Here is a 144,179-nt window from a genome sequence, read left to right as displayed (position 1 = left end):
AATTAGAGGACGTAAATGATTTTGGGTAGTAGAACCCCAAGCACAAATACCATAGTTGAGATAAGGATAGATGAAGGAGTAATAGAGCGTCACCAGGGCAGGGCGAGGTACATAATATCTGATCTTAGACAGAATGCCAACAGTTTTTGAAACTTTTTGATATATTTAGAATGTGTCCCTGGAAATTCAGTTTGTGGTCAATGAGAACGCCAAGGAATTTGCCATCTATTTTGTTACAAATTTGGGTATTATTTATCCTGAGATTTATTTGATTTGAGGATTTTTTGCCAAATAAAATATAGAAAATTTTGTCAATGTTGAAGGTGAGTTGTTGGCAGTTTGCCAAAGATGGACTTTATTTAGCTCAGTATTCACTGTGACATTTAGAGCAAGGGGGGTCAGGACTGGAGTAAATAAAGGTTGTCTTCAGCAAATATAATTGGTTTGAGGTGTTGGGAGGCATTTGGAAGGTCATTAATGTATATGAGAAAAAGGAGAGGGCAAGTATGCTGCCCTGAGGAACACCAGTGTTGATGGGTAGGGTGGGAGAAATTGAATTATTCACAGAAACATATTGAGCCTGTCAGTAAGGTAAGATTTGAGGTATTGCATGGAGTGATCTCTGACTCCATAATGATGTAATTTACATAATGATGTAAAAGCATTACGCAGGTCCACAAATAACACAACAGGGAACTCATTTTTATCAAGAGCTGCGTGTATCAATTAAATCATACTAATAAGTGCATCGTTAGTGCTTTTTTGGGGTTTGTGAAGCTATATTGACAAGAATTAAGTATATTGTGTTTGGCTAGATAAGAGTAAAGCTGCTTGTAGATTAGTTTTTCAAATATTTTTGACAAGTTTGGCAGGATTGATATAGGTCTGTAGTTGTTAACATCAGTGAGATCACCACATTTGTGGACAGGGGTTACTCTCGCTTTTTTAGAATATCTGGAAAGGTTTGGAGTTAAAGTGACTTGTTGAAGAGCAATGCAATAACAGGGGCTAAAGATCTGGAGTTTTTTTTGTAAATTAAAGTTGGTATCTCCTCAAGGGCACTTGGCTTGGTTTTAAGAGAAAGGATTATCTCATTAACATCAGTGGAATTTGCAGGCATTAGGTACAGAGACTGTGGATAGTTACCTGTAAGATAGTCCTGAACATCAGTGCTGGAAGATGGAATATCATTTGCAAGGGATGACCCAATGGAAGAGAAGAACCTATTGAACTCAATAGCAGTATCAGAGGCTGTAAGCTGATCATCGTTATTGGACAAGAGTATTGGTTTGTTATTTAAAATCTAATTTGATCCCAATATTTGTGAAGTTGTGCTCCATGTTTTCCTAATGTTGCCCATTGTTTTGGTAAATTTATCTTCGTAGTATTTAGTTTCGGCTCTTCTAATTAGTTTAGATAGCAATGACGAGTAATTCTTTGAAAATTCTTTGGAGACGATTCCTAACCTATACTTCTTCTCAAGGTCATGATTTTTTATTAATGGATTTAAGTATCCCCTTTGTAAGCCAAGGATTGTTTAGCCTTTTAGTTGTGACTTGTTTTGTTAGCATAGGACTGTGGGTGTTATAAAGGCTGAGAGTTTTTTGAAGAAAAGATTGCACTGCTAGTTTGATGTCCCTTATGTTACCTAATTCGGACTTCCAGTTGACATTAGCAGCAGCAGCTATAAAATTGCCTATAGCAGTTTCATTGTGCAGCCTAAAGCTTATCTCTCTTGTCTCTATAGGTGGTTTGTTAATGTTAATTAGGAGAAATGTGGGGTAATGGTCAGTAGTGCTATCGATGATTATCACTGAAGTAAGCGCAGAGGTTATGTTGGTCCAGATGTGATCAAGAGCCGTGGCAGTACTATCAGTGATTCTAGTAGGTCTAGTGATTAGGGGTATGAGGAAGCAGGAATTCATACAGTTGAGGAAGCTCAAGTTAGTCCCTGTTCCTGCATTTCCTGCAGCGTTTGAACGTCTGTTGGTCGACGGGGTAAGACCGTTGCCACGGACGAGAAAGGGAAACACCTACCTGATGACCATCATGTGTGCGGCGACAAGGTTCCCAGAAGCAGTCCCAATGCGATGCTTGACGTCAAAAGGTGTAGCCGGGCAGTTGCAGCGTTTTTTCTCTTGGGTGGGAATGCCCAGAGAAATCCAGACAGACTGTGGGAGCGTATTCCAGTCAGAGTGGTTTAGACAGACCGTGTCGAATTGGAGAGTAACTCAGATTCGGTTGTCGCCCTACCAACCGCAGTCGCAAGGGGCGATCGAAAGGTTTCACTCCACACTGAACACTATTCTGAGTGTTCTGTGTGAAACAAGGAGCCGAGTGGGATGAGGCAGTGTACTGTGCATTGTTTGCTATACGGAACGCTGTAGTGGAGTCACAGGCTTTCTCACCGTTCCAACTGGTATATGGACATGAGGTACGGAGTCCTCTATCCATGCTGAGAGAGCAATGGGCGCCAGGAGTGACTGTGGGAACGGTCAGCGAATATGTGCAGAAATTTAAGGAGCGTCTCGCATTGGCGAAAGAGCTAGCAGGAAAGCATTTGAAGGAGGTGCAGCAAAAGATGTCAGAGTTGTACTACAAGAAAGCTATGCCAAGAGAGTTCCAGATTGGGTCCCAAGTTATGGTGTCACTGCCAGGGAAGAGCCGTGTGACCGAGTCACGATTTGAGGAGCCGTGTAAGGTGCTAAGGCGATTGGGTCCAGTAAGCTATGAAGTCAGCAAGCCGGACAGACCCCGCAAGACACAGGTGTGTCATATTGACCGTCTGAAGCCTTTCTTCCTTGAAGAAGGAGGAGCCGCCGTGCAAGACGGAACAATGCCATGAGAACTACAGCAGAAAGTGGTCTTATGCGTGCAGGTGAATCAAGAGATTCCAGCAGAGGAAGGAAAATGGTCGAGGGCGGACGGCACCCATCTCTCGTGAATTTGTTGACTTACTGCGGGGAACATGGGCCTCAGGGATAAGAGCCTCGTTGGACGTAGAATCACTGTTTACCAACGTACCTGAGGATGAAACAATCGGGATGATAGCGGACAGAGTGTATCGTGATACGGCCTGTACTCCTCTTGACATACCAGAAAACATTCTAAGGAAACTACTCCAAGCTTGTACTAAAGAGGCACCCTTCTTGAGCCCAGATGGGCACATGTATAAGCAAGTAGATGGGGTCGCCATGGGTTCTCCCCTAGGTGTCCTGTTTGCGAACTTCTACATGGGTACCATAGAGCAAAAAGTCTTAGTCGGCATGAACTTGAAACCGGCCATATACTGCAGGTATGTTGATGACATTTTTACACAGGTACCTGATGTCAGACATCTGCAGGAGCTGAAGGAGGCATTTGAGCAGAATACTGTGTTGCGTTTCACTTACGAGATGGAGAAGGATGGGAAGCTGCCCTTTCTAGATGTAACAGTCATGGAAAGGAGCGGTGGTTTCCACACTGCAGTCCACACTAAGGAAACAAATTGTTAATTGCCGGCTGGAAAGATATTGCAAATCAAATGCAATATCTTTCATAGACAACTGGGAACACTTCTATGGAAGAAATGAAATGTATGCTCGTGATGGGGTGCATCTATCGAGAGCTGGGGTTGTTGCTGTTGCGAACTCGTTGGAAGAAGTGGTTACAGGTGTTTGAATTTAAACTGTTAGTAGATAGAGGTATGGGAATTGATTTGGAGGAAGGAGATAATAAAAGTATGTGTTTGTGGGAGAAAGGAATTGGCAAAATGATCAGGGAAAGAGAAGGGCCTCAAAAAAACAATTCACTTAGGGTATATTACACTAACAGTAGAAGTCTAAGAAATAAAATTAACGAATTAAATGCTCTTGTCTGCACAGAAAAAATAGATATTATTGCACTTACCGAAACGTGGATGAATGTAGAAAATAGAGAACTATTAGCTGAATATCAAATAAATGGATTTAAACTATTTCACACAGATAGATATATTAGACGAGGAGGGGGAGTAGCCATATATGTTAGGGACAATTTGAAATGTAGTCTCAAAGAGGGAATCAAAACTGAGCCACACTCAGAAACTATTTGGATAGAATTATACGAAAAATCAAATAATATTATAATAGGAGTTATATATAGGCCACCAAATTTAGACAGAATGGAAGCAAAGCATCTATGGGATGAAATATCTAGGGCATCTAGATCTAACAGTATTTACGTCATGGGTGACTTTAATTTTAGTGGAATAAACTGGTTGAACAAAACAGGGAATAGTGAAGCAGAAGATTTTCTAGAATTAATTGACGATTGCTTTCTTACGCAACACATTAAGGAACCAACACGGGAAAATATATTTTAGATTTAGTGTTAACTAACAGGGAAACACAAATTAATGACATCGAAATAGGGAGTGAGCTAGGGAACAGTGATCACAAAGAAATCAGATTTAGCATAGAATGGAATAGACCTGTAGGAGAAATTTCTGTTAAAGTGCCAGATTTTCGAAAAGCTGATTTTAATAGCCTAAGAAATTCTTTGGGTCAAATTGATTGGAAAGTCTTGGGTATGGGGTGGGGGCTGGTCTTGGAGCGAGACATGAACCCAGCGATAGGTGACGTAAATGGGGATTTCGATGTGGATTCAATATATAACTTATTTAAGAACATTCTAAACAAAGCACAGGAACGTAGTATACCATACAAATTGAATAGATTGAATACTAATGACCCAAAGTGGATAACAAAGAATTTGAAGAACCTTATAGGTAAAAAGAGAGCTTGGTACAAAAGGATTAAAAATGGGGAGGTCACTTTAGAACAGGAATTCGTACAACTGATTAGAAATGTTAAAAAAGAGATAAGGAAAGCAAAAAGAAACTATGAAGTTCGTATAGCAAGGCAAGCAAAGACAAATCCTAAAGGGTTTTTTCAGTTATATCGTACTAAGACTAGGGAAAGGATAGGTTCATTAAAAACTGAGACAGGTCAAATAACAGATAGTGATGAAGAGATGAGTAGTATTTTTAATAAATATTTTGTATCTGTATTTACTAAAGAGGAACTTAACAATATGCCTTCAGCCGAACACGTCTATGTGGGTGGGGACGAGGACAGGTTGACGAGTTAAGCAGTTACCAGGGAGGATGTTCTTAAACAAATAGTAAAACTCAAACCAAACAAATCCCCAAGGCCGGATGAAGTGTTTGCCAGGGTGCTTAAAGAATGCAAAGAGGAGCTTTGTGACCCACTGTCAACCATATTTAATAAATCAATAGAGTCAGGCAGAGTGCCAGAGTTTTGGAAAGTTGCTAATGTGATACCAGTTTTTAAGAAAAGAGATAGATCACTTGCGTCTAACTATCGACCAATTAGCCTAACGTCTATTGTGGGAAAGTTACTCGAATCTATAATAGCAAATAAAATTCGTCTTCATCTTGAAAAACATAAATTAATAATTGAGTCGCAACATGGTTTTATAAATGGCCGTTCATGTTTAACAAATTTGTTATCTTTTTATTCTAGCATAGTTGAGGCAGTTGATAGTGGTAAGGATTGTGATGTTGTGTACCTTGACTTTAGCAAAGCTTTTGATACAGTGCCACATGAAAGACTGATTAAAAAGATAGAGTCTCATGGTATTGGGGGTGCTATATTAAGCTGGATTAGGGCATGGCTATACCAAAGGAAACAGAGAGTTAGTATAAATGGAGTCAAGTCAGAGTGGGAAAATGTTGTAAGTGGAGTGCCTCAAGGCTCTGTCCTTGGACCTCTTTTGTTTATAATATATATAAATGATTTAGATTCAGGTTTGAGTAGCAACATTTGCAAATTTGCCGATGATACGAAAATCGGTAGGGAAATTAATTCGGAGGAGGACTCACTATCACTTCAAGTTGATCTAGATAGGGTTTTGAAATGGTCAAAGGATTGGCAGATGCAGTTTAATGCTGATAAATGTAAAGTTCTGAGGTTAGGTAATGATGATAGAGTTACAAGATACGAGCAAGATGGTGTTGAGATTGCGAAGTCGGATTGCGAAAGGGATCTAGGAGTTATGATTAGTAAGAATTTAAAACAAAAGGATCAATGCATAAATGTTCGTAATAAGGCAAATCGGACACTTGGATTTATTAATCGCAGCGTTAGTAACAAGACACCTGGTGTGGTTCTCAAGCTATATCTTGCTCTAGTTAGGCCCCATTTAGATTTTGCAGTTCAGTTTTGGTCGCCATATTATAGAATGGATATAAATTCACTTGAACGTGTCCAGCGTAGGATGACTAAGTTAATTCCCCAAATTAGAAATCTTTCATATGAAGAAAGACTAACAAAGCTTAATTTGCATTCACTGGAAAGGCGAAGAGTTAGGGGTGACATGATAGAGGTTTACAAGTGGGTGAATGGACATAACAAAGGGGATATTAATAGGGTATTAAAAGTATCAACACAAGACAGAACAAGAAACAATGGGTTTAAATTGGACAAGTTTAGATTTAGGAAAGACTTGGGTAAATACTGGTTCAGTAACAGGGTTGTTGATTTGTGGAACCAATTGCCGCGTAACATTGTGGAGGTGGGGTCCCTCGATTGTTTCAAGCATGGGTTGGACATGTATATGAATGGGATTGGGTGGTTATAAATAGGAGCTGCCTCGTATGGGCTAATAGGCCTTCTGCAGTTGCCTTTGTTCTTATGTTCTGATAAATGTAAAGTTCTGAGGCTAGGTAATAATGATAGAGTTACAAGATACGAGCTAGATGGTGTTGAGATTGCGAAGTCGGATTGCGAAAGGGATCTGGGAGTTATGATTAGTAAGAATTTAAAACAAAAGGATCAATGCATGAATGTTCGTAATAAGGCGAATAGGACACTGAGATTTATTAATCGAAGCGTTAGTAACAAGACACCTGGTGTGGTTCTTAAGCTATATCTTGCGCTGGTTAGGCCCCATTTAGATTTTGCAGTTCAGTTTTGGTCGCCATATTATTGAATGGATATAAATTCACTTGAACGTGTCCAGCGTAGGATGACTAAGTTAATTCCCCAAATTATAAATCTTTCATATGAAGAAAGATTAACAAAGCTTAAGTTGCATTCACTGGAAAGGCGAAGAGTTAAGGGTGACATGATAGAGGTTTACAAGTGGGTGAATGGACATAACAAACGGGATATTAATAGGGTATTAAAAGTATCAACACAAGACAGAACACGAAACAATGGGTATAAATTGGATAAGTTTAGTTTTAGGAAAGACTTGGGTAAATACTGGTTCAGTAACAGGGTTGTTGATTTCTGGAACCTTCTGCATAGGCCTTCTGCATAGGCCTTCTGCAGTTGCCTTTGTTCTTATGTTCTTAAACAAATCCCCAGGGCCGGATGAAGTGTTTGCCAGGGTGCTTAAAGAATGCAAAGAGGAGCTTTCCGAGCCACTGTCTACCATATTTAATAAATCAATAGAGTCAGGCAGAGTGCCATAGTCATGGAAGGCAGCTAATGTGGTACCAATTTTTAAGAAAGGAGATAGATCACTTGTGTCAATTTTTCGGCCAATTATCCCAACGTCTATTGTGGGAAAGTTACTTGAATCAATAACTGCAAATACAATTCGTCTCCATCTTGAAAAACATAAACTAATAAATGAGTCGCAACATGGTTTTACAAATGGCCGTTCATGTTTAACAAATTTGCTAACTTTTTATTCCAGCATAGTTGAGGCAGTTTATAGTGGTAAGGATTGTGATGTTGTGTACCTTGACTTTAGCAAAGCTTTTGATACAGTGCCACATGAAAGATTAATTAAAAAAATAGAAGCTCATGGTATTGGGGGTGCTATATTAACTTGGATTAGGGCATGGCTATTCCAAAGGAAACAGAGAGTTAGTATAAATGGGGTTAAGTCAGAGTGGGATAAAGTTGTTAGTGGAGTACCTCAGGGCTCTGTCCTGGTACCTCTGTTGTTTATAATATATATAAATGATTTAGATTCTGGTTTGAGTAGCAACATTTGCAAATTTGCCGATGATACGAAAATCGGTAGGGAAATTAATTCGGAGGAGGACTCACTATCACTTCAAGTTGATCTAGATAGGGTTTTGAAATGGTCAAAGGATTGGCAAATGCAGTTTAATGCTGATAAATGTAAAGTTCTGAGGCTAGGTAATGATGGTAGAGTTACAAGATACGAGCTAGATGGTGTTGAGATTGCGAAGTCGGATTGCGAAAGGGATCTGGGAGTTATGATTAGTAAGAATTTAAAACAAAAGGATCAATGCATGAATGTTCATAATAAGGCGAATAGGACACTGGGATTTATTAATCGAAGCGTTAGTAACAAGACACTTGGTGTGGTTCTTAAGCTATATCTTGCGCTGGTTAGGCCCCATTTAGATTATGCAGTTCAGTTTTGGTCGCCATATTATTGAATGGATATAAATTCACTTGAACGTGTCCAGCGTAGGATGACTAAGTTAATTCCCCAAATTAGAAATTTTTCATATGAAGAAAGATTAACAAAGCTTAAGTTGCATTCACTGGAAAGGCGAAGAGTTAGGGGTGACATGATAGAGGTTTACAAGTGGGTGAATGGACATAACAAAGCGGATATTAATAGGGTATTAAAAGTATCAACACAAGACAGAACACGAAACAATGGGTATAAATTGGATAAGTTTAGTTTTAGGAAAGACTTGGGTAAATACTGGTTCAGTAACAGGGGTGTTGATTTGTGGAACCAATTGCCGTGTAACGTGGTGGATGTGGGGTCCCTCGATTGTTTCAAGCGCGGGTTGGACAAGTATATGAGTGGGATTGGGTGGTTATAGATAGGAGCTGCCTCGTATGGGCCAATAGGCCTTCTGCAGTTGCCTTTGTTCTTATGTTCTTAAACAAATCCCCAGGGCCGGATGAAGTGTTTGCCAGGGTGCTTAAAGAATGCAAAGAGGAGCTTTCCGAGCCACTGTCTACCATATTTAATAAATCAATAGAGTCAGGCAGAGTGCCACAGTCATGGAAGGCAGCTAATGTGCCTAATGTGCTGTGTGCAGAACAATATTGCTGTGGGTATGGTTTGTTATCGGTTAGCACGATTACGTACACACACACACAGAATGGATGAGAATTATAGGTATGAGTACATTTCTCTGTACGTGGCTAGGTATGGCGTGATGCCGAAGGCTTCAACTACCGTTCCCATGTCAATCTTTACCATGCAAGCTGATGGAGAAGATTGTGCAAAAAAAGCTAGTGGAACATATGGAGTGAAAAAAAAAGCTGGAGATGCAGGCTGGAGTAAAAGGGAAGGTACTCCATTGGATAAAGGAGTACCTAAGCAACAGGAGACAACGAGTCAGTGTGAGGGGTGAGGTCTCAGATTGGCGAGACGTTACAAGTGGAATCCCGCAGGGGTCAGTCCTTGGACCTATACTGTTTCTGATATGTGTAAATGATCTCCCAGAGGGTATTGAATCGTTTCTCTCAATGTTTGCCGATGATGCAAAAATTATGAGGAGGATTGAAACAGAGGATGATAGTAGGAGGCTACAAGATGACCTAGACAGACTTAGTGAATGGTCCAACATATGGCTGTTGATGTTCAACCCGAGTAAATGCAAAGTAATGAAACTAGGCAGTGAAAACAGGAGGCCAGACACAGGATACAGAATAGGAGATGAAGCACTTAATGAAACGAACAGAGAGAAAGATCTAGGAGTTGATATCACACCAAACCTGTCTCCTGAAGCCCACATATAAAGAATAACGTCTGCGGCGTATGCGAGGCTGGCTAACATCAGAACAGCGTTCAGGAACCTTTGTAAGGAATCATTCAGAATCTTGTACACCACATATGTAATACCAATTCTGGAGTATGCGGCCCCAGCATGGAGCCCGTACCTTGTCAAGCACAAGACGAAGCTGGAAAAAGTCCAAAGGTATGCTACTAGACTAGTCCCAGAACTAAGAGGTATGAGTTACGAGGAAAGGCTGTGAAAAATGCATCTTACGACACTGGAAGACGGAAGAGTAAAGGGAGACATGATCACAACCTCCAAAATCCTCAGGGGAATCGACCGGGTAAAAATGTTAAACTATTCAACACTGGAGGGACGCGAACAAGGGGACACAGATAGAAACTAAGTACCCACATGAGCCACAGGGACGTTAGAAGGAACTTTTTCAATGTCTGAGCAGTTAACGGATGGAATGCATTAGGCAGTGATGTGGTGGAGGCTGAATCTATACACAGTTTTAAATGTAGATATGATAGAGCCCAGTAGGCTCAGGAATCTGTATACCAGTTGAGAGGCGGGACCAAAGAGCCAAAGCTCAACCCCCGCAAGCACAAATAGGTGAGTACACACCACACACACAGAATGGATGAGAATTATAGGCATGAGTACATTTCTCTGTACGTGGCTAGTATGGCGTGCTGCCGAAGGCTTCAGCTACCTTTCCAATGTCAATCTTTACCATGCAAGCTAATGGAGAAGATTGTGCGGAGAAAGCTAGTGGAACATATGGAGTGAAAGAACTTTGTAACGCAGCATCAACATGCTCTCAGGGATGGCAAGTCCTGCTTCACAGGATTAATTGAATTCTACGACCAGACAACAAAAAGCAGGCAAGAAAGAGAAGGGTGGGCAGACTGCATATTTTTGGATTGTCAGAAAGCCTTTGATACAGTGCCACACAAGAGGCTAGTGAAAAAACTGGAGATGCAGGCAGGAGTGAAAGGGAAGGTTCTCCATTGGATAAGGGAGTACCTAAGCAACAGACGACAGAGAGCCACTGTGTGGGGCGAGGTCTCAGACTGGGGAGACGTCACCAATGGAGTCCCGCAGGGTTCAGTCCTTGGACCTATGCTGTTTCATATGTAAATGATCTACCAGAGGGCATAGAATCGTTCCTCTCACTGTTTGCTGATGATGCAAAAATTATGAGGAGGATTAAAACAGAGGATGATAGTAGGAGGCTTCAAGATTACCTAGATAGACTGAGTGAATGGTCCAACAAATGGGTGTTGAAGTTCAACCCGAGTAAATGCAAGGTAATGAAAGTAAGCGGTGGAAACAGGAGACCAGATACAGGATACAAAATAGATGAAGTACTTCATGAAACGGACAGAGAAAAAGATCTAGGAGTTGATATCACACCAAACCTGTCTCCTGAAGCCCACATAAAAAGAATTACATCTGCAACATATGCGAGGCTGGGTAGCATCAGAACAGTCTTCAGGGACCTGTGTAAGGAATCATTCAAAACCATGTATACATCATATATAAGACCAATCCTGGAGTATGCGGCCCCAGCATGGAGACCGTACCTTGTTAAGCTCAAGACGAAGCATGAAAAAGTTCAGAGGTATGCCACTAGGCTAGTCCCAGAACTAAGAGGCATGAGTTACAAGGAAAGACTGCGGGAAATGCACCTCACGACACTGGAAGACAGAAGAGTAAGGGGGAGACATGATCACTACCTACAAAATTCCCAGGGGAATTGACAGGGAAGATAAGGATGAACTGCTTAACATGGGTGGTACGCGAACAAGGGGACACAGCTGGAAACTGAATACCCAAATGAGTCACAGGGACGTTAGAAAGACCTTTTTCAGTGTCAGAGTAGTTAACAAGTGGAATGCATTAGGCAGTGATGAGGTGGAAGCTGACTCCATACACAGCTTCAAAAGTAGATATGATGGAGCCCAGTAAGCTCAGGAACCTGTACATCATTTGATTGACAGTTGAGAGGCAGGACTAAAGAGCCAGAGCTCAACCCCCGCGAACCCAACTAGGTGAGTACAACTTGGTGAGTACACACACCACACACACACACACACACACACACACACACACACACACACACACACACACACACACACACACACACACACACACACACAAGAAGCTGGTACATAAGCTGGAGAGACAGGCAGGTGTAGCAGGTAAGGTGCTCCAGAGGATAAGGGAGTACCTAAGCAATAGGAAGCAGAGAGTTACAGTGAGGGGTGAGACCTCAGATTGGTGTGAAGTCACCAGTGGAGTCCCACAGGGCTCTGTACTCGGTCCTATCTTGTTTCTGATATATGTAAATGATCTCCCGGAGGGTATAGATTAATTTCTCTCAATGTTTGCTGACGATGCCAAAATTATGAGAAGGATTAAGACAGAGGAGGACTGCTTGAGGCTTCAAGAAGACCTAGACAAGCTGAAGGAATGATCGAACAAATGGTTGTTAGAGTTTAACCCAAGAAACTGTAATGTAATGAAGATAGGTGTAGGGAGCAGGAGGCCAAATACTAGGTATCATCTGGGAGATGAAATTCTTCAACAGTCAGAGAGAGAAAGACCTGGGGGTTGATATCATGTCAGACCTGTTGACTGCAGCCCATATCAAGAGGATAACATCAGCGGCATATGCCAGGCTGGCCAACATAAGAACAGCATTCTGAAACTTGTGTAAAGAATCATTCAAAACTTTGTATACCACATATGTCAGGCCAATCCTGGAGTATGCAGCCCCAGCATGGAGTCCATATCTATTCAAGGATAAGACTAAAATGGAAAAGATTCAAAGGTTTGCCACCAGACTAGTACCCGAGCTGAGAGGTATGAGCTACGAGGAGAGAATACGGGAATTAAACCTTACTTTGCTGGAAGAAAGAAGAGTTAGGGGGAACATGATCACCACATTCAAGATTCTCAAGGGAATTGGTGGGGTAGATAAAGACAGGATATTTAACACAAGGGGCACATGCACTAGGGGACACAGGTGGAAACTGAGTGCCCCAATGAGCCACAGAGATATTAGAAAGAACTTTTTTAGTGTCAGTGAGTAGACAAATGGAATGCATTTAGAAGTGATGTTATGGAGGCTAGTAGGGGTTTCAGTGCCAGATAGAGCCAGCTATGTACGTCGATCAGATAAGAAAATCAAAAGCGAAGTGCCAGATAGAGCCACTCCATATTAGGTCATCAGAGGTGGGTGTGGCAGCAGTCAAAAAAACAGTGAAGATAGGTATCTATTATGTACTGCTGTGATCATGTTCTTTATACAGTAAAGTATGGCGATATATCTTAGTATAAAATGTATATATTTGTATAATAAACACACAGGTGAGTGCCAGTTACACCCAATCCCTCTATGGGCAGGTGTAAAAACAGGTTCCTCTCAGTAGGGTGGTCCCCCCCATCTACCCCTCCTCGTACCTGACGGCCTTGACTGTACTTAAGAGGTCCATACCCAGCTGGGTTTTTCTTTTGTCTGCTGCTGCCACATCCCCCCCCCCTCAGTTACTATACAGCCTAGGACCTTATATAAGAGTATTTAAGGAGTATTTAATTATAAATCTCCTCAGGGGTTAAAAAAACATCAAATAATTTATTAATGCATTTATTAGGTAAAAACCACAAACAATGTATAAGAAGTTAATTATGATAGTTAATAATTGTAGTTATGGGTCCCCCTCTTATTCCTCACCCCCCTCCACCTCCTCACTCCCCTCCACCTCCTCATCCTCATCTGAGTAGAATTCTGACGTCTCTTCGTCAGTGATGAGTGGGGGAAGGTCTTGACCCCCATCCTCCTCTCTTGGGGGTGGGGGGGAGTTGGGTGGTCGCCTTTTGGCTAAGTTTCCTTCTCCCCTGCATCTGAAGTGTCCTGGAAAGAGATGGGAGAAATAATTTATAGTGATTAAAGGTTTTTATAGGATTATATCTTTTATTAGAAAAATATTCTATTTCCTCTAAGAACAGCTAGTACATACCTCTCCCCCTGCAGGAGCGACCTTGTGTCCTCTACAGCAGGCATCGTCAATTAGGCTACGTAACAGCATCTTGTTTGGGGCAGACCCCCCACGTAGAATTACTACTCTACAAATGTGGACGGGCCCTAAGAACTGTACTGAAGAAAAATAAAGAGGCAATAATAGAGGATATACAAACTTTTTATTGTGGGAATAAAATAAAAATAAAATAAATCTATTACCAGAAGGTGAGGGCAATACTAACCAGATCTTTCAAGGACTTCAATCTTCTCTGTGGGTGTTTTTGGAGAGACACCTTCCATTTTGTAGGAGGAGGTTGACGGTCTTCCGAGGAGGTTGTGGGGTGAGAGGGGTTTTTATAGGGGGTAATCCCCACCCCCCCTTTGTTAGGTAGGTTGCCTAGCTAACAAAAATATTCTAAATACCACCTATAAGACCAAGCCCTACACCTCTACAAAATGTCCTAACACAGTGATGTTTCATAGGAAAATATCGTCTCGCAAAAGCAAGGGCTCGTTTATCGTTTAATTTTAAAGTAACACTGGAAAATACATTATGTACGTAATGTACTGTCGAAGGCAAGCCCAGGTGGCTTATTCTGTGAGCAAACATGATGCAATATAGCCCGCAGGCAAGAGTAAAATCACTCTGGAGCACATTCCAAACATCTCTGTTATTTTGTTAGTTTTAATAAATCCCTTAAAATAATGACCATAAGTAACCGGTGACATTGCATAACTATCAAAAAAAACATTCGATGTTTAACTTTATCATCATAAATGCCTACTCAACGTCCCATAGTTATTCTACTGTGAGATGGTAAAATATTAGTTATAAGGACTATAGGTTTTCTTGATGAGATTTTTAAATGTTCTATCTCGTCATTATATTATAACAATTATATTATATTATAACAGCATTATAACAACCTAGGTAGAGCACACAATCCCCTAGATTATTTTTTAAATTAATATTTATATCATAACAATTCATTATGTTTTTAAGCCTGCACGTCGCATAGAACAGTTCTCTGTCCGTCGATGGATAGTATCCCGGTCGTTTCCCCAAACAGTAAAACCAGTCTGTTATATGTAACACCACCACCAAATTCAAGCTCCATACGCAGGTTGCCAGATTTCTCCACAGGTTATCTTGAGATGATTTTGGGGCTTTTAGTGTCCCCGCGGCCCGGTCCTCGGCCAGGCCCCCACCCCCCGGAAGCAGCCCGTGACAGCGGACTAACACCCAGGTACCTATTTTACTGCTAGGTAACAGGGGCATAGGGTGAAAGAAACTCTGCCCATTGTTTCTCGCCGGGGCCTGGGATCGAACCCAGGATCACAAGTCCAGCGTGCTGTCTGCTCGGCCAACCGGCTCCCTAGGGAGGGAGGGAAGGAGGGATTCCAGGTAGGGAATCCTTCGTTTGAATGGTGCTTAAGTCAAAGGCGAATATTGATCTTCCCTTATTAAAAGTGTCATAGCCCAGTAGTGAATCACGCTCTAAGCCTAATGTCTTCAAAGTTTTGTAATAAAGGCGAGAATAATGGTTGTCGAAATCTCCAATTCAGTAAATTGCATTATTGTTCAAATACATGGCGATAATTTTTAGCTTTGCATTTTCAAAATATAATCCATTACCTTGGTGAAGACCGGCATAATAATTCATTGGAACAATTACCATACATATATTGTGTGGAATTACTTGCGCCCAAGGCTGATCAATCAAGAGACTAGTTTGATTCCCCGCTAGGACATATGTTTTAGAAATGGTTCTATTAAAAGTTTAACTTATGGGGTCAGGGGATGCTAACAGTGAGCTGTTTAAGGCCAGGTAAGCACTTGGGTAGGGGAACACCCGTGTGACCCTACCTTATCATAATACATTTTCATGCGATATTTAGAGCCATCGGTCACGCTTGTATTTAGCACCCAAACATGAGGAGAGAGCTCCAATCTTAGACGTACATCTTGTGACGGGAAAGTGTAGGAGTGTAGATGTTCGGCAGTCCTCCAATGGCAGGTGTCAATGTCTAGTCACACTTACAAAAAAAAAGATAGACTGCTTGTCTGTTTATCTGTTGTAAAGTAAGGGAGACACACAAAACACATAGTATGAACAATGAAACTTTAATTAATATAGAAAACAAATTATAAACAAAGACAATCCCTTGGCTATGTACAGTGCAAATAAACAAGTCAAAAACAATATAACATAAATGAATAATAGGGATGAAGATACTCTACAATAACATAAATACACAGTGAAAAATAATCAGGTGCTGAGAATATGACGCTAGCTGAGAAACATCCACCTGATACACAGCGTATATCAGTTAGTTGTTCACTGCTTGAGAGCACAAGGATATTCTGACTTCAATGGCTGGTTCAAGCCCAGACATCGATTCAGGTAGAGAGCGCTGAGGTGCAGAAGTGCAGGGGTGCAGTCAGCGAGTCACCAATCAGGAGCAGGCAGGCTGGGAAGGGTAGTTGGCTGGTTGATGACGAGCCGGCGTGGAGGGAGTGTGGAGTAGGGAGTGAGTCTTGGGTACATTTGCCTCCTGGTTAAAACGTTTTGTGCTACTGGTAGACGTACCTTGAAGGTAGCATCTTATTGTTGTATAATATACGTAACCTGATGCAGAGAAGAGCAGGCTCAATCTCTCTTGAAAGAGATTATCGTCACAACTCTCCCCCGAAGCCTGCGCTTACAGGTGAAGTTACGTCTTCAGGTGGTAGAGTGGTAGGTGGAGCTGTCTCTACCTCATAGACTCTGGAGCTGGCGTCTGCTATGATGTTGTCAGAACCTTTGATGTAGAAAAGCTCCAGGTTGAAATTCTGCAGATATAAAGCCCATCGTAGAAGTCGTTGATTGTTGAATTGGGCTTGCTGCAAGAAGCGTAGGGGATTGTGGTCCGAGTAGATGGTGGTAGACCGAGCTCCTTGCAGGTATGATTCAAAGTGTTGTAAATTCAGGACAATGGAGAGTAGCTCCTTTTCGATAGTGCTGTAATTCTTCTGGTGTGGTTTTAACTTGTAGCTGTAGTAGCTAACAGGTAGAACCTCCTCGTCTCGTTGTTGCATCAGGACACCTCCGATGCCGGTACCACTGGCGTCGACATGGAGGATGGAGGATGAAAGGCTTCGTGATATCTGGCGAGGCGAGAATAGGATTAGAACAGAGCATGGATTTAAGTTGTTCAAAAGCAATGGTTTCCTGAATGGTCCAATGATACCATTGCTTGGGGCTGGTTAAAGTGATCAATGGTGTCGCCACCGTACAAAAATTTTTCGCAAACCTACGGTAGTAGGAGGCAAGACCAAGGAAGCGCAGGAGCTGCTTCCTGGTGGTAGGCTGTTGGTAATGCTGGATGGCTTGGGTATGTATGTTTAACGGAGCTATGCTGCCACTCCCTATCTCATGACCAAGATAACGCACTTTACCTTTAGCAAAGTTAGACTTGCCCAAGTTGATGGTGAGGCCGGCTGTCAGGAGCTTGGCAAACAATCGTTGCAGCTGGAGCAGATGTTCGCTCCAGGTGTTAGTTGCCACAACGATATCATCCAAGTAGGCGTAGGTGTTATCTAAGCCCTGGATGACGCGGTTGACAGCTCGCTGGAAGGTGGCCGGGGCATTACATAGTCCAAATGGAGGGCGTTCGTATCTGTAAAGGCCAAAGGGAGTGGTAAAGGCAGATATTTCCTTAGCTTGCTCCGTCAAACATACTTGGTAGTATCCCTTGAGTAAGTCTAGCTTTGATAGATACCGAGCATTACCAATGGCATCAAGGATGTCATCTATTCTAGGTAATGGATAAACATCCTTGATAGTCACAAGATTCAATTTCCAGTAGTCGGTACACAACCTCACTTTACCGTGCGGTTTCGGCACCAAGATGCAGGGTGAGGCCCAAGGGGACTCACAAGGGGTGGCCAGCCCATGATCCAGGAGGTACTGTACTTCAGCACGCATAACTTCCTTTTTGCTTGGGCTGATTCAGAAAGGTTGACGAATCGGCCGGGTGTCAGGGAGTAGCTGGATGTCGTGCTGAACCACATTACACTCCTGTGGATCATCACTGAACAACTTCTGATGTTCCTTGAAGATTCTGATGAGAGGAGCACTATTACTATCCTGTAAATAGGTATGAAGATCATTAAGAATTTCCGAGTTGGAAGGCACTGACTCAGTGTTAGTGCTTTCGGGAGGAGAAGCAGGGAAGGTCTCACTGTGGAGGTATGGACCTTTAAAGGTGGATAATGATACCAACACATTAGGGGGAGTACCTTGATACTGCTTCAGGAGGTTGACGTGGCACAACTGGTTCTTCCGCCGCCTATCTGGAGTCTCAAGAACGTAGTTGTGATTGTTTCTGCACTCCTTGATGCGGTAAGGTCCTGAAAACTTGTTTTGCAATGGAGAACCTGAGATAGGAAAATATGCCAACACGAAGTCTCCTGGTTTAAATTTCCTTAATTTGCTGCGTTGGTCAAAATGAGTCTTCATCCTCTCCTGGGCTTTCAATAGATTGTCATTAGCAAATTTACGTACTCTCTCTAGAATGTGTTTTAAGTTTTGAAGAAACTGAGGCTCATTCTGAGGGTCACTGAAGGTGGCATTACGTAGAGAATCTTTGAAAGCTTTAAGAGGAGTACGGCACTTACGTCCGTAGAGCATCTCATAAGGAGATACTCCTAGAGACTCATTAGGGAGACTTCTGAAAATGCACATAATGAGGTCAAGTTGTTTATCCCAGTCCTTCAAGATTTCATTGCAAAATTTCTTTAGGAGTGCTTTCATAGTCTGATGACTACGTTCAAGAGAACCCTGTGAAGCAGGATGATAGGGGCTGGACAGTACCTGTGTGATGTTGAACTCCTCCAGTGTCTTCTTGAAGAGATCACTGGTGAAGTTGGTGCCACAGTCACTTTGAACCTCTCTTGGAAATCCATACTGGGTGAAGATCTTCAATAGCTGTTTCGCCACAGTAGCAGCCGTAATGTTCTTTACTGGAACTGCTATGGGGAATCTGGTGGTAGGACACAGGATAGTTAGTATATAGGCGTTGCCAGAACTGGTCCGGGGTAAAGGACCAACACAGTCTATGATGAGTCTGTGGAAAGGTTCTTCAGGCACCTGGATCGGAGTCAAGGGGGCCTGGGGAATAGAAATGTTAGGTTTACCTGCCATCTAACATGTATGACACTGTTGCACATAACTTTTGACGTCTTTAACCATACCTGGCCAGTAGTAGTCTTGTCTGATTCCATGGTAGGTTTTGTTAAAACCGTAGTGAGAAAGAGCTCCGTGGGCCAGGTGTAGAATATCGGGCCGTAAGCTGGTGGGAACCACTAGTTGTTCGACATTTGCCCAATCGTCGTCCTACTTCAGCTTGCTGGGTCTGTACCTGCGGTAGAGCAACTGATTCTCTAGGAAGAACCCAGGGATACTGTCAGGTTGAGTCTCAGCCTGGAAGAATAATGGTGTTAATGATAGATCTTCCCTCTGTAACTTACGGAACTCCAAACTAGTAAGATTAGGAGGTAGATTCTGATGGTCTTGAGGGACAGCGGTAGCAGTAGAGTCAGCTGGTTGCGGTCGTGCAGCTTGTGCATGGGTGGTCACCAAAACCGGAGGACTGTCTCATGACTCCAACCGGAGTCATGAGACAGTGACGTGTAGCAGTTAGTGATGCTCAGTGTGTTGTGTCACTGTTGTCCCTGAGTCATGAGACAGTGACGTGTAGCAGTTAGTGATGCACAGTGTCTTGTGTCACTGTTGTCCCTGAGTCATGAGACAGTGACGTGTAGCAGTTAGTGATGCTCAGTGTCTTGTGTCACTGTTGTCCCTGAGTCATGAGACAGTGACGTGTAGCAGTTAGTGATGCTCAGTGTCTTGTGTCACTGTTGTCCCTGAGTCATGAGACAGTGACGTGTAGCAGTTAGTGATGCTCAGTGTCTTGTGTCACTGTTGTCCCTGAGTCATGAGACAGTGACGTGTAGCAGTTAGTGATGCTCAGTGTGTTGTGTCACTGTTGTCCCTGAGTCATGAGACAGTGACGTGTAGCAGTTAGTGATGCTCAGTGTGTTGTGTCACTGTTGTCCCTGAGTCATGAGACAGTGACGTGTAGCAGTTAGTGATGCTCAGTGTGTTGTGTCACTGTTGTCCCTGAGTCATGAGACAGTGACGTGTAGCAGTTAGTGATGCACAGTGTCTTGTGTCACTGTTGTCCCTGAGTCATGAGACAGTGACGTGTAGCAGTTAGTGATGCACAGTGTCTTGTGTCACTGTTGTCCCTGAGTCATGAGACAGTGACGTGTAGCAGTTAGTGATGCTCAGTGTCTTGTGTCACTGTTGTCCCTGAGTCATGAGACAGTGACGTGTAGCAGTTAGTGATGCACAGTGTGTTGTGTCACTGTTGTCCCTGAGTCATGAGACAGTGACGTGTAGCAGTTAGTGATGCACATTGTCTTGTGTCACTGTTGTCCCTGAGTCATGAGACAGTGACGTGTAGCAGTTAGTGATGCACAGTGTGTTGTGTCACTGTTGTCCCTGAGTCATGAGACAGTGACGTGTAGCAGTTAGTGATGCACAGTGTCTTGTGTCACTGTTGTCCCTGAGTCATGAGACAGTGACGTGTAGCAGTTAGTGATGCTCAGTGTCTTGTGTCACTGTTGTCCCTGAGTCATGAGACAGTGACGTGTAGCAGTTAGTGATGCTCAGTGTCTTGTGTCACTGTTGTCCCTGAGTCATGAGACAGTGACGTGTAGCAGTTAGTGATGCACAGTGTCTTGTGTCACTGTTGTCCCTGAGTCATGAGACAGTGACGTGTAGCAGTTAGTGATGCACAGTGTCTTGTGTCACTGTTGTCCCTGAGTCATGAGACAGTGACGTGTGGCAGTTAGTGATGCACAGTGTCTTGTGTCACTGTTGTCCCTGAGTCATGAGACAGTGACGTGTGGCAGTTAGTGATGATCAGTGTCTTGTGTCACTGTTGTCTCCTTGTATAGCGTAGATACGTTGATATACTTACGATCGACAGTCTTGTGTAGTGTGTGGTGAGGTTGTTGTGGTGATGATCGACAGTTATATATAGTGTGTTGTGACTTTGTTAAAGTTATTCTCGACAATCTTGCATAGTACAATGACGTTGTTGTGGTGATGGTCGACAATCTTTTATAGTGTGTGGTGACGTTGTTGTGATGAAGGTCGACAGTCATGTGTATAGTGTGTGGTGACGTTGTTGTGGTGAAGGTCGACAGTCATGTGTATTGTGTGGAAACGTTGTTGTGGCGATGGTCGACAGTCTTGTATAGTGTGTACTCACGTAATTGTACTCACTTAATTGTGCTTGCGGGTTTTGAGCTCTGGCTCTTTGGTCCCGCCTGTCAACCGTCAGTCAACAGGTGTACAGGTTCCTGAGCCTATTGGGCTCTATCATATCTACACTTGAAACTGTGTATGGAGTCAGCCTCCACCACATCACTTCCTAATGCATTCCATTTGTCAACCACTCTGGCACTAAAAACGTTCTTTCTAATATCTCTGTGGCTCATTTCGGCACTCAGTTTCCACCTGTGTCCCCTTGTGCGTGTGCCCCTTGTGTTAAAATGCCTGTCTCTATCTAGACTATAAACTTCATTGAGAATCTTGAATGTGGTGATCATGTCCACCCTAATTCTTCCGTCCTCCAGCGAAGTGAGGTTGAATTCCCGGTGTCTCTCATCGTAGCTCATATCTCTCAGTTCGGTTACTAGTCTGGTGACAAACCTTTGAACCTTTTCCAGTTTAGTCTTATCCTTGTCTAGATATGGACTCCATGCTGAGGCTACATACTCCAGGATTTACCTGACATATGTGGTATACAAAGTTCTGAGTGATTCCTTACACAAGTTTCTGAATGTCATTCTTATGTTGGCCAGCCTTGCATATGCCGCTGATGTTATCCTCTTGATATGGGCTGCAGGGGACAGGTCTGGCGTGATATCAACCCACAAGTCTTTTTTCTCTCTCTGACTTTTGAGGAATTTCATTTCCCAGATGATACCTTGTATCTGGCCTCCTGCTCCCTACACCTATCTCCAATTACATTACATTTTCTTGGGTTAAACTCTAAAATCATTTGTTCGACCATTCCTTCAGCTTGTCTAGGTCTTCTTGAAACCTCAAGCAGTCCTCCTCTGTCTTAATCCTTCTCATAATTTTGGCATCGTCAGCAAACATTGAGAGAAATGAATCTATACCCTCCGGGAGATCATTTACATATATCAGAAACAAGATAGGACCGAGTACAGAGCCCTGTGGGACTCCACTGGTGACTTCATGCCAATCTGAGGTCTCACCCCTCACCGTACTCTCTGCTTCCTATTGCTTAGGCAATCCCTTATACACTGGAGCACCTTACCAGCTACACCTGCCTGTCTCTCCAGCTTATGTACCAGCCTCATATGCGGAACTGTGTCAAAGGTTTTCCGACAATCCAAGAAAATGCACTCAGCCCAGCATTCTCTTTCTTGCTTATTATTTGTCACCTGGTCGTAGAATTCTATTAAGCCAGTAAGGCAAGATTTACCCTCCCTGAACCCATGTTGGTGGTGTGTCACAAAGTTCCTTCACTCCAGATGTGTTACTAGGTTTTTTCTCACGATCTTGTCCATCACCTTGCATGGTATACAAGTCAAGGACACTGGCCTGTGTGGTGACGTTGTTTTGGTGATGGTCGACAGTTCTTATACAGTGTGTGGTGACGATGTGGTGGTGATGATCGACAATTTTGAATAGTGTGTGGTGACGATGTTGTGGTGATGTTCGACAATCTTGTATAGTGTAGTGACTTTGTTGTGGTGATGGTCGACAGTTTTGTATAGTGTGATGACATTGTTGTTGTTATGGTCGACAGTCTTGAGTATTGTGTTTGGAGACGTGGTTGAGGTGATGATCAAAAGTCTTATATAGTGTGAGGTGACGTTGTTGTGGTGATAGCCAACATTTTTATATAGTGTGTGATGACGTTGTTGTGGTTGTTTCGACAATCTTGTTTAATATAGTGACGTTGTTGGGGTTATGGTCGTCTGTCTTGTAGAGTGTGTGTGATGTAGTTGTGGTGATGGTCGACAGTTTTGTAAAGTGTGTGGTGACGTTGTTGAGGTGATGGTCGACATTCTTGTGTAGTGTGTGGTGACGTTGTTGTGCTGATGATCGACAGTCTTGAATAGTGAAGTGACATTGTTGTGGTGATTGTCGACAGTCTTCATTAGTGTAGTGACGTTGTTGTTGTTTTGGTCGACAGTCTAGAATAGTGTGTGGTGACATAGTTGTGGTTATAGTTGACAGTCTTGTGAAGTGTGTGGTGACGTTGTTGTTGGAAATTTCCAACACTAATACAATATTATTGTATTATTCTTATAAACTATTACTAAAATCTACTAATTACTGTAGTAACTAAAAATTAACTAACAGTAGTGTTCACATGAACTAATAATTGTATCTGTACAATAATGCTGGAATTTTTACGTAACCAAAGGCCAGTATTGCGTCAGATTTTACCAAGTTAAACACATTTATATCCAGTGTGTTAGAGAATTGAGTGTGATTCTCTAAAATTAGCAGTATTCCGTGTGATAATTATTTACCGATAACATGACTCCCAAATAATGCCAAATCGAGAGTTTTAGTTACAACTGTTATCAAGTAATGAATTTAACGTCATGCGTGAATGCCATGGAGAGAACTAAAATCATCTCCATTTCTCGTTTACCATCGTAAGACGAGAAAGTAATAATATTTAGCTCCTTAGAATTACAACCCAGTCTTTATCAAAGCATTTTAGCCACAACTGCGCGAAATAATATTATTCGTGATAAATAATTTCTGTGGCGAATGCGAGACGGCAGGGAGAGGGAGACGCCGTTGTGGTGGTAGACGACAGCTCGAGGAGAAGTCGCCAGTGTGCGGCGTGAAGACTTGTTGCGGAATTGAGCAACTCGTTTTGGTGTCAGAGTCTAGGATACGTTGTGGTGAATTATCAGCAAGATTTAACCTGATATTCATCCCAGAACTAGTTAATTGGTTCTACGTGATCCATCGTGACCGGCCAAATAAGCGCGTCGACATCCAAGCCAAGCTAGCTACCACGTGTTCGCCATTGTGGCGCTAGAGCCTGGGACGCGGTTTCGGCAAGCTTCAACTTATACGTTATTCATCTCCCAGTGTTCTATGAGGAATTCCGGAGATTCCGAGGATGATTCGTAATTGATGTCTTTGAAAACGTCTTCAAGCTAAGACTTTTCGTATTTCTTTGATTATTCAAATTATCAGTATTTTAGTTATCATTTATGGAATGCTGTGTGCACTGGAGATAATACATGTTTATTGTAATGATTAATTTCTGATGTTAATGTTCTATATTCTTATTGGTGATAAATTTTCTATTGATTCTTTAATTGGTCATAAGATTGGGTTATTACACAATGGACTGGTGCACGAACCACACTAGTTCCTAGACATATATGAAGTTCTAGCAATAACACCCCAATGTAGGTGTTTGAGGCTTTGATTCAAGTAAATTATTTATACAGCCCATTAATTACTCAAGTGATTATATTTCCTAGTATTTATCCAGAGTCACTGGTTCCTCTAGGAATTTCTAATTATCACACTTTTTATTAGTTTCCCTCTTTACTATAAAAGCGGGTGGTCCTTCGTAATTGATTTCATTACTTTCATAATTAAATAAATAGAGTCAATCCCCAAATGTCCCACAGTTGTTGTGGTGATAGTCGACAGTCTATTATAGTGTAGTGACGTTGTTGAGGTGATGGTCGACAACCTTGTATTGTGTGTAGTGACGTTGTTGTGGTGATGGGCGATATTCTTGTACAGTGTATTCACCTAGTTGTTCTTCCCGGGGTTGAGCTCTGCTCTTTCGGACCTTCTCTCAACTGTCAATCAATCAACTGTAAATAACTTCTGTTTTTTTCACACACACACATGCACACACCCAGGAAGCAGTTCCATAACAGCTGTCTAACTCCCAGGTACCTATTTACTGATTGGTAACAGGAGCATCAGAGTAATAGAAACTTTGCACATTTGTTTCTGCCTTGTCTGGGAATCGAAACCGAGCAACAGAATTTCGAGTCCTGTGCACTGGCCGTTCAGTTACCAGTGTGTAGTGACGTTGTTGTGGTGATTGTCGACAGTCATATATACTGCGTGGTGATGTTGTTGTGGTGATGGTCGACAGTCTTGTATATTGTAGAGACGTTGTTGTGGTGATGGTCGACAGTCTTGTATAGTGTAGAGACGTTGTTGTGGTGATGGTCGACAGTCTTGTGTAGTGTGTGGTGACGTTGTTGTGGTGATGGTCGACAGTCTCGTATAGTGTGAGGGTGACGTGGTTCTGGTGATGGTCGACAGTCTCGTATAGTGTGAGGGTGACGTGGTTCTGGTCATGGTCGACAGTCTCGTATAGTGTGAGGGTGACGTGGTTCTGGTCATGGTCGACAGTCTCGTATAGTGTGAGGGTGACGTGGTTCTGGTGATGGTCGACAGTCTCGTATAGTGTGAGGGTGACGTGGTTCTGGTGATGGTCGACAGTCTCGTATAGTGTGAGGGTGACGTGGTTCTGGTGATGGTCGACAGTCTCGTATAGTGTGAGGGTGACGTGGTTCTGGTCATGGTCGACAGTCTCGTATAGTGTGAGGGTGACGTGGTTCTGGTGATGGTCGACAGTCTCATATAGTGTGAGGGTGACGTGGTTCTGGTCATGGTCGACAGTCTCGTATAGTGTGAGGGTGACGTGGTTCTGGTGATGGTCGACAGTCTCGTATAGTGTGAGGGTGACGTGGTTCTGGTCATGGTCGACAGTCTTATATAATGTGTGGTGACGGACCTCGGCGCCATCTACGATCCAGGTGCCAAACTATAACTGTTGACCCTCCCATTAATCGCAGTTTCCCATCTTTTAGTACGTTGTGCTGGAAGCTGACGACCAACCAAGGACGAAAGATGGAAGACAGTGAAGTCGGAACAGTGGAAGACTTGGGTCGACCTGAAGATGCTAGCCAAGTGGGCTAGTTGAGTGCTGTAGACTTCACTCCTGGAGGTGCTAGCCAGTGAGGCTAGGAGTGCGCTGTGGTTGGGCGATGTAGACTTCAGTTCTGGAAGGTACTAGCGAGTGGGGCTAGTTGAGAGCAGCTGACTGATTGAGCGCCCCAGCGAGTGTGCAACGGACGTGGAGCAGCGAAGACCTCATCAGAGGCATTTTGTGGCCGTCGTCTGTGAAGCAGGTTTGCGTAAGGGCTAGCAACGCCTCTCCGGTTGACCTCGCATAGACTTGTATATATTATACAAAAAAAATTCAAATGTTTATTCAGGTAAAGTACATACATACAAAGGGTGATATAAATATTGATGAATTTATAGATAGAGATAGAACATACAATGCCTAAAGCCACTATTACGCAAAGCGTTTCGGGCAGGAGAAACACTAAAGACTAAAATTTAATACTAATTTAGATTAAGGTATAAAATGTGTCGAGAAAATATAAAAATAAAAAAGGTGGGAACATGGCAGAAAAACAGCAAAAATACAATTTGGTCAACAAACAGCATTGTTAAAAAATAACAGACATGGGTTGACATTATAGGGGTAAGGTAGTTTACAGGGAGGTAATTAGGTAGTGCTTAGTTTTTAACTTAAACTGGTTGAGAGAGGTACAGTCTTTAACATGGTTGGGAAGGTCATTCCACGTTCTGGGTCCCTTGATTTGTAGAGCATTTCTAGTTTGATTAAGCCGTACTCTTGGAATATCAAAAAGGTGTTTGTTTCTGGTGTGGTGCTCATGGTTTCTGTTACAACCTTCAATGAAGCTTTTGAGGTCAGGATCGGCATTACAGTTCAGCATTTATATATATATATATATATATATATATATATATATATATATAATATATATATTGTCGGGGTTCACCACCATAAGAGGGGCGAGTAACAGTATACTCAAGGTCACTCACCGTAGCCCTGCGGGTCTTCACTCTATCCTCGCGGCGCCACTGTACGCCAGGAGAGTATCCCAGTCAATCCCAACCAGCCTCTGATCGAGAAAGAGTGGGAACACAACTTGTTCTCTTAACTATTGTGTGCCCGCCCCGACACAGGGCTCTACTACTAACCACAAGGTCGCCAACTGGTGTTTCCTGTGTCCAGTAACACGTCAGTGGTTTCGTTGAATTGTGGTAACAGTGGCAAGAGCACACTCAATATGTCTGATATCAGGCAGGTATTTACTTCTATCACTCTATTTCCTTTCACGTATTATATAGCCAAAAGAAATGTGGAGGGGATGATATAAACACCAATGTACTTTGTATTTTACTTAAAACTCAAGACATCACAATATTATATCAATAAGCAAACAGCTGTTTCAGGCGGAAGTCGCTCGTTCCCACATATAATCATGAACTCGCCAAGCCGGCAATGCTCCCCCTCACATCAATGTCAAAATCAGCTTGGCGACTCCCACCGCGCGAATGTTCGTGTATTTGTTTGCCTGGCGTGAGGCGCCTGTTTCTTTAAATTCTCAAAGATCACTAAAAGTTCAAACACACAATATTTGCGACAATAGCACGTAAATACTTCGCTGCACTGATCTTGAGCTCAATCAAACATTTCTACATTAATGGACACAATAATTCACTATCATGGTATAACACACTGCCCTTCATTTAATGATAACGTATGCAAGTATATATCACTGGAGTTCTCAGTAATTCCTTTCGTGGGCGAATATTCAATTAATCACTGCACATATGAATGGTTATTCAATACACAAGCATCGACATATATATATATAGATAAATCATAGATATCAATAATGGTAATAATATAGTTACTGGGCACTTAGCCTATCACCAAATACTGGCACATTTATATATATATACTCTCTCACTAACTGATCATATTAAAGTCTCATGAAAGACATTATCAACACAGTAAATTCATCAATTACTCCGGGTGCCTGCACACCAATAATAGTAATAATTTCCGTGAGTACTCTATATAGCCCCACTCTGCACACTGGTGCCTTACTGTGACATGGGTGAGCCTTGCTCACGACATACAAAATACTCTGGCTAAATAATATAGCTGACTAAAGGGGAATTGGGAGGGAAACTAGAATCACCTACTTCCACCTATCCTCCGGTGAGAGTTGAGTTGTAGCTCCTGGTCCAGGCTCCTGCCTCGTGTAGGGAACGCCCCCACACACACACCCTGTCGTGTCCTCCAGGAACTCAATCAACGTCCCACCATAAACGCGTCATCTCCGTGTCTTTCCACTGCAGGTCCGTGCTCCTCCACGACTTCTCGAAGGGTTGGAGTCGATCTCCTGGCCGTCAACTTCTCCTCCCAGCTACGGCTGCCTGCCTACGTCTCGGCTGCAGTCGTTCGGATTCCCGATTAGTGTCTTCTTCACTGCTTCCCAGTGGATTGGCCCAGCCGCTACGTCGTCACTGTGAAGCTATCAGACGTCCCAGACGATACTGCCTAGACTTCACCTGCACAGCACCCGACCCTGGAGCACTTGATGCTCAATATTCCGTCAATTCCCTCTTCGGTCCACACATGGAATGAAGGAAGACCTCTGGCGTACTTGCAGACTACGGGTGACACGTAAAATCCACGGGAGTGGCGTGTTACTGTCAGATTGACAGGATCAATCTTCACACATCCGACCACCTTGACGTGTCGTGTCAGACTGATTCCCTCCAGAGGATTGGCCCAGCCACTACGTCATCACTGTGATGCTATCAGCCGTCGCATTCATCGCTGCCTAGACTCCACTGTTGCACAACACCTGTCCCTGGAGCACTTGTTGCTCAATATTCTGTCAATTCCTTCTTCGGTCCACACATGGAATGAAGGAAGACCCCACAGGTGTTGGCAGACCACGGGTGATGCGTAAATCCTCCGGAGATGGGGTAAACTGTCCAACTGACAGGACCCCAAGCGCACGTCCGACCTCCTTGACGTGCTGTCTTAGACTGATGGCACCAAAGTCATGCACTAACCGGACCCCCTTTCCTTCGTGACGTCATTTTCGCCATGGGAGGTTTTCATTGGCTCCCTGTGCCACGTCGCTGTCGGAGACCAATCTGGTGTCACTGACGTCACACAGTTTTGGCGGCAAAACAGAAGAGCCAGCGCCATATTGGCTTCTTAAAGGGCCTATACCACAGGCCAAAATACTCTTCTTTTCCAAATTTCTCGGCACTTCGAGAACACAACATTCTCCCACATATATCAAACTGATGCCTGTGACGTAGAGAATGCTCGGGTAAAGTGGACATGACTCTTACAGCAGGCTTGGGAGAAATATAAGGGGGGGAACTCTTGGAATATCAAAAAGGTGTTTGTTTCTGGTGTGGTGCTCATGGGTTCTGTTACAACCTTCAGTGAAGCTTTTAAGGTCAGGATCGGCATTACAGTTCAGCATTTATATATATATATATATATATATATATATATATATATATATATATATATATATAATACACATGAGCGGATGTGCAGTGACTTAATATCTAACATATTCAGAGATTTGAGTAGGGGTACCGAGTGATGTCTGGGGCCAGAGTTGGATATTGTCCTAATAGCAGCTTTTGTTGAGTAATTAGAGGACGTAAATGATTTTGGGTAGTAGAACCCCAAGCACAAATACCATAGTTGAGATAAGGATAGATGAAGGAGTAATAGAGCGTCACCAGGGCAGGGCGAGGTACATAATATCTGATCTTAGACAGAATGCCAACAGTTTTTGAAACTTTTTGATATATTTAGAATGTGTCCCTGGAAATTCAGTTTGTGGTCAATGAGAACGCCAAGGAATTTGCCATCTATTTTGTTACAAATTTGGGTATTATTTATCCTGAGATTTATTTGATTTGAGGATTTTTTGCCAAATAAAATATAGAAAATTTTGTCAATGTTGAAGGTGAGTTGTTGGCAGTTTGCCAAAGATGGACTTTATTTAGCTCAGTATTCACTGTGACATTTAGAGCAAGGGGGGTCAGGACTGGAGTAAATAAAGGTTGTCTTCAGCAAATATAATTGGTTTGAGGTGTTGGGAGGCATTTGGAAGGTCATTAATGTATATGAGAAAAAGGAGAGGGCAAGTATGCTGCCCTGAGGAACACCAGTGTTGATGGGTAGGGTGGGAGAAATTGAATTATTCACAGAAACATATTGAGCCTGTCAGTAAGGTAAGATTTGAGGTATTGCATGGAGTGATCTCTGACTCCATAATGATGTAATTTACATAATGATGTAAAAGCATTACGCAGGTCCACAAATAACACAACAGGGAACTCATTTTTATCAAGAGCTGCGTGTATCAATTAAATCATACTAATAAGTGCATCGTTAGTGCTTTTTTGGGGTTTGTGAAGCTATATTGACAAGAATTAAGTATATTGTGTTTGGCTAGATAAGAGTAAGCTGCTTGTAGATTAGTTTTTCAAATATTTTTGACAAGTTTGGCAGGATTGATATAGGTCTGTAGTTGTTAACATCAGTGAGATCACCACATTTGTGGACAGGGGTTACTCTCGCTTTTTTAGAATATCTGGAAAGGTTTGGAGTTAAAGTGACTTGTTGAAGAGCAATGCAATAACAGGGGCTAAAGATCTGGAGTTTTTTTTGTAAATTAAAGTTGGTATCTCCTCAAGGGCACTTGGCTTGGTTTTAAGAGAAAGGATTATCTCATTAACATCAGTGGAATTTGCAGGCATTAGGTACAGAGACTGTGGATAGTTACCTGTAAGATAGTCCTGAACATCAGTGCTGGAAGATGGAATATCATTTGCAAGGGATGACCCAATGGAAGAGAAGAACCTATTGAACTCAATAGCAGTATCAGAGGCTGTAAGCTGATCATCGTTATTGGACAAGAGTATTGGTTTGTTATTTAAAATCTAATTTGATCCCAATATTTGTGAAGTTGTGCTCCATGTTTTCCTAATGTTGCCCATTGTTTTGGTAAATTTATCTTCGTAGTATTTAGTTTCGGCTCTTCTAATTAGTTTAGATAGCAATGACGAGTAATTCTTTGAAAATTCTTTGGAGACGATTCCTAACCTATACTTCTTCTCAAGGTCATGATTTTTTATTAATGGATTTAAGTATCCCCTTTGTAAGCCAAGGATTGTTTAGCCTTTTAGTTGTGACTTGTTTTGTTAGCATAGGACTGTGGGTGTTATAAAGGCTGAGAGTTTTTTGAAGAAAAGATTGCACTGCTAGTTTGATGTCCCTTATGTTACCTAATTCGGACTTCCAGTTGACATTAGCAGCAGCAGCTATAAAATTGCCTATAGCAGTTTCATTGTGCAGCCTAAAGCTTATCTCTCTTGTCTCTATAGGTGGTTTGTTAATGTTAATTAGGAGAAATGTGGGGTAATGGTCAGTAGTGCTATCGATGATTATCACTGAAGTAAGCGCAGAGGTTATGTTGGTCCAGATGTGATCAAGAGCCGTGGCAGTACTATCAGTGATTCTAGTAGGTCTAGTGATTAGGGGTATGAGGAAGCAGGAATTCATACAGTTGAGGAAGCTCAAGTTAGTCCCTGTTCCTGCATTTCCTGCAGCGTTTGAACGTCTGTTGGTCGACGGGGTAAGACCGTTGCCACGGACGAGAAAGGGAAACACCTACCTGATGACCATCATGTGTGCGGCGACAAGGTTCCCAGAAGCAGTCCCAATGCGATGCTTGACGTCAAAAGGTGTAGCCGGGCAGTTGCAGCGTTTTTTCTCTTGGGTGGAATGCCCAGAGAAATCCAGACAGACTGTGGGAGCGTATTCCAGTCAGAGTGGTTTAGACAGACCGTGTCGAATTGGAGAGTAACTCAGATTCGGTTGTCGCCCTACCAACCGCAGTCGCAAGGGGCGATCGAAAGGTTTCACTCCACACTGAACACTATTCTGAGTGTTCTGTGTGAAACAAGGAGCCGAGTGGGATGAGGCAGTGTACTGTGCATTGTTTGCTATACGGAACGCTGTAGTGGAGTCACAGGCTTTCTCACCGTTCCAACTGGTATATGGACATGAGGTACGGAGTCCTCTATCCATGCTGAGAGAGCAATGGGCGCCAGGAGTGACTGTGGGAACGGTCAGCGAATATGTGCAGAAATTTAAGGAGCGTCTCGCATTGGCGAAAGAGCTAGCAGGAAAGCATTTGAAGGAGGTGCAGCAAAAGATGTCAGAGTTGTACTACAAGAAAGCTATGCCAAGAGAGTTCCAGATTGGGTCCCAAGTTATGGTGTCACTGCCAGGGAAGAGACCGTGTGACCGAGTCACGATTTGAGGAGCCGTGTAAGGTGCTAAGGCGATTGGGTCCAGTAAGCTATGAAGTCAGCAAGCCGGACAGACCCCGCAAGACACAGGTGTGTCATATTGACCGTCTGAAGCCTTTCTTCCTTGAAGAAGGAGGAGCCGCCGTGCAAGACGGAACAATGCCATGAGAACTACAGCAGAAAGTGGTCTTATGCGTGCAGGTGAATCAAGAGATTCCAGCAGAGGAAGGAAAATGGTCGAGGGCGGACGGCACCCATCTCTCGTGAATTTGTTGACTTACTGCGGGGAACATGGGCCTCAGGGATAAGAGCCTCGTTGGACGTAGAATCACTGTTTACCAACGTACCTGAGGATGAAACAATCGGGATGATAGCGGACAGAGTGTATCGTGATACGGCCTGTACTCCTCTTGACATACCAGAAAACATTCTAAGGAAACTACTCCAAGCTTGTACTAAAGAGGCACCCTTCTTGAGCCCAGATGGGCACATGTATAAGCAAGTAGATGGGGTCGCCATGGGTTCTCCCCTAGGTGTCCTGTTTGCGAACTTCTACATGGGTACCATAGAGCAAAAAGTCTTAGTCGGCATGAACTTGAAACCGGCCATATACTGCAGGTATGTTGATGACATTTTTACACAGGTACCTGATGTCAGACATCTGCAGGAGCTGAAGGAGGCATTTGAGCAGAATACTGTGTTGCGTTTCACTTACGAGATGGAGAAGGATGGGAAGCTGCCCTTTCTAGATGTAACAGTCATGGAAAGGAGCGGTGGTTTCCACACTGCAGTCCACACTAAGGAAACAAATTGTTAATTGCCGGCTGGAAAGATATTGCAAATCAAATGCAATATCTTTCATAGACAACTGGGAACACTTCTATGGAAGAAATGAAATGTATGCTCGTGATGGGGTGCATCTATCGAGAGCTGGGGTTGTTGCTGTTGCGAACTCGTTGGAAGAAGTGGTTACAGGTGTTTGAATTTAAACTGTTAGTAGATAGAGGTATGGGAATTGATTTGGAGGAAGGAGATAATAAAAGTATGTGTTTGTGGGAGAAAGGAATTGGCAAAATGATCAGGGAAAGAGAAGGGCCTCAAAAAAACAATTCACTTAGGGTATATTACACTAACAGTAGAAGTCTAAGAAATAAAATTAACGAATTAAATGCTCTTGTCTGCACAGAAAAAATAGATATTATTGCACTTACCGAAACGTGGATGAATGTAGAAAATAGAGAACTATTAGCTGAATATCAAATAAATGGATTTAAACTATTTCACACAGATAGATATATTAGACGAGGAGGGGGAGTAGCCATATATGTTAGGGACAATTTGAAATGTAGTCTCAAAGAGGGAATCAAAACTGAGCCACACTCAGAAACTATTTGGATAGAATTATACGAAAAATCAAATAATATTATAATAGGAGTTATATATAGGCCACCAAATTTAGACAGAATGGAAGCAAAGCATCTATGGGATGAAATATCTAGGGCATCTAGATCTAACAGTATTTACGTCATGGGTGACTTTAATTTTAGTGGAATAAACTGGTTGAACAAAACAGGGAATAGTGAAGCAGAAGATTTTCTAGAATTAATTGACGATTGCTTTCTTACGCAACACATTAAGGAACCAACACGGGAAAATAATATTTTAGATTTAGTGTTAACTAACAGGGAAACACAAATTAATGACATCGAAATAGGGAGTGAGCTAGGGAACAGTGATCACAAAGAAATCAGATTTAGCATAGAATGGAATAGACCTGTAGGAGAAATTTCTGTTAAAGTGCCAGATTTTCGAAAAGCTGATTTTAATAGCCTAAGAAATTCTTTGGGTCAAATTGATTGGAAAGTCTTGGGTATGGGGTGGGGGCTGGTCTTGGAGCGAGACATGAACCCAGCGATAGGTGACGTAAATGGGGATTTCGATGTGGATTCAATATATAACTTATTTAAGAACATTCTAAACAAAGCACAGGAACGTAGTATACCATACAAATTGAATAGATTGAATACTAATGACCCAAAGTGGATAACAAAGAATTTGAAGAACCTTATAGGTAAAAAGAGAGCTTGGTACAAAAGGATTAAAATGGGGAGGTCACTTTAGAACAGGAATTCGTACAACTGATTAGAAATGTTAAAAAAGAGATAAGGAAAGCAAAAAGAAACTATGAAGTTCGTATAGCAAGGCAAGCAAAGACAAATCCTAAAGGGTTTTTTCAGTTATATCGTACTAAGACTAGGGAAAGGATAGGTTCATTAAAAACTGAGACAGGTCAAATAACAGATAGTGATGAAGAGATGAGTAGTATTTTTAATAAATATTTTGTATCTGTATTTACTAAAGAGGAACTTAACAATATGCCTTCAGCCGAACACGTCTATGTGGGTGGGGACGAGGACAGGTTGACGAGTTAAGCAGTTACCAGGGAGGATGTTCTTAAACAAATAGTAAAACTCAAACCAAACAAATCCCCAAGGCCGGATGAAGTGTTTGCCAGGGTGCTTAAAGAATGCAAAGAGGAGCTTTGTGACCCACTGTCAACCATATTTAATAAATCAATAGAGTCAGGCAGAGTGCCAGAGTTTTGGAAAGTTGCTAATGTGATACCAGTTTTTAAGAAAAGAGATAGATCACTTGCGTCTAACTATCGACCAATTAGCCTAACGTCTATTGTGGGAAAGTTACTCGAATCTATAATAGCAAATAAAATTCGTCTTCATCTTGAAAAACATAAATTAATAATTGAGTCGCAACATGGTTTTATAATGGCCGTTCATGTTTAACAAATTTGTTATCTTTTTATTCTAGCATAGTTGAGGCAGTTGATAGTGGTAAGGATTGTGATGTTGTGTACCTTGACTTTAGCAAAGCTTTTGATACAGTGCCACATGAAAGACTGATTAAAAAGATAGAGTCTCATGGTATTGGGGGTGCTATATTAAGCTGGATTAGGGCATGGCTATACCAAAGGAAACAGAGAGTTAGTATAAATGGAGTCAAGTCAGAGTGGGAAAATGTTGTAAGTGGAGTGCCTCAAGGCTCTGTCCTTGGACCTCTTTTGTTTATAATATATATAAATGATTTAGATTCAGGTTTGAGTAGCAACATTTGCAAATTTGCCGATGATACGAAAATCGGTAGGGAAATTAATTCGGAGGAGGACTCACTATCACTTCAAGTTGATCTAGATAGGGTTTTGAAATGGTCAAAGGATTGGCAGATGCAGTTTAATGCTGATAAATGTAAAGTTCTGAGGTTAGGTAATGATGATAGAGTTACAAGATACGAGCAAGATGGTGTTGAGATTGCGAAGTCGGATTGCGAAAGGGATCTAGGAGTTATGATTAGTAAGAATTTAAAACAAAAGGATCAATGCATAAATGTTCGTAATAAGGCAAATCGGACACTTGGATTTATTAATCGCAGCGTTAGTAACAAGACACCTGGTGTGGTTCTCAAGCTATATCTTGCTCTAGTTAGGCCCCATTTAGATTTTGCAGTTCAGTTTTGGTCGCCATATTATAGAATGGATATAAATTCACTTGAACGTGTCCAGCGTAGGATGACTAAGTTAATTCCCCAAATTAGAAATCTTTCATATGAAGAAAGACTAACAAAGCTTAATTTGCATTCACTGGAAAGGCGAAGAGTTAGGGGTGACATGATAGAGGTTTACAAGTGGGTGAATGGACATAACAAAGGGGATATTAATAGGGTATTAAAAGTATCAACACAAGACAGAACAAGAAACAATGGGTTTAAATTGGACAAGTTTAGATTTAGGAAAGACTTGGGTAAATACTGGTTCAGTAACAGGGTTGTTGATTTGTGGAACCAATTGCCGCGTAACATTGTGGAGGTGGGTCCCTCGATTGTTTCAAGCATGGGTTGGACATGTATATGAATGGGATTGGGTGGTTATAAATAGGAGCTGCCTCGTATGGGCTAATAGGCCTTCTGCAGTTGCCTTTGTTCTTATGTTCTGATAAATGTAAAGTTCTGAGGCTAGGTAATAATGATAGAGTTACAAGATACGAGCTAGATGGTGTTGAGATTGCGAAGTCGGATTGCGAAAGGGATCTGGGAGTTATGATTAGTAAGAATTTAAAACAAAAGGATCAATGCATGAATGTTCGTAATAAGGCGAATAGGACACTGAGATTTATTAATCGAAGCGTTAGTAACAAGACACCTGGTGTGGTTCTTAAGCTATATCTTGCGCTGGTTAGGCCCCATTTAGATTTTGCAGTTCAGTTTTGGTCGCCATATTATTGAATGGATATAAATTCACTTGAACGTGTCCAGCGTAGGATGACTAAGTTAATTCCCCAAATTATAAATCTTTCATATGAAGAAAGATTAACAAAGCTTAAGTTGCATTCACTGGAAAGGCGAAGAGTTAAGGGTGACATGATAGAGGTTTACAAGTGGGTGAATGGACATAACAAACGGGATATTAATAGGGTATTAAAAGTATCAACACAAGACAGAACACGAAACAATGGGTATAAATTGGATAAGTTTAGTTTTAGGAAAGACTTGGGTAAATACTGGTTCAGTAACAGGGTTGTTGATTTCTGGAACCTTCTGCATAGGCCTTCTGCATAGGCCTTCTGCAGTTGCCTTTGTTCTTATGTTCTTAAACAAATCCCCAGGGCCGGATGAAGTGTTTGCCAGGGTGCTTAAAGAATGCAAAGAGGAGCTTTCCGAGCCACTGTCTACCATATTTAATAAATCAATAGAGTCAGGCAGAGTGCCATAGTCATGGAAGGCAGCTAATGTGGTACCAATTTTTAAGAAAGGAGATAGATCACTTGTGTCAATTTTTCGGCCAATTATCCCAACGTCTATTGTGGGAAAGTTACTTGAATCAATAACTGCAAATACAATTCGTCTCCATCTTGAAAAACATAAACTAATAAATGAGTCGCAACATGGTTTTACAAATGGCCGTTCATGTTTAACAAATTTGCTAACTTTTTATTCCAGCATAGTTGAGGCAGTTTATAGTGGTAAGGATTGTGATGTTGTGTACCTTGACTTTAGCAAAGCTTTTGATACAGTGCCACATGAAAGATTAATTAAAAAAATAGAAGCTCATGGTATTGGGGGTGCTATATTAACTTGGATTAGGGCATGGCTATTCCAAAGGAAACAGAGAGTTAGTATAAATGGGGTTAAGTCAGAGTGGGATAAAGTTGTTAGTGGAGTACCTCAGGGCTCTGTCCTGGTACCTCTGTTGTTTATAATATATATAAATGATTTAGATTCTGGTTTGAGTAGCAACATTTGCAAATTTGCCGATGATACGAAAATCGGTAGGGAAATTAATTCGGAGGAGGACTCACTATCACTTCAAGTTGATCTAGATAGGGTTTTGAAATGGTCAAAGGATTGGCAAATGCAGTTTAATGCTGATAAATGTAAAGTTCTGAGGCTAGGTAATGATGGTAGAGTTACAAGATACGAGCTAGATGGTGTTGAGATTGCGAAGTCGGATTGCGAAAGGGATCTGGGAGTTATGATTAGTAAGAATTTAAAACAAAAGGATCAATGCATGAATGTTCATAATAAGGCGAATAGGACACTGGGATTTATTAATCGAAGCGTTAGTAACAAGACACTTGGTGTGGTTCTTAAGCTATATCTTGCGCTGGTTAGGCCCCATTTAGATTATGCAGTTCAGTTTTGGTCGCCATATTATTGAATGGATATAAATTCACTTGAACGTGTCCAGCGTAGGATGACTAAGTTAATTCCCCAAATTAGAAATTTTTCATATGAAGAAAGATTAACAAAGCTTAAGTTGCATTCACTGGAAAGGCGAAGAGTTAGGGGTGACATGATAGAGGTTTACAAGTGGGTGAATGGACATAACAAAGCGGATATTAATAGGGTATTAAAAGTATCAACACAAGACAGAACACGAAACAATGGGTATAAATTGGATAAGTTTAGTTTTAGGAAAGACTTGGGTAAATACTGGTTCAGTAACAGGGGTGTTGATTTGTGGAACCAATTGCCGTGTAACGTGGTGGATGTGGGGTCCCTCGATTGTTTCAAGCGCGGGTTGGACAAGTATATGAGTGGGATTGGGTGGTTATAGATAGGAGCTGCCTCGTATGGGCCAATAGGCCTTCTGCAGTTGCCTTTGTTCTTATGTTCTTAAACAAATCCCCAGGGCCGGATGAAGTGTTTGCCAGGGTGCTTAAAGAATGCAAAGAGGAGCTTTCCGAGCCACTGTCTACCATATTTAATAAATCAATAGAGTCAGGCAGAGTGCCACAGTCATGGAAGGCAGCTAATGTGCCTAATGTGCTGTGTGCAGAACAATATTGCTGTGGGTATGGTTTGTTATCGGTTAGCACGATTACGTACACACACACACAGAATGGATGAGAATTATAGGTATGAGTACATTTCTCTGTACGTGGCTAGGTATGGCGTGATGCCGAAGGCTTCAACTACCGTTCCCATGTCAATCTTTACCATGCAAGCTGATGGAGAAGATTGTGCAAAAAAAGCTAGTGGAACATATGGAGTGAAAAAAAAAGCTGGAGATGCAGGCTGGAGTAAAAGGGAAGGTACTCCATTGGATAAAGGAGTACCTAAGCAACAGGAGACAACGAGTCAGTGTGAGGGGTGAGGTCTCAGATTGGCGAGACGTTACAAGTGGAATCCCGCAGGGGTCAGTCCTTGGACCTATACTGTTTCTGATATGTGTAAATGATCTCCCAGAGGGTATTGAATCGTTTCTCTCAATGTTTGCCGATGATGCAAAAATTATGAGGAGGATTGAAACAGAGGATGATAGTAGGAGGCTACAAGATGACCTAGACAGACTTAGTGAATGGTCCAACATATGGCTGTTGATGTTCAACCCGAGTAAATGCAAAGTAATGAAACTAGGCAGTGAAAACAGGAGGCCAGACACAGGATACAGAATAGGAGATGAAGCACTTAATGAAACGAACAGAGAGAAAGATCTAGGAGTTGATATCACACCAAACCTGTCTCCTGAAGCCCACATATAAAGAATAACGTCTGCGGCGTATGCGAGGCTGGCTAACATCAGAACAGCGTTCAGGAACCTTTGTAAGGAATCATTCAGAATCTTGTACACCACATATGTAATACCAATTCTGGAGTATGCGGCCCCAGCATGGAGCCCGTACCTTGTCAAGCACAAGACGAAGCTGGAAAAAGTCCAAAGGTATGCTACTAGACTAGTCCCAGAACTAAGAGGTATGAGTTACGAGGAAAGGCTGTGAAAAATGCATCTTACGACACTGGAAGACGGAAGAGTAAAGGGAGACATGATCACAACCTCCAAAATCCTCAGGGGAATCGACCGGGTAAAAATGTTAAACTATTCAACACTGGAGGGACGCGAACAAGGGGACACAGATAGAAACTAAGTACCCACATGAGCCACAGGGACGTTAGAAGGAACTTTTTCAATGTCTGAGCAGTTAACGGATGGAATGCATTAGGCAGTGATGTGGTGGAGGCTGAATCTATACACAGTTTTAAATGTAGATATGATAGAGCCCAGTAGGCTCAGGAATCTGTATACCAGTTGAGAGGCGGGACCAAAGAGCCAAAGCTCAACCCCCGCAAGCACAAATAGGTGAGTACACACACACACACAGAATGGATGAGAATTATAGGCATGAGTACATTTCTCTGTACGTGGCTAGTATGGCGTGCTGCCGAAGGCTTCAGCTACCTTTCCAATGTCAATCTTTACCATGCAAGCTAATGGAGAAGATTGTGCGGAGAAAGCTAGTGGAACATATGGAGTGAAAGAACTTTGTAACGCAGCATCAACATGCTCTCAGGGATGGCAAGTCCTGCTTCACAGGATTAATTGAATTCTACGACCAGACAACAAAAAGCAGGCAAGAAAGAGAAGGGTGGGCAGACTGCATATTTTTGGATTGTCAGAAAGCCTTTGATACAGTGCCACACAAGAGGCTAGTGAAAAAACTGGAGATGCAGGCAGGAGTGAAAGGGAAGGTTCTCCATTGGATAAGGGAGTACCTAAGCAACAGACGACAGAGAGCCACTGTGTGGGGCGAGGTCTCAGACTGGGGAGACGTCACCAATGGAGTCCCGCAGGGTTCAGTCCTTGGACCTATGCTGTTTCATATGTAAATGATCTACCAGAGGGCATAGAATCGTTCCTCTCACTGTTTGCTGATGATGCAAAAATTATGAGGAGGATTAAAACAGAGGATGATAGTAGGAGGCTTCAAGATTACCTAGATAGACTGAGTGAATGGTCCAACAAATGGGTGTTGAAGTTCAACCCGAGTAAATGCAAGGTAATGAAAGTAAGCGGTGGAAACAGGAGACCAGATACAGGATACAAAATAGATGAAGTACTTCATGAAACGGACAGAGAAAAAGATCTAGGAGTTGATATCACACCAAACCTGTCTCCTGAAGCCCACATAAAAAGAATTACATCTGCAACATATGCGAGGCTGGGTAGCATCAGAACAGTCTTCAGGGACCTGTGTAAGGAATCATTCAAAACCATGTATACATCATATATAAGACCAATCCTGGAGTATGCGGCCCCAGCATGGAGACCGTACCTTGTTAAGCTCAAGACGAAGCATGAAAAAGTTCAGAGGTATGCCACTAGGCTAGTCCCAGAACTAAGAGGCATGAGTTACAAGGAAAGACTGCGGGAAATGCACCTCACGACACTGGAAGACAGAAGAGTAAGGGGGAGACATGATCACTACCTACAAAATTCCCAGGGGAATTGACAGGGAAGATAAGGATGAACTGCTTAACATGGGTGGTACGCGAACAAGGGGACACAGCTGGAAACTGAATACCCAAATGAGTCACAGGGACGTTAGAAAGACCTTTTTCAGTGTCAGAGTAGTTAACAAGTGGAATGCATTAGGCAGTGATGAGGTGGAAGCTGACTCCATACACAGCTTCAAAAGTAGATATGATGGAGCCCAGTAAGCTCAGGAACCTGTACATCATTTGATTGACAGTTGAGAGGCAGGACTAAAGAGCCAGAGCTCAACCCCCGCGAACCCAACTAGGTGAGTACAACTTGGTGAGTACACACACACACACACACACACACACACACACACACACACACACACACACACACACACACACACACACACACACACACACAAGAAGCTGGTACATAAGCTGGAGAGACAGGCAGGTGTAGCAGGTAAGGTGCTCCAGAGGATAAGGGAGTACCTAAGCAATAGGAAGCAGAGAGTTACAGTGAGGGGTGAGACCTCAGATTGGTGTGAAGTCACCAGTGGAGTCCCACAGGGCTCTGTACTCGGTCCTATCTTGTTTCTGATATATGTAAATGATCTCCCGGAGGGTATAGATTAATTTCTCTCAATGTTTGCTGACGATGCCAAAATTATGAGAAGGATTAAGACAGAGGAGGACTGCTTGAGGCTTCAAGAAGACCTAGACAAGCTGAAGGAATGATCGAACAAATGGTTGTTAGAGTTTAACCCAAGAAACTGTAATGTAATGAAGATAGGTGTAGGGAGCAGGAGGCCAAATACTAGGTATCATCTGGGAGATGAAATTCTTCAACAGTCAGAGAGAGAAAGACCTGGGGGTTGATATCATGTCAGACCTGTTGACTGCAGCCCATATCAAGAGGATAACATCAGCGGCATATGCCAGGCTGGCCAACATAAGAACAGCATTCTGAAACTTGTGTAAAGAATCATTCAAAACTTTGTATACCACATATGTCAGGCCAATCCTGGAGTATGCAGCCCCAGCATGGAGTCCATATCTATTCAAGGATAAGACTAAAATGGAAAAGATTCAAAGGTTTGCCACCAGACTAGTACCCGAGCTGAGAGGTATGAGCTACGAGGAGAGAATACGGGAATTAAACCTTACTTTGCTGGAAGAAAGAAGAGTTAGGGGGAACATGATCACCACATTCAAGATTCTCAAGGGAATTGGTGGGGTAGATAAAGACAGGATATTTAACACAAGGGGCACATGCACTAGGGGACACAGGTGGAAACTGAGTGCCCCAATGAGCCACAGAGATATTAGAAAGAACTTTTTTAGTGTCAGTGAGTAGACAAATGGAATGCATTTAGAAGTGATGTTATGGAGGCTAGTAGGGGTTTCAGTGCCAGATAGAGCCAGCTATGTACGTCGATCAGATAAGAAAATCAAAAGCGAAGTGCCAGATAGAGCCACTCCATATTAGGTCATCAGAGGTGGGTGTGGCAGCAGTCAAAAAAACAGTGAAGATAGGTATCTATTATGTACTGCTGTGATCATGTTCTTTATACAGTAAAGTATGGCGATATATCTTAGTATAAAATGTATATATTTGTATAATAAACACACAGGTGAGTGCCAGTTACACCCAATCCCTCTATGGGCAGGTGTAAAAACAGGTTCCTCTCAGTAGGGTGGTCCCCCCCATCTACCCCTCCTCGTACCTGACGGCCTTGACTGTACTTAAGAGGTCCATACCCAGCTGGGTTTTTCTTTTGTCTGCTGCTGCCACATCCCCCCCCCCTCAGTTACTATACAGCCTAGGACCTTATATAAGAGTATTTAAGGAGTATTTAATTATAAATCTCCTCAGGGGTTAAAAAAACATCAAATAATTTATTAATGCATTTATTAGGTAAAAACCACAAACAATGTATAAGAAGTTAATTATGATAGTTAATAATTGTAGTTATGGGTCCCCCTCTTATTCCTCACCCCCCTCCACCTCCTCACTCCCCTCCACCTCCTCATCCTCATCTGAGTAGAATTCTGACGTCTCTTCGTCAGTGATGAGTGGGGGAAGGTCTTGACCCCCATCCTCCTCTCTTGGGGGTGGGGGGGTGAGTTGGGTGGTCGCCTTTTGGCTAAGTTTCCTTCTCCCCTGCATCTGAAGTGTCCTGGAAAGAGATGGGAGAAATAATTTATAGTGATTAAAGGTTTTTATAGGATTATATCTTTTATTAGAAAAATATTCTATTTCCTCTAAGAACAGCTAGTACATACCTCTCCCCCTGCAGGAGCGACCTTGTGTCCTCTACAGCAGGCATCGTCAATTAGGCTACGTAACAGCATCTTGTTTGGGGCAGACCCCCCACGTAGAATTACTACTCTACAAATGTGGACGGGCCCTAAGAACTGTACTGAAGAAAAATAAAGAGGCAATAATAGAGGATATACAAACTTTTTATTGTGGGAATAAAATAAAAATAAAATAAATCTATTACCAGAAGGTGAGGGCAATACTAACCAGATCTTTCAAGGACTTCAATCTTCTCTGTGGGTGTTTTTGGAGAGACACCTTCCATTTTGTAGGAGGAGGTTGACGGTCTTCCGAGGAGGTTGTGGGGTGAGAGGGGTTTTTATAGGGGGTAATCCCCACCCCCCCTTTGTTAGGTAGGTTGCCTAGCTAACAAAAATATTCTAAATACCACCTATAAGAACCAAGCCCTACACCTCTACAAAATGTCCTAACACAGTGATGTTTCATAGGAAAATATCGTCTCGCAAAAGCAAGGGCTCGTTTATCGTTTAATTTTAAAGTAACACTGGAAAATACATTATGTACGTAATGTACTGTCGAAGGCAAGCCCAGGTGGCTTATTCTGTGAGCAAACATGATGCAATATAGCCCGCAGGCAAGAGTAAAATCACTCTGGAGCACATTCCAAACATCTCTGTTATTTTGTTAGTTTTAATAAATCCCTTAAAATAATGACCATAAGTAACCGGTGACATTGCATAACTATCAAAAAAAACATTCGATGTTTAACTTTATCATCATAAATGCCTACTCAACGTCCCATAGTTATTCTACTGTGAGATGGTAAAATATTAGTTATAAGGACTATAGGTTTTCTTGATGAGATTTTTAAATGTTCTATCTCGTCATTATATTATAACAATTATATTATATTATAACAGCATTATAACAACCTAGGTAGAGCACACAATCCCCTAGATTATTTTTTAAATTAATATTTATATCATAACAATTCATTATGTTTTTAAGCCTGCACGTCGCATAGAACAGTTCTCTGTCCGTCGATGGATAGTATCCCGGTCGTTTCCCCAAACAGTAAAACCAGTCTGTTATATGTAACACCACCACCAAATTCAAGCTCCATACGCAGGTTGCCAGATTTCTCCACAGGTTATCTTGAGATGATTTTGGGGCTTTTAGTGTCCCCGCGGCCCGGTCCTCGGCCAGGCCCCCACCCCCCGGAAGCAGCCCGTGACAGCGGACTAACACCCAGGTACCTATTTTACTGCTAGGTAACAGGGGCATAGGGTGAAAGAAACTCTGCCCATTGTTTCTCGCCGGGGCCTGGGATCGAACCCAGGATCACAAGTCCAGCGTGCTGTCTGCTCGGCCAACCGGCTCCCTAGGGAGGGAGGGAAGGAGGGATTCCAGGTAGGGAATCCTTCGTTTGAATGGTGCTTAAGTCAAAGGCGAATATTGATCTTCCCTTATTAAAAGTGTCATAGCCCAGTAGTGAATCACGCTCTAAGCCTAATGTCTTCAAAGTTTTGTAATAAAGGCGAGAATAATGGTTGTCGAAATCTCCAATTCAGTAAATTGCATTATTGTTCAAATACATGGCGATAATTTTTAGCTTTGCATTTTCAAAATATAATCCATTACCTTGGTGAAGACCGGCATAATAATTCATTGGAACAATTACCATACATATATTGTGTGGAATTACTTGCGCCCAAGGCTGATCAATCAAGAGACTAGTTTGATTCCCCGCTAGGACATATGTTTTAGAAATGGTTCTATTAAAAGTTTAACTTATGGGGTCAGGGGATGCTAACAGTGAGCTGTTTAAGGCCAGGTAAGCACTTGGGTAGGGGAACACCCGTGTGACCCATACCTTAGCATAATACATTTTCATGCGATATTTAGAGCCATCGGTCACGCTTGTATTTAGCACCCAAACATGAGGAGAGAGCTCCAATCTTAGACGTACATCTTGTGACGGGAAAGTGTAGGAGTGTAGATGTTCGGCAGTCCTCCAATGGCAGGTGTCAATGTCTAGTCACACTTACAAAAAAAAGATAGACTGCTTGTCTGTTTATCTGTTGTAAAGTAAGGGGAGACACACAAAACACATAGTATGAACAATGAAACTTTAATTAATATAGAAAACAAATTATAAACAAAGACAATCCCTTGGCTATGTACAGTGCAAATAAACAAGTCAAAAACAATATAACATAAATGAATAATAGGGATGAAGATACTCTACAATAACATAAATACACAGTGAAAAATAATCAGGTGCTGAGAATATGACGCTAGCTGAGAAACATCCACCTGATACACAGCGTATATCAGTTAGTTGTTCACTGCTTGAGAGCACAAGGATATTCTGACTTCAATGGCTGGTTCAAGCCCAGACATCGATTCAGGTAGAGAGCGCTGAGGTGCAGAAGTGCAGGGGTGCAGTCAGCGAGTCACCAATCAGGAGCAGGCAGGCTGGGAAGGGTAGTTGGCTGGTTGATGACGAGCCGGCGTGGAGGGAGTGTGGAGTAGGGAGTGAGTCTTGGGTACATTTGCCTCCTGGTTAAAACGTTTTGTGCTACTGGTAGACGTACCTTGAAGGTAGCATCTTATTGTTGTATAATATACGTAACCTGATGCAGAGAAGAGCAGGCTCAATCTCTCTTGAAAGAGATTATCGTCACAACTCTCCCCCGAAGCCTGCGCTTACAGGTGAAGTTACGTCTTCAGGTGGTAGAGTGGTAGGTGGAGCTGTCTCTACCTCATAGACTCTGGAGCTGGCGTCTGCTATGATGTTGTCAGAACCTTTGATGTAGAAAAGCTCCAGGTTGAAATTCTGCAGATATAAAGCCCATCGTAGAAGTCGTTGATTGTTGAATTGGGCTTGCTGCAAGAAGCGTAGGGGATTGTGGTCCGAGTAGATGGTGGTAGACCGAGCTCCTTGCAGGTATGATTCAAAGTGTTGTAAATTCAGGACAATGGAGAGTAGCTCCTTTTCGATAGTGCTGTAATTCTTCTGGTGTGGTTTTAACTTGTAGCTGTAGTAGCTAACAGGTAGAACCTCCTCGTCTCGTTGTTGCATCAGGACACCTCCGATGCCGGTACCACTGGCGTCGACATGGAGGATGGAGGATGAAAGGCTTCGTGATATCTGGCGAGGCGAGAATAGGATTAGAACAGAGCATGGATTTAAGTTGTTCAAAAGCAATGGTTTCCTGAATGGTCCAATGATACCATTGCTTGGGGCTGGTTAAAGTGATCAATGGTGTCGCCACCGTACAAAAATTTTTCGCAAACCTACGGTAGTAGGAGGCAAGACCAAGGAAGCGCAGGAGCTGCTTCCTGGTGGTAGGCTGTTGGTAATGCTGGATGGCTTGGGTATGTATGTTTAACGGAGCTATGCTGCCACTCCCTATCTCATGACCAAGATAACGCACTTTACCTTTAGCAAAGTTAGACTTGCCCAAGTTGATGGTGAGGCCGGCTGTCAGGAGCTTGGCAAACAATCGTTGCAGCTGGAGCAGATGTTCGCTCCAGGTGTTAGTTGCCACAACGATATCATCCAAGTAGGCGTAGGTGTTATCTAAGCCCTGGATGACGCGGTTGACAGCTCGCTGGAAGGTGGCCGGGGCATTACATAGTCCAAATGGAGGGCGTTCGTATCTGTAAAGGCCAAAGGGAGTGGTAAAGGCAGATATTTCCTTAGCTTGCTCCGTCAAACATACTTGGTAGTATCCCTTGAGTAAGTCTAGCTTTGATAGATACCGAGCATTACCAATGGCATCAAGGATGTCATCTATTCTAGGTAATGGATAAACATCCTTGATAGTCACAAGATTCAATTTCCAGTAGTCGGTACACAACCTCACTTTACCGTGCGGTTTCGGCACCAAGATGCAGGGTGAGGCCCAAGGGGACTCACAAGGGGTGGCCAGCCCATGATCCAGGAGGTACTGTACTTCAGCACGCATAACTTCCTTTTTGCTTGGGCTGATTCAGAAAGGTTGACGAATCGGCCGGGTGTCAGGGAGTAGCTGGATGTCGTGCTGAACCACATTACACTCCTGTGGATCATCACTGAACAACTTCTGATGTTCCTTGAAGATTCTGATGAGAGGAGCACTATTACTATCCTGTAAATAGGTATGAAGATCATTAAGAATTTCCGAGTTGGAAGGCACTGACTCAGTGTTAGTGCTTTCGGGAGGAGAAGCAGGGAAGGTCTCACTGTGGAGGTATGGACCTTTAAAGGTGGATAATGATACCAACACATTAGGGGGAGTACCTTGATACTGCTTCAGGAGGTTGACGTGGCACAACTGGTTCTTCCGCCGCCTATCTGGAGTCTCAAGAACGTAGTTGTGATTGTTTCTGCACTCCTTGATGCGGTAAGGTCCTGAAAACTTGTTTTGCAATGGAGAACCTGAGATAGGAAAATATGCCAACACGAAGTCTCCTGGTTTAAATTTCCTTAATTTGCTGCGTTGGTCAAAATGAGTCTTCATCCTCTCCTGGGCTTTCAATAGATTGTCATTAGCAAATTTACGTACTCTCTCTAGAATGTGTTTTAAGTTTTGAAGAAACTGAGGCTCATTCTGAGGGTCACTGAAGGTGGCATTACGTAGAGAATCTTTGAAAGCTTTAAGAGGAGTACGGCACTTACGTCCGTAGAGCATCTCATAAGGAGATACTCCTAGAGACTCATTAGGGAGACTTCTGAAAATGCACATAATGAGGTCAAGTTGTTTATCCCAGTCCTTCAAGATTTCATTGCAAAATTTCTTTAGGAGTGCTTTCATAGTCTGATGACTACGTTCAAGAGAACCCTGTGAAGCAGGATGATAGGGGCTGGACAGTACCTGTGTGATGTTGAACTCCTCCAGTGTCTTCTTGAAGAGATCACTGGTGAAGTTGGTGCCACAGTCACTTTGAACCTCTCTTGGAAATCCATACTGGGTGAAGATCTTCAATAGCTGTTTCGCCACAGTAGCAGCCGTAATGTTCTTTACTGGAACTGCTATGGGGAATCTGGTGGTAGGACACAGGATAGTTAGTATATAGGCGTTGCCAGAACTGGTCCGGGGTAAAGGACCAACACAGTCTATGATGAGTCTGTGGAAAGGTTCTTCAGGCACCTGGATCGGAGTCAAGGGGGCCTGGGGAATAGAAATGTTAGGTTTACCTGCCATCTAACATGTATGACACTGTTGCACATAACTTTTGACGTCTTTAACCATACCTGGCCAGTAGTAGTCTTGTCTGATTCCATGGTAGGTTTTGTTAAAACCGTAGTGAGAAAGAGCTCCGTGGGCCAGGTGTAGAATATCGGGCCGTAAGCTGGTGGGAACCACTAGTTGTTCGACATTTGCCCAATCGTCGTCCTACTTCAGCTTGCTGGGTCTGTACCTGCGGTAGAGCAACTGATTCTCTAGGAAGAACCCAGGGATACTGTCAGGTTGAGTCTCAGCCTGGAAGAATAATGGTGTTAATGATAGATCTTCCCTCTGTAACTTACGGAACTCCAAACTAGTAAGATTAGGAGGTAGATTCTGATGGTCTTGAGGGACAGCGGTAGCAGTAGAGTCAGCTGGTTGCGGTCGTGCAGCTTGTGCATGGGTGGTCACCAAAACCGGAGGACTGTCTCATGACTCCAACCGGAGTCATGAGACAGTGACGTGTAGCAGTTAGTGATGCTCAGTGTGTTGTGTCACTGTTGTCCCTGAGTCATGAGACAGTGACGTGTAGCAGTTAGTGATGCACAGTGTCTTGTGTCACTGTTGTCCCTGAGTCATGAGACAGTGACGTGTAGCAGTTAGTGATGCTCAGTGTCTTGTGTCACTGTTGTCCCTGAGTCATGAGACAGTGACGTGTAGCAGTTAGTGATGCTCAGTGTCTTGTGTCACTGTTGTCCCTGAGTCATGAGACAGTGACGTGTAGCAGTTAGTGATGCTCAGTGTCTTGTGTCACTGTTGTCCCTGAGTCATGAGACAGTGACGTGTAGCAGTTAGTGATGCTCAGTGTGTTGTGTCACTGTTGTCCCTGAGTCATGAGACAGTGACGTGTAGCAGTTAGTGATGCTCAGTGTGTTGTGTCACTGTTGTCCCTGAGTCATGAGACAGTGACGTGTAGCAGTTAGTGATGCTCAGTGTGTTGTGTCACTGTTGTCCCTGAGTCATGAGACAGTGACGTGTAGCAGTTAGTGATGCACAGTGTCTTGTGTCACTGTTGTCCCTGAGTCATGAGACAGTGACGTGTAGCAGTTAGTGATGCACAGTGTCTTGTGTCACTGTTGTCCCTGAGTCATGAGACAGTGACGTGTAGCAGTTAGTGATGCTCAGTGTCTTGTGTCACTGTTGTCCCTGAGTCATGAGACAGTGACGTGTAGCAGTTAGTGATGCACAGTGTGTTGTGTCACTGTTGTCCCTGAGTCATGAGACAGTGACGTGTAGCAGTTAGTGATGCACATTGTCTTGTGTCACTGTTGTCCCTGAGTCATGAGACAGTGACGTGTAGCAGTTAGTGATGCACAGTGTGTTGTGTCACTGTTGTCCCTGAGTCATGAGACAGTGACGTGTAGCAGTTAGTGATGCACAGTGTCTTGTGTCACTGTTGTCCCTGAGTCATGAGACAGTGACGTGTAGCAGTTAGTGATGCTCAGTGTCTTGTGTCACTGTTGTCCCTGAGTCATGAGACAGTGACGTGTAGCAGTTAGTGATGCTCAGTGTCTTGTGTCACTGTTGTCCCTGAGTCATGAGACAGTGACGTGTAGCAGTTAGTGATGCACAGTGTCTTGTGTCACTGTTGTCCCTGAGTCATGAGACAGTGACGTGTAGCAGTTAGTGATGCACAGTGTCTTGTGTCACTGTTGTCCCTGAGTCATGAGACAGTGACGTGTGGCAGTTAGTGATGCACAGTGTCTTGTGTCACTGTTGTCCCTGAGTCATGAGACAGTGACGTGTGGCAGTTAGTGATGATCAGTGTCTTGTGTCACTGTTGTCTCCTTGTATAGCGTAGATACGTTGATATACTTACGATCGACAGTCTTGTGTAGTGTGTGGTGAGGTTGTTGTGGTGATGATCGACAGTTATATATAGTGTGTTGTGACTTTGTTAAAGTTATTCTCGACAATCTTGCATAGTACAATGACGTTGTTGTGGTGATGGTCGACAATCTTTTATAGTGTGTGGTGACGTTGTTGTGATGAAGGTCGACAGTCATGTGTATAGTGTGTGGTGACGTTGTTGTGGTGAAGGTCGACAGTCATGTGTATTGTGTGGAAACGTTGTTGTGGCGATGGTCGACAGTCTTGTATAGTGTGTACTCACGTAATTGTACTCACTTAATTGTGCTTGCGGGTTTTGAGCTCTGGCTCTTTGGTCCCGCCTGTCAACCGTCAGTCAACAGGTGTACAGGTTCCTGAGCCTATTGGGCTCTATCATATCTACACTTGAAACTGTGTATGGAGTCAGCCTCCACCACATCACTTCCTAATGCATTCCATTTGTCAACCACTCTGGCACTAAAAACGTTCTTTCTAATATCTCTGTGGCTCATTTCGGCACTCAGTTTCCACCTGTGTCCCCTTGTGCGTGTGCCCCTTGTGTTAAAATGCCTGTCTCTATCTAGACTATAAACTTCATTGAGAATCTTGAATGTGGTGATCATGTCCACCCTAATTCTTCCGTCCTCCAGCGAAGTGAGGTTGAATTCCCGGTGTCTCTCATCGTAGCTCATATCTCTCAGTTCGGTTACTAGTCTGGTGACAAACCTTTGAACCTTTTCCAGTTTAGTCTTATCCTTGTCTAGATATGGACTCCATGCTGAGGCTACATACTCCAGGATTTACCTGACATATGTGGTATACAAAGTTCTGAGTGATTCCTTACACAAGTTTCTGAATGTCATTCTTATGTTGGCCAGCCTTGCATATGCCGCTGATGTTATCCTCTTGATATGGGCTGCAGGGGACAGGTCTGGCGTGATATCAACCCACAAGTCTTTTTTCTCTCTCTGACTTTTGAGGAATTTCATTTCCCAGATGATACCTTGTATCTGGCCTCCTGCTCCCTACACCTATCTCCAATTACATTACATTTTCTTGGGTTAAACTCTAAAATCATTTGTTCGACCATTCCTTCAGCTTGTCTAGGTCTTCTTGAAACCTCAAGCAGTCCTCCTCTGTCTTAATCCTTCTCATAATTTTGGCATCGTCAGCAAACATTGAGAGAAATGAATCTATACCCTCCGGGAGATCATTTACATATATCAGAAACAAGATAGGACCGAGTACAGAGCCCTGTGGGACTCCACTGGTGACTTCATGCCAATCTGAGGTCTCACCCCTCACCGTACTCTCTGCTTCCTATTGCTTAGGCAATCCCTTATACACTGGAGCACCTTACCAGCTACACCTGCCTGTCTCTCCAGCTTATGTACCAGCCTCATATGCGGAACTGTGTCAAAGGTTTTCCGACAATCCAAGAAAATGCACTCAGCCCAGCATTCTCTTTCTTGCTTATTATTTGTCACCTGGTCGTAGAATTCTATTAAGCCAGTAAGGCAAGATTTACCCTCCCTGAACCCATGTTGGTGGTGTGTCACAAAGTTCCTTCACTCCAGATGTGTTACTAGGTTTTTTCTCACGATCTTGTCCATCACCTTGCATGGTATACAAGTCAAGGACACTGGCCTGTGTGGTGACGTTGTTTTGGTGATGGTCGACAGTTCTTATACAGTGTGTGGTGACGATGTGGTGGTGATGATCGACAATTTTGAATAGTGTGTGGTGACGATGTTGTGGTGATGTTCGACAATCTTGTATAGTGTAGTGACTTTGTTGTGGTGATGGTCGACAGTTTTGTATAGTGTGATGACATTGTTGTTGTTATGGTCGACAGTCTTGAGTATTGTGTTTGGAGACGTGGTTGAGGTGATGATCAAAAGTCTTATATAGTGTGAGGTGACGTTGTTGTGGTGATAGCCAACATTTTTATATAGTGTGTGATGACGTTGTTGTGGTTGTTTCGACAATCTTGTTTAATATAGTGACGTTGTTGGGGTTATGGTCGTCTGTCTTGTAGAGTGTGTGTGATGTAGTTGTGGTGATGGTCGACAGTTTTGTAAAGTGTGTGGTGACGTTGTTGAGGTGATGGTCGACATTCTTGTGTAGTGTGTGGTGACGTTGTTGTGCTGATGATCGACAGTCTTGAATAGTGAAGTGACATTGTTGTGGTGATTGTCGACAGTCTTCATTAGTGTAGTGACGTTGTTGTTGTTTTGGTCGACAGTCTAGAATAGTGTGTGGTGACATAGTTGTGGTTATAGTTGACAGTCTTGTGAAGTGTGTGGTGACGTTGTTGTTGGAAATTTCCAACACTAATACAATATTATTGTATTATTCTTATAAACTATTACTAAAATCTACTAATTACTGTAGTAACTAAAAATTAACTAACAGTAGTGTTCACATGAACTAATAATTGTATCTGTACAATAATGCTGGAATTTTTACGTAACCAAAGGCCAGTATTGCGTCAGATTTTACCAAGTTAAACACATTTATATCCAGTGTGTTAGAGAATTGAGTGTGATTCTCTAAAATTAGCAGTATTCCGTGTGATAATTATTTACCGATAACATGACTCCCAAATAATGCCAAATCGAGAGTTTTAGTTACAACTGTTATCAAGTAATGAATTTAACGTCATGCGTGAATGCCATGGAGAGAACTAAAATCATCTCCATTTCTCGTTTACCATCGTAAGACGAGAAAGTAATAATATTTAGCTCCTTAGAATTACAACCCAGTCTTTATCAAAGCATTTTAGCCACAACTGCGCGAAATAATATTATTCGTGATAAATAATTTCTGTGGCGAATGCGAGACGGCAGGGAGAGGGAGACGCCGTTGTGGTGGTAGACGACAGCTCGAGGAGAAGTCGCCAGTGTGCGGCGTGAAGACTTGTTGCGGAATTGAGCAACTCGTTTTGGTGTCAGAGTCTAGGATACGTTGTGGTGAATTATCAGCAAGATTTAACCTGATATTCATCCCAGAACTAGTTAATTGGTTCTACGTGATCCATCGTGACCGGCCAAATAAGCGCGTCGACATCCAAGCCAAGCTAGCTACCACGTGTTCGCCATTGTGGCGCTAGAGCCTGGGACGCGGTTTCGGCAAGCTTCAACTTATACGTTATTCATCTCCCAGTGTTCTATGAGGAATTCCGGAGATTCCGAGGATGATTCGTAATTGATGTCTTTGAAAACGTCTTCAAGCTAAGACTTTTCGTATTTCTTTGATTATTCAAATTATCAGTATTTTAGTTATCATTTATGGAATGCTGTGTGCACTGGAGATAATACATGTTTATTGTAATGATTAATTTCTGATGTTAATGTTCTATATTCTTATTGGTGATAAATTTTCTATTGATTCTTTAATTGGTCATAAGATTGGGTTATTACACAATGGACTGGTGCACGAACCACACTAGTTCCTAGACATATATGAAGTTCTAGCAATAACACCCCAATGTAGGTGTTTGAGGCTTTGATTCAAGTAAATTATTTATACAGCCCATTAATTACTCAAGTGATTATATTTCCTAGTATTTATCCAGAGTCACTGGTTCCTCTAGGAATTTCTAATTATCACACTTTTTATTAGTTTCCCTCTTTACTATAAAAGCGGGTGGTCCTTCGTAATTGATTTCATTACTTTCATAATTAAATAAATAGAGTCAATCCCCAAATGTCCCACAGTTGTTGTGGTGATAGTCGACAGTCTATTATAGTGTAGTGACGTTGTTGAGGTGATGGTCGACAACCTTGTATTGTGTGTAGTGACGTTGTTGTGGTGATGGGCGATATTCTTGTACAGTGTATTCACCTAGTTGTTCTTCCCGGGGTTGAGCTCTGCTCTTTCGGACCTTCTCTCAACTGTCAATCAATCAACTGTAAATAACTTCTGTTTTTTTCACACACACACATGCACACACCCAGGAAGCAGTTCCATAACAGCTGTCTAACTCCCAGGTACCTATTTACTGATTGGTAACAGGAGCATCAGAGTAATAGAAACTTTGCACATTTGTTTCTGCCTTGTCTGGGAATCGAAACCGAGCAACAGAATTTCGAGTCCTGTGCACTGGCCGTTCAGTTACCAGTGTGTAGTGACGTTGTTGTGGTGATTGTCGACAGTCATATATACTGCGTGGTGATGTTGTTGTGGTGATGGTCGACAGTCTTGTATATTGTAGAGACGTTGTTGTGGTGATGGTCGACAGTCTTGTATAGTGTAGAGACGTTGTTGTGGTGATGGTCGACAGTCTTGTGTAGTGTGTGGTGACGTTGTTGTGGTGATGGTCGACAGTCTCGTATAGTGTGAGGGTGACGTGGTTCTGGTGATGGTCGACAGTCTCGTATAGTGTGAGGGTGACGTGGTTCTGGTCATGGTCGACAGTCTCGTATAGTGTGAGGGTGACGTGGTTCTGGTCATGGTCGACAGTCTCGTATAGTGTGAGGGTGACGTGGTTCTGGTGATGGTCGACAGTCTCGTATAGTGTGAGGGTGACGTGGTTCTGGTGATGGTCGACAGTCTCGTATAGTGTGAGGGTGACGTGGTTCTGGTGATGGTCGACAGTCTCGTATAGTGTGAGGGTGACGTGGTTCTGGTCATGGTCGACAGTCTCGTATAGTGTGAGGGTGACGTGGTTCTGGTGATGGTCGACAGTCTCATATAGTGTGAGGGTGACGTGGTTCTGGTCATGGTCGACAGTCTCGTATAGTGTGAGGGTGACGTGGTTCTGGTGATGGTCGACAGTCTCGTATAGTGTGAGGGTGACGTGGTTCTGGTCATGGTCGACAGTCTTATATAATGTGTGGTGACGGACCTCGGCGCCATCTACGATCCAGGTGCCAAACTATAACTGTTGACCCTCCCATTAATCGCAGTTTCCCATCTTTTAGTACGTTGTGCTGGAAGCTGACGACCAACCAAGGACGAAAGATGGAAGACAGTGAAGTCGGAACAGTGGAAGACTTGGGTCGACCTGAAGATGCTAGCCAAGTGGGCTAGTTGAGTGCTGTAGACTTCACTCCTGGAGGTGCTAGCCAGTGAGGCTAGGAGTGCGCTGTGGTTGGGCGATGTAGACTTCAGTTCTGGAAGGTACTAGCGAGTGGGGCTAGTTGAGAGCAGCTGACTGATTGAGCGCCCCAGCGAGTGTGCAACGGACGTGGAGCAGCGAAGACCTCATCAGAGGCATTTTGTGGCCGTCGTCTGTGAAGCAGGTTTGCGTAAGGGCTAGCAACGCCTCTCCGGTTGACCTCGCATAGACTTGTATATATTATACAAAAAAATTCAAATGTTTATTCAGGTAAAGTACATACATACAAAGGGTGATATAAATATTGATGAATTTATAGATAGAGATAGAACATACAATGCCTAAAGCCACTATTACGCAAAGCGTTTCGGGCAGGAGAAACACTAAAGACTAAAATTTAATACTAATTTAGATTAAGGTATAAAATGTGTCGAGAAAATATAAAAATAAAAAAGGTGGGAACATGGCAGAAAAACAGCAAAAATACAATTTGGTCAACAAACAGCATTGTTAAAAAATAACAGACATGGGTTGACATTATAGGGGTAAGGTAGTTTACAGGGAGGTAATTAGGTAGTGCTTAGTTTTTAACTTAAACTGGTTGAGAGAGGTACAGTCTTTAACATGGTTGGGAAGGTCATTCCACGTTCTGGGTCCCTTGATTTGTAGAGCATTTCTAGTTTGATTAAGCCGTACTCTTGGAATATCAAAAAGGTGTTTGTTTCTGGTGTGGTGCTCATGGTTTCTGTTACAACCTTCAATGAAGCTTTTGAGGTCAGGATCGGCATTACAGTTCAGCATTTATATATATATTATATATATATATATATATATATATATATATATAATATATATATTGTCGGGGTTCACCACCATAAGAGGGGCGAGTAACAGTATACTCAAGGTCACTCACCGTAGCCCTGCGGGTCTTCACTCTATCCTCGCGGCGCCACTGTACGCCAGGAGAGTATCCCAGTCAATCCCAACCAGCCTCTGATCGAGAAAGAGTGGGAACACAACTTGTTCTCTTAACTATTGTGTGCCCGCCCCGACACAGGGCTCTACTACTAACCACAAGGTCGCCAACTGGTGTTTCCTGTGTCCAGTAACACGTCAGTGGTTTCGTTGAATTGTGGTAACAGTGGCAAGAGCACACTCAATATGTCTGATATCAGGCAGGTATTTACTTCTATCACTCTATTTCCTTTCACGTATTATATAGCCAAAAGAAATGTGGAGGGGATGATATAAACACCAATGTACTTTGTATTTTACTTAAAACTCAAGACATCACAATATTATATCAATAAGCAAACAGCTGTTTCAGGCGGAAGTCGCTCGTTCCCACATATAATCATGAACTCGCCAAGCCGGCAATGCTCCCCCTCACATCAATGTCAAAATCAGCTTGGCGACTCCCACCGCGCGAATGTTCGTGTATTTGTTTGCCTGGCGTGAGGCGCCTGTTTCTTTAAATTCTCAAAGATCACTAAAAGTTCAAACACACAATATTTGCGACAATAGCACGTAAATACTTCGCTGCACTGATCTTGAGCTCAATCAAACATTTCTACATTAATGGACACAATAATTCACTATCATGGTATAACACACTGCCCTTCATTTAATGATAACGTATGCAAGTATATATCACTGGAGTTCTCAGTAATTCCTTTCGTGGGCGAATATTCAATTAATCACTGCACATATGAATGGTTATTCAATACACAAGCATCGACATATATATATATAGATAAATCATAGATATCAATAATGGTAATAATATAGTTACTGGGCACTTAGCCTATCACCAAATACTGGCACATTTATATATATATACTCTCTCACTAACTGATCATATTAAAGTCTCATGAAAGACATTATCAACACAGTAAATTCATCAATTACTCCGGGTGCCTGCACACCAATAATAGTAATAATTTCCGTGAGTACTCTATATAGCCCCACTCTGCACACTGGTGCCTTACTGTGACATGGGTGAGCCTTGCTCACGACATACAAAATACTCTGGCTAAATAATATAGCTGACTAAAGGGGAATTGGGAGGGAAACTAGAATCACCTACTTCCACCTATCCTCCGGTGAGAGTTGAGTTGTAGCTCCTGGTCCAGGCTCCTGCCTCGTGTAGGGAACGCCCCCACACACACACCCTGTCGTGTCCTCCAGGAACTCAATCAACGTCCCACCATAAACGCGTCATCTCCGTGTCTTTCCACTGCAGGTCCGTGCTCCTCCACGACTTCTCGAAGGGTTGGAGTCGATCTCCTGGCCGTCAACTTCTCCTCCCAGCTACGGCTGCCTGCCTACGTCTCGGCTGCAGTCGTTCGGATTCCCGATTAGTGTCTTCTTCACTGCTTCCCAGTGGATTGGCCCAGCCGCTACGTCGTCACTGTGAAGCTATCAGACGTCCCAGACGATACTGCCTAGACTTCACCTGCACAGCACCCGACCCTGGAGCACTTGATGCTCAATATTCCGTCAATTCCCTCTTCGGTCCACACATGGAATGAAGGAAGACCTCTGGCGTACTTGCAGACTACGGGTGACACGTAAAATCCACGGGAGTGGCGTGTTACTGTCAGATTGACAGGATCAATCTTCACACATCCGACCACCTTGACGTGTCGTGTCAGACTGATTCCCTCCAGAGGATTGGCCCAGCCACTACGTCATCACTGTGATGCTATCAGCCGTCGCATTCATCGCTGCCTAGACTCCACTGTTGCACAACACCTGTCCCTGGAGCACTTGTTGCTCAATATTCTGTCAATTCCTTCTTCGGTCCACACATGGAATGAAGGAAGACCCCACAGGTGTTGGCAGACCACGGGTGATGCGTAAATCCTCCGGAGATGGGGTAAACTGTCCAACTGACAGGACCCCAAGCGCACGTCCGACCTCCTTGACGTGCTGTCTTAGACTGATGGCACCAAAGTCATGCACTAACCGGACCCCCTTTCCTTCGTGACGTCATTTTCGCCATGGGAGGTTTTCATTGGCTCCCTGTGCCACGTCGCTGTCGGAGACCAATCTGGTGTCACTGACGTCACACAGTTTTGGCGGCAAAACAGAAGAGCCAGCGCCATATTGGCTTCTTAAAGGGCCTATACCACAGGCCAAAATACTCTTCTTTTCCAAATTTCTCGGCACTTCGAGAACACAACATTCTCCCACATATATCAAACTGATGCCTGTGACGTAGAGAATGCTCGGGTAAAGTGGACATGACTCTTACAGCAGGCTTGGGAGAAATATAAGGGGGGGAACTCTTGGAATATCAAAAAGGTGTTTGTTTCTGGTGTGGTGCTCATGGGTTCTGTTACAACCTTCAGTGAAGCTTTTAAGGTCAGGATCGGCATTACAGTTCAGCATTTATATATATATATATATATATATATATATTATATATATATATATATTATATAATATAATACACATGAGCGGATGTGCAGTGACTTAATATCTAACATATTCAGAGATTTGAGTAGGGGTACCGAGTGATGTCTGGGGCCAGAGTTGGATATTGTCCTAATAGCAGCTTTTGTTGAGTAATTAGAGGACGTAAATGATTTTGGGTAGTAGAACCCCAAGCACAAATACCATAGTTGAGATAAGGATAGATGAAGGAGTAATAGAGCGTCACCAGGGCAGGGCGAGGTACATAATATCTGATCTTAGACAGAATGCCAACAGTTTTTGAAACTTTTTGATATATTTAGAATGTGTCCCTGGAAATTCAGTTTGTGGTCAATGAGAACGCCAAGGAATTTGCCATCTATTTTGTTACAAATTTGGGTATTATTTATCCTGAGATTTATTTGATTTGAGGATTTTTTGCCAAATAAAATATAGAAAATTTTGTCAATGTTGAAGGTGAGTTGTTGGCAGTTTGCCAAAGATGGACTTTATTTAGCTCAGTATTCACTGTGACATTTAGAGCAAGGGGGGTCAGGACTGGAGTAAATAAAGGTTGTCTTCAGCAAATATAATTGGTTTGAGGTGTTGGGAGGCATTTGGAAGGTCATTAATGTATATGAGAAAAAGGAGAGGGCAAGTATGCTGCCCTGAGGAACACCAGTGTTGATGGGTAGGGTGGGAGAAATTGAATTATTCACAGAAACATATTGAGCCTGTCAGTAAGGTAAGATTTGAGGTATTGCATGGAGTGATCTCTGACTCCATAATGATGTAATTTACATAATGATGTAAAAGCATTACGCAGGTCCACAAATAACACAACAGGGAACTCATTTTTATCAAGAGCTGCGTGTATCAATTAAATCATACTAATAAGTGCATCGTTAGTGCTTTTTTGGGGTTTGTGAAGCTATATTGACAAGAATTAAGTATATTGTGTTTGGCTAGATAAGAGTAAAGCTGCTTGTAGATTAGTTTTTCAAATATTTTTGACAAGTTTGGCAGGATTGATATAGGTCTGTAGTTGTTAACATCAGTGAGATCACCACATTTGTGGACAGGGGTTACTCTCGCTTTTTTAGAATATCTGGAAAGGTTTGGAGTTAAAGTGACTTGTTGAAGAGCAATGCAATAACAGGGGCTAAAGATCTGGAGTTTTTTTTGTAAATTAAAGTTGGTATCTCCTCAAGGGCACTTGGCTTGGTTTTAAGAGAAAGGATTATCTCATTAACATCAGTGGAATTTGCAGGCATTAGGTACAGAGACTGTGGATAGTTACCTGTAAGATAGTCCTGAACATCAGTGCTGGAAGATGGAATATCATTTGCAAGGGATGACCCAATGGAAGAGAAGAACCTATTGAACTCAATAGCAGTATCAGAGGCTGTAAGCTGATCATCGTTATTGGACAAGAGTATTGGTTTGTTATTTAAAATCTAATTTGATCCCAATATTTGTGAAGTTGTGCTCCATGTTTTCCTAATGTTGCCCATTGTTTTGGTAAATTTATCTTCGTAGTATTTAGTTTCGGCTCTTCTAATTAGTTTAGATAGCAATGACGAGTAATTCTTTGAAAATTCTTTGGAGACGATTCCTAACCTATACTTCTTCTCAAGGTCATGATTTTTTATTAATGGATTTAAGTATCCCCTTTGTAAGCCAAGGATTGTTTAGCCTTTTAGTTGTGACTTGTTTTGTTAGCATAGGACTGTGGGTGTTATAAAGGCTGAGAGTTTTTTGAAGAAAAGATTGCACTGCTAGTTTGATGTCCCTTATGTTACCTAATTCGGACTTCCAGTTGACATTAGCAGCAGCAGCTATAAAATTGCCTATAGCAGTTTCATTGTGCAGCCTAAAGCTTATCTCTCTTGTCTCTATAGGTGGTTTGTTAATGTTAATTAGGAGAAATGTGGGGTAATGGTCAGTAGTGCTATCGATGATTATCACTGAAGTAAGCGCAGAGGTTATGTTGGTCCAGATGTGATCAAGAGCCGTGGCAGTACTATCAGTGATTCTAGTAGGTCTAGTGATTAGGGGTATGAGGAAGCAGGAATTCATACAGTTGAGGAAGCTCAAGTTAGTCCCTGTTCCTGCATTTCCTGCAGCGTTTGAACGTCTGTTGGTCGACGGGGTAAGACCGTTGCCACGGACGAGAAAGGGAAACACCTACCTGATGACCATCATGTGTGCGGCGACAAGGTTCCCAGAAGCAGTCCCAATGCGATGCTTGACGTCAAAAGGTGTAGCCGGGCAGTTGCAGCGTTTTTTCTCTTGGGTGGGAATGCCCAGAGAAATCCAGACAGACTGTGGGAGCGTATTCCAGTCAGAGTGGTTTAGACAGACCGTGTCGAATTGGAGAGTAACTCAGATTCGGTTGTCGCCCTACCAACCGCAGTCGCAAGGGGCGATCGAAAGGTTTCACTCCACACTGAACACTATTCTGAGTGTTCTGTGTGAAACAAGGAGCCGAGTGGGATGAGGCAGTGTACTGTGCATTGTTTGCTATACGGAACGCTGTAGTGGAGTCACAGGCTTTCTCACCGTTCCAACTGGTATATGGACATGAGGTACGGAGTCCTCTATCCATGCTGAGAGAGCAATGGGCGCCAGGAGTGACTGTGGGAACGGTCAGCGAATATGTGCAGAAATTTAAGGAGCGTCTCGCATTGGCGAAAGAGCTAGCAGGAAAGCATTTGAAGGAGGTGCAGCAAAAGATGTCAGAGTTGTACTACAAGAAAGCTATGCCAAGAGAGTTCCAGATTGGGTCCCAAGTTATGGTGTCACTGCCAGGGAAGAGCCGTGTGACCGAGTCACGATTTGAGGAGCCGTGTAAGGTGCTAAGGCGATTGGGTCCAGTAAGCTATGAAGTCAGCAAGCCGGACAGACCCCGCAAGACACAGGTGTGTCATATTGACCGTCTGAAGCCTTTCTTCCTTGAAGAAGGAGGAGCCGCCGTGCAAGACGGAACAATGCCATGAGAACTACAGCAGAAAGTGGTCTTATGCGTGCAGGTGAATCAAGAGATTCCAGCAGAGGAAGGAAAATGGTCGAGGGCGGACGGCACCCATCTCTCGTGAATTTGTTGACTTACTGCGGGGAACATGGGCCTCAGGGATAAGAGCCTCGTTGGACGTAGAATCACTGTTTACCAACGTACCTGAGGATGAAACAATCGGGATGATAGCGGACAGAGTGTATCGTGATACGGCCTGTACTCCTCTTGACATACCAGAAAACATTCTAAGGAAACTACTCCAAGCTTGTACTAAAGAGGCACCCTTCTTGAGCCCAGATGGGCACATGTATAAGCAAGTAGATGGGGTCGCCATGGGTTCTCCCCTAGGTGTCCTGTTTGCGAACTTCTACATGGGTACCATAGAGCAAAAAGTCTTAGTCGGCATGAACTTGAAACCGGCCATATACTGCAGGTATGTTGATGACATTTTTACACAGGTACCTGATGTCAGACATCTGCAGGAGCTGAAGGAGGCATTTGAGCAGAATACTGTGTTGCGTTTCACTTACGAGATGGAGAAGGATGGGAAGCTGCCCTTTCTAGATGTAACAGTCATGGAAAGGAGCGGTGGTTTCCACACTGCAGTCCACACTAAGGAAACAAATTGTTAATTGCCGGCTGGAAAGATATTGCAAATCAAATGCAATATCTTTCATAGACAACTGGGAACACTTCTATGGAAGAAATGAAATGTATGCTCGTGATGGGGTGCATCTATCGAGAGCTGGGGTTGTTGCTGTTGCGAACTCGTTGGAAGAAGTGGTTACAGGTGTTTGAATTTAAACTGTTAGTAGATAGAGGTATGGGAATTGATTTGGAGGAAGGAGATAATAAAAGTATGTGTTTGTGGGAGAAAGGAATTGGCAAAATGATCAGGGAAAGAGAAGGGCCTCAAAAAAACAATTCACTTAGGGTATATTACACTAACAGTAGAAGTCTAAGAAATAAAATTAACGAATTAAATGCTCTTGTCTGCACAGAAAAAATAGATATTATTGCACTTACCGAAACGTGGATGAATGTAGAAAATAGAGAACTATTAGCTGAATATCAAATAAATGGATTTAAACTATTTCACACAGATAGATATATTAGACGAGGAGGGGGAGTAGCCATATATGTTAGGGACAATTTGAAATGTAGTCTCAAAGAGGGAATCAAAACTGAGCCACACTCAGAAACTATTTGGATAGAATTATACGAAAAATCAAATAATATTATAATAGGAGTTATATATAGGCCACCAAATTTAGACAGAATGGAAGCAAAGCATCTATGGGATGAAATATCTAGGGCATCTAGATCTAACAGTATTTACGTCATGGGTGACTTTAATTTTAGTGGAATAAACTGGTTGAACAAAACAGGGAATAGTGAAGCAGAAGATTTTCTAGAATTAATTGACGATTGCTTTCTTACGCAACACATTAAGGAACCAACACGGGAAAATAATATTTTAGATTTAGTGTTAACTAACAGGGAAACACAAATTAATGACATCGAAATAGGGAGTGAGCTAGGGAACAGTGATCACAAAGAAATCAGATTTAGCATAGAATGGAATAGACCTGTAGGAGAAATTTCTGTTAAAGTGCCAGATTTTCGAAAAGCTGATTTTAATAGCCTAAGAAATTCTTTGGGTCAAATTGATTGGAAAGTCTTGGGTATGGGGTGGGGGCTGGTCTTGGAGCGAGACATGAACCCAGCGATAGGTGACGTAAATGGGGATTTCGATGTGGATTCAATATATAACTTATTTAAGAACATTCTAAACAAAGCACAGGAACGTAGTATACCATACAAATTGAATAGATTGAATACTAATGACCCAAAGTGGATAACAAAGAATTTGAAGAACCTTATAGGTAAAAAGAGAGCTTGGTACAAAAGGATTAAAAATGGGGAGGTCACTTTAGAACAGGAATTCGTACAACTGATTAGAAATGTTAAAAAAGAGATAAGGAAAGCAAAAAGAAACTATGAAGTTCGTATAGCAAGGCAAGCAAAGACAAATCCTAAAGGGTTTTTTCAGTTATATCGTACTAAGACTAGGGAAAGGATAGGTTCATTAAAAACTGAGACAGGTCAAATAACAGATAGTGATGAAGAGATGAGTAGTATTTTTAATAAATATTTTGTATCTGTATTTACTAAAGAGGAACTTAACAATATGCCTTCAGCCGAACACGTCTATGTGGGTGGGGACGAGGACAGGTTGACGAGTTAAGCAGTTACCAGGGAGGATGTTCTTAAACAAATAGTAAAACTCAAACCAAACAAATCCCCAAGGCCGGATGAAGTGTTTGCCAGGGTGCTTAAAGAATGCAAAGAGGAGCTTTGTGACCCACTGTCAACCATATTTAATAAATCAATAGAGTCAGGCAGAGTGCCAGAGTTTTGGAAAGTTGCTAATGTGATACCAGTTTTTAAGAAAAGAGATAGATCACTTGCGTCTAACTATCGACCAATTAGCCTAACGTCTATTGTGGGAAAGTTACTCGAATCTATAATAGCAAATAAAATTCGTCTTCATCTTGAAAAACATAAATTAATAATTGAGTCGCAACATGGTTTTATAAATGGCCGTTCATGTTTAACAAATTTGTTATCTTTTTATTCTAGCATAGTTGAGGCAGTTGATAGTGGTAAGGATTGTGATGTTGTGTACCTTGACTTTAGCAAAGCTTTTGATACAGTGCCACATGAAAGACTGATTAAAAAGATAGAGTCTCATGGTATTGGGGGTGCTATATTAAGCTGGATTAGGGCATGGCTATACCAAAGGAAACAGAGAGTTAGTATAAATGGAGTCAAGTCAGAGTGGGAAAATGTTGTAAGTGGAGTGCCTCAAGGCTCTGTCCTTGGACCTCTTTTGTTTATAATATATATAAATGATTTAGATTCAGGTTTGAGTAGCAACATTTGCAAATTTGCCGATGATACGAAAATCGGTAGGGAAATTAATTCGGAGGAGGACTCACTATCACTTCAAGTTGATCTAGATAGGGTTTTGAAATGGTCAAAGGATTGGCAGATGCAGTTTAATGCTGATAAATGTAAAGTTCTGAGGTTAGGTAATGATGATAGAGTTACAAGATACGAGCAAGATGGTGTTGAGATTGCGAAGTCGGATTGCGAAAGGGATCTAGGAGTTATGATTAGTAAGAATTTAAAACAAAAGGATCAATGCATAAATGTTCGTAATAAGGCAAATCGGACACTTGGATTTATTAATCGCAGCGTTAGTAACAAGACACCTGGTGTGGTTCTCAAGCTATATCTTGCTCTAGTTAGGCCCCATTTAGATTTTGCAGTTCAGTTTTGGTCGCCATATTATAGAATGGATATAAATTCACTTGAACGTGTCCAGCGTAGGATGACTAAGTTAATTCCCCAAATTAGAAATCTTTCATATGAAGAAAGACTAACAAAGCTTAATTTGCATTCACTGGAAAGGCGAAGAGTTAGGGGTGACATGATAGAGGTTTACAAGTGGGTGAATGGACATAACAAAGGGGATATTAATAGGGTATTAAAAGTATCAACACAAGACAGAACAAGAAACAATGGGTTTAAATTGGACAAGTTTAGATTTAGGAAAGACTTGGGTAAATACTGGTTCAGTAACAGGGTTGTTGATTTGTGGAACCAATTGCCGCGTAACATTGTGGAGGTGGGGTCCCTCGATTGTTTCAAGCATGGGTTGGACATGTATATGAATGGGATTGGGTGGTTATAAATAGGAGCTGCCTCGTATGGGCTAATAGGCCTTCTGCAGTTGCCTTTGTTCTTATGTTCTGATAAATGTAAAGTTCTGAGGCTAGGTAATAATGATAGTTACAAGATACGAGCTAGATGGTGTTGAGATTGCGAAGTCGGATTGCGAAAGGGATCTGGGAGTTATGATTAGTAAGAATTTAAAACAAAAGGATCAATGCATGAATGTTCGTAATAAGGCGAATAGGACACTGAGATTTATTAATCGAAGCGTTAGTAACAAGACACCTGGTGTGGTTCTTAAGCTATATCTTGCGCTGGTTAGGCCCCATTTAGATTTTGCAGTTCAGTTTTGGTCGCCATATTATTGAATGGATATAAATTCACTTGAACGTGTCCAGCGTAGGATGACTAAGTTAATTCCCCAAATTATAAATCTTTCATATGAAGAAAGATTAACAAAGCTTAAGTTGCATTCACTGGAAAGGCGAAGAGTTAAGGGTGACATGATAGAGGTTTACAAGTGGGTGAATGGACATAACAAACGGGATATTAATAGGGTATTAAAAGTATCAACACAAGACAGAACACGAACAATGGGTATAAATTGGATAAGTTTAGTTTTAGGAAAGACTTGGGTAAATACTGGTTCAGTAACAGGGTTGTTGATTTCTGGAACCTTCTGCATAGGCCTTCTGCATAGGCCTTCTGCAGTTGCCTTTGTTCTTATGTTCTTAAACAAATCCCCAGGGCCGGATGAAGTGTTTGCCAGGGTGCTTAAAGAATGCAAAGAGGAGCTTTCCGAGCCACTGTCTACCATATTTAATAAATCAATAGAGTCAGGCAGAGTGCCATAGTCATGGAAGGCAGCTAATGTGGTACCAATTTTTAAGAAAGGAGATAGATCACTTGTGTCAATTTTTCGGCCAATTATCCCAACGTCTATTGTGGGAAAGTTACTTGAATCAATAACTGCAAATACAATTCGTCTCCATCTTGAAAAACATAAACTAATAAATGAGTCGCAACATGGTTTTACAAATGGCCGTTCATGTTTAACAAATTTGCTAACTTTTTATTCCAGCATAGTTGAGGCAGTTTATAGTGGTAAGGATTGTGATGTTGTGTACCTTGACTTTAGCAAAGCTTTTGATACAGTGCCACATGAAAGATTAATTAAAAAAATAGAAGCTCATGGTATTGGGGGTGCTATATTAACTTGGATTAGGGCATGGCTATTCCAAAGGAAACAGAGAGTTAGTATAAATGGGGTTAAGTCAGAGTGGGATAAAGTTGTTAGTGGAGTACCTCAGGGCTCTGTCCTGGTACCTCTGTTGTTTATAATATATATAAATGATTTAGATTCTGGTTTGAGTAGCAACATTTGCAAATTTGCCGATGATACGAAAATCGGTAGGGAAATTAATTCGGAGGAGGACTCACTATCACTTCAAGTTGATCTAGATAGGGTTTTGAAATGGTCAAAGGATTGGCAAATGCAGTTTAATGCTGATAAATGTAAAGTTCTGAGGCTAGGTAATGATGGTAGAGTTACAAGATACGAGCTAGATGGTGTTGAGATTGCGAAGTCGGATTGCGAAAGGGATCTGGGAGTTATGATTAGTAAGAATTTAAAACAAAAGGATCAATGCATGAATGTTCATAATAAGGCGAATAGGACACTGGGATTTATTAATCGAAGCGTTAGTAACAAGACACTTGGTGTGGTTCTTAAGCTATATCTTGCGCTGGTTAGGCCCCATTTAGATTATGCAGTTCAGTTTTGGTCGCCATATTATTGAATGGATATAAATTCACTTGAACGTGTCCAGCGTAGGATGACTAAGTTAATTCCCCAAATTAGAAATTTTTCATATGAAGAAAGATTAACAAAGCTTAAGTTGCATTCACTGGAAAGGCGAAGAGTTAGGGGTGACATGATAGAGGTTTACAAGTGGGTGAATGGACATAACAAAGCGGATATTAATAGGGTATTAAAAGTATCAACACAAGACAGAACACGAAACAATGGGTATAAATTGGATAAGTTTAGTTTTAGGAAAGACTTGGGTAAATACTGGTTCAGTAACAGGGGTGTTGATTTGTGGAACCAATTGCCGTGTAACGTGGTGGATGTGGGGTCCCTCGATTGTTTCAAGCGCGGGTTGGACAAGTATATGAGTGGGATTGGGTGGTTATAGATAGGAGCTGCCTCGTATGGGCCAATAGGCCTTCTGCAGTTGCCTTTGTTCTTATGTTCTTAAACAAATCCCCAGGGCCGGATGAAGTGTTTGCCAGGGTGCTTAAAGAATGCAAAGAGGAGCTTTCCGAGCCACTGTCTACCATATTTAATAAATCAATAGAGTCAGGCAGAGTGCCACAGTCATGGAAGGCAGCTAATGTGCCTAATGTGCTGTGTGCAGAACAATATTGCTGTGGGTATGGTTTGTTATCGGTTAGCACGATTACGTACACACACACACAGAATGGATGAGAATTATAGGTATGAGTACATTTCTCTGTACGTGGCTAGGTATGGCGTGATGCCGAAGGCTTCAACTACCGTTCCCATGTCAATCTTTACCATGCAAGCTGATGGAGAAGATTGTGCAAAAAAAGCTAGTGGAACATATGGAGTGAAAAAAAAAGCTGGAGATGCAGGCTGGAGTAAAAGGGAAGGTACTCCATTGGATAAAGGAGTACCTAAGCAACAGGAGACAACGAGTCAGTGTGAGGGGTGAGGTCTCAGATTGGCGAGACGTTACAAGTGGAATCCCGCAGGGGTCAGTCCTTGGACCTATACTGTTTCTGATATGTGTAAATGATCTCCCAGAGGGTATTGAATCGTTTCTCTCAATGTTTGCCGATGATGCAAAAATTATGAGGAGGATTGAAACAGAGGATGATAGTAGGAGGCTACAAGATGACCTAGACAGACTTAGTGAATGGTCCAACATATGGCTGTTGATGTTCAACCCGAGTAAATGCAAAGTAATGAAACTAGGCAGTGAAAACAGGAGGCCAGACACAGGATACAGAATAGGAGATGAAGCACTTAATGAAACGAACAGAGAGAAAGATCTAGGAGTTGATATCACACCAAACCTGTCTCCTGAAGCCCACATATAAAGAATAACGTCTGCGGCGTATGCGAGGCTGGCTAACATCAGAACAGCGTTCAGGAACCTTTGTAAGGAATCATTCAGAATCTTGTACACCACATATGTAATACCAATTCTGGAGTATGCGGCCCCAGCATGGAGCCCGTACCTTGTCAAGCACAAGACGAAGCTGGAAAAAGTCCAAAGGTATGCTACTAGACTAGTCCCAGAACTAAGAGGTATGAGTTACGAGGAAAGGCTGTGAAAAATGCATCTTACGACACTGGAAGACGGAAGAGTAAAGGGAGACATGATCACAACCTCCAAAATCCTCAGGGGAATCGACCGGGTAAAAATGTTAAACTATTCAACACTGGAGGGACGCGAACAAGGGGACACAGATAGAAACTAAGTACCCACATGAGCCACAGGGACGTTAGAAGGAACTTTTTCAATGTCTGAGCAGTTAACGGATGGAATGCATTAGGCAGTGATGTGGTGGAGGCTGAATCTATACACAGTTTTAAATGTAGATATGATAGAGCCCAGTAGGCTCAGGAATCTGTATACCAGTTGAGAGGCGGGACCAAAGAGCCAAAGCTCAACCCCCGCAAGCACAAATAGGTGAGTACACACCACACACACAGAATGGATGAGAATTATAGGCATGAGTACATTTCTCTGTACGTGGCTAGTATGGCGTGCTGCCGAAGGCTTCAGCTACCTTTCCAATGTCAATCTTTACCATGCAAGCTAATGGAGAAGATTGTGCGGAGAAAGCTAGTGGAACATATGGAGTGAAAGAACTTTGTAACGCAGCATCAACATGCTCTCAGGGATGGCAAGTCCTGCTTCACAGGATTAATTGAATTCTACGACCAGACAACAAAAAGCAGGCAAGAAAGAGAAGGGTGGGCAGACTGCATATTTTTGGATTGTCAGAAAGCCTTTGATACAGTGCCACACAAGAGGCTAGTGAAAAAACTGGAGATGCAGGCAGGAGTGAAAGGGAAGGTTCTCCATTGGATAAGGGAGTACCTAAGCAACAGACGACAGAGAGCCACTGTGTGGGGCGAGGTCTCAGACTGGGGAGACGTCACCAATGGAGTCCCGCAGGGTTCAGTCCTTGGACCTATGCTGTTTCATATGTAAATGATCTACCAGAGGGCATAGAATCGTTCCTCTCACTGTTTGCTGATGATGCAAAAATTATGAGGAGGATTAAAACAGAGGATGATAGTAGGAGGCTTCAAGATTACCTAGATAGACTGAGTGAATGGTCCAACAAATGGGTGTTGAAGTTCAACCCGAGTAAATGCAAGGTAATGAAAGTAAGCGGTGGAAACAGGAGACCAGATACAGGATACAAAATAGATGAAGTACTTCATGAAACGGACAGAGAAAAAGATCTAGGAGTTGATATCACACCAAACCTGTCTCCTGAAGCCCACATAAAAAGAATTACATCTGCAACATATGCGAGGCTGGGTAGCATCAGAACAGTCTTCAGGGACCTGTGTAAGGAATCATTCAAAACCATGTATACATCATATATAAGACCAATCCTGGAGTATGCGGCCCCAGCATGGAGACCGTACCTTGTTAAGCTCAAGACGAAGCATGAAAAAGTTCAGAGGTATGCCACTAGGCTAGTCCCAGAACTAAGAGGCATGAGTTACAAGGAAAGACTGCGGGAAATGCACCTCACGACACTGGAAGACAGAAGAGTAAGGGGGAGACATGATCACTACCTACAAAATTCCCAGGGGAATTGACAGGGAAGATAAGGATGAACTGCTTAACATGGGTGGTACGCGAACAAGGGGACACAGCTGGAAACTGAATACCCAAATGAGTCACAGGGACGTTAGAAAGACCTTTTTCAGTGTCAGAGTAGTTAACAAGTGGAATGCATTAGGCAGTGATGAGGTGGAAGCTGACTCCATACACAGCTTCAAAAGTAGATATGATGGAGCCCAGTAAGCTCAGGAACCTGTACATCATTTGATTGACAGTTGAGAGGCAGGACTAAAGAGCCAGAGCTCAACCCCCGCGAACCCAACTAGGTGAGTACAACTTGGTGAGTACACACACACACACACACACACCACACACACACACACACACCACACACAAAAGCCAGGGCTGGTACATAAGCTGGAGAGACAGGCAGGTGTAGCAGGTAAGGTGCTCCAGAGGATAAGGAGTACCTAAGCAATAGGAAGCAGAGAGTTACAGTGAGGGGTGAGACCTCAGATTGGTGTGAAGTCACCAGTGGAGTCCACAGGGCTCTGTACTCGGTCCTATCTTGTTTCTGATATATGTAAATGATCTCCCGGAGGGTATAGATTAATTTCTCTCAATGTTTGCTGACGATGCCAAAATTAGAAGGATTAAGACAGAGGAGGACTGCTTGAGGCTTCAAGAAGACCTAGACAAGCTGAAGGAATGATCGAACAAATGGTTGTTAGAGTTTAACCCAGAAACTGTAATGTAATGAAGATAGGTTTAGGGAGCAGGGCCAAATACTAGGTATCATCTGGGAGATGAAATTCTTCAACAGTCAGAGAGAGAAAGACCTGGGGGGTTGATATCATGTCAGACCTGTTGATGCAGCCCATATCAAGAGGATAACATCAGCGGCATATGCCAGGCTGGCCCATAAGAACAGCATTCTGAAACTTGTGTAAAGAATCATTCAAAAATTTGTATACCACATATGTCAGGCCAATCCTGGAGTATGCAGCCCCAGCATGGAGTCCATATCTATTCAAGGATAAGACTAAAATGGAAAAGATTCAAAGGTTTGCCACCAGACTAGTACCCGACTGAGAGGTATGAGCTACGAGGAGAGAATACGGGAATTAAACCTTACTTTGCTGGAAGAAAGAAGAGTTAGGGGAACATGATCACACATTCAAGATTCTCAAGGGAATTGGTGGGGTATATAAAGACAGGATATTTAACACAAGGGGCACATGCACTAGGGGACACAGGTGGAAACTGAGTGCCCCAATGAGCCAGAGATATTAGAAAGAACTTTTTTAGTGTCAGTGAGTAGACAAATGGAATGCATTTAGAAGTGATGTTATGGAGGCTAGTAGGGGTTTCAGTGCCAGATAGAGCCAGCTATGTACGTCGATCAGATAAGAAAATCAAAAGCGAAGTGCCAGATAGAGCCACTCCATATTAGGTCATCAGAGGTGGGTGTGGCAGCAGTCAAAAAAAAGTGAAGATAGGTATCTATTATGTACTGCTGTGATCATGTTCTTTATACAGTAAAGTATGGCGATATATCTTAGTATAAAATGTATATATTTGTATAATAAACACACAGGTGAGTGCCAGTTACACCCAATCCCTCTATGGGCAGGTGTAAAAACAGGTTCCTCTCAGTAGGGTGGTCCCCCCCATCTACCCCTCCTCGTACCTGACGGCCTTGACTGTACTTAAGAGGTCCATACCCAGCTGGGTTTTTCTTTTGTCTGCTGCTGCCACATCCCCCCCCCCTCAGTTACTATACAGCCTAGGACCTTATATAAGAGTATTTAAGGAGTATTTAATTATAAATCTCCTCAGGGGTTAAAAAAACATCAAATAATTTATTAATGCATTTATTAGGTAAAAACCACAAACAATGTATAAGAAGTTAATTATGATAGTTAATAATTGTAGTTATGGGTCCCCCTCTTATTCCTCACCCCCCTCCACCTCCTCACTCCCCTCCACCTCCTCATCCTCATCTGAGTAGAATTCTGACGTCTCTTCGTCAGTGATGAGTGGGGGAAGGTCTTGACCCCCATCCTCCTCTCTTGGGGGTGGGGGGGTGAGTTGGGTGGTCGCCTTTTGGCTAAGTTTCCTTCTCCCCTGCATCTGAAGTGTCCTGGAAAGAGATGGGAGAAATAATTTATAGTGATTAAAGGTTTTTATAGATTATATCTTTTATTAGAAAAATATTCTATTTCCTCTAAGAACAGCTAGTACATACCTCTCCCCCTGCAGGAGCGACCTTGTGTCCTCTACAGCAGGCATCGTCAATTAGGCTACGTAACAGCATCTTGTTTGGGGCAGACCCCCCACGTAGAATTACTACTCTACAAATGTGGACGGGCCCTAAGAACTGTACTGAAGAAAAATAAAGAGGCAATAATAGAGGATATACAAACTTTTTATTGTGGGAATAAAATAAAAATAAAATAAATCTATTACCAGAAGGTGAGGGCAATACTAACCAGATCTTTCAAGGACTTCAATCTTCTCTGTGGGTGTTTTTGGAGAGACACCTTCCATTTTGTAGGAGGAGGTTGACGGTCTTCCGAGGAGGTTGTGGGGTGAGAGGGGTTTTTATAGGGGGTAATCCCCACCCCCCCTTTGTTAGGTAGGTTGCCTAGCTAACAAAAATATTCTAAATACCACCTATAAGAACCAAGCCCTACACCTCTACAAAATGTCCTAACACAGTGATGTTTCATAGGAAAATATCGTCTCGCAAAAGCAAGGGCTCGTTTATCGTTTAATTTTAAAGTAACACTGGAAAATACATTATGTACGTAATGTACTGTCGAAGGCAAGCCCAGGTGGCTTATTCTGTGAGCAAACATGATGCAATATAGCCCGCAGGCAAGAGTAAAATCACTCTGGAGCACATTCCAAACATCTCTGTTATTTTGTTAGTTTTAATAAATCCCTTAAAATAATGACCATAAGTAACCGGTGACATTGCATAACTATCAAAAAAAACATTCGATGTTTAACTTTATCATCATAAATGCCTACTCAACGTCCCATAGTTATTCTACTGTGAGATGGTAAAATATTAGTTATAAGGACTATAGGTTTTCTTGATGAGATTTTTAAATGTTCTATCTCGTCATTATATTATAACAATTATATTATATTATAACAGCATTATAACAACCTAGGTAAGCACACAATCCCCTAGATTATTTTTTAAAATTAATATTTATATCATAACAATTCATTATGTTTTTAAGCCTGCACGTCGCATAGAACAGTTCTCTGTCCGTCGATGGATAGTATCCCGGTCGTTTCCCCAAACAGTAAAACCAGTCTGTTATATGTAACACCACCACCAAATTCAAGCTCCATACGCAGGTTGCCAGATTTCTCCACAGGTTATCTTGAGATGATTTTGGGGCTTTTAGTGTCCCCGCGGCCCGGTCCTCGGCCAGGCCCCCACCCCCCCGGAAGCAGCCCGTGACAGCGGACTAACACCCAGGTACCTATTTTACTGCTAGGTAACAGGGGCATAGGGTGAAAGAAACTCTGCCCATTGTTTCTCGCCGGGGCCTGGGATCGAACCCAGGATCACAAGTCCAGCGTGCTGTCTGCTCGGCCAACCGGCTCCCTAGGGAGGGAGGGAAGGAGGGATTCCAGGTAGGGAATCCTTCGTTTGAATGGTGCTTAAGTCAAAGGCGAATATTGATCTTCCCTTATTAAAAGTGTCATAGCCCAGTAGTGAATCACGCTCTAAGCCTAATGTCTTCAAAGTTTTGTAATAAGGCGAGAATAATGGTTGTCGAAATCTCCAATTCAGTAAATTGCATTATTGTTCAAATACATGGCGATAATTTTTAGCTTTGCATTTTCAAAATTATAATCCATTACCTTGGTGAAGACCGGCATAATAATTCATTGGAACAATTACCATACATATATTGTGTGGAATTACTTGCGCCCAAGGCTGATCAATCAAGAGACTAGTTTGATTCCCCGCTAGGACATATGTTTTAGAAATGGTTCTATTAAAAGTTTAACTTATGGGGTCAGGGGATGCTAACAGTGAGCTGTTTAAGGCCAGGTAAGCACTTGGGTAGGGGAACACCCGTGTGACCCATACCTTAGCATAATACATTTTCATGCGATATTTAGAGCCATCGGTCACGCTTGTATTTAGCACCCAAACATGAGGAGAGAGCTCCAATCTTAGACGTACATCTTGTGACGGGAAAGTGTAGGAGTGTAGATGTTCGGCAGTCCTCCAATGGCAGGTGTCAATGTCTAGTCACACTTACAAAAAAAAAGATAGACTGCTTGTCTGTTTATCTGTTGTAAAGTAAGGGGAGACACACAAAACACATAGTATGAACAATGAAACTTTAATTAATATAGAAAACAAATTATAAACAAAGACAATCCCTTGGCTATGTACAGTGCAAATAAACAAGTCAAAAACAATATAACATAAATGAATAATAGGGATGAAGATACTCTACAATAACATAAATACACAGTGAAAAATAATCAGGTGCTGAGAATATGACGCTAGCTGAGAAACATCCACCTGATACACAGCGTATATCAGTTAGTTGTTCACTGCTTGAGAGCACAAGGATATTCTGACTTCAATGGCTGGTTCAAGCCCAGACATCGATTCAGGTAGAGAGCGCTGAGGTGCAGAAGTGCAGGGGTGCAGTCAGCGAGTCACCAATCAGGAGCAGGCAGGCTGGGAAGGGTAGTTGGCTGGTTGATGACGAGCCGGCGTGGAGGGAGTGTGGAGTAGGGAGTGAGTCTTGGGTACATTTGCCTCCTGGTTAAAACGTTTTGTGCTACTGGTAGACGTACCTTGAAGGTAGCATCTTATTGTTGTATAATATACGTAACCTGATGCAGAGAAGAGCAGGCTCAATCTCTCTTGAAAGAGATTATCGTCACAACTCTCCCCCGAAGCCTGCGCTTACAGGTGAAGTTACGTCTTCAGGTGGTAGAGTGGTAGGTGGAGCTGTCTCTACCTCATAGACTCTGGAGCTGGCGTCTGCTATGATGTTGTCAGAACCTTTGATGTAGAAAAGCTCCAGGTTGAAATTCTGCAGATATAAAGCCCATCGTAGAAGTCGTTGATTGTTGAATTGGGCTTGCTGCAAGAAGCGTAGGGGATTGTGGTCCGAGTAGATGGTGGTAGACCGAGCTCCTTGCAGGTATGATTCAAAGTGTTGTAAATTCAGGACAATGGAGAGTAGCTCCTTTTCGATAGTGCTGTAATTCTTCTGGTGTGGTTTTAACTTGTAGCTGTAGTAGCTAACAGGTAGAACCTCCTCGTCTCGTTGTTGCATCAGGACACCTCCGATGCCGGTACCACTGGCGTCGACATGGAGGATGGAGGATGAAAGGCTTCGTGATATCTGGCGAGGCGAGAATAGGATTAGAACAGAGCATGGATTTAAGTTGTTCAAAAGCAATGGTTTCCTGAATGGTCCAATGATACCATTGCTTGGGGCTGGTTAAAGTGATCAATGGTGTCGCCACCGTACAAAAATTTTTCGCAAACCTACGGTAGTAGGAGGCAAGACCAAGGAAGCGCAGGAGCTGCTTCCTGGTGGTAGGCTGTTGGTAATGCTGGATGGCTTGGGTATGTATGTTTAACGGAGCTATGCTGCCACTCCCTATCTCATGACCAAGATAACGCACTTTACCTTTAGCAAAGTTAGACTTGCCCAAGTTGATGGTGAGGCCGGCTGTCAGGAGCTTGGCAAACAATCGTTGCAGCTGGAGCAGATGTTCGCTCCAGGTGTTAGTTGCCACAACGATATCATCCAAGTAGGCGTAGGTGTTATCTAAGCCCTGGATGACGCGGTTGACAGCTCGCTGGAAGGTGGCCGGGGCATTACATAGTCCAAATGGAGGGCGTTCGTATCTGTAAAGGCCAAAGGGAGTGGTAAAGGCAGATATTTCCTTAGCTTGCTCCGTCAAACATACTTGGTAGTATCCCTTGAGTAAGTCTAGCTTTGATAGATACCGAGCATTACCAATGGCATCAAGGATGTCATCTATTCTAGGTAATGGATAAACATCCTTGATAGTCACAAGATTCAATTTCCAGTAGTCGGTACACAACCTCACTTTACCGTGCGGTTTCGGCACCAAGATGCAGGGTGAGGCCCAAGGGGACTCACAAGGGGTGGCCAGCCCATGATCCAGGAGGTACTGTACTTCAGCACGCATAACTTCCTTTTTGCTTGGGCTGATTCAGAAAGGTTGACGAATCGGCCGGGTGTCAGGGAGTAGCTGGATGTCGTGCTGAACCACATTACACTCCTGTGGATCATCACTGAACAACTTCTGATGTTCCTTGAAGATTCTGATGAGAGGAGCACTATTACTATCCTGTAAATAGGTATGAAGATCATTAAGAATTTCCGAGTTGGAAGGCACTGACTCAGTGTTAGTGCTTTCGGGAGGAGAAGCAGGGAAGGTCTCACTGTGGAGGTATGGACCTTTAAAGGTGGATAATGATACCAACACATTAGGGGGAGTACCTTGATACTGCTTCAGGAGGTTGACGTGGCACAACTGGTTCTTCCGCCGCCTATCTGGAGTCTCAAGAACGTAGTTGTGATTGTTTCTGCACTCCTTGATGCGGTAAGGTCCTGAAAACTTGTTTTGCAATGGAGAACCTGAGATAGGAAAATATGCCAACACGAAGTCTCCTGGTTTAAATTTCCTTAATTTGCTGCGTTGGTCAAAATGAGTCTTCATCCTCTCCTGGGCTTTCAATAGATTGTCATTAGCAAATTTACGTACTCTCTCTAGAATGTGTTTTAAGTTTTGAAGAAACTGAGGCTCATTCTGAGGGTCACTGAAGGTGGCATTACGTAGAGAATCTTTGAAAGCTTTAAGAGGAGTACGGCACTTACGTCCGTAGAGCATCTCATAAGGAGATACTCCTAGAGACTCATTAGGGAGACTTCTGAAAATGCACATAATGAGGTCAAGTTGTTTATCCCAGTCCTTCAAGATTTCATTGCAAAATTTCTTTAGGAGTGCTTTCATAGTCTGATGACTACGTTCAAGAGAACCCTGTGAAGCAGGATGATAGGGGCTGGACAGTACCTGTGTGATGTTGAACTCCTCCAGTGTCTTCTTGAAGAGATCACTGGTGAAGTTGGTGCCACAGTCACTTTGAACCTCTCTTGGAAATCCATACTGGGTGAAGATCTTCAATAGCTGTTTCGCCACAGTAGCAGCCGTAATGTTCTTTACTGGAACTGCTATGGGGAATCTGGTGGTAGGACACAGGATAGTTAGTATATAGGCGTTGCCAGAACTGGTCCGGGGTAAAGGACCAACACAGTCTATGATGAGTCTGTGGAAAGGTTCTTCAGGCACCTGGATCGGAGTCAAGGGGGCCTGGGGAATAGAAATGTTAGGTTTACCTGCCATCTAACATGTATGACACTGTTGCACATAACTTTTGACGTCTTTAACCATACCTGGCCAGTAGTAGTCTTGTCTGATTCCATGGTAGGTTTTGTTAAAACCGTAGTGAGAAAGAGCTCCGTGGGCCAGGTGTAGAATATCGGGCCGTAAGCTGGTGGGAACCACTAGTTGTTCGACATTTGCCCAATCGTCGTCCTACTTCAGCTTGCTGGGTCTGTACCTGCGGTAGAGCAACTGATTCTCTAGGAAGAACCCAGGGATACTGTCAGGTTGAGTCTCAGCCTGGAAGAATAATGGTGTTAATGATAGATCTTCCCTCTGTAACTTACGGAACTCCAAACTAGTAAGATTAGGAGGTAGATTCTGATGGTCTTGAGGGACAGCGGTAGCAGTAGAGTCAGCTGGTTGCGGTCGTGCAGCTTGTGCATGGGTGGTCACCAAAACCGGAGGACTGTCTCATGACTCCAACCGGAGTCATGAGACAGTGACGTGTAGCAGTTAGTGATGCTCAGTGTGTTGTGTCACTGTTGTCCCTGAGTCATGAGACAGTGACGTGTAGCAGTTAGTGATGCACAGTGTCTTGTGTCACTGTTGTCCCTGAGTCATGAGACAGTGACGTGTAGCAGTTAGTGATGCTCAGTGTCTTGTGTCACTGTTGTCCCTGAGTCATGAGACAGTGACGTGTAGCAGTTAGTGATGCTCAGTGTCTTGTGTCACTGTTGTCCCTGAGTCATGAGACAGTGACGTGTAGCAGTTAGTGATGCTCAGTGTCTTGTGTCACTGTTGTCCCTGAGTCATGAGACAGTGACGTGTAGCAGTTAGTGATGCTCAGTGTGTTGTGTCACTGTTGTCCCTGAGTCATGAGACAGTGACGTGTAGCAGTTAGTGATGCTCAGTGTGTTGTGTCACTGTTGTCCCTGAGTCATGAGACAGTGACGTGTAGCAGTTAGTGATGCTCAGTGTGTTGTGTCACTGTTGTCCCTGAGTCATGAGACAGTGACGTGTAGCAGTTAGTGATGCACAGTGTCTTGTGTCACTGTTGTCCCTGAGTCATGAGACAGTGACGTGTAGCAGTTAGTGATGCACAGTGTCTTGTGTCACTGTTGTCCCTGAGTCATGAGACAGTGACGTGTAGCAGTTAGTGATGCTCAGTGTCTTGTGTCACTGTTGTCCCTGAGTCATGAGACAGTGACGTGTAGCAGTTAGTGATGCACAGTGTGTTGTGTCACTGTTGTCCCTGAGTCATGAGACAGTGACGTGTAGCAGTTAGTGATGCACATTGTCTTGTGTCACTGTTGTCCCTGAGTCATGAGACAGTGACGTGTAGCAGTTAGTGATGCACAGTGTGTTGTGTCACTGTTGTCCCTGAGTCATGAGACAGTGACGTGTAGCAGTTAGTGATGCACAGTGTCTTGTGTCACTGTTGTCCCTGAGTCATGAGACAGTGACGTGTAGCAGTTAGTGATGCTCAGTGTCTTGTGTCACTGTTGTCCCTGAGTCATGAGACAGTGACGTGTAGCAGTTAGTGATGCTCAGTGTCTTGTGTCACTGTTGTCCCTGAGTCATGAGACAGTGACGTGTAGCAGTTAGTGATGCACAGTGTCTTGTGTCACTGTTGTCCCTGAGTCATGAGACAGTGACGTGTAGCAGTTAGTGATGCACAGTGTCTTGTGTCACTGTTGTCCCTGAGTCATGAGACAGTGACGTGTGGCAGTTAGTGATGCACAGTGTCTTGTGTCACTGTTGTCCCTGAGTCATGAGACAGTGACGTGTGGCAGTTAGTGATGATCAGTGTCTTGTGTCACTGTTGTCTCCTTGTATAGCGTAGATACGTTGATATACTTACGATCGACAGTCTTGTGTAGTGTGTGGTGAGGTTGTTGTGGTGATGATCGACAGTTATATATAGTGTGTTGTGACTTTGTTAAAGTTATTCTCGACAATCTTGCATAGTACAATGACGTTGTTGTGGTGATGGTCGACAATCTTTTATAGTGTGTGGTGACGTTGTTGTGATGAAGGTCGACAGTCATGTGTATAGTGTGTGGTGACGTTGTTGTGGTGAAGGTCGACAGTCATGTGTATTGTGTGGAAACGTTGTTGTGGCGATGGTCGACAGTCTTGTATAGTGTGTACTCACGTAATTGTACTCACTTAATTGTGCTTGCGGGTTTTGAGCTCTGGCTCTTTGGTCCCGCCTGTCAACCGTCAGTCAACAGGTGTACAGGTTCCTGAGCCTATTGGGCTCTATCATATCTACACTTGAAACTGTGTATGGAGTCAGCCTCCACCACATCACTTCCTAATGCATTCCATTTGTCAACCACTCTGGCACTAAAAACGTTCTTTCTAATATCTCTGTGGCTCATTTCGGCACTCAGTTTCCACCTGTGTCCCCTTGTGCGTGTGCCCCTTGTGTTAAAATGCCTGTCTCTATCTAGACTATAAACTTCATTGAGAATCTTGAATGTGGTGATCATGTCCACCCTAATTCTTCCGTCCTCCAGCGAAGTGAGGTTGAATTCCCGGTGTCTCTCATCGTAGCTCATATCTCTCAGTTCGGTTACTAGTCTGGTGACAAACCTTTGAACCTTTTCCAGTTTAGTCTTATCCTTGTCTAGATATGGACTCCATGCTGAGGCTACATACTCCAGGATTTACCTGACATATGTGGTATACAAAGTTCTGAGTGATTCCTTACACAAGTTTCTGAATGTCATTCTTATGTTGGCCAGCCTTGCATATGCCGCTGATGTTATCCTCTTGATATGGGCTGCAGGGGACAGGTCTGGCGTGATATCAACCCACAAGTCTTTTTTCTCTCTCTGACTTTTGAGGAATTTCATTTCCCAGATGATACCTTGTATCTGGCCTCCTGCTCCCTACACCTATCTCCAATTACATTACATTTTCTTGGGTTAAACTCTAAAATCATTTGTTCGACCATTCCTTCAGCTTGTCTAGGTCTTCTTGAAACCTCAAGCAGTCCTCCTCTGTCTTAATCCTTCTCATAATTTTGGCATCGTCAGCAAACATTGAGAGAAATGAATCTATACCCTCCGGGAGATCATTTACATATATCAGAAACAAGATAGGACCGAGTACAGAGCCCTGTGGGACTCCACTGGTGACTTCATGCCAATCTGAGGTCTCACCCCTCACCGTAACTCTCTGCTTCCTATTGCTTAGGCAATCCCTTATACACTGGAGCACCTTACCAGCTACACCTGCCTGTCTCTCCAGCTTATGTACCAGCCTCATATGCGGAACTGTGTCAAAGGTTTTCCGACAATCCAAGAAAATGCACTCAGCCCAGCATTCTCTTTCTTGCTTATTATTTGTCACCTGGTCGTAGAATTCTATTAAGCCAGTAAGGCAAGATTTACCCTCCCTGAACCCATGTTGGTGGTGTGTCACAAAGTTCCTTCACTCCAGATGTGTTACTAGGTTTTTTCTCACGATCTTGTCCATCACCTTGCATGGTATACAAGTCAAGGACACTGGCCTGTGTGGTGACGTTGTTTTGGTGATGGTCGACAGTTCTTATACAGTGTGTGGTGACGATGTGGTGGTGATGATCGACAATTTTGAATAGTGTGTGGTGACGATGTTGTGGTGATGTTCGACAATCTTGTATAGTGTAGTGACTTTGTTGTGGTGATGGTCGACAGTTTTGTATAGTGTGATGACATTGTTGTTGTTATGGTCGACAGTCTTGAGTATTGTGTTTGGAGACGTGGTTGAGGTGATGATCAAAAGTCTTATATAGTGTGAGGTGACGTTGTTGTGGTGATAGCCAACATTTTTATATAGTGTGTGATGACGTTGTTGTGGTTGTTTCGACAATCTTGTTTAATATAGTGACGTTGTTGGGGTTATGGTCGTCTGTCTTGTAGAGTGTGTGTGATGTAGTTGTGGTGATGGTCGACAGTTTTGTAAAGTGTGTGGTGACGTTGTTGAGGTGATGGTCGACATTCTTGTGTAGTGTGTGGTGACGTTGTTGTGCTGATGATCGACAGTCTTGAATAGTGAAGTGACATTGTTGTGGTGATTGTCGACAGTCTTCATTAGTGTAGTGACGTTGTTGTTGTTTTGGTCGACAGTCTAGAATAGTGTGTGGTGACATAGTTGTGGTTATAGTTGACAGTCTTGTGAAGTGTGTGGTGACGTTGTTGTTGGAAATTTCCAACACTAATACAATATTATTGTATTATTCTTATAAACTATTACTAAAATCTACTAATTACTGTAGTAACTAAAAATTAACTAACAGTAGTGTTCACATGAACTAATAATTGTATCTGTACAATAATGCTGGAATTTTTACGTAACCAAAGGCCAGTATTGCGTCAGATTTTACCAAGTTAAACACATTTATATCCAGTGTGTTAGAGAATTGAGTGTGATTCTCTAAAATTAGCAGTATTCCGTGTGATAATTATTTACCGATAACATGACTCCCAAATAATGCCAAATCGAGAGTTTTAGTTACAACTGTTATCAAGTAATGAATTTAACGTCATGCGTGAATGCCATGGAGAGAACTAAAATCATCTCCATTTCTCGTTTACCATCGTAAGACGAGAAAGTAATAATATTTAGCTCCTTAGAATTACAACCCAGTCTTTATCAAAGCATTTTAGCCACAACTGCGCGAAATAATATTATTCGTGATAAATAATTTCTGTGGCGAATGCGAGACGGCAGGGAGAGGGAGACGCCGTTGTGGTGGTAGACGACAGCTCGAGGAGAAGTCGCCAGTGTGCGGCGTGAAGACTTGTTGCGGAATTGAGCAACTCGTTTTGGTGTCAGAGTCTAGGATACGTTGTGGTGAATTATCAGCAAGATTTAACCTGATATTCATCCCAGAACTAGTTAATTGGTTCTACGTGATCCATCGTGACCGGCCAAATAAGCGCGTCGACATCCAAGCCAAGCTAGCTACCACGTGTTCGCCATTGTGGCGCTAGAGCCTGGGACGCGGTTTCGGCAAGCTTCAACTTATACGTTATTCATCTCCCAGTGTTCTATGAGGAATTCCGGAGATTCCGAGGATGATTCGTAATTGATGTCTTTGAAAACGTCTTCAAGCTAAGACTTTTCGTATTTCTTTGATTATTCAAATTATCAGTATTTTAGTTATCATTTATGGAATGCTGTGTGCACTGGAGATAATACATGTTTATTGTAATGATTAATTTCTGATGTTAATGTTCTATATTCTTATTGGTGATAAATTTTCTATTGATTCTTTAATTGGTCATAAGATTGGGTTATTACACAATGGACTGGTGCACGAACCACACTAGTTCCTAGACATATATGAAGTTCTAGCAATAACACCCCAATGTAGGTGTTTGAGGCTTTGATTCAAGTAAATTATTTATACAGCCCATTAATTACTCAAGTGATTATATTTCCTAGTATTTATCCAGAGTCACTGGTTCCTCTAGGAATTTCTAATTATCACACTTTTTATTAGTTTCCCTCTTTACTATAAAAGCGGGTGGTCCTTCGTAATTGATTTCATTACTTTCATAATTAAATAAATAGAGTCAATCCCCAAATGTCCCACAGTTGTTGTGGTGATAGTCGACAGTCTATTATAGTGTAGTGACGTTGTTGAGGTGATGGTCGACAACCTTGTATTGTGTGTAGTGACGTTGTTGTGGTGATGGGCGATATTCTTGTACAGTGTATTCACCTAGTTGTTCTTCCCGGGGTTGAGCTCTGCTCTTTCGGACCTTCTCTCAACTGTCAATCAATCAACTGTAAATAACTTCTGTTTTTTTCACACACACACATGCACACACCCAGGAAGCAGTTCCATAACAGCTGTCTAACTCCCAGGTACCTATTTACTGATTGGTAACAGGAGCATCAGAGTAATAGAAACTTTGCACATTTGTTTCTGCCTTGTCTGGGAATCGAAACCGAGCAACAGAATTTCGAGTCCTGTGCACTGGCCGTTCAGTTACCAGTGTGTAGTGACGTTGTTGTGGTGATTGTCGACAGTCATATATACTGCGTGGTGATGTTGTTGTGGTGATGGTCGACAGTCTTGTATATTGTAGAGACGTTGTTGTGGTGATGGTCGACAGTCTTGTATAGTGTAGAGACGTTGTTGTGGTGATGGTCGACAGTCTTGTGTAGTGTGTGGTGACGTTGTTGTGGTGATGGTCGACAGTCTCGTATAGTGTGAGGGTGACGTGGTTCTGGTGATGGTCGACAGTCTCGTATAGTGTGAGGGTGACGTGGTTCTGGTCATGGTCGACAGTCTCGTATAGTGTGAGGGTGACGTGGTTCTGGTCATGGTCGACAGTCTCGTATAGTGTGAGGGTGACGTGGTTCTGGTGATGGTCGACAGTCTCGTATAGTGTGAGGGTGACGTGGTTCTGGTGATGGTCGACAGTCTCGTATAGTGTGAGGGTGACGTGGTTCTGGTGATGGTCGACAGTCTCGTATAGTGTGAGGGTGACGTGGTTCTGGTCATGGTCGACAGTCTCGTATAGTGTGAGGGTGACGTGGTTCTGGTGATGGTCGACAGTCTCATATAGTGTGAGGGTGACGTGGTTCTGGTCATGGTCGACAGTCTCGTATAGTGTGAGGGTGACGTGGTTCTGGTGATGGTCGACAGTCTCGTATAGTGTGAGGGTGACGTGGTTCTGGTCATGGTCGACAGTCTTATATAATGTGTGGTGACGGACCTCGGCGCCATCTACGATCCAGGTGCCAAACTATAACTGTTGACCCTCCCATTAATCGCAGTTTCCCATCTTTTAGTACGTTGTGCTGGAAGCTGACGACCAACCAAGGACGAAAGATGGAAGACAGTGAAGTCGGAACAGTGGAAGACTTGGGTCGACCTGAAGATGCTAGCCAAGTGGGCTAGTTGAGTGCTGTAGACTTCACTCCTGGAGGTGCTAGCCAGTGAGGCTAGGAGTGCGCTGTGGTTGGGCGATGTAGACTTCAGTTCTGGAAGGTACTAGCGAGTGGGGCTAGTTGAGAGCAGCTGACTGATTGAGCGCCCCAGCGAGTGTGCAACGGACGTGGAGCAGCGAAGACCTCATCAGAGGCATTTTGTGGCCGTCGTCTGTGAAGCAGGTTTGCGTAAGGGCTAGCAACGCCTCTCCGGTTGACCTCGCATAGACTTGTATATATTATACAAAAAAAATTCAAATGTTTATTCAGGTAAAGTACATACATACAAAGGGTGATATAAATATTGATGAATTTATAGATAGAGATAGAACATACAATGCCTAAAGCCACTATTACGCAAAGCGTTTCGGGCAGGAGAAACACTAAAGACTAAAATTTAATACTAATTTAGATTAAGGTATAAAATGTGTCGAGAAAATATAAAAATAAAAAAGGTGGGAACATGGCAGAAAAACAGCAAAAATACAATTTGGTCAACAAACAGCATTGTTAAAAAATAACAGACATGGGTTGACATTATAGGGGTAAGGTAGTTTACAGGGAGGTAATTAGGTAGTGCTTAGTTTTTAACTTAAACTGGTTGAGAGAGGTACAGTCTTTAACATGGTTGGGAAGGTCATTCCACGTTCTGGGTCCCTTGATTTGTAGAGCATTTCTAGTTTGATTAAGCCGTACTCTTGGAATATCAAAAAGGTGTTTGTTTCTGGTGTGGTGCTCATGGTTTCTGTTACAACCTTCAATGAAGCTTTTGAGGTCAGGATCGGCATTACAGTTCAGCATTTATATATATATTATATATATATATATATATATATATATATATATATATAATATATATATTGTCGGGGTTCACCACCATAAGAGGGGCGAGTAACAGTATACTCAAGGTCACTCACCGTAGCCCTGCGGGTCTTCACTCTATCCTCGCGGCGCCACTGTACGCCAGGAGAGTATCCCAGTCAATCCCAACCAGCCTCTGATCGAGAAAGAGTGGGAACACAACTTGTTCTCTTAACTATTGTGTGCCCGCCCCGACACAGGGCTCTACTACTAACCACAAGGTCGCCAACTGGTGTTTCCTGTGTCCAGTAACACGTCAGTGGTTTCGTTGAATTGTGGTAACAGTGGCAAGAGCACACTCAATATGTCTGATATCAGGCAGGTATTTACTTCTATCACTCTATTTCCTTTCACGTATTATATAGCCAAAAGAAATGTGGAGGGGATGATATAAACACCAATGTACTTTGTATTTTACTTAAAACTCAAGACATCACAATATTATATCAATAAGCAAACAGCTGTTTCAGGCGGAAGTCGCTCGTTCCCACATATAATCATGAACTCGCCAAGCCGGCAATGCTCCCCCTCACATCAATGTCAAAATCAGCTTGGCGACTCCCACCGCGCGAATGTTCGTGTATTTGTTTGCCTGGCGTGAGGCGCCTGTTTCTTTAAATTCTCAAAGATCACTAAAAGTTCAAACACACAATATTTGCGACAATAGCACGTAAATACTTCGCTGCACTGATCTTGAGCTCAATCAAACATTTCTACATTAATGGACACAATAATTCACTATCATGGTATAACACACTGCCCTTCATTTAATGATAACGTATGCAAGTATATATCACTGGAGTTCTCAGTAATTCCTTTCGTGGGCGAATATTCAATTAATCACTGCACATATGAATGGTTATTCAATACACAAGCATCGACATATATATATATAGATAAATCATAGATATCAATAATGGTAATAATATAGTTACTGGGCACTTAGCCTATCACCAAATACTGGCACATTTATATATATATACTCTCTCACTAACTGATCATATTAAAGTCTCATGAAAGACATTATCAACACAGTAAATTCATCAATTACTCCGGGTGCCTGCACACCAATAATAGTAATAATTTCCGTGAGTACTCTATATAGCCCCACTCTGCACACTGGTGCCTTACTGTGACATGGGTGAGCCTTGCTCACGACATACAAAATACTCTGGCTAAATAATATAGCTGACTAAAGGGGAATTGGGAGGGAAACTAGAATCACCTACTTCCACCTATCCTCCGGTGAGAGTTGAGTTGTAGCTCCTGGTCCAGGCTCCTGCCTCGTGTAGGGAACGCCCCCACACACACACCCTGTCGTGTCCTCCAGGAACTCAATCAACGTCCCACCATAAACGCGTCATCTCCGTGTCTTTCCACTGCAGGTCCGTGCTCCTCCACGACTTCTCGAAGGGTTGGAGTCGATCTCCTGGCCGTCAACTTCTCCTCCCAGCTACGGCTGCCTGCCTACGTCTCGGCTGCAGTCGTTCGGATTCCCGATTAGTGTCTTCTTCACTGCTTCCCAGTGGATTGGCCCAGCCGCTACGTCGTCATTGTGAAGCTATCAGACGTCCCAGACGATACTGCCTAGACTTCACCTGCACAGCACCCGACCCTGGAGCACTTGATGCTCAATATTCCGTCAATTCCCTCTTCGGTCCACACATGGAATGAAGGAAGACCTCTGGCGTACTTGCAGACTACGGGTGACACGTAAAATCCACGGGAGTGGCGTGTTACTGTCAGATTGACAGGATCAATCTTCACACATCCGACCACCTTGACGTGTCGTGTCAGACTGATTCCCTCCAGAGGATTGGCCCAGCCACTACGTCATCACTGTGATGCTATCAGCCGTCGCATTCATCGCTGCCTAGACTCCACTGTTGCACAACACCTGTCCCTGGAGCACTTGTTGCTCAATATTCTGTCAATTCCTTCTTCGGTCCACACATGGAATGAAGGAAGACCCCACAGGTGTTGGCAGACCACGGGTGATGCGTAAATCCTCCGGAGATGGGGTAAACTGTCCAACTGACAGGACCCCAAGCGCACGTCCGACCTCCTTGACGTGCTGTCTTAGACTGATGGCACCAAAGTCATGCACTAACCGGACCCCCTTTCCTTCGTGACGTCATTTTCGCCATGGGAGGTTTTCATTGGCTCCCTGTGCCACGTCGCTGTCGGAGACCAATCTGGTGTCACTGACGTCACACAGTTTTGGCGGCAAAACAGAAGAGCCAGCGCCATATTGGCTTCTTAAAGGGCCTATACCACAGGCCAAAATACTCTTCTTTTCCAAATTTCTCGGCACTTCGAGAACACAACATTCTCCCACATATATCAAACTGATGCCTGTGACGTAGAGAATGCTCGGGTAAAGTGGACATGACTCTTACAGCAGGCTTGGGAGAAATATAAGGGGGGGAACTCTTGGAATATCAAAAAGGTGTTTGTTTCTGGTGTGGTGCTCATGGGTTCTGTTACAACCTTCAGTGAAGCTTTTAAGGTCAGGATCGGCATTACAGTTCAGCATTTATATATATATATATATATATATATATATATATATATATATATATATATATATATATATATAATACACATGAGCGGATGTGCAGTGACTTAATATCTAACATATTCAGAGATTTGAGTAGGGGTACCGAGTGATGTCTGGGGCCAGAGTTGGATATTGTCCTAATAGCAGCTTTTGTTGAGTAATTAGAGGACGTAAATGATTTTGGGTAGTAGAACCCCAAGCACAAATACCATAGTTGAGATAAGGATAGATGAAGGAGTAATAGAGCGTCACCAGGGCAGGGCGAGGTACATAATATCTGATCTTAGACAGAATGCCAACAGTTTTTGAAACTTTTTGATATATTTAGAATGTGTCCCTGGAAATTCAGTTTGTGGTCAATGAGAACGCCAAGGAATTTGCCATCTATTTTGTTACAAATTTGGGTATTATTTATCCTGAGATTTATTTGATTTGAGGATTTTTTGCCAAATAAAATATAGAAAATTTTGTCAATGTTGAAGGTGAGTTGTTGGCAGTTTGCCAAAGATGGACTTTATTTAGCTCAGTATTCACTGTGACATTTAGAGCAAGGGGGGTCAGGACTGGAGTAAATAAAGGTTGTCTTCAGCAAATATAATTGGTTTGAGGTGTTGGGAGGCATTTGGAAGGTCATTAATGTATATGAGAAAAAGGAGAGGGCAAGTATGCTGCCCTGAGGAACACCAGTGTTGATGGGTAGGGTGGGAGAAATTGAATTATTCACAGAAACATATTGAGCCTGTCAGTAAGGTAAGATTTGAGGTATTGCATGGAGTGATCTCTGACTCCATAATGATGTAATTTACATAATGATGTAAAAGCATTACGCAGGTCCACAAATAACACAACAGGGAACTCATTTTTATCAAGAGCTGCGTGTATCAATTAAATCATACTAATAAGTGCATCGTTAGTGCTTTTTTGGGGTTTGTGAAGCTATATTGACAAGAATTAAGTATATTGTGTTTGGCTAGATAAGAGTAAAGCTGCTTGTAGATTAGTTTTTCAAATATTTTTGACAAGTTTGGCAGGATTGATATAGGTCTGTAGTTGTTAACATCAGTGAGATCACCACATTTGTGGACAGGGGTTACTCTCGCTTTTTTAGAATATCTGGAAAGGTTTGGAGTTAAAGTGACTTGTTGAAGAGCAATGCAATAACAGGGGCTAAAGATCTGGAGTTTTTTTTGTAAATTAAAGTTGGTATCTCCTCAAGGGCACTTGGCTTGGTTTTAAGAGAAAGGATTATCTCATTAACATCAGTGGAATTTGCAGGCATTAGGTACAGAGACTGTGGATAGTTACCTGTAAGATAGTCCTGAACATCAGTGCTGGAAGATGGAATATCATTTGCAAGGGATGACCCAATGGAAGAGAAGAACCTATTGAACTCAATAGCAGTATCAGAGGCTGTAAGCTGATCATCGTTATTGGACAAGAGTATTGGTTTGTTATTTAAAATCTAATTTGATCCCAATATTTGTGAAGTTGTGCTCCATGTTTTCCTAATGTTGCCCATTGTTTTGGTAAATTTATCTTCGTAGTATTTAGTTTCGGCTCTTCTAATTAGTTTAGATAGCAATGACGAGTAATTCTTTGAAAATTCTTTGGAGACGATTCCTAACCTATACTTCTTCTCAAGGTCATGATTTTTTATTAATGGATTTAAGTATCCCCTTTGTAAGCCAAGGATTGTTTAGCCTTTTAGTTGTGACTTGTTTTGTTAGCATAGGACTGTGGGTGTTATAAAGGCTGAGAGTTTTTTGAAGAAAAGATTGCACTGCTAGTTTGATGTCCCTTATGTTACCTAATTCGGACTTCCAGTTGACATTAGCAGCAGCAGCTATAAAATTGCCTATAGCAGTTTCATTGTGCAGCCTAAAGCTTATCTCTCTTGTCTCTATAGGTGGTTTGTTAATGTTAATTAGGAGAAATGTGGGGTAATGGTCAGTAGTGCTATCGATGATTATCACTGAAGTAAGCGCAGAGGTTATGTTGGTCCAGATGTGATCAAGAGCCGTGGCAGTACTATCAGTGATTCTAGTAGGTCTAGTGATTAGGGGTATGAGGAAGCAGGAATTCATACAGTTGAGGAAGCTCAAGTTAGTCCCTGTTCCTGCATTTCCTGCAGCGTTTGAACGTCTGTTGGTCGACGGGGTAAGACCGTTGCCACGGACGAGAAAGGGAAACACCTACCTGATGACCATCATGTGTGCGGCGACAAGGTTCCCAGAAGCAGTCCCAATGCGATGCTTGACGTCAAAAGGTGTAGCCGGGCAGTTGCAGCGTTTTTTCTCTTGGGTGGGAATGCCCAGAGAAATCCAGACAGACTGTGGGAGCGTATTCCAGTCAGAGTGGTTTAGACAGACCGTGTCGAATTGGAGAGTAACTCAGATTCGGTTGTCGCCCTACCAACCGCAGTCGCAAGGGGCGATCGAAAGGTTTCACTCCACACTGAACACTATTCTGAGTGTTCTGTGTGAAACAAGGAGCCGAGTGGGATGAGGCAGTGTACTGTGCATTGTTTGCTATACGGAACGCTGTAGTGGAGTCACAGGCTTTCTCACCGTTCCAACTGGTATATGGACATGAGGTACGGAGTCCTCTATCCATGCTGAGAGAGCAATGGGCGCCAGGAGTGACTGTGGGAACGGTCAGCGAATATGTGCAGAAATTTAAGGAGCGTCTCGCATTGGCGAAAGAGCTAGCAGGAAAGCATTTGAAGGAGGTGCAGCAAAAGATGTCAGAGTTGTACTACAAGAAAGCTATGCCAAGAGAGTTCCAGATTGGGTCCCAAGTTATGGTGTCACTGCCAGGGAAGAGCCGTGTGACCGAGTCACGATTTGAGGAGCCGTGTAAGGTGCTAAGGCGATTGGGTCCAGTAAGCTATGAAGTCAGCAAGCCGGACAGACCCCGCAAGACACAGGTGTGTCATATTGACCGTCTGAAGCCTTTCTTCCTTGAAGAAGGAGGAGCCGCCGTGCAAGACGGAACAATGCCATGAGAACTACAGCAGAAAGTGGTCTTATGCGTGCAGGTGAATCAAGAGATTCCAGCAGAGGAAGGAAAATGGTCGAGGGCGGACGGCACCCATCTCTCCAATGCTGAGAGTTTGGAGAATATCGGAGTCAAGCTTCAACACCTGGAAGAAAGACAGAGAGCGGATCTGACGGACCTGTTGAGAGAGAATACATTTCTTTTTACCGACGTGCCCCGACGCCACAAGAGTGTGACGCACGATGTGGAGGTGAGGGACGCCGAGGCCCATTAAACAGAGTGCTTATAGGGTCAGCCCTGAGAAGCGAGAATTGATGAGGAAGGAGGTAGAGTACCTTTTTGAGAATGACCTTGCCGAGCCTAGCAACAGCGAGTGGAGTTCCCTGTGTTTGCTGGTTAAGAAAAGCGACGGTACATACCGCTTTTACGCGGACTACAGGAAGGTGAACTCCATCACTGTGGCAGATTCCCACCCCATGCCCAGGGTGAGTGATTGCATCGATCAGGTGGGTAGTGCCAGATATGTATCCAAGGTCGACCTGCTCAAGGGGTATTACCAAATCTCGTTAACTCCCGAGGCTAGAAAGATATCAACTTTTGTGACACCAGATGGACTGTATCAGTATAGAGTGTTGCCCTTCGGGATGAAGAACAGCGGGAATTGTTTTCAACGTATGATGAACGAGCTGCTGAGAGGAGCCAAAGGCTACACTGTATACATTGACGATATAGTAGTGTACTCCGACGATTGGGAGGCACACCTAGAGCGACTCAGGGAGCTGTTCAGGAGGCTGGAAGATGCTAACCTGACCGTGAACCTAGCCAAGAGTGAGTTTGGGAAGGCCCATCTAGAATACCTGGGCTTCGTCATCGGTCAAGGAGAGGTTACCCCTGTGGACCACAAGGTATCAGCTATTAGAGAGTACCCAATACCCAGGACACGGAAGGAAATGCTGAGGTATCTTGAGATGATTGGATACTATCGTTGTTTCTGTAAGAACTTTTCCACGATAGCGCATCCTCTGACAGAATTACTCTCTAAGAATACACGATGGAAGTGGAGAGAGGCCTGCCAGGAATCTTTCGAGAAGACGAAGAACCTGTTGACAGAGGCCCCAGTGTTGATATCCCCAGATTTTACAGCCAGGTTCATTCTCTATGTAGATGCCAGTGATGTAGGGATAGGAGCCTTGTTGGCCCAGGAAAGGAGCGAGGTACATAGGCTTGTCGCATTTTACTCCAAGAAATTCGTTAAGTACCAGCGTGTCTATAGTACCGTCGAAAAGGAGGTTTTGGCTTTAGTAATGACCCTAAAGCACTTCGACGTGTACGTGGGAGGAGGGGCGAGGCCTGTTCTTGTTTTTACAGATCACAAACCTCTGACGTTCTTGTACAAGATAAGAAACTCCAACCAGAGGCTGACAAGGTGGGCATTACTACTACAAGAATACTGGTTAGAAATTAAGCACATCAGAGGGAAGGACAACGTGGTAGCGGATGCCCTTTCCCGAGTACACTAAACCGATATGACTTTTATTTTAAGGGGAGGGGTATGGGACGGTGTTCCCCCCCCCCCCCTTATATTTCTCCCACGCCAGCTGTAATAGTCATATCTACTTTACCCGAACGTTCTCTGCCTTCCAGAGAACAATTTGACATATGTGGGAGCATGAGGTGTTCTCGCATAGGAGAGAAATTAACTAAAGAAGAGTGTTTTGGCCAGTGGCTTAGGCCCTTTTGGACGCAAAGATAGTGCCGACTCCTACGTTTTCGCGCCAAAATGTTATGACGTCAGTGGCACCAGATTGGCCAAGAACGGTGACGTGGTACAGGGAGCCAATGAGAAATGCCCCTGGCAAGTGTGACTGTGAGGAGGTGGTTCACCAGCTCACTTACAATAGTGCTCTTATGCCTGTGGGAGCCAGTACACTTGTTAAGTGCACTTGTTAAGTGGACGGACTTAAGTTTTGTACCAGCAACCGAAACATCTAGTGTTTGGGCTCATGTGAGAGCCCCAGTCATCAGCAGTCCATAAATGTTACCCTGGCCGGGGTGGCATGTCTGTGGACAGTGCTAGAGCTGATAGCATCATCTCATTGTATGGCATGGAGCCAGACAACTTTGCGCGCGAACGGCTAGGCCGCAGGCGTGGGGTGAAACATGTGGGGTCCCACGCTCGCCGGCCACTCGAGTGGTTGTCATGGAAACCAGCCGCCATCTTAGAAACATCTTGAGCCGCCATGTTGGTCGGCCATCTTGGAGCTGCCCTAGGGGCTATGCTACACCGTCGCTGATTGGATGAGAGGGGTAGGCCGCTGTATGCCTTCCTCTCATTGGTTATTTCGAGAAGGACGCGGGGATAGCCGTTGTGTAGCATCATTCTGAACTCAGCCGCCACCTTGTCAAGACGTTCCTGTACTCAATTCGGCCAAATTGAGGTATAGGGCGTCGTGGTGGCTGGACTACAACTGCTGATGCTTCCTGCTTCACCTACGACATCGGTCGTCACAGAATCCGGCCGAAGTCGTCGCTTGGAGGGGTTTAAGACATTATTGTATGCAGGGGGTAGAGGTACAGTGATCTGGGATCGTGGGGGAATGTGCATACGAGCAGCAACAGACTCGTAGATCCCATACCAGTGATGATTAGACTTGCTAGTGCTCTGTAGCAGTCGATGGGAACGGGGAAATTCGTGTCAGTGTTAAGGCAATTTCCCAATGTTGGTGTGAGACGCTATCGTTGGGCGTGTCACCTGGGTATGAACGCTTCACTTCACCGGGGAGTCGAGGGTGCGAACTCAGCCGTGTTGAGTGGGAGGGGTTCGAGTGTGCGCCAATTTTCCGTATAAGTACTACGGTCAGGAACTACCGCCGCCTACGCCACCCGGAGCGAGCCAGCCACCTATAGCGGGGTGCCTGATGTATGGGAATGGTGTGTAAAGCCGGCAGTGTGAATGAGTAAGTACCTATGTGTGTATTTCGGTGATTAGTAGTCTCTAAAGCTTGAATTCGAGGTCAAGTGTTCCGTCACATTGTCACGCAGCACCTGTTCAGGTGGAGTGAACTGTGGGCGAGGAGATTAATCACCTGTGTTGTCATCTTGTCAGTCCAGAGGGACTTAAGTGTACACAGACGTACAGTGTGTGTGTGTGTGTGTGGGTACACACGGGAACACAGAATATACATAGATTAGCCAAGGACGGAGAGGATGTCCATGTAATAAATTCTTTTATTTCATTGTGGTAATCATTTTTGATCGTCCGTGGGACGGAGTGATATCATTTCCATGTGTGGTCTTGCAGGTGTGGAATTCCAACACTGAGCGCTCAGGTATGTGTAACGCCAGTGATTCCTGGCAATGATTATTGTGGAGTGTGCCACAGTGTGGCTTAAATTTCTTGTAGTGTTCCCAGGGCCGTGACAAGTGTGATTTATATAAATATATATATTGTGGTTGCAGTATTAATTAACGTAATTTTGGTGAGGTTTGGTGAGTGACGAGGCCGTCTAGAGAGACCGCCCCCGCTCTGTCGAGTAACGTAACTCTCGAGTGTTTATCGGCATGCGTGACCGATAAATCACTCACCCATGTGATTTAAGGAGTGTGAGATTCTCCTTAGTGTTCCCAATAACGTTTGATAGCTGTAGGCTACATGTGTCAGCAGTAATTATATATATATATAATCGTAGTGTCACGGTGCCCAGTGTTAATGTGTTATTTACTGTGTGGTGATTGCAATATATTGACCTATGTTCTAGGGGTTATTTGCAGCAGTAAGTAAGTAAGTGTGTGCAGTATCCTAATATTTGGAAATTGGAGTACATGCCGTGTGTGTTATTGCAAAGGGGGTTTATTATTTGATGTGATGTTTGTTATTTGATGGTGATTGTTGCTAGTGTTGAGCAATCACCGGATGTGATTGCAGTCCAGTAAAGCCATTGTGGGGCAGTGACCTAGAGGGTTCATGTCCTGTATGTTATTTTGCTAGATTCTGCAGTATTGTCATAGCAACCGGATTGTAACGTAAATCACTGTGATTTGTTAGTGTGATTTGTCATTGTCGTGGGGGAACTCGGCTGTAGACGAGTACTTGGATACAAATATATTCTCCTGGTTATCTGGTAGGACATCGAAGTCCAGTATTCAGTGAGGTGATTGCGAGGCAATTAATATAACGTAACCAAGGGAACGCCCATTGCTTTAAGAGAATTTGTTCTTTGACAATTTGAGTAACGTAGAATACGTTTGGGTTGATTTACATTCCTGTAAGCAGCTACGGTAGTCTCGAGGAGCCTAGCCATCAGCCAGATAAGAATTAGAGTATTGTCTGTCGTAATTAACGGTCAGTCGGCCGGGTAATTGACGTGTTTCAGGAAGTCAAAGTAATTAGTCTCGATCCTTGTTTGATCGACTCACACGAAGGCTACATTGTTCCATTAACGTAACGTCGTTATCTGCCCGGAAGTACCGGCATTGGATTGACTCGTGAGAGGAGTAACGTCATTTAGAATAACGTAAACGTGGTGCTAATTACTGTTATTAGCCACCTGAATTGGTCTGAGTATGGAAGGCTTAGACGGAAGTCATACCTTAATGTAAATTGCTGAGCCAGTGTGAAAGGTTGCGTATTTTAATTGGTTAATTATTGATCTTGAGGATAGTAATTAATTTAAAGGTAATCACGAGTGATTACCGCTCTCTTAGCACTTTGGACATTGTAAATCAGAGTTTACCATCGCTGAGTGATTAGTAACCGATTAACGTAAATTAACGTAACTAGTAAAGAGATTAATCAGCTGTCTGGAAGTACAGGGATTAATGGGATTTTCTCACTGAATGCTCGACGGGTAGAGTGTTGTGTAATTTCCGCGTTACTAGTGACAGTTGTAAGAGTTGTTAATTTAACGTAAATGTTACCTTGTTATTAACGTAAATGTTATTGTGTTATTAACGTAAATCAATTGTCATTGATTGTTGATCGTCCGTGGGACGGAGTGTTAACGTAAGGATTAATTTGTGGAAGGGTGCTGGAGTTGCCAGTGAACCCATTAGTTATTGTTGTCATTGAAAGACTACTGATTTGATTGCATTGTAACCGCTGTTGCAGGAGTAGACTGCACTGAGGCGTAGAACAGTTAGGAGGTTACTGGAGACGTATTTCAGAACCCACTGTGTCATTTGTTGTAATTGTGATTATAGATCTGTTAGTTCTTGCTTGCTTGTTGATTCCTCTGTGGTCACGCTTATGTTCGAGTTAGTTCATTATGCAGTCCGAGGGGCTGGTGTCTAGCTGTCATTGATTAGTGTCACAGGAAGGATTTCGAGTAACGTCATTGACATTTCCTTTGTTTTGTTGTAGTAGTTAGTACTTTATTGAATAAACTAAGTTGTTATGGTTAACACTGTCTTTTCGTTACACCCTCACACATTATTATTGCTATGCAAATGTTCTTCACACTCGACTAAAATTGAGACTAATTTTCTGAGCTTTGGATCAAATATACGGCACCACACAACAATAAATTATTGTTGTGAGAGCCCGTGACCTACTCGTTAGATTCGCTTCGGCGATTGGCGAAGGTCGGCGGCCTAAGTGGGGGGGATTTCAATTTTCATTGGGGTTTCGGCGTTTGCTCGCGCCTAGTCAATTGTTCATACATGGTCCCAAAGTGAGGAATGAGCTGGTTACTACACTGGTGTGTTAGCTAAGCAAGTCCTTCCTCAGGCGACCTAGTTGAATATCACGACAGGAATAAAGGTTAAGGAATAAAGAAAGTTCTTAGAAATTTTCCGAGCTAAAATTCCTTATACCAATTTTAATTTATTCCAAAACTTCTCACAGTTAACTACAAAACTCTCACAGTGACGTCACAAGTGGAGGTAGGTCCGGGCGGTGCGCCTCCGTGGCGCCAGGAGTTAGATACGACACGTCGTCAAGGGCAGATGTGTGATAGGGGAGTCCTGTCAGTCTGACAGTATTCGCCCCTCTCCGGTGAATATACGCATCACCAGTGGTCTGCGAGCATCCTGTGAGGTCTTCCTGAACTCCGTGAGGCGGACAGAAGAAGGAATTGCTGGGAAACGAGCAACAAGTGCTCCAGTGACAGGTGCTTAGCAAGAGTGAAGCCTGGGCAGTGACGTCAGGGACGACTGTACAGTTTCACCAGTCGCGTGATGACGTAGCGGCTGGGCCAGTTCACCGTGAGGAAGAAGAACAAACTAGCTGGGAATACGAACGACTGCAGCCGGGAGTAAGGACTGCAGACGTAGTTGTGAGGAGGAGGCGACGGCCAGGAGACCGACTCCAACCCTTCAAGAGGTTGTGGAGGAGCACGGAGCCTGCAGAGAGAAGCAGTACGGAGAAGACACACTTTTTGGGTGTTGGTTGAGGTCCTGGGAAGAGCATCAGTGTGTGTGGGGGCGTTCCCTATAGCAAGTCGTGAGCTGGGACCAGGAGCTTCAATTCAACCCTCAACACTATACATGTAGGAAGAGCCTGCCTCCCTATACATGTAGGGGTGGCCTGTCTCCCTATACATGTAGGGATGGCCTGTCTCCCTATACATGTAGGGGTGGCCCGGCTCCCTATACATGTAGGGGTGGCCTGGCTCCCTATACATGTAGGGGTGGCCTGGCTCCCTATACATGTAGGGGTGGCCCGGCTCCCTATACATGTAGGGGTGGCCTGGCTCCCTATACATGTAGGGGTGGCCTGGCTCCCTATACATGTAGGGGTGGCCTGTCTCCCTATACATGTTGGCGTGGCCTGGCTCCCTATACATGTAGGAGGGGCCCTGGCTCCCTATACATGTTGGGGTTGTCTGGCTCCCTATACATGTAGGGGTGGCCTGGCTCCCTATACATGTTGGGGTGGTCTGGCTCCCTATACATATTGGGAGGGCCTGGCTCCCTATACATGTAGGGGTGGCCTGGCTCCCTATACATGTTGGCGTGGCCTGGCTCCCTATACATGTAGGGGGTGGCCTGGCTCCCTATACATGTTGGGGTGGTCTGGCTCCCTATACATGTAGGAGGGACGTGGCTCTCTATACATGTAGGAAAAGCCTGGCTCCCTATACCTGTAGGAGGGACGTGGCTCTCTATACATGTAGGAAAAGCCTGGCTCCCTATACATGTAAACGGAGCCTGGCTCTCTATACATGTAGGAGGGGTCTGGCTCGCAATACATATAGAAGGGGCCTGGCTCCCTGTACATGTAGGAGGGGCCTGGCTCTCTATACATGTAGGAGGGGCCTGGCTTCCTATACGTGTAGGAGGGGCCTGGCTCCCTATACATGTAGGAGGGGCCTGGCTCCCTATACATGTAGGAAGGGCCTGGCTCCCTATACATGTAGGAAGGGCCTGGCTCCCTATACATGTAGGAAGGGCCTGGCTCCCTATAAATGTAGAAGGAGCCTTGCTCTCTATACATGTAGGAGGGGCCTGGCTCCGTATACATGTACAAGGAGCCTGGTTCTCAATACATGTAGGAGGGGCCTGGCTTTCTATACATGTAAGATTGACCCTGTCTCCCTATACATTTAGGAGGGGCCTGGCCCCTATACATGTAGGAAGGACCTGGCTCTCTATACATGTAGGAGTGGCCTGACTCCCTATAAATGTAAGGGGGCCATGGCTCACTATACATGTAGAAAGGGCCTAGCTCCCTATACACGTAGAAGGAGCTTGGCTCTCTATACATGTAGGAGGGGCCTGGCTCCCTATACATGTAGAAGGAGCCTGCCTCCCTATGCATGAATGGGGAGCCTGGTTCCCTATACATGTTGGGGGAGGGACTTGGCTCCTTATATATATATAGGAGGGGCTTGGCTCTTTATATATTTAGGAGGGCCTGACTTCCTATACATGTACGAGGGGCTTGGCTCCCTATTCACTAGAACGTCACCACACACGATATAAGACTGTCGACCATTGTCACAACAACGTTACTATACTATATAAGAGTGTTGACGATCAACTCAATAACGTCACTACACACTATATAAGACTGTCGACCATCACCACAACAATGCCACTACACTATTAACGACTGTCGACCATCACCACAACAATGTCACTACACTGTACAAGACTGTCGACAATCACCACAACAATGTCACTACACTGTACAAAACTGTCGACCATCACCACGATAATGTCACTACACTGTAGGGTTCAATAAACCCCTGAACTATATGTTTAACACTTCTCCAACCCTGTCCATGGAGGACAGAAGAAAATGTATATATGCTGGTTAGCATTGTAAATGTGTGGCCACGTCTGTGGTAGAAAATAATAATAAAAAAAAAAAAATAAAAAAAATAAAAAACTACACTGTACAAGACTGTCGACCTTCACCACGACAACGTCACTACACTACACAAGACTGTCGCCCATCACCACAACAACGTCACAACACACTATACAATACTATCAACCATCACCTCATCAACATCACCACATACAATATAAGACTGTAAACCATCACGACAACAATGTTACTACACTATATAAGACGGACGGCTATCACCACAAGAACGTCACCACATACTATAAGACTGTCGACCATGAGCAGAACAACGTCAACACACATGGTTTCAACACACTTGGTTTCAAGAATAGGGATAGGCAGGAGGCCCTTAACTATAGACCTGTATCACTGTCAAGCATCCCCTGTAAAATAGCTGAAAGAATAATTAGGCTAAGACTGGTTGCACACTTATATGAGGATCCTTCAAGAGGACTTATCAGATTGCAGAGATGGGCAGAGAAATGGTTACTAGAGTTTAACAATAGCAAATGTAATGTTATGGTAATGGGATAGGTGACAGGAGACCAAAGGGACAAAACACAATGTAGGGGAACTGCCTACTTGTGATAACTCGAGAAAGAGACTTGGGCGTGGACGTAACACCTAATCTAACTCCTGAGGCACATGTAAAATACCATATCGACAGCAGCGTACTCTATACTGGCAAAAGTTAGAACATCATTCAGAAACCTAAGTAAGGAGGCATTTACGGCGCATTACACTGCTTACGTGAGGCTAGTCTTGAAGTATGCTGCCCCATCATGGAGTCCCTACCTGAAGAAACACATAATTAAACTGGAAAAGGTTCAGTTGTTTGCAACAAGACTGGTCCCAGCATTACGATGGATGGGGTACGAAGAGCGCCTAAAGGAACTGAGCCTTACGACACTAGGAAAAAAGAAGGGAAGGGGGGGATATGAGAAGAACGTGTAAAATACTTGACAAAGAGGAAATTGACGAAATGTTCACACGGAAAAGTAACAGAATGAGGGGACATGGGTGGAAGCTTGAAACTCAGATGAGTCACAGAGATATTAGGAAGTTTTCTTTAGCGTGAGAGTAGTGGAAAAATGGAATGCACTTAAGGAGCAGGTTGTGAAAGCAAATTCTATTAATAATTTAAAAATTAGGTATGATATTGAAATGGGACCAGAGTCATTACTTTAAGCAACCGATGGCTCGGAAGGCGGGATCCAAGGGTCAATACACGATCCTGAGGGAGCAAATAGGTGAGTACAAATAGGTGAGCACACACTGTGCAAGACTGTCGACCATCACCACGAACCCTACACTACACTGCATAAGACCGTAGAACATCACCACAACAACGTTACTACACACTATTCGACTGTCAACCATCATATCAACAATGTCACTAAACACTTTATAAGATTGTCGACCATCACCACAACAACTTCACGACACTATACATGACTGTCTCCCATCACTACAACAAGATCACTACACTTTAAAAGACTGTCGACCATCACCACAACAACGTCATTGTACTATGCAAGATTGTCGATCATAACCTCAACAAAGTCACAACACACTATATAATCCTGTCGATCATCACAACAACCACCTCACCACACACTACACAAGACTGTCGATCATCACCACAACCACCTCACCACACACTACACAAGACTGTCGATCATCACCACAACCACCTCACCACACACTACACAAGACTGTCGATCGTAAGTATATCAACGTCTCTACACTATACAAGGGGACAACAGTGACACAAGACACTGATCATCACTAACTGCTACACGTCACTGTCTCATGACTCAGGGACAACAGTGACACAAGACACTGAGCATCACTAACTGCTACACGTCACTGTCTCATGACTCAGGGACAACAGTGACACAAGACACTGAGCATCACTAACTGCTACACGTCACTGTCTCATGACTCAGGGACAACAGTGACACAAGACACTGTGCATCACTAACTGCTACACGTCACTGTCTCATGACTCAGGGACAACAGTGACACAACACACTGTGCATCACTAACTGCTACACGTCACTGTCTCATGACTCAGGGACAACAGTGACACAACACACTGAGCATCACTAACTGCTACACGTCCCTAACCACCACAAAGCCCTTCACTTGCTATTGGACAATGCGAAACTAACTATATTTAGAGCATCTGAGATATATATATGTATGCTGGCAGTGTTGTGGTCAACTGTTATTGTTAGTGTTACCTTGTGTCGTGGTCCCTTCCCGTTTGTAGACTTACTGCACTAAGATAAGTATGGTTTAGTTACAATGCCTCTTCCTTCCCTTCCTTACATGCTTTGGCGGAGGCAAAGGTCGCGGTAAAGTCAAGCGACGGATCCGTCGGGTTCAGGTGACGGAGAACAACAGGACCGAGGACAGTCCTTATGACTGGCCTAACGAGGGCTGGGAAGATAGACAAGATGTGGGCCGCTGGATCTACCGCGGAGACCGGGCCGCCTTCACCACACGACGCCACCAAACTGAGCAAATGTTGAAGGAGGCCAAGGTCTTTGACCGACACCACAGGAAAGATATTTTTTCCACGAGATTCTTCGGTTAACTTAGATTCTTCGATACCGCAGAGGCCTCGCTTCTTACAGGTCCGCGTTCGATCCCCGACGCTCGGCTCCTCACCAGGCGATGCTATGAGATGAAAAAAATCTTAGAGGATGAGAACATTTTTGTTCCCTTACAGATTAAGAGAAAGGTTTACGAAAGATACTTGGATTCTTCAGTCCAACAGCAGGGACTCGTCGATAGCGTGGAGGCTCCGCTCCTCACAGAGGTTTGTTTGATCTCAGACCATCGAAGTGGTTGGGCACGATTCCTTCCCTCCATCCAGTGTCAGTGCCATATCATCAAACTTCTTTCAATTGCCATTTTGTTGTTCTGGATAAGGGCTTTAGCCTCCATTTGACCAAACTAACCTGGTTCATTGGGTCAGCCAATGACATGAAATCTTTTTATAATGATTTAGTCTGAAATATTCACCACAGTTATTATACACATTTTATGTTATTAATGTAGCCAGATCTATTTGTTTAGTTTTCAATAAAATTGAATGAAAATGTTGCATTTGTCAATACACTTTTGTTTCTCATTCTACTTATGATAACGACCCAACATGCAGTAATAGTCAACCATCATCAGATAACATCACATTATTTAAGTATAATTAACCTTATGATAACAACACAACATGCAGGAATACTTAACTATGATAACAACACAACATGCAGGAATACTTTAACTTATGATAACTATACAAACGCAATGAATTCATAACCTTACGATAACAAAAAAGTGCATGAATCCTTAAATTTATGATAACAACACAACCCGCAGGAATACTTAACCTTTTGATAACAGCACAACATTTAGGCATACTTAACATTATGATAACACAACAAGCAGGAATACTTAATCTTTTGATAACAACACCACATGCAGGGAAAATGATAACTTAATGAAAACAACACAACATGCAAGGAAGTGATAACCTAATGCAAACAACATATTAAGCAGGAATTATTTACCTTATAACAACATAACATGCAGGAATGTTAACCTTATGATAACAACTCAACATAAAGGAATACTTAACCTTATGATAACACAACATGTAATCATATGATAACCTATGATAAAAAAAACATTCAGGAATAATTAGCCTAATGTTAAGAATAAAAAAATTCTATAATACTTAACCTTATGATGAACACTACATACAATAATATATGATAAAAATAAAACACTTTTAACAACATAAAAGTCAGAAAAATTAACCATTAGGTAACTTCACATCATGCAAGAATTCTTACCCTTACGAAGACACGAAATGTAGGAATACAAAACACAACATCCGGAAATAAATAACCTCATGATAACACAACATGCAGGAATACACAACACATCATGCAGGAATATTTAACCTAATGATAATAACTCATCATGCAGGAATGCTTAACCTTATGATGATAACACAACATGTGTGACGGTGTCCCACCCTATATCTTTCCTATCCCGGCATAAAGTCTTATCTCTTCAACCTGCACGTTCTATGATGCTCAGGGAACATTTTGATATATATGAAGGTATTGATAGTTATCGTGTGGGATGTGAATTTGCCGATTTAGTTTGGTTTTACAAGTAGCTTACACCCTTTTGTGTTACAAGATGGCGCCGAGGCAAGCCGCTTCCCTCCAAAGGAGGCTGCCCCCAGCAGTCTGATGATTGGCCAGGTAAGGTCACGTGACGAGATTGACCAATGGCGAGGAGCCCTCGGGTGGTGCGACGTCACAAGGCGGAGGACTCTGGGCGGCCTGAGTATCCTGCGGCACTCAGTGTGTCACGGCCCGTGGTTGAGAGCGGACACACTCAAGTGAGCTTCCAATTTGGTGGCCAGGGGCCAGATTCACGAAGGTACTTACGAAGGTTTTTCTTCTTAGCTACGAATGTTTTCCTTCTTGGCGCCTTCGTGGCGGCTAGGTCGGTATTCAGGTAGCTACACTAAGTCGAAAAACCTTCGTAAGTTTGGCCCGGGATCTAAGTGTGCTGTCGGGCACTCGTAGCATTACGTAAACTGGATATAACTAAATTTTTCTCTACTACATAACACTGGGATCGATTTTAATATAACAAAAGATTATTAGTTGGCAAATCTCGCGAAGAGGAGTCCTTCGTGTTAGTTATATATGCATTCTCTGCTTGAAACTTGAAGTAAATATGTCTTTTATGATAGAAGAATTAGTTTTATAATAGCAAGATATTATACCAGTAGTTATTAAGTAAATAAACACTGGTGAACATGAAATATAAGAGTAGGTGATGAGCCCTGCCTGATGGGAACATTTACTGTCACCAAATGGCCCTGTTCACCTAGTAATCAGTAAGGGTGTACCTTAGCTATACATACACAGTTCTAATTTATTTTGTTTGGTTTTATTTTGAAATTAAATCTGGGTGAGACATAAAAGAAAAATATCCTGCACAAATTATGTTAGGTTAGGGTAAAAACTTCTCATTGAATACTTAAACCTATAATTATGACTATATGGACTATTAAAGAAGAGAGAGGGAAGTAGGGGTTCAAGACCTCTTCTTGTTACACAATTTGGGTGTGTGGAACCAGTAATTATCAAAAGAAGGCACCATGCCGGGAAGGCTATGTAGCAGTAAGGCAGTGAGGTAAGGCAGCTACTTATTTGAAGAATACTTATTTTATTTACTTTATAAGCTGAGGCAGCCTATTTTATTTGAGGAATGCTCAGCTGATTCCTCTACATTTAGCATGGAACAAATTTGTGTCCAAGACCTCTTCCTGTTACACAATATAGCTGTGTGTAACAATCAGTAAGTAATTATCAAAAGAAGGCACCAAGCTGGGAAGGCTATATAGCACCATTGTGTGTAGCAATAAACCAAATTTTTTTTTTTTAACAAATAATTCACCTGTGAGAAACAAATCCTGTCAGCTGTAAAAATATTGATGCAGTTATTTAACCCTTAACATGCTAGGGGGTATAATATCCTTTCTTCCCCACAGGCGTATGTAATTTTGAAAAAAAAAAAATCTTCCTAACCTGTTAATTTGTGTTCACTGATCACGGGAAAAATAATAACAAAATCGTAAGTGACATATATTGCCTTTATAGGGCGGGGAAGTCTGGCAAAAAATAGGCGCTGACTGAGCGTGCATCCCAGACGGTCTGTTGATCGCCAGCTGTCAGGCTAGAGTTGCCACAAAGAGGTTGCCATAATTACCTAATTATTTCAATGTCTCTGATTGATTTTTCATAGTTTTTTTGCTGTAAGATTATTCAATAGTGTGTAGTTTGATATATTTATATAATAAAATGAGTGAATCATCGCTGTACTCAAAAATATGGTGTGCACATTGTTGATTCAATTATGTTCATCAATCAGTGAACAAATACTTTGTCGGTTATTACACTATAAGCACAGGTTATATATAAGTATCTGCATATTTTGTTCACCATAAAGAACCACTAAGTAGCTATTATGATTCAAAAAGTAATGAGGAGTGACCGCCGTGTACCAGCCAGCCACTCCCGCCCTCCCTCAAGTCATCTGACTCACCCACATTCTCCACCCACAATACTGTTTTTGCTTTTATTCACTATATACAGACGTTATATATAAGTATCTACATTCGTGTTCACCATAACGAACCACTAAGTTGGCATGCTGAGTGGCAGTGGCAGCCCGCCACTGGCTGCCACTCCCTCCCTCACCTCACCTGACTTGCCACCATTCTCCACCCACTATACTGTTTTTGCTTTTATATACAGACGTTATATATAAGTATTTACATGTTTTGTTCACCATAACTGTACATCTAAGCTTGTATGGTGAGTAAAGGCACAAAGACGTAGCTACTCACACAGTCAGCTGATGGCTGCCGCCCTCAAGGCCAGACGCACTAATATTTCTCCTCCAACAATACTGTTTGTGGTGTTATTACGCTATATACACACAATATATATAAATACCTACCTGTTTTATTCACCATACTTGTACAAGTAAACTGGTATGGTGCCCAAAGACCATCGTGGTAACCAGTAAACAACACCGTCGTCTGCACGGTGGCGTTGTGCAGACGACGCCACCGCCCTCACCAAAATGGCGGCTCCCAACCTTCTCCTCTTGCTGTTTATACCCTCTATACACACGTTATAAATAAGTATCTACATTTGTGTTCACCATAGCGAACCACTAAGCTGGTATGGTGAGTGCAGTCAATAAAAGATGGCCACACACAGTCAGAAGACATCGCCACCACCCTCCCTCCCACAGCATTACTCCTCCCTCCATGGCGCACAGCGCTAAATATCACCACAATCCTGCTATTATCAGAACCCTAGTCAGTTTTATCAGTCAGGGGTCTTCTGTAATAATATCATCGCTACATAATAGCATGAACAAGTATACTATGGCATTTTTAGGCGATGCTGTGGTCACAAGCTGAACAGCAGTGCTGTTAGCTCATGCTGCGTGCGTCAGGCTTGGTAGCTCACTCAATACTGAGGCCAATAACACCCGAGAGTTTAGCCCACGATTTTTTTTTTAAATGGCGTCTGTTTACAAGAGCCCTGATGAAGGTGTGGTGAACCCCATGTATCCGCGGGCCGTTTAACTCTTGCATAGTACTCCAACACGTCATATGACGTGATGCGCAGTTGACTGGAACAACTTCCAACACGTCATATGACGTGATGCGCACTTTAAGGGTTAAATAAAAAATATAATGAAAGAAATATTACTGGTTTATGTTTATCCTAGCTTTTTGTACTATAAAGTACAGTATATCCAAAGAAGTGAAAAATTGAGACATAATGCACAATTTAATGAATGATTGAAAAGAAATATGACTACTGTATTACATATCAACATGAGATCTTAATGATCCATGGTTAACATGATTTAATAAGGATAATATTGGTAATAACACCAATAATTAACTATAATTTAAAATCTTTATTACTGATATTTTTGTATTAAGAAACTTAGGTATACATAGCAATGTGCTGCTACCCTATTCTATATGGAAGATTACACAGTGTAGATAAAAAAAAGTAGCTATAAGTTCATCTAATACTCCCATCTCCCAGGATGGTTAGTCATACATGGAATCAGGGGAGAAAATACCAGCCTCAATACAAAAACAAATCAACTCTGACTAAACAATAACTTCACAATTTTCACAAGAGGTAAGCACTGAATCATGGAAACATTATATTATAACTACTCTTACTAGTTTCTACAAGACTCCTCTCAAACAATGTATTTTTTTTAACATGCTTAAGTATACACAGCAATGTGCTCCTTCCCTATTCTGTATGAAGGATCACAGAGTGTATATAAAAAACCAGCTACAAGCTCATCCAACATCCTCACCTCACAGGATGGCAAGTCATACATGGAATCAGAAGAGAACAAAATACTTAAGACCTCTAAGACTATTAGCCTCCACTGGCAAAATCTGGGTGCAGCACAAGAATATCTTCCAATATTCCTGAGTGTATGATGTAATTACAGAGCTCAAAGTGCCTCATACCATTTGGTATGAAGTCACTGATAACAGGGCAATCACAGATATAGTGTTGGAGGGTATGTCCTCTCAAGTAGGACTGAAAACAGATGTTTTTTTTACCCAGATGGTTAAAACCCATGGAACCGCCTACCCGCTGAAGCCGTACCTGCCAAAATCCAGCTAGAAAATATCATCAGGACAAGTGGCGGGACTTAACAAGCCCCTGGCTTTTTGTCCTCGTCGAGGCCACTATATAGTTAGTGGCCCTTGGGTAAATTTAGGTAAATAAATACGTAAATAGATACCATCGCTTCTCAAGTCTTGGGAGCGACAAGGGGAGCTATACACTATCTCTTAGAATTACGTAGGTAAACAAAAAATGTAACATATTTGTATACTACAATGTCGGTGTTGACTGTACAAGTTGAAAAAACATTGTTTTACTTCGAAATAAACTAATTTTATAAGAAAATTAGACGTAAATATGTCGCAAGTGGTCACGGATAAGCTCCGATATGGCAGCGTCGTGATTGGCTACAGCTGTAAGATGAAAAATGTTACCTTCTCTCTGACTGGCCAAACTACAAGCCTAGTGACATCTAGCGAGACCTAAGTGAACTACTTAGAAATCTTCGTAAGTTTACTTCTCTGAATCGCTCTTTGATGCGTTCTTAGCGGGCACTTAGGAACCTTCGTAGCAAATCAACTTACGAAGAAATACATGGAGCTTCGTGAATCTAGGTCCAGAAAGCCCAAGCCAGTGGACCCAAGCGGCCGCAATTGATACTACAGACGTCAACGCAGATTAGTTAACTCCTGGGGAGTACAAGGAAGCAAGACTTAGTTGGTGTTAGAGCGCCAAGAGCTCTCTTGTTGATAGTCTGTGGCGAGGTGAACGTTAGGCGGGGTCGTGATTACTCCCTGCGGGCCGCGTTCAGACACATCAAGCGGCTGCTGTGACCGGGTCATGTCCACTGGCGATTGAGAAAGGAACACTGAACCAGACTACAGGCTTGTTTACAGTTCCAGTATGGGAGGAGGGAGATGACATGAGCAAGGACCTGTCTCCAATACAAGGGAGTAAGAGGACTTACCTGCAGAGATAGAATGAATGAATGAATTAAATATTGGTCATGATACCCTAGCGGGTGAGCGTGGAAGTAGGGATAGGAGAAGAATTAGTGGGGGTGAGAGGAAGGGTTTTCAGTATGAGGTAAAGTGCCAAGGCTAGACCCAGCTTCACGGCATTGAATCGTTATGACCAGACTAGGCAGTGGAGGCAAGGAATCGGATCTTTGTGACAACATTTCGTCTTTCGGAGCGCCCACGGAGATAGCAGCCCTCAGCTGGGTGTGCCCTGGAGGCTCACACCAGATGTGGTCTTGGATTTGCTAATTAGCATCGTGCCCCACCTAAGGCACCAGAAAACGGGACCTAAGAGATCCCCTCCTTAAAGAGGGGGAGAAAAATTAAGGAGGCTATGTAGTTTGAAGCTAAGTGATTTGAGTAGTGGTATAGTAGAGGAGAGGGGTCATGTAAAGGACGGAGCAGGAGGTGGGTCGTCGATCAGGTTAAAGAGGTTGTGCGTAAGTCTGGGTCTACTTAGGACGTTTCTGAGGAACGCGTCGTAGTTGTCATGATAGGTGAGAATTCTATTGATCTGTTTCTTCCCCATAGTATCCCAGGTTATGTTCAGAGCTGGGATGTTCGCCCACTCATGCAGGGCTTCACTAGTGGTGAAGTCCTGCCAGTGGGTATCGAACACCCATCTCAGAGCCCTGTTCTGGGTACGCTGGAGTTTCTTCCTATTTGTTGGTGCTGCAAGTGAGAGTGGGATCGGTGCATATGTTAGGAGTGGGAGAATAAGTGTTTTGCATAGATAGAGCTTGGTGGCTTGGGAGGCATGTCTGAGTGGGAAGAGTTTTGATAGAGCTTTTGAGGCTATAGCTTTCTTGGGTGTAATATGTGTGTGAAAACGAAGGTTAGAGTCTAATGTGAGTCCAAGTACTGTGGTGTTGTTGACTCTTGGGATCTGGATTGCATCTGGTGATTGAGAGTAGAGTTTTATTGGGGCAGGATTACGTCGTTTGTTGTAGAAGAAGTATGTGATTTTGGACTTGTTGGGGTTTGTTTTTATCCGCCAGTCGTGTTCCCAGAGGGTTACTTTGTCTATTTCTTCCTGTGCTTTCCGTGTGAGGGCGTCAATCGAGTAGTCCGAGATCAGTTGGGTTACGTCGTCAGCGTAGCAAAGGGTCATTGATGTCCAGTATATTGGGTCAGGAATATCGTTTATATAGAGTATGTATAGGGTTGGTGAAAGAACTGAGCCCTTGGGGACACCTGCATTTAGGTTGAAGTAACCTGACAGCTTGCTGAGGAACTTGATCTGCATCTTTCTATTTGTTACAAAGCTGCAAAGTAGCCTCTGCATGTTGTCAGATAGTTGGAATAGAGTGCAGAGTTTGTAACGTAGGCCGTCGTGCCGTACTGTGTCAAATGCCTTTTCAACGTCCTTTGCTATGAGGGCCATCTTGGCCCTCTGATGCTTATTTATGGAGAGGTAGCTTGTTATTATGTTCAGTGCGTCTTGTGTTGAGCGGTGTTGTCTGAAGCCAAATTGTTTATCTGTCAATATGTTTTTGTGTTCTATGTGATGCCTGAGTTTATGGTTAATGAGTTTTTCGTATACTTTCCCTAATGTCTCTAGTAGGCTGATCGGTCTGTAGTTCTTAGGGTCTATCGGGGATTTGGGGGGTTTTGGAATGAGGATTGCTGTGGCAACTTTGAATGGGCTTGGGAAATACCCTGCTGCTAGTGAGGCGTTGTAGACGTCTGTGAGTGCCAAGACTAGGGGGTCTGGAAGTTGTTTGAGGAGAGCTTGGTCAATGCCGGAGGCTCCTGAATATTGTGTTGTTGTCATTACTAAATGTTGTCTTGTAATCCAAAGGTTAAGTATTCATGTATGCTGTGTGGCTATCATAAGGGTAATTATTCCTGCACGTTGTGTTATCATAAAATAAAGAAATCCCGCATGATGTGTTGTTATCATAAGGATAAGTATTCTTTAATGTTGCATTGTTATCATAAGGTTAAGTATTCCTCAATGTTCTGTTGCTATTATAAGATTAAAAATAACTGCATGTTGTCTGTTATCATAAGATTAAGTATTCTTGTATGCTGTGTTATAATCAGGATAGAATTCCAGAATTTTCTGTTGTTTTCATAACTTTAAGTATCCCTGCATGTTGTATTGTTACCATAAGGTTAAGTATTCCTATTTGTTGTTATCATAAGGTTATCATATGCCTGCACGTTTTGTTGTTATCATAAGGTTAAGTATTCCTGGAGGTTGTGTTGTTATCATAAGGTTATGTATTCATGCATGTTGTGCTGTTATCATAGCAGTAAGTTTTTCTGCAAGTAGTGTTAAGTATTCCTGAATGTTGTGATGTTATCAAAAGTTAAAGTATTCCTGCATGTTGTGTTGTTATCATAAGGTTAAATATTCTTGCATATTAAGTTATCACTAGATTAAGAATTCCATAATTTTGTTTTATGGAACAATGTTAAGTATCATTATCACCATGCAGGATAATGTTAAGTATCCTGCATGGTGTGTTGTTATCATAAGGTTATCATATGACTACATGTTGTGTTGTTATCATAAGGTTAAATATTCTATTCTTGCATGTTGTGTTGTTGTTATAAGGTTAAATATTACTGCATGGTGTGTTGTTATCATAAGGTTATCATATTCATGCATGATTTGTTATTATCATAAGGTTAAGAATTCCAGCCTATTGTGTTGTTATCATGTTGTTAGGTGTTCCTGCATGTTGTTGTTATCATAAGGTTATGTATTCCTTTATGTTGTGTTGTTATCATAAGGTTAACAGTCCTGCATGTTGTGTTGTTATAAGGTTAAGAATTCCTGCTTAATATGTTGTTTTCATTAGGTTATCTTGCTAGAATTTACGTTCTTAAAATTATCTGTTAGATTAAGGACCTGCCCGAAACGCTGCGCGTACTAGTGGCTTTACAAGATTGTAAATACAATGTTATGTATTCTCTCTAACCCAATGTACCTTCTTGTATATAAATAAATAAAATAAAATAAATAATTAAATAATAATGTTATCACTTCCTTGCATGTTGTGTTGTTTTCATTAAGTTATTATTTCCCTGCATGCGGTGTTGTTATCAAAAGATTAAGTATTCCTGCTTGTTGTGTTATCATAATGTTAAGTATGCCTAAATGTTGTGCTGTTATCAAAAGGTTAAGTATTCCTGCGGGTTGTGTTGTTATCATAAATTTAAGGATTCATGCACTTTTTTGTTATCATAAGGTTATGAATTCATTGCGTTTGTGTAGTTATCATAAGTTAAAGTATTCCTACATGTTGTGTTATCAAAATGATACTAATTTAAGCATGTTATGTGGTTATCATAAGCTTTAGTATTCCTGCATGTTGTGTTGTTATCATATGCCTACATGTTGTGTTGTAATCATAAGGTTTCGTATTCTTGCTTATTGTGTTGTTATCATACAGTTAAGTATTCCTGCATGTTGTGTTGTTATCATAAGGTTAAGAATACTTAAATGATGTGATGTTATCATAAGGTTGACTATTACTGCATGTTGGGAAGTTATCATAAGTAGAATGAGAAACAAAAGTGTATAGACAAATGCAACATTTTCATTCAATTTTATTGAAAACTAAACAAATAGATCTGGTTACATTAATAACATAAAATGTGTATAATAACTGTGGTGAATATTTCAGACTAAATCATTATAAAAAGATTTCATGTCATTAGCTGACCCAATGAACCAGGTTAGTTTGGTCAAATGGAGGCTAAATCCCTTATCCAGAATAACAAAATGGCAATTGAAAGAAGTTTGATGATATGGCACTGACACTGGATGGAGGGAAGGAATCGTGCCCAACCACTTCGATGGTCTGAGATCAAACAAACCTCTGTGAGGAGCGAAGCCTCTGCACTATCGACGAGTCCCTGTTGTTGGACTGAAGAATCCAAGTATCTTTCGTAAACCTTTCTCTTAATCTGTAAGGGAGCAAAAATGTTCTCATCCTCTAGGACTTTTTTCATCTCATAGCATCGTCTGGGGAGGAGCCGAGAGTCGGGGATCGAACGCGGACCTGTAAGAAGGGAGGCCTCTGCGGTATCGAAGAATCTAAGTTAACCGAAGAATCTCGTGGAAAAAATATCTTTCCTGTGGTGTCGGTCAAAGACCTTGGCCTCCTTCAACATTTGCTCAGTTTGGTGGCGTCGTGTGGTGAAGGCGGCCCGGTCTCCGCGGTAGATCCAGCGGCCCACATCTTGTCTATCTTCCCAGCCCTCGTTAGGCCAGTCATAAGGACTGTCCTCGGTCCTGTTGTTCTCCGTCACCTGAACCCGACGGATCCGTCGCTTGACTTTACCGCGACCTTTGCCTCCGCCAAAGCATGTAAGGAAGGGAAGGAAGAGGCATTGTAACTAAACCATACTTATCTTAGTGCAGTAAGTCTACAAACGGGAAGGGACCACGACACAAGGTAACACTAACAATAACAGTTGACCACAACACTGCCAGCATACATATATATATCTCAGATGCTCTAAATATAGTTAGTTTCACATTGTCCAATAGCAAGTGAAGGGCTTTGTGGTGGTTAGGGACGTGTAGCAGTTAGTGATGTTCAGTGTCTTGTGTCACTGTTGTCCCTGAGTCATGAGACAGTGACGTGTAGCAGTTAGTGATGCTCAGTGTCTTGTGTCACTGTTGTCCCTGAGTCATGAGACAGTGACGTGTAGCAGTTAGTGATGCTCAGTGTCTTGTGTCACTGTTGTCCCTGAGTCATGAGACAGTGACGTGTAGCAGTTAGTGATGCTCTGTCTCCTGTGTCACTGTTGTCCCTGAGTCATGAGACAGTGACGTGTAGCAGTTAGTGATGCTCTGTCTCCTGTGTCACTGTTGTCCCTGAGTCATGAGACAGTGACGTGTAGCAGTTAGTGATGCTCTGTCTCCTGTGTCACTGTTGTCCCTGAGTCATGAGACAGTGACGTGTAGCAGTTAGTGATGATCAGTGTCTTGTGTCACTGTTGTCCCCTTGTATAGTGTAGATACGTTGATATACTTACGATCGACAGTCTTGTGTAGTGTGTGGTGAGGTGGTTGTGGTGATGATCGACAGTTATATATAGTGTGTTGTGACTTTGTTGAGGTTATGTTCGACAATCTTGCACAGTACAGTGACGTTGTTGTGGTGATGGTCGACAGTCTTGTATAGTGTGTGGAAACGTTGTTGTGGTGATGGTCGACAGTCTTGTATAGTGCGTGGTGACGTTGTTGTGGTGATGGTCGACAGTCTTGTATAGTGTGTGGTGACGTTGTTGTGGTGATGGTCGACAGTCTTGTGTAGTGTGTGGTGACGTTGTTGTGGCGATGGTCGACAGTCTTGTACAGTGTGTACTCACGTAATTGTACTCACCTAATTGTGCTTGCGGGCTTTGAGCTCTGGCTCTTTGGTCCCGCCTGTCAACCGTCAGTCAACAGGTGTACAGGTTCCTGAGCCTATTGGGCTCTATCATATCTACACTTGAAACTGTGTATGGAGTCAGCCTCCACCACATCACTTCCTAATGCATTCCATTTGTCAACCACTCTGGCACTAAAAACGTTCTTTCTAATATCTCTGTGGCTCATTTCGGCACTCAGTTTCCACCTGTGTCCCCTTGTGCGTGTGCCCCTTGTGTTAAAATGCCTGTCTCTATCTAGACTATAAACTTCATTGAGAATCTTGAATGTGGTGATCATGTCCACCCTAATTCTTCCGTCTTCCAGCGACGTGAGGTTGAAATCCCGTTGTCTCTCATCGTAGCTCATATCTCTCAGTTCGGTTACTAGTCTGGTGGCAAACCTTTGAACCTTTTCCAGTTTAGTCTTATCCTTGACTAGATATGGACTCCATGCTGAGGCTACATACTCCAGGATTTACCTGACATATGTGGTATACAAAGTTCTGAGTGATTCCTTACACAAGTTTCTGAATGTCATTCTTATGTTGGCCAGCCTTGCATATGCCGCTGATGTTATCCTCTTGATATGGGCTGCAGGGGACAGGTCTGGCGTGATATCAACCCACAAGTCTTTTTTCTCTCTCTGACTTTTGAGGAATTTCATTTCCCAGATGATACCTTGTATCTGGCCTCCTGCTCCCTACACCTATCTCCAATTACATTACATTTTCTTGGGTTAAACTCTAAAATCATTTGTTCGACCATTCCTTCAGCTTGTCTAGGTCTTCTTGAAACCTCAAGCAGTCCTCCTCTGTCTTAATCCTTCTCATAATTTTGGCATCGTCAGCAAACATTGAGAGAAATGAATCTATACCCTCCGGGAGATCATTTACATATATCAGAAACAAGATAGGACCGAGTACAGAGCCCTGTGGGACTCCACTGGTGACTTCATGAGGTCAATCTGAGGTCTCACCCCTCACCGTAACTCTCTGCTTCCTATTGTCTAGGTACTCTCTTATACACTGGAGCACCTTACCAGCTACACCTGCCTGTCTCTCCAGCTTATGTACCAGCCTCATATGCGGAAGTGTGTCAAAGGTTTTCCGACAATCCAAGAAAATGCACTCAGCCCAGCATTCTCTTTCTTGCTTATTATTTGTCACCTGGTCGTAGAATTCTATTAAGCCAGTAAGGCAAGATTTACCCTCCCTGAACCCATGTTGGTGGTGTGTCACAAAGTTCCTTCACTCCAGATGTGTTACTAGGTTTTTTCTCACGATCTTGTCCATCACCTTGCATGGTATACAAGTCAAGGACACTGGCCTGTGTGGTGACGTTGTTTTGGTGATGGTCGACAGTTCTTATACAGTGTGTGGTGACGATGTGGTGGTGATGATCGACAATTTTGAATAGTGTGTGGTGACGATGTTGTGGTGATGTTCGACAATCTTGTATAGTGTAGTGACTTTGTTGTGGTGATGGTCGACAGTTTTGTATAGTGTGATGACATTGTTGTTGTTATGGTCGACAGTCTTGAGTATTGTGTTTGGAGACGTGGTTGAGGTGATGATCAAAAGTCTTATATAGTGTGAGGTGACGTTGTTGTGCTGATGGCCAACATTTTTATATAGTGTGTGATGACGTTGTTGTGGTTGTTTCGACAATCTTGTTTAATATAGTGACGTTGTTGGGGTTATGGTCGTCTGTCTTGTAGAGTGTGTGTGATGTAGTTGTGGTGATGGTCGACATTCTTGTAGTGTGTGGTGACGTTGTTGTGCTGATGATCGACAGTCTTGAATAGTGTAGTGACGTTGTTGTGGTGATGGTCGACAGTCTTGTGTATTGTGTGTGGTGACGTGGTTGTGGTTATGTTCGACAGTCTTGTATAGTGTTGTGTTGTTGCTGTTCTAGTCGACAGTTTTGTAAAGTGTGTGGTGACGTTGTTGAGGCGATGATCGATAGTCTTGAATAGTGTGAGGTGACGTCGAAGAGGTGATGGCTGACAGTGTTGTACAGTGTATTCACCTAGTGGTTCTTGCGGGGGTTGAGCTCTGCTTTTTCAGTCCTCCTCTCAACTGTCAATCAATCAACTGTAAACAACTTCAATTTTTTTCACACACCACCCCCCCCCCCCAGGAAGCAGCTCAGTATCAGCTGTCTAACTCCCAGGTACCTATTTATTGCTAGGTAACAGGAGCATCAGAGTAATAGAAACTTTGCCCATTTCTTTCTGCCTTGTCTGGGAATCGAAACCGTGCAACAGAATTTCAAGTCCTGTGCACTGGCCGATCAGTTACCAGTGTGTAGTGACGTTGTTGTGGTGATTGTCGACAGTCATATATACTGCGTGGTGATGTTGTTGTGGTGATGGTCGACAATCTTGTATAGTGTAGAGACGTTGTTGTGGTGATGGTCGACAATCTTGTATAGTGTAGAGACGTTGTTGTGGTGATGGTCGACAATCTTGTATAGTGTAGAGACGTTGTTGTGGTGATGGTCGACAGTCTTGTGTAGTGTAGTGACGTTGTTGTGGTAATGGTCGACAATTTCGTGTAGTGTGTGGTGACGTGGTTCTGGTGATGGTCGACAGTCTCGTATAGTGTGAGGGTGACGTGGTTCTGGTCATGGTTGACAGTCTCGTATAGTGTGAGGGTGACGTGGTTCTGGTCATGGTTGACAGTCTTATATAATGTGTGGTTACGGACCTCGGCGCCATCTACGATCCAGGTGCCAAACTATAACTGTTGACTCTCCCATTAATCGCAGTTTCCCATCTTTTAGTACGTTGGGCTGGAAGCTGACGACCAACCAAGGACGAAAGATGGAAGACAGTGAAGTCGGAACAGTGGAAGACTTGGGTCGACCTGAAGATGCTAGCCAAGTGGACTAGTTGAGTGCTGCTGTTGAGTGCTGTAGACTTCACTCCTGGAGGTGCTAGCCAGTGAGGCTAGGAGTGCGCTGTGGTTGGGCGATGTAGACTAGAGTTCTGGAAGGTACTAGCGAGTGGGGCTAGTTGAGAGCAGCTGACTGATTGAGCGCCCCAGCGAGTGTGCAACGGACGTGGAGCAGCGAAGACCTCATCAGAGGCATTTTGTGGCCGTCGTCTGTGAAGCAGGTTTGCATAAGGGTCAACGCCTCTCCGGTTGACCTCGCATAGGCTTGTATATATTATACAAAAAAAATTCAAATGTTTATTCAGGTAAAGTACATACATACAAAGGGTGATATAAATATTGATGAATTTATATATAGAGATAGAACACACAATGCCTAAAGCCACTATTACGCAAAGCGTTTCGGGCAGGAGAAACACTAAAGACTAAAACTTAATACTAATTTAGATTAAAGTATAAAAAGTGTTGAGAAAATATAAAAATAAAAAAAGGTGGGAACATGGCAGAAAAACAGCAAAAATACAATTTGGTCAACAAACAGCATTGTTTAAAAATAGCAGACATGGGTTGACATTATAGGGGTAAGGTAGGTTACAGGGAGTTAATGAGGTAGCGCTTAGTTTTTAACTTAAACTGGTTGAGAGAGGTACAGTCTTTAACATGATTGGGAAGGTCATTCCACATTCTGGGTCCCTTGATTTGTAGAGCATTTCTAGTTTGATTAAGGGGGCATAACTTTTAAAATCGTTATAAATTAAAAGTTGTTCAATTTGCTTATAAATTTATTTATGAAATGGTTATAGAAAGGGCTGCAACTGGTCCAAGTTTCACCATCACACCCTAAACAGAAAAGGAGAAAAAAAATACACAACGTATTATGCAACGATTTTTCAACATTTTCAAATAATTTCAGGGAACACATGTGTCAATTAAAATCCTTTCTATAACACTCAGATATTAAAAGTAGCATATAATAAAGGATTGTTGTGAGTAGTTTTATCAAAAAAGTGTTTAGTGCAATAATATAATTATTCAAAGTTACCCTTCCAAAAATATGCAATATATGATGTTTATAAATTTTTATAAAATCAACAAATGGACTTTGGACTAAAATGTCTACAACATACTGTAGAAGCACAAACTCTACATATAAGGTGTAATTTGCATGTACATTGATTAATAAATGAAAGCTATGAAGTACTTTGAAGCTGTAAATTACTTTCCTGAGTAAAACAAAGATCAAAGTTCGGCCACCTGTAGCTGAGCTTGACTTCGACAGATTTCGTTCATAATTGGCACCCTTGCAGATAAGCATCCATTGAGCAAGGTGTGCACGTTTCATGCAAATCCCTTGATAACAAACGAAAAAAAAATTGGCCAAAAAAAAGATGAAAAAAACAAAAAAAATTTACATATAAATATATTGCACATACATATTACAATTATTACAAGAGTTTGTGCTTCTACAGCACATAGTAGACATTTTAGTTGACACATGTGTTCCCTGAGATTATTTGAGAATGTTGAACATTTGTTGCATAATACGTTGTGTATTTTTTTCCTCCTTTTCTGTTTAGGGTGTGATGGTGAAACTTGGACCAGTTGCAGCCCTTTCTATAACCATTTCATAAATAAATTTATAAGCAAATTGAACAACTTTTAATTTATAACGATTTTAAAAGTTATGCCCCCTTAAGTCGTACTCTTGGAATATCAAAAAGGTGTTTGTTTCTGGTGTGGTGCTCATGGTTTCTGTTACAACCTTCATGAAGCTTTTAAGGTCAGGATTGGCATTACAGTTCAGCATTATATATATATAATACACATGAGAGGATGTGCAGTGACTTAATATCTAACATATTCAGAGATTTGAGTAGGGGTACCGAGTGATGTCTGTGGCCAGAGTTGGATATTGTCCTAATAGCAGCTTTATGTTGAGTAATTAGAGGACGTAAATGATTTTGGGTAGTAGAACCCCAAGCACAAATACCATAGTTGAGATAAGGATAGATGGAGTAATAGAGCGTCACCAGGGCAGGGCGAGGTACATAATATCTGATCTTGGACAGAATGCCAACAGTTTTTGAAACTTTTTTTGATATATTTAGAATGTCCCTGGAAATACAGTTTGTGGTCAATGAGAACGCCAAGGAATTTGCCATCTATTTTGTTACAAATTTGGGTATTATTTATGATGAGATTTATTTGATTTGAGGATTTATTGCCAAACAAAATATAGAAAGTTTTGTCAATGTTGAGGGTGAGTTGTTGGCAGTTAGCCAAAGATGGACTTTATTTAGCTCAGTATTCACTGTGACATTTAGAGCAAGGGGGGTCAGGACTGGAGTAAATGAAGGTTGTGTCGTCAGCAAGTAGAATTGGTTTGAGGTGTTGGGAGGCATTTGGTAGGTCATTAATGTATATGAGAAAGAGGAGAGGGCCAAGTATGCTGCCCTGAGGAACACCAATGTTGATGGGTAGGGTGGGAGAAATTGAATTATTCACAGAAACATACTTGAGCCTGTCAGTAAGGTTAAGATTTGAGGCATGGAGTGACCTCTGACTCCATAATGATGTTATTTACATAAGATGTAATTGTAGGGAGCCAGGACCCTCCTACATGTATAAGGAGCCAGGCCCCTCCTACATGTATAGGGAGCCAGGCACCTCCTACATGTATAGGAAACCAGGCACCTCCAACATGTATAGGGAACCAGGCCCCTCCTACATGTATAAGGAGCCAGGCCCCTCCTACATGTATAGGGAGCCAGGACCCTCCTACATGTATAAGGATAAAGGCCCCTCCTACATGTATAGGGAGCCAGGCCCCTCCTACATGTATAGGGAGCCAGGCCCCTCCTACATGTATAGGGAGCCAGGACCCTCCTACATGTATAGGGAGCCAGGCCCGTCCTACATGTGTAGGGAGCCAGGCCCCTCCTACATGTATAGGGAGCCAGGCCCCTCCTACATGTATAGGGAGCCAGGCCCCTCCTACATGTATAGGGAGCCAGGCCCCTCCTACATGCATAGGGAGCCAGGCCCGTCCTACATGTGTAGGGAGCCAGGCCCCTCCTATATGTATAGGGAGCCAGGCCCCTCCTACATGTATAGGGAGCCAGGCCCCTCCTACATGCATAGGGAGCCAGGCCTTTTCTACATGTATAAAGAGCCAAGCCCCTCCTACATGTATAGAGAGCCAGGCCCTTCCTACATGTATAGGGAGCCAGGCTCCTCTTACATGTATAGAGAGCCAGGCCCCTCCTATATGTATAGAGAGCCAGGCCTCTCTTACATGTATAGAGAGCCAGGCCCCTCCTACATTTATGGGGAGCCAGGCCCCTCGTACATATATAGAAAGCCAGGCCCCTCCTTCATGTAAAGGGAGCCAGGCCCTTCCTACGTGTATAGGGAGCCAAGCTCCTCCTACATGTATAGAGAGCCAGGCCCCTCTTACATGTATAGGAAGCCAGACCCCTCCTACATATATAGGGAGCCAGGCCCCTCCTACATGTATAGAGCCAGGCGCCTTCTACATGTATAGAGAGCCAGGCCGCTCCTACATTTATGGGGAGCCAGGCCCCTCGTACATATATAGAAAGCCAGGCCCCTCCCTCATGTAAAGGGAGCCAGGCCCCTCCTACATGTATAGGGAGCCAGACCCCTCCTACATGTATAGAGAGCCAGGCCCCTCCTACATGTATAGAGAGCCAGGCCCCTCCTAAATGTATAGAGAGCCAGGCCCCTCCTAAATGTATAGAGAGCCAGGCACCTCCTACATGTATAGAAAGCCAGGCCTCTCCTACATGCATAGGGAGCCAGACCTTTCCTTCATGTATAGGGAACCAGGCCCCTCCTACATGTATAAAGAGCCAGGCCTTTCCTACATGTATAGGGAGCCAGGCTTCTCCTACATGTATAAGGAGCCAGGCCCCCTTCTGCATGTATAGGGAGCCAGGCACCTCCTACAATTATAGGGAGCCAGGCCACCCCTACATGTATAGGGATCCACACCACCAATACAAGAACATGGATCCACGGCCCCTCCTACATGTATTGGGAGCCAGGCAACCCCTACATGTATAGGAAGCCAGGCCCCTCTTACATATATAGAGCCAGGCTCCTTCTACATGTATAGGGACCCAGGCCCCTCCTACATGGATAGAGAGCCAGGCTCCTTCTACATGTACTGAGAGCCAGGCCCCTCCTACATGTATAGAGAGCCAGGCTGCTTCTACATGTATAGGGAGCCAGGCTCCTACTACATGTATAGAGAGCCAGGCTCCTTCTACGTGTATAGGGAGCCAGGCCCCCCTTCATGTACAGGGGCCCAGGCCCTATTACATGTATAGGGAGCAAGGCTTCCCCCAAATGTATAGAGAGCCACGCCCCTCCTACATGTATAGGGAGCCAGGCCCCCTACATGTGTAGGGTGCCAGGACCCTCCACATGTATAAGGAGCCAGGCCTCTCCTACATGTATAGAGAGCGAGGCTCCTTCTACATGTACAGGGAGCCAGGCCCCTCCTACATGTATAGGGAACCAGACGCACCTACATGTATAGGGTGTCAGGTCCTTCCTATAAGTATAGGGAGCCAGGCCCCCATACATGTACAGAGAGCCACGCCCCCCCTACATGTATAGGGAGCCAGGCCCCCCTACATGCAAAGGTAGCTAGGCCCCCCATACATGTATTGGGAGCCCGGATACTCTTTCATGTATAGGGAGCTAGGACCCTCCTACATGTATAGGGAGCCAGGATCGTCCTACATGCATATGGAGCCAGGATCCTCTTACATATATAGGGAGCCAGGCCCTCCCAATATATATAGGGAGCCAATCAACCCCTACATGTACAGGGAGCCAGGCCCTCCCTACATGTATAGGGAGCCAGGCCCCTCCTACATGTATAGAGAGCGAGGCTCCCTCTGCATGTATAGGGACCCAGGCTCCTCCTACATGTGTAGGGAGCGAGGCCCCTCCTACATTTATAGAGAGCCAGGCTCCCTCTGCATGTATAGGGACCCAGGCTCCTCCTACATGTGTAGGGAGCCAGGCCACTCTACAAGTATAGGGAACCAGGGCCCGTCCTACATGTATTGGGAGGCAGGCTCCTATTACATGTATAGGGAGCCAGGCCCCCCTACATGTGTAGGATGCCAGGCTCTCCTACATGTATAGGGAGCCAGGCCCCCCCCTACATGTATAGGTAGCCAGGCCCTCCTACATGTGTAGGGAGCCAGGCCACCCTACATATATAGGGAGCCACACACCCCTTCATGTATAGGGAGCCAGGCCCCCCAACGTGCATAGGTAGCTAGACCCCCTATACATGTATAGGGAGCCAGGATACTCCTACATGTATAGGGAGCCAGGACTCTTCTAAATGTATAGTGAGCGAGGATCTTCCTATATGTATAGGGAGCTTGGATCCTCCAACATATATAGGGAGCCAGGCCCTCTCAACATCTATAGGGAGCTAGGCCATGCCTACATATATAGGGAGTCAGGCCACCCCTACATGTATAGGGAGCCACGCTCCTCCTACGTGTATAGGAGCTAGGCCCCTCGTACGTGTATAGGGAGCTAAGCCCCTCCTACAAGTATAGAGAGCAAGGCACCTCCTAGAAGTATAGAGAGCCAGGCCCCCTCCTACATGTATAGAGAGCCAGGCCCCTCCTACAAGTATAGAGAGCCAGGCACCTCCTACAAGTATAGAGAGCCAGGCCCCTCCTACAAGTATAGAGAGCCAAGCCCCTGCTACAAGTATTGGAAGCCAGGGCTCCTCCTACAAGTATAGGAAACCAGGACCCTGGTACATGCATAGGGAGCCAGGCTTCCCTACATGTATAGGGATCCACACAACCAATACAAGAACATGGAGCCAGACCCCTCCTATATATATAGTGAGCCAGGCCCCTCCATATGTATAGTGAGACAGGCCCCTCTTATATGTATAGGGATCCAGGCCCCTCCTACATGTATAGAGAGCCAAGTCCCTCCTAAATGTATAGTGAGCCAGGCCCCTATTACATGTACAGAGAACCAGGGCCCTTCCTACATGTATAGAGAGCCAGGCCCCTCCTACATTATAGAGAGCCAGGCGTCTCCAACATGTATAGGAAGCCAGGCCCCCTACATGTATAGGGAGCCAGGCCCCTCCTACATATATAGGGAGCCAGGCCTTTCCTACATGTAAAAGGAGCTTAGCCCCTCCTACATGTATAGAGAGCTAGGCCCCTACTACATGTATAGAGAGGCAGGCTCCTCCTATATGTATAGAGAGCCAAGCCCCTCCTACATATATAGAGATCTAGGCTCCTTCTACCTGTATAGGGTGCCAGGCCCCCCTACTTGTATAAGGAGCCAGGCCCCTCCTACATGTATAGGGAACCAGGCCCACCTACATGTATAGGGAGCCAGGCACCCCTACATGTATAGGGTTCCAGGTCCTTCCTATAAGTATAGGGAGCTAGGCCCCCCTACATGTATAGGAAGCCAGGCCCCAATACATGTGTACGGAGCCAGGCCCCCCTACATGTAAAGGGAGCCACTTCCCCCCTACATGTATAGGGAGCCAGGCCCCCCTACATGCATAGGTAGCTAGGCCCCCATACATGTATCGGGAGCCAGGATACTCCTACGTGTATAGGGAGCCAGGACCCTCCTACATGTATAGGGAGCCAGGATAATCCTACATGTATAGGGAGCCAGGCTACCCATACATGTATAGGGAGCCAGGCCCTCCCAACATGTATAGGGAGCCAGGCCACCCATACATGTATAGGGAGCAAGGCCACCCCTACTTGTATAGGGAGCCAGGCCACCTCAACATGTATAGGGAACCAACTCCCAACATGTATAGGGAGCCAAACCACCCCAGCATTTACAGGGAGACAGGCCACCCTTACATGTATAGGGAGCCAGGCCACCCCTACATGTATCGGGAGCCAGGACACCCCTACATGTATAGGGAGCCGGGCCACCCCTACATGTACAGGGAGCCAAGTTCTCCCAACATGTATAGGGAGCCAGGCCACCCCTACATGTATAGGGAGCCAGGCCACCCCAAAATGTACAGGGAGCCAGGCCCTCCCAACATGTATAGGGAGCCAGGCCACCCCAAAATGTATAGGGAGCCAGGCCCTCCCTACATGTATAGGGAGCCAGGCCACCCCAACATGTATAGGGAGCCAGGCCCTCCCAACATGTATAGGGAGCCAGGCCACCCCAACATGTATAGGGAGCCAGGCCACCCCAAAATGTATAGGGAGCCAGGCCCTCCCAACATGTATAGGGAGCCAGGCCCTCCCAACATGTATAGGGAGCCAGGCCCTCCCAACATGTATAGGGAGCCAGGCCCTCCCAACATGTATAGGGAGCCAGGCCACCCCAAAATGTACAGGGAGCCAGCCCCTCCCTACATGTATAGGGAGCCAGGCCCCTTTTACATGTATTGTAACGGAGGGTGGGGGAAATAGCTCTATCTTGTCCATTATTCCACCCCCCAGTTAACTAACGAGGCCGGGGGAAACAGCTCTCTCTAGTCCGTTATCCCGTCCCCAGTTAGCTAACTATTCTAGAGCACTCCCAGAGTTCCTAAGGCAACCTCTCTCGTTCAACACCTTGTAACCTAGGTATTTGACTACCTAGGTGCTAAGACTACAAGGCGCCGTAACTTGATCAGTTACCCGAAACTCTAGAGAGAACTCTAGAATACATATTCACTACCACAAGCGTATAAGAGAAAACGAAAGGAAAGAAATGAATAGTGAAGTAATTAGTGAGGGTTTGGGTTGAGAGGTAGGGAGGTGGGAGGAGCGAGGAGGGTCATTAGTTGAAAGTGAGAGTTTAGAGAGGGGTGAAGGGAGAGATGTAGATAGGTAGAAGTAGAAGAGTAGATAGTAGAAGTAGAAGAGTAGATAGTAGAAGACGAAATGCTGCCACCATCCATTCAAGACCATTACATACAAGACAAGGAATGGAATTGTCTGTATCACAATATTCACAAAAGATGTTATCAAAAGGTCATTATTAGTATGGTCTCATCTTTATCATGTACTCATTAACTCATGAACCCAGTAACTGCAGAGGCTTTCTCACCTCAACTCAAAGCTCTATGGAATAAAATAAAGTCCATTTAAATAATAAATTCAATTATATTTCACATACTAAGTATCATAATTTAAGCAATGTTCACGATCTATATATGTAAAGTGAGTCATCCTCCAAGAATCTGAGAACACTACAACTGACTGCCCCTGATCATCACATAACACTTGTAAAACACGACCAAGTCACCTAATTGTTCACTCACCAAGTGTGTGCCTATAGCTGGATAGAGAGGGGGGGGGGGGGGAGTCTGCAGCTGTCAGGCAGCGTCACCCCCCGTCCGACCGACAGCCTGTCTCGGCTGTTGTCGTCCTGCTCTGCTGCTTGGTCTTCTGTCTTGTTAATGCTCTCGAATCGATAGCTCTCCGAGTAAATATTGGGAAACCTAGTAGCTAACTCCGCCCACAAGTAGATAGCCTCCGGCACTCTACCAAGCCACTCCTTAAACGTCGGCATGTTTGAAGGCTACCAGGCTCCAATTATAAGATTAGCAGAAGTAAGGTGAAATTCGCATGATCTGACCTCAGGTCACTTGGGGTCATTAACTCTTAGAGGTGTGAAACTCAGGCCGACCAAGCTGGTGCCTTCCCAAATCCTTGTCTGTGATTCATGTACTATATATATTTTAAATAAACTAAACCAAACACTTTACAGTGTTACAGTATAGAGAGCCAGGCTCTTTCTACATGTAGAGGAACCCAAGCCCCTCTTACATGTGTAGGGAGCTAGGGCCCCTCCTACATGTATAGGGAGCCAGGCCCGTCCTACATGTATAGGGAGCCAGGCCCCTCCTACATGCAAAGAGAGGCAGGCTCCTTCTACATGTATAGGGAACCAGGGCCCCTCCTACAAGTATAGGGAGCCAGGCCCCTCCTACAAGTATAGGGAACCAGGCCCCTTCTACACGTATAGAGAGCCAGGCTCCTTCTACATGTGTAGGGTGCCAGGCCCTTCCTACAAGTATAGAGAGCCAGGGTCCTTCTACATGTATAGGTACCCAGGCCCCTCCTACATGTATAGAGAGTCAGGCCCCTCCTACATGAATAAGGAGCCAGGCTACTCCTACATGTATAGAGAGCCAGACCCCTTTAACATGAATAGAGAGCCAGGCCCCTCCTACATTATAGTGAGCCAGGCCCCTCCTACATGTATAGGGTGTCAGTCCCCTTCTACATGTATAGAGAGCCAGGCCCCTCCTACATGTAGAGTGAGCCAGACCCCTATTACATGTATAAAGAGCCAGGCCCCTCCTACATGTATAGAGAGTCAGGCTCCCTCTACATGTATAGAGAGCCAGGCCCCTCCTACATGTATAGAGAACCAGGCCCCTCCTACATGTATAGGGAGCCAGACCCCTCCTACATGTATAGGGAGGCAGGCCCCTCCTACATGTATAGGGAGCCAGGCCCCTGCTACATGTATAAGGAACCAGGCCCCTCCTACATGTATAAGGATCCAGGCCCCTCCTGCATGTATAGGGAGCCAGGCCCCTCCTAGAAGTATAGGGAGCCAGGTCCCTTCTACAATTATAGGGAGCCAGGTCCCTCTTACATGTATAGGGAGCCAGCCCCCTCTTACATACAAAGGCAGACAGGCTTCCCTATATGTGTAGGGATCCACACCACCAATACAAGAACATGGATCCAGGCCCTTCCTACATGTATAGGGAGCCAGGCCCCCTCCTACATGTATAGGGAGTCAGGCCCCTCCTACATGTATAGGAAGCCAGGCCCTTCCTTCATGTATAAAGAACCAGACCCCTCCTACATGTATAGGAAGCCTGACACCTCCTACATATATAGGGAGCCAGGCCCCTCCTACATGTATAGAGAGCCAGCCCCCTCCTACATGAATAGGGAGCCAGGCCCCTCCTACATGTATAGAGCCAGGCCCCTTCCTACATATATAGGGAGTCAGGCCCCTCCTACATGTATAGAGAGCCAGGCCCCTCCTACATGTTTAGAGCCAGGCCCCTTCCTACATATATAGGGAGTCAGGCCCCTCTTACATGTATAGAGAGCCAGACCCCTATTACATGTATAGAGAGCCAGGGCCCCTCCTACATGTATAGAAAGCTAGGCACCTTCTACATGTATAGAAAGCCAAGCCCCTCCTACATGTATAAAGAGCCAGGGCTTTCCTACATGTATAGGGAGCCAGGCCCCTCCTACATGTATAAGGAGCCAGGCCCCTCCTGCATGTATAGGGAGCCTGGCCCCTCCTACAAGTATAGGAAGCTAGGCCACTTCTATATGTATAGGGAGCCAGGCCTCTCCTACAATTATAGGGAGCCAGCCCCCTCTTACATGCATAGGGAGCCAGGCTTCCTTACATGTATAGGGAGCCAGGCCACCCCTACATGTATAGGGATCCACACCACCAATACAAGAACATGGATCCAGGCCCCCCCTACATGTTTAGGGAGCCAGGCCCCTCCTACATGTATAATGAGCCAGGCCCTCCTTACATGTATAGGTATTCGTCGCCGGGTAATTATAAATTGTATCCTTGAAATGTTTAAGTGCCCAGACAACTGCCAAGGCTTCTCGTTCTGTTGCACTATAAATTTTCTCTTCTTTAGATAATGTACGGCTTGCATAAGCTATTGCGTGATCTCTGTGACCTTCTGTTTGAAGTAATGCAGCACCTAAACCTATGTCACTAGCATCTGTAACCAACGTAAAAGGTTTAGAAAAATCTGGGTACCTAAGGACAGGAGACGAAATCAAGGCTGACTTGAGTTTTTTGAATGACTGATGCTGGGCCTCTCCCCAAACAAAGGGTTCATCTTTTCTTTGCAACTTATAAAGTGGAGCGGCTATAGCAGAGAATCCAGCAATAAATGAATGATAAAATCCTACAAGACCTGTGAACTGTCATACGGCTTCTGCGGTACGAGGCATTGGAAAATCACGGGCAGCAATAATCTTTGATTCATTCAATGTAATACCTGAAGGTGTAATTGTATGACCTAGAAAATTAATCTTCTCCTTTAAAAATGAACATTTTGCAAGCTTTATTTTTAAATTAGCTTCAGCGAGCTTTGCAAGTACTTTCTCAAGGTTCTGGAAATGAGTCTGAACATCTTGCGACATGATTATGAGATCATCAAGGTAAACTAGAAGCGTACTTCCTATCAATCTACGAAATAGATTTGTCATGAGCCATGAAAAGGTTATTGGACTACTCCGCAAACCAAATGGCATTCTTTTGAAATGAAAATGACCATTGGGAGTACTAAAGGCTGTCAATTGTTTACTTTACTCATCAAGGGAGATTTGCCAGAATCCCTGCAACGAATCTAACGTTGAGAATACTTTGTTTCGACCAATACTTTGCAACAAATCATTTAGAACTGGAAGTGGGAAACGATCAGGTATTGTTACTCTGTTAAGCTTGCGATAATCGATTACAGGTCTCCAAGTCCCATCTCGCTTTGGCACAAGAATCAATGGAGCGTTCCATGGCGAATTACTCGATTCAATTACATCACACTGTAACATTTCCTCTACAAGTCTATCGGCTTCTGCTCTCTGAGAATGGGGAAGACGGTAAGCTGGTACATAAATAGGTGTAGTTCCTTGTTCAAGGGGAATTTTATGTGTAATAAGAGGAGTGAGACCTAATTTTTCTCCTGGTAGAGCCCCCTCCCCGCTCAGCTCGTTGTCGCCGTGTGGGGGCTTCGTGGGCGGCTGCTGGAGTGTGATGCTCCTTAGGACAGTCCTCTGTCCTTTTCTAGCCTTGTGCTCCTGCTGCCGTCCTCTCCAATTCTGCTGGGCACCTTTTCCTTTTCCTTCTGTTTCGTTTTTCTCCCCCCTCTTCTCCTATCTGCTTGCCGTTTCCTGCCGACCTTTTGCTCGTTCTGGTTCTTCCATGGACTTCTTCTATTTTGACGCCCGGGTGCTTGAGGAGGCATACTCATGCACCCGTAGAACTGCAGTACCCGACGTCGAGAGCGAGGGGACCCTTTTATTGTCAATCCCCACTTCGTCACTGAACCCGATCTCGACGGACTGTCGGTTTCTTAAGGTGGCGTTTGTGGGGCGTATACTCACGACGCACCCCTAGGACTATCGCCGACTAGATCGGCGATAGCTTCTTGTTGGGTGTCCTGCCTCTAATTGTGGCTCCATGGTGGGTGTGGGGGCTCATTCGTGAGTGAATTCTTAATTTCGTCAAGATGATAACCCCTGTTTCGGCTGCTTCTGGCTTACCTTTTCAGGCTCGTGGGGTGGGCGACCAAGCCCCCGAGTCGGTCCGTATTGGAAGACCGGGCTCTGTAGCCTCCGCTGCATTGGGCCCCGACCTTGCTCCTCCTTTGGCCTCTCTGACTCCTTCCCCTGGCTCCCCTCCCTCCTCTGTGGTTGGGTCGAGCCCCAAGCCCCCAGTGGTGACTACCTTGTCCCCTGGCGCGGCTCCTTCTCTAGTTGTAACTACTGCGCCTTTTAACCCCTCTCTCTCTGGGGGTTCTCACCGCCATTCTCGTCACGGCCGCCCTCGCTCGATTCCTTCCAGTTCTGCTACCTATCAAGCCTTGTTTGGTCCCGCTTCGTGGGCCAAATATTTTGATCTCCTCCCTCTTGATTCTGCGCCTCCTGACGATTTCTCTCTTCATCGACATCTCATTGATTCCGTGGATGCCTCCATTACTTTCAACCCCACTCGTCTCGGTACACGTGTCGTTGCTGCTCCTTCTCAGGATGCTGCTTCCCGCTTGGCTGCCTTATCCTGCCTTGGCGAGACCCCCGTTCGGGTCTCGAAGAATGCTCAATTGAATGCCAGTGTTGGCACTATTTTGCTCCCGCCCCATGTTGCAACCGGTGTTCGGGACCTGCGCGACTGCCACGACGATATTCGCCATATCCTCGCTGCCCAGGGCCATTCTATTCTCCAGGTGGACACGTTTACTCGTCCCCCTCGTGGTAGTCGCCGTCAACCCCTCCGGGTTGTGAAGATTACCTTTGATGGTAGGACCCATCCACCCTCTGTCATTCTTGCTGGTGCCAGGTGCTCTGTCCAGGAGTACATTCCTTCTCCTCGGCTCTGCAACAAGTGCTGGAGGTTTGGGCATGGTGCCCTCCGCTGCTCCGGGACTGTCTCTCTCTGTCCTTTGTGTGGTGGCGAAGGTCACTCTAAGTCGGAGTGCACTTCTCCCCAGGCTCGTTGCCTCAACTGCGGTGAGGCCCATCCTACCTTCTCCCGTGCGTGTGTCCATTACAAGCTTGAGGCAGCCGTCCTCAACCTGAAGCACCGGGAGCGTTTATCTTTTCCTGAGGCGAGGCGCCAGGTTCGCCGGCTCCCGCCTTATGCTAATATCTCTTATGCTCGCGTGTTGCGCTCTTCCTCTCCTCGTCCTTCCCGCCTTCCTCAGACTCACAACCGTTTCCGGGCCTTGGACCCTGATGCGCCCACTGCCCCCTCCTCTGTTCCTTTGGGTTCTCTCCCGAAGAATCCTCCTCCTGGTCCTCTGTCTGGGGTTCCCCTTCCTTCTACCCGGTCTGTCGTGTCTTCTGTGTCTTCTTCCTCGTCCCCCTCCGATCCTCCTTCCCATCCTCTTCCTCCATCTATTGGCTCTCCCCACCGCCTGTCGGTGCGGGCGGATGTCCATCGCTCTCCTAACGGCCGTCGTGTGTGCTCTCGTTCGGCTTCTCCCGTTGAGACACTGGAATCCGTTGCCCGGTACGTAGTTGCTGGGACACCGGTCTCTTTAAGTCAGAAGCGTAAGCCTGGCTCCTCTCCTTCCTCTTCCCCGGCGGGTAAGAAGGCTTCGCTTTCTTCCTCAGCTCCTCCTTCTGGCTCTGTTGCTCCTTCCCCTCCCGTTTCAGTGCTTGCGCCCCCTGTTCCTGCTATGGAGGTTTCTTTGGCCCCTGCTTCCCTTTCGGTTGCTGCTCTTGCTGGGGTGCGCTCCCCTCTTTCTACTCCCCCTCCTCCTGCTGCTGTCCTTGACGGCTCCTCTCCGTTGTCTCCTCCTCTTCCTCCTCCTCCTCCAGACCCTGCCCGCCCACCTCTGCTCTGTTCTCCCGTTTCCTTCCCTCCGTCTTTGCTCAGTTTACCCATGCCCCCTAACCCTGACTTTGCTGACCCTGATCCCGACCCTGATATTCTTTAACGTGCTCTGTTGGTCTTTCGCCTTTGTTTCTTCCTTGTTCTCTGTTTTTGTCCTTTCTCTTCTCGTCGTTGTCCATTCTTCAATGGAACGTTCGAGGTTATTACGCCAATTTCCTCGAACTCCAACTTCTGATTTCGCGATTTTCGCCCCTTTGTGTCTGTCTCCAGGAGCCAATGCTTGGTGCTCGTCCTGGTCGTTTTCGTGGCTATTCCTTTCTCTCCCCCCCCCCAGCCATTGCTGGGGCTTCTAATTCTTCTGCTCTTTTGATTCGGGCTGATGTTCCCTTTGTTCCTTTACTTTTTCCTTCGCCTCTCCATTGTTCTGCTGCTCGTATCTTTGTGGGGAAATGGTACACAGTTTGTTCCATTTATCTCCCCCCGAGTGTCCCGCTCTCTCTTCCTGATTTGAAACACCTCCTGGACTCCTTGCCGGAGCCTGTGCTCCTGCTGGGTGACTTCAATTGTCGTCATTCTCTTTGGGGTGACGTTCTGACGAATACCCGGGGTCGCCTCCTTGAGCCGTTTCTCCTCTCTTCTTCCCTGTCTCTTCTGAATTCTGGTGAGCCCACTCATTTGGACTCTCGGACTCGCACCCTTTCTTGTCTTGATCTTTCTCTCTGCTCTTCTTCTCTTTACTTAGATTTCACGTGGCAGGTTCTTGATGACCTCCATGGAAGTGATCATTTCCCCATCCTTGTTTCCTTTTTCTCTTTTCGCCCTTCCCTCTCTTTCCCTAGGTGGCAGTTTGCTAAGGCAGACTGGACCCTATTTACCCTCAGTGCTGCTCTCCCTGACCTCTCCCTTCTGCCTCTCTCTCGCGCTCTCCTCCTTTTTCATGACACTGTCTTCAACGCTGCCCTCCGCTCTATTCCTCGCTCTTCCTCTCGGGGTCCACGGAAGTGCGTTCCCTGGTGGAATGCGGACTGTGCTCGGGCTGTCCACTGTAAGCGTGCAGCCTGGAAGAGGCACCGCCGTAGGCAGACGACCGATTCTTTTCTTTTCTTTCGGAAAGCGAGTGCGGTGGCCCGTAGGGCCATCCGTACGGCTAAACGTGAATGTTGGGCATCTTATGTCTCATCAATTACGTCCGAGACCCCTCTGGCCCAGATCTGGAAGCGTATCCGCAAGATAGCGGGTAAGTTCGTTCCCGATGTTTCACCGGTCCTTCACCTCCATGATACTCTTGTAGCGGACCCGTTGCAGGTCGCTTCCGAACTGGGTTCCCATTTTTCTTCTGTTAGCTCTGGTCTTCATCTTCCCCAATCTTTCCTTCTTCGTAAACCTGTCCTTGAGTCTCGTCCTTTAGATTTCTGCACTCATCTTCAGCTTCCCTATAATGATCCCTTCTCTCTCTCTGAACTTCGTTCTGCCCTGGCCCTCTGCGGTTCTACGGCGGCGGGCTCCGATGGTATTCATTATGAGATGCTTCGCCATCTCCCTCCGGGCACGTCTCAGTATTTACTGAGTCTGTATAATCGGATCTGGGAGTCGTCGTCAGTCCCTGAGGACTGGCTCGATGCCGTTGTCCTCCCTGTTCGCAAACCGGGGTCTCTGGGTACTTCCCCTAAGGACTTTCGCCCTATTGCTCTCACAAGTTGTGTCTGCAAACTCTTTGAACGTATGGTTAACGTTCGTCTGATGTGGTTCCTGGAACACCATCACCTCCTCTCCCCTTCTCAATTTGGTTTCCGCAAGTGCCGCAGCACGACAGATGTCCTGGTGAACTTGGAGGTCTATATTCGTACTGCTTTTGCTGCGAAGACCTCCGTTGTTGCCGTCCTTTTTGACCTAGAAAAGGCTTACGACACCACTTGGCGTTATCATATCCTCTCTCAACTTCATTCTTTTGGCCTTCGTGGTCATCTCCCTCTCTTTCTCCGCAGCTTCCTCTCTCGTCGTTCCTTTCGGGTGCGCCTTGGTACCGCTCTCTCTCCCTCTTTTCAGCAATACGAAGGTGTGCCCCAGGGTAGTGTTCTGAGCACTACTCTTTTTCTTGTTGCCCTCAATGGTCTTCTTTCCTCTCTTCCTTCTGGTGTCTTCTCCGCTCTCTATGTCGATGATCTTACCCTTTGTTGTCAGGGTGATGATTCGCCTCTCCTTCAACGCCGGCTTCAACTTGCAATTGATGCCGTGTCGTCTTGGGCCACAGGTCATGGCTTCAAGTTCTCTACTTCTAAGACTTGTGCCATGACTTTTACGCGGAAACGGGTTGTTCTTCGTCCCTCTTTGTCGCTTTATGGTCATCCCCTTGAATACAAAGATTCCGCGAAGCTTTTGGGGTTATTCCTTGACACTCGTTTGTCTTGGTCTCCCCATATCTCTTACCTCCGTGTTGAGTGCTCTAAGGCCCTTACCCTCCTTCGGGTCTTGTCCCATACTTCTTGGGGGGCAGATAGGCGCGCTCTCCTTGCTTTACATTCCTCTCTCGTCCTGTCTAAGCTCGATTATGGTTGCCCTGCTTACTCGTCTGCTTCTCCTTCTACTCTTCGCCGTCTTGATGCTTTGCACCATACTGGGTTGCGCCTCAGTTCTGGTGCCTTTCGTTCGACTCCCATCCTTAGCTTGTATGTTGACACTGGCTTCCTGTCTCTCCAGGACCGCCGTGATCGCTACTGTCTTCGCTATCTTGCGCGGTCCTTGCAACATCCTTCCTCTCGCCTCTGTCGTGCTTTAACTTTTACCCCTCCTGCGGTTCCTGTTCCTCTTCACCACCTCCCTCTTTCTGTCCGGTTATCTCGCCTACAGGATTCTCTCTCCGTTCATATTTCTGATGTTTCTCCTCGTGTTGTTCCTTCTTTGCCCCCGTGGAGGGTCCCTCTTCCGCGGTTTTGTACTTCCTTGACCCGTATCACTAAAGCTTTTACCCCTCCTACGGTTCTCAAACGCCTTTTCCTCGAGCACTTTTCTTCTCACTCCCGCTCCGTTTCTGTCTTCACCGATGGGTCTAAGTCAGCGGACGGTGTTGGCTACTCTGTTGTTTTTCCTGATCGCACTTATATGTGTCGCTTGCCTCCGGAGACTAGCATCTTTACAGCAGAACTTTATGCTATTCTCTATGCTCTTCGTCTCCTGCTTTCTCGTTGTCAGTCCTCCTTTGTGGTTGTTGTTGACTCTCGTAGTGCCCTCATGGCTCTCGGGTCCTTTAATCCGGTTCATCCAGTAGTTGTCGAGATCCAGCATTGGCTGTTTCTCGTTCACAGTAAATTTAAGTCGGTTGAGTTTTGTTGGGTTCCCAGCCATATTGGTGTGTCTTTAAATGAGCGTGCGGATGCTGCCGCTAAGGAAGCTGTCCGCTCTTGTCCCATCTCTCGTAAAGGCATTCCGTATTCCGACTTTTACCCAGTTATCCATTCCTCAGTTCTTACCCGTTGGCAGGCTTCTTGGTTGTCTGTTACTGGTAACAAGCTACGTACTCTTAAATGTTGTGTTTCCTCGTGGCCGTCCTCCTTCCACCGTAACCGGCGGTGGGAAACAGCTCTGGCGAGGTTGCGTATTGGCCATACTCGCTTAACCCATGGTCACTTGATGGAGCGCCGCCCTGCTCCTTATTGTCCTAGTTGCATTGTCCCTCTTACGGTCGTGCATGTCCTTCTTGAATGTCCTGACTTTCAGGACGAGCGTGTGTCTTGCTTTCCGACCGCCCCTCGCGGTCACCTGTCCCTCGATAGAATTCTTGGTGACTCGGATACTTTTGATATCGTTCGCCTTATGCGTTTTTGTTCTCGTATTGGCATCCTTGGTGATATTTAGCGCCCTCTGATTATTTTGCGTATTTGATGGTGCTACATAGCCTTCCCGGTTTGGTGCCTTCTTTTGATAATTACTTACTTACTTCTCCTGGTAGAGCAACAACAGCTCTATTCCTGTTCAAAATTTCCAAAAGCTGAGCCACAGAGTCAGGAAAATCAGTAGGACTGAGGTGTTGCTCTTGCACCTCTGGCTGAGATCCCTGTTCTCCTGGTGTGAGTGTACAAACAGTATGATCCATGGAGACATCATCCACAACTCGCACCGGTAACGAGTAATGGGCAAAATCTACAACATGGGTACCAGACTGAAGATGGATGTCGGCATTACTAGTGTTTGCAATAAATAATGTAACAGTACCATCCTGCACTGTGTGCCAGGAGGGTTCAACAAACGTACCATTCACTTTACATGTTTCACTTTCCGCAATCACATCCGACAACTCAGGCACTCCCTGAACCTTAACTCTTATTCTGGTGAGAGAATGAGGGTGTAGCACAGTGTCAGTAGCCGTGGAACCACTGACTTCAGAGATGGAAGCTGCCAGGCGAGCGAGACAACGAGAATCCGTTAGGGCGTCCCCTTCCAGAAAGTCCCGATACTCATTCTCCTTAACAACTGCACAACTACAATGCTTCATACGAGTGCCTGTTTTCTCGGGTATGCTACCACGACAAGGATCTGACAAACCTACGCTAGCAAGGCGGGTGTCAACAAAATTAACGTAGTCTGATTGAAGGTTGAACTCATGGCCCTGTCGATACATGCTACACAAGGGTATGACGTGGTCTTTGATACTAATGTTCCAACGATGGGGAAACAATGCAATGTTTTCATCAATCATGGTGTACAGACCTAAGAGAATGTCTCCAGGAAAATGAATAACGTCAACAACTAAACATGTTATAGACAATGTGACATCATTTAACTTGAGTGGGAGGTCAATTTCACCCTGAACTTTTACTTTATTTCCTGAAACACCACTTAGAAAAGGTATGGGGCACTTCCTTACTATAGTAGGGTGCCTACTTTCAATGTCTCTAAGAGCTGAAGGCTTGACAATATTAATTTTTGCACCTGAGTCAAGAAAATCTTTTAAAACTCTACCATGCACAATGGCTGAGACAAGGGGACCATCACTTGAGACTGGACAAGTTACTACTTGTGACTTATGTTGTCTGGGATATCTGGGTCTTGTCTGGGACAAATTCACTGTGGTTCCGTCAACATCTACAACTGGTCTAGAGTCAGTGTCCTCCTCAGTCAAGTGTCCATATCTATTTTGGGTAGCTACTGAATACACAGGGAGGGCACTAGGACTGGCTAGCTTGAATTGGTTAGCGGATGGCTTTGGGGGTTTCCCGGCGACATAGAGTGAACATTTTGAACTCCAGCATTCTGTGGCCGAGTATTATAATTCGAAGTTGCATTATAGCTGGGCTGGGAGTTGTAATTACGTGAGTTCTGATAATGTCTTGGACGCTGTGCGCCTCGCCAAGACTGACCGTGGGAGTTATGAGGTGGGGATGTCCTTTGCCTAGCTCTACAATCTGCAGTGTGATGACCAACTTGTTTATGGTATGTGCAATATGGGAGCCTAGAATGATTAGATTGACGAGGGGACCGAGAGAATTGTCTAGGAGGTGATGGTCTAGGGGCGGACCAACAGTCCCTTGCGAGGTGGTTACTCTTACCACAATGCCAACATGAGGGAGTGGATGGTTGTGGACTATGGCGTTTCGGCAATTTATGAGGCGGCGAATTTGACTGGGGGCTACGAGCATGGGTACGCTTCTGCGACCAAGAGTTTTGAGAGTTTGTGGGAGGATGCTGAGAGCTTGTTACTACATTTACAGCATCAGAGGGTGGCAACAGTTGAGCACTTCGGGGAGCTAGTTTATTGGCAGCATTGTTAATAGCCTCAAACACTTCATCAATTTCATATTTAACACCAAAATTTTGTTGCTCAATGATCGGTTTAGTATGCTCTGGGGCAAAATGCATTAAAGTACCAAATGCTATCACTTTGGCCGTAGCCTCAGGGGACAGATTATTGTCTTTATCTAACCAAGACGAACTATTCATAGCAGAAACTAAGACATACAGATACTGATCGAGATGGCTAGTAAATGCATTAAACGATTCACCAGGCTGCATGGTGGCATTGGCAATTTTCTTGACTGACCTATACGGGTCGAGGTCTCCTTTGTTAACAAAGCGCCAGCGAAAGAAATCCTTAAATTGAGACCAAGACTGGAGGCTAACACTGGATTTCTCATCAACAACAAAACGTTTTCACCTTTGGTTGTGTCCACAGCTGACCGTGCAATTGCCAAGTATTCGGCATCAGTAGGTTCAGAAAAACGTGCGACTGTTTTCGCTTCAACCTTACTAAACCATGACTCTTATAAGCAGGATTCACCAGCAAAAAGTGGGATAACCATTTCCTGAGCTGATCTCTGGACATTGGGACGAGCAACTGTTCCCGTTGAGTCTAAAAGGGTTTCAACAGTGGTAGGCATTGTCACAGCCGTGGAAGTAATGTTTGAACACAGATTATAATTAAGTGCACCTGGCATCAGAAATGGTATACACAAAAATAAACACTCAAAAAAATATCAACTTGGCTAAAGTAAAAAAATGGCAGAAATAAAGTTATGAAATTGGGCTAGGCAACAAATAATTAAGAACAAGCAAAATTGTGAATTAAATTAGCAATCTGGTATGAATATGGCTGGAATTAGAAGCATGGAAATTAATTAAACCAGGCTAAACACAGCAATTTAGAATAAAAACTGGAAAGTGCAATTGCAAAATTTCATTAAAATGATTCAGCACAACAAGTGGCAATGCAAGAAATATGGATGTACTGTAGCACATAAACTGGACACAGGAATGTATATAACTGCTATGGTAAAAATTATAATATGAAATGGTGAAGGAATAAATTTCAATTTTAGGCCTGGAGGAATTAAAAAAAAATTATATTGTACAAATCCTTAACTGCTACTAAAACAAGGATTAGCACAATTAATAACAAGTAGCACAATTAATATTCAATGAAATTACTGTGAGAAGCAGGAATGTTGAAATCACACTAGAAAACTGTGGGAGTGGAGTACTGAACCAGCTCCAATATTTAACAAGTCACTGAATGGTTAATTCATAAGATATTGTGGATATATTTACGTTAAACCTCATTAAACCATAGCACACGATATCTTAGCTCATAATTACTTAACTCAGGGCTGCAGGATTTGCAATATAACAGTGGCCAAAACGAAAAACGGTGACGAGACGTGTGAAGAGGCACATGTGAAAATTTGTTTACAAACTGGTGCGATGGCAGCGCTGCAGGCGGCTGTGGCGCGAAGCTCGGGAGACCCCACACTAGGAATTGATGTTGGAAGCGCGAAGATAAATTCTGACGACGACGATGATGGCAAAGGAAACACGATGTTCGAGGCTGGAGTTCACAGCAGAGTGGTGTGGCAGGAGGCTGTGGCGATGGTGAGAGGAGGCGATATGTCGATGTGGCAACGTGGCGAGGTGTGTGAGCTGGTGGCGACACTAAAGTCAGACAATTGCAGTCCACCAAATATTCTCAAGGAACAATACAACACATACGATGATCAGTTGATACTTGCGACGATGACTGACGATGATTGCAGTGGCTTGAACACTCACAAAGCTTTGATACTGTCAGCTTGGGTGGCGGTGGTGGTGGTGGGTGCAAGTTCCACGTGGCGCGCGATTCAAAAATGGCTGGCGCGAGAATCTTCCCTTCTCCTCACTGATGAATTAGCGTTCAAACAGGAAATTATTGACCCTTACTGCTGAGACGTTGGCCTGGAGTAGTGGTTGATGGCAGGACCCCGGTCTGGCACAATCTTTGATGCGTGGGTGGCAGGATGGCGGCTTATGGAGGCGGTTGATGGCGGTGGCGGTGGCGGCTGGAGCACGAGGCGATACTGGATACTTGAACTTTCGTTTCCAGAAAAAAAAATTCTGGATCCCACTGCTACTACCAGTATTTGTCGCCTTGCGGGGTTGGATGTAGACACAGTAGGCGCTTCTGTATATTTAATGAGTGAGACAAACGGACGTATAACTGGCCAGCCGAGGTCCACCTACTCTGGGTCTGTGAGGTAACTGAGCCTGCTGCTGGGCGCACGGCTGGTGACTGTCTGTCTGGCATGACGTCAGAGGCCTACTTGCCTGTGATTGGTTATGTCTCAATGGACATACAAATTGAGTATAACATAGGGAGCCAGGCCACCCCTACATGTATAGGGAGCCAGGCCCTCCAAACATGTATAGGGAGCCAGGCCACCCCTATATGTATAGGAAGCCAGGCCACCCCTACATATACAGGAAACTAGGCCCTCCCAACATGTATAGGGAGCCCGGCCCCTCTTACATGTATAAAGAGCCAGGCTCCATCTACATGTATAGGGACCCAGGCCCCTCCAACATGAATAGGGCGCCAGGCCCGTCCAACATGTATAGGGAGCCAGGCCCCTCCTACATGTATAGAGAGCCAGGCTCCTTCTACATGTATAGGGACCCAAGCCCACTTACAAGTATAGAGAGCGAGGCATCTTCTACATGTATAGGGACCCAGGCCTCTCCTACAAGTATAGAGAGCCAGGATCCTTCTAAATGTATAGGGAGCCAGGCCCCTCTACATGTGTAGGGTGCCAGGCCCTTCCTACATATATAGGGAGCGAGTCCCATCCTATATGTATAGAGTGCCAGGCCCCTTCTACAAGTATAGAGAGCCAGGCTCCATCTACATGTATAGGAACCCAGGCCCCTCCTACATGTATAGAGAGTCAGGCTCCTCCTACATGTATAGGGAGCCAGGGTCCCTCCTACATGCATAGGGAGCCAGGGGCCCCTACTACATGTATAAGGAGCCAGGCCCCTCTTACATGTATAAGGAACCATGCAACTCCTACATTTATAGAGAGCCAAGCTCCTTCTACATATATAGAGAGCCAGGTTCATCTTACATGTATAGTGAGGGAGGCCCTTCCTTCATGAATAAGGAGCCAGGCTCCTTCTACATGTATAGGGAGCCAGGCCCCTCCTATATGTATAGGGAGCCAGGCTCCTTCTACATGTATAGGGTGCCAGGCCCCTCCTACATGTATAGAGCGCCAGGATCCTTCTACCTGTATAGGGAGCCAGGCCCCCTACATGTGTAGGGTGCCAGGACCCTCCACAAGTATTGGGAGCCAGGCCCCTCCTACATGTATAGAGAGCCAAGCTCCTACTACATGTATAGGGAACCAGGCCCCTCCTACATGTATAGAGAGCCAGGCCCCTCTTCATGTATAGGAACCCAGGCCCTATTACATATAGTGAGCAAGGCTTCCCGTACATGTATAGAGATCCAGGCTCCTTCTACCTGTATAGAGTGCCAGGCCCCCTACATGTGTAGGGTGCCAGGATCCTCCACATGTATAGAGAGCCAGGCTCCTTCTACATGTATAGGTACCCAGGCACCTCCTACATGTATAGAGAGCCAGGCTCCTCCTACATGTATAGGGAGCCAGGCCCCTCCTACAAGTATAGAGAGTCAGGCTCCTCCTACATGTATAGAGAGCCAGGCTCCTCCTACATGTATAGGGAGCCAGGCCCCTCCTACAAGTATAGAGAGTCAGGCTCCTCCTACATGTATAGAGAGCCACGTCCCTCCTACATGTATAAGGACTCAGGCCCCTCCTAAATGTATAGGGTGCCAGGCTCCTTCTACATGTATTGGGAGCGAGGCCCCTCCTACATGTATAGAGAGCCAAGTTCCTTCTACATGTATAGGGAGCCAGGCCCTCCTACATGTGTAGGGTGCCAGGCCCTCCTACATGTGTAGGGTGCCAGGCCCATCCTACATATATAGGGAGCCAAGCCTCTCCTACATGTATAGGGAACCAGGCTAACCTACATGTATAGGAAGCCAGGCTCCCATACATGCATAGGTAGCTAGGCCCCCATACATGTATAGGGAACCAGGATACTCCTACATGTATAGGAAACCACGACCCTCCTATATGCATAGGGAGCCAGGATCTTTCTACATGCATAGTTAGCCAGGATCCTCCTACATATATAGGGAGCAAGGCCTCTGCTACATGGATAGGGAGCCAGGATCCTCCTATTTGTACGAGAGCCAGGCTTTCCCTACGTGTATAGAGAGCCAGGCCACCCCAACATGTATGGAATGTATGGAACACACATGGAATGAAGGAAGATCTCTCGGCGTACTTGCAGACTACGGGTGACGCGTAAGATCCACGGGATCTGAGTTCAACTGTCAAACTGACAGAATCAACCGTCACACATCCGTCCACCTTGACGTGTCGTGTCAGACTGCTTCCCTCACGGAGGATTGGCCCAACCACTACGTCATCACTGTGAAGCTATCAGCCATCGCATATGTTGCTGCCTAGACTCCACTCTTGCACAACACCTGTCCCTGGAGCACTTGTTGCTCAATATTCCGTCAATTCCCTCTCTGGTCCAACACATGAACGAAGGAAGACCCCACAGGTGCTGTCAGACCGCTGGTGATGCGTAAGTCCTCCGGAGACGGGGTAAACTGTCCAACTGACAGGACCCCTCAGCGCACGTCCGACCTCCTTGACGTGCTGTCTCAGACTGCTGGTGCCACCGCGGCGCGATGACCGGACCCCCCTTCCTTTGTGACGTCATACTTGCCAAGAGAGGTTTTCATTGGCTCTCTGTGCCACGTCGCTGTCGGTGACCAATCTGGTGTCACTGACGTCACACAGTTTTGGCGGCAAAACGGAGGGGCCAGCGCCATATTGGCTTCCTAAAGGGCCTCTACCACAGGCCAAAATACTCTTCTTTTACAAATTTCTCGCCACCTCGAGAACACTACACTCTCCCACATATATCAAACTGATGCCTGCGACGTAGAGAACACTCGGGTAAAGTGGACATGACTCTTACAGCAGGCTTGGGAGAAATATAAGGGGGAAAACACTGTCACAATATATATATATATATGCAAACAAGCCTGAATGGTCCCCAGGACTATATACAACTGAAAACTCACACCCCAGAAGTGACTCGAACCCATACTCCCACAACTGGTATGTACAGGGACGCCTTAATCCGCTTGACCATCACGACCGGACATAAGGAAGTGATAGCCGAGGCTATATGAACCACTTCCCCGCCGGCACTCGGATGGTAATCTTGGGCATAGCATTTTATCAAATCACCTCATTCTTTGGGGCACACGTGAGGAACACAAATGCAAACAAGCCTGAATGGTCCCCAGGACTATATACAACTGAAAACTCACACCCCAGAAGTGACTCGAACCCATACTCCCACAACTGGTATGTACAGGGACGCCTTAATCCGCTTGACCATCACGACCGGACATAAGGAAGTGATAGCCGAGGCTATATGAACCACTTCCCCGCCGGCACTCGGATGGTAATCTTGGGCATAGCATTTTATCAAATCACCTCATTCTTTGGGGCACACGTGAGGAACACAAATGCAAACAAGCCTGAATGGTCCCCAGGACTATATACAACTGAAAACTCACACCCCAGAAGTGACTCGAACCCATACTCCCACAACTGGTATGTACAGGGACGCCTTAATCCGCTTGACCATCACGACCGGACATAAGGAAGTGATAGCCGAGGCTATATGAACCACTTCCCCGCCGGCACTCGGATGGTAATCTTGGGCATAGCATTTTATCAAATCACCTCATTCTTTGGGGCACACGTGAGGAACACAAATGCAAACAAGCCTGAATGGTCCCCAGGACTATATACAACTGAAAACTCACACCCCAGAAGTGACTCGAACCCATACTCCCACAACTGGTATGTACAGGGACGCCTTAATCCGCTTGACCATCACGACCGGACATAAGGAAGTGATAGCCGAGGCTATATGAACCACTTCCCCGCCGGCACTCGGATGGTAATCTTGGGCATAGCATTTTATCAAATCACCTCATTCTTTGGGGCACACGTGAGGAACACAAATGCAAACAAGCCTGAATGGTCCCCAGGACTATATACAACTGAAAACTCACACCCCAGAAGTGACTCGAACCCATACTCCCACAACTGGTATGTACAGGGACGCCTTAATCCGCTTGACCATCACGACCGGACATAAGGAAGTGATAGCCGAGGCTATATGAACCACTTCCCCGCCGGCACTCGGATGGTAATCTTGGGCATAGCATTTTATCAAATCACCTCATTCTTTGGGGCACACGTGAGGAACACAAATGCAAACAAGCCTGAATGGTCCCCAGGACTATATACAACTGAAAACTCACACCCCAGAAGTGACTCGAACCCATACTCCCACAACTGGTATGTACAGGGACGCCTTAATCCGCTTGACCATCACGACCGGACATAAGGAAGTGATAGCCGAGGCTATATGAACCACTTCCCCGCCGGCACTCGGATGGTAATCTTGGGCATAGCATTTTATCAAATCACCTCATTCTTTGGGGCACACGTGAGGAACACAAATGCAAACAAGCCTGAATGGTCCCCAGGACTATATACAACTGAAAACTCACACCCCAGAAGTGACTCGAACCCATACTCCCACAACTGGTATGTACAGGGACGCCTTAATCCGCTTGACCATCACGTTGTATATAGTCCTGGGGACCATTCAGGCTTGTTTGCATTTGTGTTCCTCACGTGTGCCCCAAAGAATGAGGTGATTTGATAAAATGCTATGCCCAAGATTACCATCCGAGTGCCGGCGGGGAAGTGGTTCATATAGCCTCGGCTATCACTTCCTTATGTCCGGTCGTGATGGTCAAGCGGATTAAGGCGTCCCTGTACATACCAGTTGTGGGAGTATGGGTTCGAGTCACTTCTGGGGTGTGAGTTTTCAGTTGTATATAGTCCTGGGGACCATTCAGGCTTGTTTGCATTTGTGTTCCTCACGTGTGCCCCAAAGAATGAGGTGATTTGATAAAATGCTATGCCCAAGATTACCATCCGAGTGCCGGCGGGGAAGTGGTTCATATAGCCTCGGCTATCACTTCCTTATGTCCGGTCGTGATGGTCAAGCGGATTAAGGCGTCCCTGTACATACCAGTTGTGGGAGTATGGGTTCGAGTCACTTCTGGGGTGTGAGTTTTCAGTTGTATATAGTCCTGGGGACCATTCAGGCTTGTTTGCATTTGTGTTCCTCACGTGTGCCCCAAAGAATGAGGTGATTTGATAAAATGCTATGCCCAAGATTACCATCCGAGTGCCGGCGGGGAAGTGGTTCATATAGCCTCGGCTATCACTTCCTTATGTCCGGTCGTGATGGTCAAGCGGATTAAGGCGTCCCTGTACAT

The sequence above is a fragment of the Procambarus clarkii genome, chromosome 65, assembly GCF_040958095.1.
Source record: "Procambarus clarkii isolate CNS0578487 chromosome 65, FALCON_Pclarkii_2.0, whole genome shotgun sequence".
Lineage (NCBI taxonomy): Eukaryota > Metazoa > Arthropoda > Malacostraca > Decapoda > Cambaridae > Procambarus > Procambarus clarkii.
Note: the sequence above shows the minus strand (reverse complement) of the source record.